Here is a 116,214-nt window from a genome sequence, read left to right on the forward strand (position 1 = left end):
CTTTCCTCGTTTGTTTGCTAGATTGAGAAAAGCCAGGGTGGCATGATAATTATCTGAGAGGAGAGCCAGAGAATTGGACATGAATCAAGATCCAGCTTTTGGAGGTGAAGCAAGAAATTGCTACTGTAACATTTCAGGAGATGTCTTTTTAATGTCAAGACAAAACTACAAAAGCTACATTTTCCACCAAAAATGAGAATGAACCCAATACTATTTGTGGGAAAGGGAGACTTTTGTAACTTAAGAGTGGAACAGGATTTATATAAATAGACACTATCTTTGCTGACAGCAAAATATCTGCCCCCAACTGATTACTGTGTGAAATGCTTCATTTGCTTCTTGTACAATAGATTGAGGGTTAAGATAAAATAGTTTTCAAACAAAAATGGTAACCAAAAATGACATATCCCTTTTCTCAATTTGTAGCTACATTGTGAACTAACTTAAATTATCAGTTATATTTCTACATTATTATTATTTTTGAATATTTCCGTATGTTTTACAATAATTGGATTAATTGAAAGAAGAAAGAAATGGATTAATTTTGATTCTGGCGACAGTCAGAACCATTAACCGTGTATAAATATGGACAATGCATCTCCACTTCCTGCCACAATGCAACAGTGCATAGTAAATACCTCCTTTTTATAGCTGTTCTGAGGACAGTTTGTATCCCATTGATGTTGTGGCTCATTGATTTCCTCCAGTGTTCTGAAGGGATCGATCTTTAGGACTAACCCTTGGACTTTGCACTGTCTGAATAAGACAAAAGAGACTTGTTTCCGTTGCATTCTCAGTCGTGCACTGACTGTATATGTGCTGTGATTCTTAATTAAAATTGTGCCTTTTTTGTTTAATTTATGAATTTATGAATATCTAAATTAAGCCATGTGATTATTCTTATTGTCCAAGTGTTTGACATTTGCAATTTGTTCAATTAAAAAGAAAAAAAATGAAAAAAAATCTTGCATCTTGCTTGTGTGACACCATTTGGAGCCAGAGTCTCACAGTAGAGTCAGGCAGCATCGAGACCATGACTATTGTCAAATAACTACTTAAAAACAAGCTTATCAGAAAAATAATAAGCATGATAAGAATGACCTATTCTGGGAAAAAAAATTATTTGACATGTACTTGACGTATACATTCGGGGTGGATCTAGGAGTTGACAAGATCCAGGGGTAAGCCCAGAGCATCCAGAGCCAGGCCCTATTTTTTTTGGATGGTTCACATGCTCAGAATTTAATCTTACTGCAGTTTATGACTATACTGCAAACAGTAGTCATTTATTTTGGTCCTTATTAACTTTTTTCCAAAATACTGCACATATAAATAAATAAATAACAATAAGGCATTAGCTCATAATGAAAACTAAAAAATATGACATTAATGTTTAAATGCATTTCACTCTGTAACACCGCCTTAACTGAAATTTCTTCTTAAGTTTCACTCTTAATCAGAATTGTTATAAACTCACTCAGATTCAGTCAGCAGCTGGTTGATGTGACTGTTTAGAAAAAGTTACTGCAAAAAGATGTTTTTTAAATAGATTCAGGGCTTTTGAGAAAACACTAGGGACTGCAGCCTCAAAAGCCACCCCTAGCTCCGCCCCTGGTATACAGAACAGTTCAACCAGCTAAAGTATCTATAAACCAAACGCCACTAAAACTCAGAGAAGAAGGAGAAGTAGGATGAACAAACAAACTCTAATAATGAAATTTAGTGATGATATTTGCCAATATGATAAAAGAAAAGAAAAAAAAAACAAGATAGGAGTGAATCTTTTCAAATTGAGTGGAGTGGAAAGGGTTACATTTGTACCAGGAAGTGTAGTAAGGAGGAGCGCTCAACGTCGTCAACAAGCTGAAACGAAACCTAACGAGGAGATTTTTGAGTTTTTTTTAAGCTTAAATGCAGTTTTTGTTTTGCATCTGAACTTTACAGGTAAGAAAGATACTATATTTATCTTGCCACATACTGTATGATGACACGTACGGTTTTAATTGCACAAAGTTGAACTGTGAGTTTGTGTTTAACGTTAGTTGTTGTAATGTTACAGATATGGCCACAGCTAGCTGTCTGCTGTCAGAGGAGAGGTTCCTATGTTCAGTCTGTCTGGATGTGTTCACTCAACCAGTTTCAACGCCATGTGGACACAACTTCTGCAGAGCATGCATCAACACGTATTGGGACAACAGTAACATTTACCAGTGTCCATATTGCAAACAAGAATTTTCACCAAGGCCTGAACTCCAGGTGAACATTACCATGTCTGAGTTAGCTGCTGAGTTTAAGAAGTCAGTTAAAGTGAAAGCCTTCACTCCAGACCCACAGTTTCCAGAAATAGCAGACGTCCCCTGTGACATCTGCTCTGAGATAAAGGAAAAAGCATTTAAATCTTGCCTGATGTGTCTAACTTCTTTTTGTGAAGTGCATCTTGAGCCCCATCTGAGAGTCGCAGGTCTCAAGAGCCACACATTAATAAACCCTGTGAGGAATCTTGATGACAAGATGTGTGAAAAGCATAACAAGATAACAGAACTGTACTGTCGGACTGACCAAGTCTTTGTTTGTGTCTTATGTTTAAAAACTGATCACAAGAGTCACAATATTGTCCCACTCGAGGAAGAATATGAAGCAGTGATGGCAAAAAAAGATGACACAATGGCAGATATTCAAAAGATGATTCAATCACGGTCCGAGAAGATAAGTGAGATTGAAAACTCACTTGATGTTTGCCAGAGAGAAACTGAGAAAGAGAAAGAGGCCAGCGTGCAGGTCTTCACTGACTTGATCTGCCACCTTCAGAAAAGACAGGCCGAGTTTGTTGAGGCAATTGAGGAAAGGCACAAAACAGAAAAGGAAAAGGCTGAAGGGTTTCTCAAAGAAATGAGGATGGAAATCGCTGAGCTTGAAAACAGAAGCAGCCAGCTGGAGCTGTTGTCACAGTCTGAGGATCACCATCATTTTCTGCAGAACTTCGGAACCTTGTGTTCTCCTTTAAAGAAGGATTGGGCCAACATTGTTGTTGGCAGGGATCTGTCTTTTGAGGCAGTAAGAGGAGCTGTGACTCTGCTAAAACAGAGAGTTGATGAAATAATGGAAGAGCTTCCTGAGATCAAAATGAAAAAAATGAGAGAACATGCTGTGGACTTGACTCTTGACCCTGACACTGCATTTTGCACACTTGTCATTAGCGAGGATCGAAAACAAGTTACAAATGTATATGTAGATCAGAAGGTCCCCAACAACCCAAAGAGATTTGACATGTTTGCAGATGTTTTATCAAATGAGGGATTCACAACAGGGCAGTTTTATTATGAGGTGCAGGTGAAAGGAAAGACTTGTTGGACTGTTGGAGTGGTCAGAGAGTCTGTTGAAAGAAAAAAGAACACAGACCTGAAAGTTGGAAATGGTTTTTGGACTTTTAGGTTGGATGAGGGCAAATACAGATGCAATGGAACAATCATACTGAAAGACACGCTTCAAAAAGTGGGCATCTTTGTGGACTATAATAAAGGAGTGGTTTCTTTCTATGATGCGGATTCTAAATGTCATATTAATTCTTACACTGATCAACACTTCACAGAGAAACTTTATCCATACTTCTCCCCTGAAGTGAGTGAAAACGGAACAAACTCTGCCCCTCTCATCATAACCCCAGTACCTCAAACACGCTGAGTTTCGTTCTCATTTTGATTTTCCTCTAGAGATCACAGAGATATTAACAAGTGTTAACAGCAACTTTCAAATGAAACTTGTAATCAGACTACATTTAAAATGTTTTCAATCCATGCATTCATATGTACATAAAAGATAAGACACTGCATCGTCCTGCAAGTAGCATTCTGTTCATTTCTCTGCAGTGAAATTCATATGGATAAATGTAAACTGGGGGATGCTAATGTTGCACAGTAATATTGTCAGATCTTGTTGTTTACAATTACAATAGATAATGGTACCAGTGCCATAATGTATTTAAAAAAATGTAATGCATATTTTGATTGATGATGATATTTGACATTGTTTGCAATAAAGTAATGTTCCTGCAAAATCATGTCAGGTTTGTTTTGCCTTTTCAAACCGGAAATATACAACCCCTGCCTGATGGAGATTTGTACTACAAGGAATACACACATTCATCTACATTTTTCCTCTTGCTTGTTACTTTTAATTCACAGTGTCTTGAAATGAAAATAAATTTCTTATTTGACAAGTAGGGCTGAATAAACTCAAAATCTTGACAGATTTCCCCATGTCTACCTACAAGCCTGGCCACAATATTAAACAATATTTTAACTACCCAAGTGTACAGTGTGGGTGTAAAAATGTAACACAAGTATAATGGCCTCCTAGTAAAGAGGACCCTGACTCACACTCCCCTGATCATACTGCCATAAATACATTACATTACCATTATGTTAATAAGACTTTAGGTATTTACAATCACTGACTTGGTAATTGTTGACTAACATTAGTGCCAGTACACATTTCACTAGAAGGCTTATAGCACAAAAGCAGCCAGGACCATAACTTCAGTAGCAGGTAGGAGATGCAGTGTTTTGCTCAAAGACAGATAGATGTTGAGGGTACTATATTTGTGACATTCAGCTCATCTAAACAGTGTCTAACTACAGGACCACGGCTCAAAATACAGCAAGTCTAAAACAGTTTTAACGAAATACAGAAAAGTTTCTCATGTCTTTGTCATATCAGTTTTGTGAGGTTTTGAAGTCAATCAATAGCCCACTGCTTTCACTCCTGACTCCTGCTTATGTGCTGCTGCCCCCACACTGGTTTGTGTGAATGTGTGTGTGAGAAAGAGTGGATGCACACATTCTCCTCGAGTGTGATGCGTGGGCTGATGTTCTTAAGCACCGCTGATGGAGCTCATCCATAGCTGTGATTAAAACCTAGTGTGTTTCATTGTGTTTTGTCTTTCATTAATATGACATGAGCCCATTTTGTTCTTGTGACAAATAGCTTGTAATATTAATAAGTTACTACTGGATGACACAGTATGAAGTAAGTGAGTGAATATGAGTGAGTATAAATGCACAATATCAACAGCACAGTGTAAAGCATGGAAATCATCATTCTTTGAGTATTTTAATATTCTTCTCTGTCTCTCACTATCTGACAGACCAGGACCAGCTGTTTAAATAAAGTGAAATAGGAAAAAGGAGCATTGTTAGGGTTGATGGAAAATATGAATGAATGTGTACTGCAATGGAACTAAAACAGGAAAATATGTGACCTGAAAGAACACCAGGAGTGACTCCACAAAAAAGAGTGTACAAATGGCCAATCATGTTGCTCTTCATGGATTCAAAGTGTAAGTATAGAGCCATCAACAGTCAGTGATTACACAGTAGGTGTTTTGCCTTAAGCAGGCAAATGAAAAGTACCTGCTGTGACTTTACTGATTAGGATACAGTCAGGGGGCAGCATGCTTAAAAGTTTCAGCCCATAGAGAGGAGAGCAGAGGAAGTTTGAGGTGATACAGTTTCAATAAGTTCTCTATGATTGCAAAGCAAATATTTGTTCTTGAGCTATGACATCATGAATCAATATTTGTGTGTGGTGTGTTTTTTCACCCAAAAAAAAGCTTTTAAAAAAATCTAATCTAAAAAATCTACTCCTTCCTCATTGTATGTGCACTGGAGGCTTCAAGTTTTTACTTTAAGAAAAAATACAAGTATGGGAATCAGCAGCATAATTTACTAAATAAATGACTGATTATGCATTGATTGATTATAATATTATATCATTGGATCATTATAAATGTTGCATTAATATTTACAGCTGTATTCACAAGATCAGGAGATCACGTGAGAATCCATCTGGTGCGTCAGGTTATTAATATAAGAAGTACTTTAATGTTAGTTGGTTGAAGTAGAGCTTATTTCTCAGCTGGGTAGTTTAATGCATAACGAATATAAAATCTTAATATAGAAAATAATAGAAACTTGTTCATTAATAAACAAAATGTAGTGTGTAAAAACTACAACATTTCCATCTCAAATGTAGAGAAAACGTTGCATAAAATAGACATAATCAAATTACAAGTACCTAAACATTTTACAAGACTGTATTGTAGGCTAGATATTTAAATGCACTTAGGTACTGTTCACTACTGGGTAAGTAAGTTACACTGGCTTTATATTTACAGTGCTGTACCTTGTCAGTGGGAGTCAATGGTGACGACTACATAGTACATTTCTTTCTTTGTAATTTGTTATATTGTAATTTACAATTTTACCAAAAATAAAATGGTCACCTGTTATATAAAAAAATCACATATAAGTTATTATGGCCTAACACAAATAGCGTCCTGTAGCAAGGGAATACAAAGACTTGTTAACTGCCCATAGTAACAGTATGTAATGACACTAAAAACAAATACTTCAATCTCATTGGTCCTTTTCGTGCTCTATATAATTCTAGAACACTGGTCCTCAGTGCTGATAGGTTGAATTGCATTCCAAGCAAGCTATATGCTGAAACTGCACACCTGTAACTGCTTTAGCCTACATTTATTATGTTAGTGTATCACCTGAAAAAGGCGTTATAGGCTATAGTTATGGGCTAATACTATATTTAGCAGTGGTTCCAGAAAGTATATTTATTACTAGATGGACAAACTTACACAATATCATAATCATCATCAATCATCATAGCCTATGCTGTATGTCCTTTTTTCAAACACACACCACTTTTGTTATGTAAGAGAACAGCTGAGAAGCTCAGTGATTGCTCGGTTTTCTGCTTTAGTGGTGTGAGGAGGCATCTGTCTTTGTGAAACAGACATGTATTCCTCTCTTTGAGGGTGATTGTTATATTTGAATACGATTCACTTCATGCCAGCCGAGGGACCGGCAGCGCACCAACAGTTTTAACTTTAACCTTTTAACTTTCTCTCCGGGAAACCCACCGAGGTTTACGCAGAGGACTCTTATCTTTAGCGCGTAAGAAGACACGAATTGTGCGACTTTCGGGTTTTGCGAGTCCCAGAGCTGAGAGATGTCACTGTTTCCAAGCGGTAAAGTAACAGAGAAGAAGCCTTTTTCTGATGTGGAGTTGGGTTTTCTAGAGCGCAACTGGGTTCCTTTTTTTCCACAAGGCGCCCGCGGATGCTGATGGATACATTGACTCCTACTGGGATCAAACCTGCAACCTTTCAGCCGCAGCGCAGGCTTTCTAGCCAATAGACCGCTCCTCCACCCTGAGACCTCCCACCCAAAACAACCTGTATCACATTTACAGTATGGATTACTGGACGTTTCACCTCGCGCACATCCATGTCACAACTTTTATGGGAAAATGGATTTAATGAAATTGTGACAGGATATATTTACACGTTTCTTAATATGACTGTTATCCCTCTATATATTCAAGCCATATATTCGGTGGCTTAGTGTGATTTTGGCACGTTTTTCTTTAGAAATTCGGATCCTCCGTACAGTTAAAAGAGTTGTAGCGTAAATCTCGCCGGCTCTCATGGGACTGGGGCATTCGTCGCGGTGTTTGCTGCTACGGCGGAAGATGGCGGAGGCGGACAGCTCGGAGGTAGGGACCTTGTGGTGTCCTGTGCCCGGTAATAGCGGGACCGGGGTACTCTCAATCTGCTTATTTTTATGATGACACATAATTTGACTTGAATTTCATGCATATATCTTTGATTTTTGTTATTTATCATCGCAACCACATTTAAGAATGAATGTTCCACTGAAGGCGTGCAAGCGAGCAAAGTGGATTTCCTTGCGTCCTGCAGATGTTACGGGCGATCGAAGTAAACTGCTGTAATTGCATTAACAGTGATGCGCACAGTGCACTCAGGAGATTTGCATTTAGGTTAAATGTTCAGCATCAGGATGCACAGATGTACTGAAGGTGGCTATGTCCGCTGTCCTTGGTGCTGAAACGGAACCTGCAGCTTTTACCGGCTCTTCTCTTGAGTGTATATTACCACTCTGCGTAAAGACAAAGGCTATTTTAGTGAATTTTGACTGCTCATGAGCCAATAACCCACTCACTCATAATGTGACCTTCCGTTCTGTAATTCACTATCCTCACAAACCCATTGTTGGGTTCATTCTCGTATGTGCTGTATTAATTCTGATATAAGCTCTCCTCGTTTTTTTCTTTTCCCTCCGTAACAGCGGCAACAGCCTGTCACATCCCCCCTTTCTCACTCTGCTCAGCCCTCCCCGCTGCCTAAACCAGTGCCTACTACCCACCATGTGCCCTGTGTCCCCCACACGCCCCATGTAGCCGCCCTGGCCACCTGTCCTGGTCGAGGCAAAATTGCCAAGTTCATCAGCCCAGAGGAAATGACATCACGGGACTACTATTTTGACTCCTATGCCCACTTTGGCATCCATGAGGTAGGCAAGCCAGGCTGACAAATGACAGCTTGGTAAAGTCAGAGTAAAAAAAACAGCACCAGATGCTTCCTATTCCTTCTTACCTGCTGCTTCTTAACTTGGAAAGGGGTTTCAACCCTGTAAGTCTGGCAGTCTGTCAGCAGGATATGTCAAAAAAGCTGATTTATCACTGACAGATTTTCTTGGGCAGTCGGTGTAATAGATTTTGGTGGTGATCCAGATCTTTTTTGCTGGCTTATATACATGCATACATACTGCCACACAGACACTGAATCTTTCATTGTATCTAATAAGCCACTGTAGAGTACAAAAGCTAAGTTTAAGTCAAAATAAGTACTAAAAAGAACAAAACAGCAATGCAGGTAAAGCAAAACTGTAGGCAAATTAGCAGTGGTAAAATCTTCAGTTCCCAAGTGCTTTCGAATCCTCTGTCCAAACATGAGTTTCAGCATGATCATTTTAAATATCCTTCATAAGTATGGTAGGAATTCAAATGCTGATGTACCTGTGCCACAGAAAGGAAGAAGTTGGCAAGAATTTTGTTTTAAATTGTGGGTGGCTAGTGAATTAGGTGCATATCACGTTTTGACCTACAGAGTCTCGGTCTGGGATCTTTGTTGAAAGTCACCTTCACACCACCACCCATCTTTACAAAAATAATGTGTTTTGTTTGAAGAATGTGTCTTGTGGGATAACAGAGTTAATGCATTATCTGCATTGGCTTTTCCATTACCAATTAGCACTAAAGACACTAGATGCATGTTAATAGTCCATATTCAGCACTCCATAAATGAAAATGTGTCTATCTTTTACAATCATCTACAGTAAACCGTTGAATAAAATTGTAGTTAATGACCTTGATGTGTGAAGAACTAGTGGTGGAAAAGTTTGGGGACATATAGACCTTTTTAAATAGTGTCCATATTTAGTATGTGGGTCAGGTTTTTGTCTGCTTGCAGACAAAGAGAGTGTCCTGATTAGAGGAGTGCAAAGCAAGAAAGGAGAGGAAAGTGGGATGTGTGAATGGGCCGAGGGAGATGGATATCAGGCGCTCCCCAAAGGCTTTGTGTTGTACTCCTGTCTATTTCAAGAAGCTCTGTCACTGTCAGTCTGTCATCGAGGCTTTTGGCCTAAATTGTGCCTTTTCTAGCATAAACAAATGATGTATTCACATACTGAGGAAGCAACTATGCAACTGCCCACTTTTAAAATAATTGGATACACGTTTAAGTAATCATGTGTGTTATGTATTCCTTTGAGCATTTTGTATAATTCATGCTATTCTTTGAGTAGTATTAATCAGTTCAGTATAGAATCCATTGTAGTATGCATTAGATTTAAGACTGCAGAGACAGGGATGTATTACAGTTGCGAACTCTCAGTTTAATCTCAAATTTTAACAGGAAATGCTGAAAGACGAGGTGCGGACACTGACCTACCGGAACGCCATGTACCACAACAAGCATGTGTTCAAGGATAAGATTGTCTTGGACGTTGGCAGTGGCACAGGGATCCTCTCAATGTTCGCTGCCAATGCCGGTGCCAAACACGTGTATGGGGTGAGACCGATAGATGCAGCCTTTGACCACAAACAGATGCACCACTGATTTTTATTCTTCCCGTATAAATCTCAGTTTCTTCTTTTTTTATAAGTCTACATGATAAAGAAAAGCTGCACATCCACTCCGTATCCAAAGTAAATATTACATTTGGCTCTGCTGTCAAATTATCTCTCATCCGTGGCCTTTTTTTCTCCATAGTGCACACACACACACATACACGCGCACACATGCACACACGCACACACGCACACACGCACACAGACTTACTCTGTATTTTTTAAATTCTTCTTAAGGGCTACTGTCTAGTGTTCTGTCCAGAAATTGTTAATCTCTCTCATACAATGAGAGAAAATGATACAAGACATCTGGTTCCTCTTAGAGCAGGACTGACCAGCATTACCAGCTCCTGCAGTTATGTATGATTCATATACTGTGTTACACTTATGGATTGGAGGACAAAATTATGTATTAGTTTTCACGCGGCGCAGGGTATGAGAGGAGCAATCATTAGTGTTAAAATGGATTGGCAGGGTTTGATTAAATCTCTTCTTCTAATATTACCCCAAGGTTTAACCTGTAAAATATGTTATTCATGAAAATATAAACCTATAATCAATGTAGGTTTTATAACAGATATTCAACAGTTTTCACATTCAGATAACATTTTAACTAGGTCTGTGGTTTTGTCCTTTTGCCTACAGATTGAATGTTCAAGTATATCAGAATATTCAGAGAAGATTATCAAGTCGAATCACCTACACAATGGTAAGTTGAAGTGGCTTTCCATTTCTTCTTTCTATATGTCTGAATTCAGAGCAGTCGGATGACATTTGGATTTGAAGTAGCGTGAAAAATCGGCATATTTCCATCATTTACCGTCACACCAGACAATATTAGTCACAGTTCTGATGATGTCAAAAAAACCATAATCTCTGCCATCAATCAGAGTTCCCTCAGCAGTGTTGATTACCGTTGTAAAATGCCATCCTGAACTTCACAGATGGAGGACTGGCAACAGATGGTGGTTTTCATAACCTGCACATTTGATGAAAGGCTGGTTTTTATTTAATCTTTTCTATTTTCAATACAGGCATTTAGCTGATGGTTGTTGTAAGGTATACAGGAATTACAACCCAAGTGCCAAAAAATTAATTGTGTTTAAATAAACTGTTAATACAAAAACTTTATGCAATTATTGCATGCTTCTGAAAGCTGAAAGGGTGTTGAGTTAAGCTTCTGCACATCATATGCACTGCTTTTTCTTTTACAGAGGGCTGAAAAGAGACAGTATTGAATGTACAAACACCTCATTTTCTAATTAGGTTTCCACCTGTTTAGTATAATAAAAGTAATTCTGCAGTCGTACTATAATTACTCTTCAGGCGGAAGCAATCACAGATAACAGGACCAACCAGAAACTTTTGTAAAATATTAAATATTTATTTCTGGTTATATAGCAGCTGAAAATTTCCCTTTTAAGCTAATACTTCTACATTTTACTTGCTAGCAAAAATGAAGCAAAATTCTACAATGTTACATCTTATTGACTTTGATAGTACTTAGGATCTACTTTTTAAATATTTCCTTGTATTTCTATATCAAAGATCAAAGAGGCCGGAATAAAACACACAAAAAATAAGACAAACTGAACGCATGCATTCAACACTGAGGCATGAGATGAGCGCAGTTATTAAGATGTACTAATTTACGGCAATCCCAAGTCATTAACACAATGTCATCTGAGAATAGAGACGTTGTCCGATTTGCATTAATGTGATGAAGATGCTGTGAAGTAATTTGCTACCTGCTGTTTTGTGACTCTCCACTTCACAGTTATTACCATCTTCAAGGGCAAGGTGGAGGAGGTGGAGCTGCCTGTGGAGAAGGTGGACATTATCATCTCAGAGTGGATGGGCTACTGCCTTTTCTACGAGTCCATGCTCAACACCGTCATCTTTGCTAGGGACAAGTGGCTGGTATGATGGGGGTGCTGTAGGCTCGGGGAATGTTTGGCTTAGTGTATGTGTGGCCGGCTGGACGAACAAGGCTTTTAACACATAAACACACCAGACAGTGATGAAGTAGAGGATTTACTGTACACTTGCGTGCATGGGTCTGCTGCCCAGATGCTGAGGTCATCTATTTCCTAACCTAAGTAGCTGCCTTCAGGCTTTAAACGTGGCACATGTGATCTTATATTACATGCCAGGTGTGTGTGAAAAGTAAAGATGATGGATGGCCTTTGTGTGTGTGTGTGTGTGTGTGTGTGTGTGTATGCATTGATACTTGAAGCTTTTCTTGTATTCAGAAACCTGGAGGCCTGATGTTCCCTGACAGAGCAGCTCTCTACGTTGTAGCCATTGAGGACAGGCAGTACAAGGACTTCAAGATTCATTGTGAGTAATTACAGCAGATTTGTTGGCCTATGCTGTCACTTTTTTTTTTCAAAGTCATTACTTTCTTCTGTCTCTGTCTCTCTTTTAGGTGTGCTTAATTTATGACCACTGTGTGAAGTTAGACAAAAAAGTCACATTAACTTTACTTCAACCCCACGTATAAGCAGTATTTAAACACATAATAAATTATTTATAAAACACTATGCTATTGCAAGTGGTTGTAACATGGAGGCGGTGTATGGAAGTTAAAGTTTGACAATATAATAAACAATTGTAACAATTGTTTATTTTATTGTCTCTATATCTTTTTAGGAGAAGTTAATATTAATACTCACTTTAAATTACCTTATACCTGCTTACAACTATATTATAGTCTATTATAACAATTTACTAAATGTTTCTACTGTATACCATTTAAAAAAGTTCTAAATAGGGGTTTTAAAGTGCTACCGATATGAAATTCCAAAGTAAGGCTTACTTTATAAACTGTTTATAATCTGTAACTAATAGGCTACATCAAAGGTTAAGATATGTTTTATTAAACCTATAGGCCTATTTAGAGGAAGCACAACAAGATGTAAGCACAAAGTATGTTAGCAAACAGATTCTTATTTTCACATCAAGCAGGCATGGTGGGAGTAACATTAGTATTAATCTGGAGTTGCGTTTCTTGCCAACTATGAATTAAGAACCAATATTCATTTGGTTAAATCTTTACTGTTAGCGACACTAACAGAACTGAGAGAAATATCTGTTTTTTTAACTGCTAAATGCTCCACTATGTTCACCAGCTGGTCGCTAATTTTGTAAATAAATTTAGTTTGGTCTAGCTTGTTGGGCACAGCTTTAGAAACAGTGAAATATGCTTAAGAGCTCTGTAGAGCTGAGGGGAACTGCAGAGTTTGGTTCATCACTGAGTGACCCATTTTACATTACACCAGAGCTGCCAACTCTCACGCATTGACCATAAGACTTGTGAAATTGATACTTTTCGCACACTGTCATGTCACACGTCCATTTTCATATGCAGTGAAAAACAAATTCATAACTGATAACGTTACGGTGTGAAAAGAGGACACTGATGGCACATGGACAGATAAAACAGAGCAGCACAGCACAATAGCAGCAGGGGAAAGCGAGAATATATTATATTGTAATTTATTCCAATGCATGCTGCAACATTTGGTTGACCATGTTGTTAAAAATCAGTTTTGCTGATATACTAGCTACTAGAGCTTGTGAGAAATCATAAAAGGTAATCAATAAAAACACTTTAATTAACCATAAAGTCTGCAGTTAATATTGGTAGTAAGTCATTAATAAAGAGTGATAAAGTCTGTATTTGTATACAGCTGTTCATAAACTGATTTTAGTCCAGCCCTTTTTGCAGAAGTGTTGAGTTGGCTAAATGACAAAGCATTAGGATTAGCACATTTTTAACAGCATGGTAGTTTTTCATGGTTTGGCAGCCTAAATTGCTCTTAAAGTGTTCCAATGCTAATTAAAGGCTTCAATAACTATAGTAAATAGCAAATAGTTCCAGCATGTAAATCCCCTGTAAAGCATGCTTCATTAGAAAGTTGTACCAAAAGTATTTTAAAGGAGTATGACAGTATTTCAAGAGGGTATCTCCCTTCCTACAGTACATACTCCACTCTGAAGTCACTCCATGTGTTCAATTTGCAATCACAGAGGGAGTGCTGAGCTTAACCTTGTGTTCCAGATCAAGGCACCAATATTAAAAGTGTCATTCACAGAATCTGGGTCAGTAACTCCTACTGAATTTCCCTGCACTGCACAGGTGGTCTTCTCTGTTCTAGTACATTGAGACATGCACAGAAAGGCACATTCTTTCACACAAACTCCCAAAGAACTCAGCCTACTCAAACCTTCGCACTTATTTTTAGTTTCCCCCTGCGTCAGAGGCATATTTCACCTTCTCGTCATACAGACTTAGTGTTTGGCCCCTTGACAAAGCAAGGTGGAGATGAGGGACAGAGGGATTGGAGGAGGAAAGGCCGGCTTGGTGTGTTTTCAGCCCAAATTATAGGCTGCCAGACACAGTGGAGGAGGTGGAGTAGGCCGGAGTCTATTTTCAGGAGGGCTTGTCTTTCTCCAGATAGTGACAGGATAGACAGGAAGACTGCATCCTGGCAGGGTTAAATGCTCTATTTTATTTTCTCTGCTACCTTTTTTGTATACTGACAGCTTGGCAGGAACAGAGAGAACAGAGCTTTGCAAGTGTATGAAAATACAGAAAGTAAAAATACAGACATTTGCATGTGTATTGACATGATCACAGTATTTAATGAGTTTTTGTTTGTGTGTGCACAGGGTGGGAAAACGTGTATGGGTTTGACATGAGCTGCATTCGCAACGTGGCCATCAAAGAGCCTCTGGTGGATGTGGTGGATCCCAAGCAGTTGGTGACTAACTCCTGCCTCCTGAAGGTTAGTGTGTACAAATAAAATATGCAAGCACTTTGTTAATTAATGTAGTATCTGCCTGATTGGGCCACATATTCATCACTTGGGTTCTGTCGTCAAGTGCATTTGTTAAATAAGAAAAAAGTAAGGAACAGCAATTACTCCCCGAGCCTCTCAACATTCCCTGTCTGCTGAGACTATTTTCTAGCAGATAATAGAGGTTTCTTAAGAGCTATAACAGTCTGCGGATATGTTCCCATGTTTGAATACAACAGTGGCATGTCTTTCATCTCACAAATGAACAGAGGATAAGAGCATTCAGTGAGGTGATAGCTTTTTTAGTTTGCCCCTCTATTTCATCATTCTTTCTCTCTGCCTTATATTATGTTTCTTTCTATTCTTAGAATCCAATATCTTCATTCCTCTTTCTGAGTCACTCACTTCTTCTGACCCTTTATGTTCTGTCACATTCCCTGATTTAAACAACGTCAGGCCTCACTAGTCGGAGCGAATAGGGTGGTCTTTTCCATCTCTCTCTCCCTGTGAGGTGAGGGTTACACAATAACAGACGCCGATTCTCCAGTGGGAATGAAATGGGCTCTCCATCACGTCGATAAACACTGGCTCTCCTTTTGTGGTCAAGGAGGTGATTTGTGTGAGCATGGTTACTTGTTAGTTAGTAACACACCGGTTGGAAAATTCATTCTCACTGCCTGTATCTCTTTCACATGCATGTATTCAGAGCGTATTCACTCCTTCCCCTACTGCCAGCTACTTCACCCCATCTTAATTCAAACCGCCACTCATACCTCACACACTAAAATTACAAAGTCGCTCCTGTGGACTTTGTTCTCCTCTCCTCCTACATTTGGCTGTATATAATATTGGCCTGGTATCATTGGAAAGGACAGAGGTGTTAAATCACAATCTGTCATGCTGATGCCACATGGGCTGAGTGATTTGTAGCGCAATAGGCTGGGAAAGAAGAACAGGTTGCAGAGTAAAAGCTTCCTTGTCTTCTTAAATATAACATCATCTATATGCAGAGCGATAGAGAGATGCACCTGCTTCACTCCTGTTCTGCACCTATTGCGTTAGCTGACTTGTAACAAAATTTGATACTTCAATTTGTGACCATATTCATAAGGCAGCGCTCAATATAGACACGAGCAAACACGCAGATGCTGTGTTCACTCAGTTACACACACACACATATACAACCTCCCTCCCTGGTAGAGTTGAGGGAGGACACCCACACAGCATGTGTACTGTGAGCAGGCTGCATTAGCCAGCCGTGATTCAACCTGTGGGCTTTCACACACATACACTAATACATGCACAATAATCATGGTGAATAATCATTGGCATACACATGTACTGTATGCGTGTGCAAGATGGCGAGTGGGGTTGATAACTTGTGTGTTTGTGTTCATGTGGTGCTGTAAGTTGTGCTGTTTTACTGCACAGCTATTCCGACATGACAGGGCAAATGAATGAAATCAAAAAACTTGAGATCTTCACATTTTCTTTTTTGTTTTTGTTTTTTTCCCCAGGAAGTTGACATCTACACTGTGAAGCCAGAGGACCTGTCCTTCACCTCAGCTTTCTGTCTGCAGGTTCAGCGCAATGATTACGTCCACGCCCTGGTCACTTACTTCAACATTGAGTTCACCAAGTGTCACAAGAAGACTGGGTTCTCCACCGGTGAGGCTAGACCCGAGTCATACCCTCTGAATATACGTGCATATACTTTGCTGTCCCAACAGTAAACCGTTGATTCAAATTACAAAACAAAACAAACATATTTTCTCACTTACATCTTAAAGTATCTAGCCACTCAGTTTTATATTCCCACATTTTGAAATATCTGTCAGAGATTTTCACCCCTTTACAATGGAAATTAGTTGAAATTTGTATTTACAAAAAACAAAAAAACAGCAACATTTTATTAGAAAATCTTTTTTCAACAACAGAAAAAAAATCCCCCCACTGTTTTGGGCCCTGTGACATCTGTATCACAAATTTAAATTCTGGACAGAACATCTTTATGCAGATCCACATAATTTGCAAATGATTATCTGTGAATTGTAAAGCATTCAACAGAAGGAAAAGCATAACTGAAATTTAAAGACTGTTGACAATGTGTTCATCGAAGGTGTAATCTTGCAGTCTTATATATCTTAAAAACCTGGGAAAATAAAACCAAATATTTTAATGTCTAGATGCCACTGGAGTTAAGTGAGAAAATATTTTCATTATTTGTGTGAACTGGCCCTTTAAGCACTAATGTAAGCAACATATTTCCGAACCTACAAGAACTTACAGAAGGATATATAAAAAATACATAAAGAGGGTAACTGGCCCGCTCTGCAGTCAAATATCCAGCAATATTTTTCAAATTGCCCTTGGAATCATTGAGCAAGCATGTGTGAGTGGTTAATCAGTGTCTACTACTGCACTTCAGCATCATAGCTCTTGGCTACACTCTGCTGGCGTTACATGAGTCAACCCAGTGTTCGCACTGGTGGAATCACCGAACACTTCTGGTTACGTGGCGCTCAGGATGCCTGTTGTAGAAAGCATAGCTGAGCTGTTATGTAAGCTTATTTTAATACATTCATGCAGCCACTGCTTACATAATATTGTGTAGAGGAGGTTCTATGTTTGGCTGAGTCTGCTGGGCCTCAGGCTGAGCATCACTGAAGGAGTTCTCGCCCCTCAGCTTCTGTATTTGTCCCACTGGTTGAGCGAATTTCAGTTGATGTGCTATTAAATTTCTTATTTTGTTAACACGCCCAAGCCAGTTGAGTACCCATCAGAACTGTTAGGAAATGGAATCATTTTTTAACGCTCCCTTCAATTCCTCTTTTTCTGCTTTTCCTCCTCTCTTCTTGAAACTAATTTTATCTACTATATTGTCCCATAAACATATTCTCCCCATTTGCTTCTCTCCTTCACCCTGCCACTCGTCCCGTCCTCTCCCTCAGCTCCAGATTCTCCCAGCACACACTGGAAGCAGACAGTGTTTTACTTAGAGGACTACTTAACTGTCAAGAAGGGAGAGGAGATCTTTGGCAGTATTGCTGTCAGGCCCAATGAGAAGAACGTGGTAAGATACACTTTTTGGGAGCATGATTTACAGTGTGTGAAGGTTTTGTTTGCTTCAGTACTGTCATACAAAGTGAATATTTCTGTCGTATTGGTTTCATCTGTTATAGCGTGATCTGGAGTTCACCCTCGAGCTAGACTATAAGGGACAACTATGTGAGGCCGCCATCTCCCACGACTATAAAATGCGTTAGGAGCATAAAGGCCGTGGTGCGAACCCCTCAGCCCCTCTGGACACACCAGGAGAGGGGGAGGGCACGGGCTCTCCAACCAGCAGTCCAGTTGGCCAGTGAGGACGACCAGATGCATCAGATTGGATGCCATCAAGCCAGCACCTAAGTGATGTCATCAGAATAGGCAAGTATCTATCAGCAATAGTGCCATCACCTGTACCAACTTGATTGACTTGGGCACATCGTTGAATGTAAGATCCTAAATGAACTTGATTTTAGTTTCTTTCTCAGTAGTTTCTGGAAATTAATGATTTTGAGTATAAAATGAAGAACATATGTGAGTATTTATATTGTTAGTGCAGCTAATTGGAAAGCATTGATCTGCGTGATGTTGAGATGGTTACAGCATAGTCATAAGCAGTTTTTCCTTTAGTCATTAAGATTTATTATGCACTGTATGATTGTATAGAGTACAGTAAATAATTGTGTGGTTGTTTTTTAAAATTATTTTTTGCATGCATGTTTTTGCTTCAATGGTTTCAGAAAGGTGTGAAATGTAAATGTTTATTTCTTTGTTTAGTTCAGGATAATTCAGAACAACTGTATGTTGGTGCCACAGTAAAAACAGAATGCCTCAGAACAGGAACAAATACAGATGCAATATGTCATGTACCACTTTGTTTTGGAGATGAAAAAAAAAAAGAAAAGAAAAGAATATGAACAAAAAAAGAAAGAAAGATGAATATCATAATGAATAAATTGACAAAGACTTCAATAACAAAGATTGTAGTCAATTTTCTTTACATAAGTTTCATTGATAACATTTCATTTAATTTATTTCAGCTTCAGCATAATCATGAAATATGACTACATTAGCATACTGTATACTACACCATACAAGGAAATCTATATTCATCATTTTTCTTCTGGGTAAATGTTTTTTATTGATACTAATTATAATATAGAATATGTCTTTAGTTTAAATCATATACACAGTACCACTGTGATTCATCCACACAGCGTTATTTACAGGAAATGGTGGAGGACCGTTTTTGTTCTTAAGACAAGCTCTTCCTTTGAGTCTCATTGTCTAAACTTGACAGTAGTTTTCTTGTTCACTTGGGTGACACAATCCTTCATGTTGATGTGGACATGTTCTGCATTTCTGAGCTAAAATGAAAACTGCCTGTTAAAAGACACAGTTGCAATCTATGACAACATCTCTGTACTGTCACAGGAATAAAAAAAAAAGTCCAAGACAGATTTCACTGTTGTCTTTAAACTCTGCAAAGCCAATGTCCAAAAGTGATCCAGCACTAAACTGAGTATATGAATAGATATCCTAGATTTCCAAAGGTCTACTTTGTTTTGTCCATCAGTGTGTCTTCACTTGCAGCAGGCTTTCTTCTTTATGGGCTGAGCAGTGAGGGTGACTGTTGTGTCTCTCACCGTGTCCTCCTGCTCCATTAACACTCTGAGAAAAGACATACAGAGAAAATTGAGCATAACAGATTCATTTCCCTAAACACATTTTTAATTGGTCATCTACTTTCTGGATCGGTATGGTTTGTTCCTGGCAACTGTTATTTTACTCTTACCTGGCCAGATGTGTCAGAGACTCTGTCACATTCTTGCCTGTGTACGCACTGACCTCAAAGAACATCACTTTGTTTTCCTGTGCAAAATGTAAACAAAATGTCAAGTCAGGCACACTGATGGACAGGAACAGAAATGTCAGCAATTGCATCTATGTGTTGGGATCAAAACAGACTTTGAACATAAATAATTTCAACAGCATTATAGTCATTTTGAGTCCAACTTGCTTTTGAATGAAAGCACAAAGCAAAAAACAACAACATAAAAATCAATGATTCATGAGCTCTGAATTAAACTTACATAAGCCAGTTGCTCAGCCTCTTTGAACGTCACCTGCCTGTCTTCATTCATGTCCATTTTATTGCCCAGCAGGAGGATGGGGATCCCTTCTCCTGCAGCTTCCTTAAAAATATAAAGGACAGATTAATATTATTAAAAAGGTACTTCGCTGATTTAGCTTTGAATTACCATCATGTCTGGAGACGTACGAGACAGATTAAAAATTGTCAAAATTAAAGCAGCAGAGCCATCTTGACTTTTGTCTGTAGTATGGAAATGGAACTAAACAGCATGACTTAAGTTTTGAGTGAGAATTTAAATATATGGTTGATGTATGGATAATTAATGCTCAAAGTGTCAATAACAAATAACTATTTTAAGATTACAAATGAAAGATATACTGCTGAAAATACTGAAGATTATGATATAAAATAAAAACAAGGAGTCATTGATATGTTAATGAACAACTCCTGTATAAACCCCTACTCTACTCCAATAGAGCAATTGAAGAGGACTTTCTTTAGGTCAAAGGTCAAACCTGGACGTTGGTGAGCCAGGGTTGCACAGCCTTGAAGCTCTCCTCCACCGTGACATCATACATCACCACCACACCGTCTGCCTTGCGAAAGAACTGCTTGGTTATGCTGCGGTACCTGTGTCAATAGCAGGACCCGAATGTCAACATGTTGATCTACTATAAATGTATCAAAACAGCATTAAGACACTGCATGAACGCAAATTCAAATTGATACACTCACCTCTCTTGGCCAGCTGTGTCCCAAAGCTGCATGGCTACCTGTATATTTTCCAGTGTTAGTGTCTTGACATTGTAGTCAATTCCTGATGAAGACACAAAAATCAATATAATATACCCGGGATAAATTAGTAATTTCTTATTAGGGAATATTTTTTGTTTGGCTCATTTTTTTGAATGATACTATTTGTGGTTACATTCTCATATTTCATTTAGATTTGATTGCATTCATGAATTTTTAACCAATAACATAAAATGGCCACTAGGGGGTCTAACGATGTGTGATTCTTAATGTGCCTCATTTCAGAAGAAAAGGGGGGAACAAAGTGGAGATAACAAGGAGTAAGGCTTGGGAAAGATGAAAGCGAAGAGAAAGAATTCATCAGAAGTGACATAATCTGCAGTACAATGTGTGCCAGGCTGTGTGACTTCACAAGCTCTTTCATGTGATGCTAAGTCCCCCACCGATCTTCAGTGTTCGCATCCAAAAAACACACATGCACACATGCCATTTAAATTTGTTCAAAACAACTCCTGACACTTTACAGCTCGTACACACAATACAGGTTTATTACAATGTCTTTTTTCTCACCCACAGTAGCAGTGGTTGAAGGGTGGAAACGGCCCTCACAGAAGGAGCGTAGCAGGGATGTCTTCCCTACACTTGAGTTGCCGACAAGAACCACCTTAAACAGGCGGTCTGGAGCAAGCACTGCTCCTTCTTTTGCCTGCTGGTAAAAAAATAAAAGGTAGAGAGATTTTTCAGATCACATTCTTTAAATGAAATAGCACTTAAATTCAAACATATATATGTGACTTTAAAGCACCAAAGCCGTATATGTACATGCTGAGTCTCCTTCCCGACAGGTTGACCTCTCGGAGACAGGGGCGTCTTTTTTGCTTGGGTATAACGTGATTTCCTTGCCAGAGAAGTTTCTGCCAGCACAGGGATTTGACTGGGGGGTGGGGTGGCAGAGAGGTCTATTGCTGTGACAACACTAGATTCAATGTCACTCTGCGCTTCATCTTCCTCCTCCTCGTCTTCCTCCTCACTGAGCTGGTGCAGTAACAGTTGGGGCCCACCGTGGAGAAGGTGGGGCAGGTGGTCTTCTTCGATTGAGATGACTCGACGGAGGGGCCAACCATCTGGAGGGGCATCCAAGACCTCCTCCTCTACCTGAACCTTCCTTTCCATCTCCACTTTCTTTACTTTTTGTCGGTCTTTCCCCGCCACCCTCTTAGCGGTGACCATCTTGCCGGGTACCTTTTTAGACTTTGCCTTCACATCATGAGCTTTAAGTGGAGCAGGGTTGGCATAGCCGTTGGCTAAGCTGGGGTTCTTCTTTGCTGCAGGGGGCTGTTGACACAAAGGTGCACTAGGGGTGGTGGTGAGGGTGGTGGAGGCAGCAGTGGTGGAGTCATCCTCACTGCAGGAGGAGGAAGCAACAAACACGATTTGAAGGTGCTCTATAGGCAAGGCCTCCAGAGACTGGTAGGACCCGTCCACGAGCAGTGGGGCTCTTTGGAAAACAGAGGAGAAGCAGAGGATATAGTGGATCAATTCACTTGACTGCGATGAAAATCTGGAGGCCAAAGTAGTCAAATGTTTTGACACAAAATTGATTGATGGTGTGCCATCTGAATTTGTGTCATATGTAAACTGAAATGTTAATTTTGATTATTGTTAGTGTATTAAATCAAATATCCTCTGTTTCTCCTTGTTTTAACACATGATTTTTCACATTGTATAGAAAAGGAAATTCTTTGTAACAGGAAAGAATCTGAGAGGGTGATAAGTGTTAAAAGGGAATTAGGATGATAAATGAATCACCTTTTCGCCGGCTGGCTAGTGTCATCAAAAATGTTGGCGAGACCGGCTCTCTGCTTCTGCTTCTTTCTGAGTGAGGTTCGAGGCTTTTTTAAACAAAGGGGATGAGTTGAACAACTTTATGAGTTCAGGTAATGCCATGATAGTTGCTGCTGCAATGGAATTAAAATGTATACTCACCACACCACAGCATATGTCTCGCTCATCCTTTAAATGTTTGTTCATCTCTCTGGGAAACATTAAAAAGACAAATAACTGATAAATATGCTGTGGGAAAAATGCATTGAAAAGCAAGAGAAGCACCTGGGCCTTTGCTTATCTTTTTTTACCTATATAAAGGTACCTACGTACTTGAGAAGGTCAAGCTGTTTCATGAGACTTTGCTTTTCTCTCTGCAGTCCTTCAGTTACTCTGTACATTTCCCTGAAATAAGACAGAATGTGTCGATCCAAGTAGAAGTCAGTATGCTTGCTTTTAGTCTTGTAAATCTGACGTAGCGTTAAGGTTAGATTAAGTACGAGTACAGGCTAGGAATACCGAGATGAGGTATGAGGTATACCCACATCTCTTTCTCCTGGTTCAGCCGGGCGGCCTGCTCTTGCAGCATGGCCAGCTGGTCCTGGGCCAGCGACAGCTCCTGGCTGGTGCTCTCCAGAGCTCGGCACAGCTCGTCGTTGGTCATTTTTAGCTTGACGTTCTCCACGTGGCTCTCCTGCCTCTCACTGTTCAGCTCATGGCACTGGAGCTCTAACTGGAGGAGGAAAAAGTTCACAGGAATGAAAATGCATTAATGCTGGGTGAGTGTACTTACGCATAACTAGAGCAGGAAAGGAACCGTATGACTGCTGTTTAAATCCCCTCCCCACAGTACTTGTTAGGGGGAAAGGATTAATACAAGCAAACCACTTTCCTGTGGTAGCACACGTTCTGACTTTATGGACATGGTTTTTAAATTGAGTTCTTACTATTCCTTTTATTGTTTTTATTTATTATTACATTTGTGAATTATTATATTGTATTATAACTGTACAGCACTTTGGTCAAATGAGGTTTTTAATAATGCTTTACAAATAAATCTTGACTTGACATGACGTGGGCTTCTATTTTTTTGGTAATAATAGATCAAACTTTTTTTTAAAGTATTGTAATTTCTTACATGATGAATATGCATGAGCTGCATGAGGCCATTTCCTAATTAAAAGTCGCTGCAACAATTTCAAAGGGATGATTGATATCTAAATGTTATGTGAATGAATGTTGTTGGAATGACTCATGAAACATGTTTTACATATCTACTCACCCTTTTCTGCTTCTGGAAAATATGTTCCAGTTCTTTCTCCTTTGAAATTAACTGGTGCTCCAGGTCATGGCTTCGCACTTGAAGACGCTCAGAGTCCTTAAAGACCAGAAGAAGAAAAGTTTAATGGTCGCATGGTTAACTGAAGAAGAATTCACTGACTACATTCAAAGCCAGAGCTCAGACTTGTACCTTTAGTACCAGCCTGTCCTTTTCATTTTTGATCTGCGCCTCCATTTCTTCATATAGGTGACGGATCTCATTATCATGTGTTGCAGCCTTCCTGCAATCAAAAATACCAGCGATTAGGAATATTAAATATCATGAGGGAGGTGATGGCAAAGTGGTGAAAGACACACACTCTGACATAATATCGTTCTATCTAGGAACAGAAAGGCATTGTTGTCTAGGTTTAGCTTAAGGTTGTATTACTCTCTCTCTCTTTATCTGTAATTACATGTAAATACTCAAACACAAACACTGAGCTTCATTTTCAAAAGAATACTGAGTAGTATTTACATTCCCTCTGACAAGTGTTAAGACCCAAACAGCCAATTAGTGAAGTCTAGAGGAATAACAGGCACAGTACCATGCAGTGCCATATGCATGGTAGTAACACATAGGCACACAATATTCTGTATACATACACACCTGGAATTTGGTTTATGTTGAATGATGTTGCTCTGCCAATCACATGAGTACAGCTATTAAATATATATTGACCAAAATGTATGATCTCTCTGACTGCTTTTCATCTCCCCTCAGGCATAGCACTAATGGATTTACACATCAGCAGAAGGTGGTCAGACTGCAGACTGTGCCTCCAGATTAGTGGTCATTTGACATGGATAAAGTGGTTATTCTATAGAGAATTACAGGTAAATCCATGCAAACACTCACAGGCTGCATGCCCAGCATGAGGCAGTAATATATACACAAACTCACTGTTATGTCACCGATTCTTAAGGTGGTTAATGACAGAGAAGTGCTTTTACATGGTACATAAAGTACAGTATTTAAAGTGTCTAAGTGTGGGAAAAAATTGAGAAATGTAGCCTTTGTAACCCAGGACTGACACTTACTATTTCTGCTCTTAAGTACATTTCTTTAATCCCTGAATGCACTTTCTGCATTTTTTTTTCTATTCCTTCCCTCCTCCTTTATATATGTTAAATTTTCCTTCATTATTCACTCTCCCTTCCTTTTTTCCTCAGTTATTTCTTTTCATAACCTGTCTTTCTTATACAGTGTCAAAAGTGTGTCATTCCACCTTTGTAGGGCGCTCTCCATCTCCGTCTTCTCCCGGTGAGCTTCTTTGATCTGGTGTGTGACCCTGGCCAGGAACTCCTCAAAGTTGGTCAGGAGGTGAGGCTCATCTCGCCTGAGCTGGGCCCACAGAGTGCGCACCTCGCCTGGACTGGAAAAAAGGAAAATGATGAATACACAAAGAGGGAGATGAGTCAAATGAACCCACACCTGAGGCTTTCACTGGTCAAGTATAGATCATACTGGATCAGTCATGCAGCACGTACAGCCTATTTTCGTGCAAGCACGTAATGTTTGCAATTATTCCACTCACTCCTCAAACACATTGCCGGCCCCCAGGCTTTCCAGCAGCATGCAGAAGTGCCTTTCCTCCTCGTCCTCTCCTCCTGACAGCTTGGCTTCCCATTGGCTCTGGTAGAGAGCTTCCTTGGCCCTAAAGCCCGGGCCGGGGGATGGGTATTGGTCGTCAGTCACTGAGATTCTCCGGCCATGAAGGAATTGACCTGAGATACACCCGCATGGGTCAATGTTTCATGATCATTTGGAAATTATTTTAAATTGAATGTAATTTTCCAAAACATATCATGCCATCATATATCAAGCTGATCCAGCTGCTAAAAACAATGCAGGCATGCACACTAAAGATACAAATCTAATTTTAAAGGCTGAACAACATTGTCTTTGTTGTGTCAGCTGACTTCAAGAAACACAGGATTTTAAAGTTGCTATATAACTTTTGGAAGAATTAATAACATATTCTTCTTATCTTCAAATAAAATACTGAATTCAGAAGCAATAAAACACACTGATGCTTTCATTACACTACACTGAGGGGTGTTGCTTTTACAGCCTTTTGTCTGGTATGACCAATAGATTATATTGGCTAATAAGATTTAACGGTTGCCAACATTAGATTATGTGTAACTGACATTTCTGAGTCAGTTCTTTGACTTTGTGACTCTTCTCTATTTGTGTTAATGTTAAACTACATTTCATTATTCGTCATTAGCCCATACTTTTTAACTTGTGCCCATAGTGGCCTCTGTTCAGCCAAAGTTAGTGTTTAGAAAACAAATAAAATGGCATAACATTCATACTATTTTGCATGAGAAGGACTATCATAATTAAAGTGCACCCTTACTTTGTGTTAAAGATCTTCTTACAATCAACTATATAATTTATTTCAGGTTTGATAGACAGACTGCTGGTTAAACTTTTGAGGCGTGTGACAGCAGGGAACCTACTGAATCCAGAGGAGAATGCCTCCAGTGTTAGGTAACCAGTGTGTTGTGTATCCAGAGAGTCAAACACATCCTCCAGCTCCTCTGCAGACAGAGGCAGCTCTCTGTGAAGCCTCTGCCAGGAACAAAACATAAACAGAGACAACTTTTAACTCTGCTGTACAGAGATGAACAGCACAGGACCAAACAGTCACAATCTGGTTAGCAATTTCTTTTACAACACTCTAACTTGTTTCTAAAAAAAAATTAATGTCATAAAAAATGCTGAGCTCAAGCATACTTTGCAAACACAAAGGGATTGTTATTTTTGTCAGTTTCTTGGAAACAGCACAAACAACAGCAGCAAAAGGAATGATGCTCAAAAGAGTCTCCTCCTAATTAACTAACAACAAAACTGGGACTTTGTTAACGCTTTGAAGAGGGCTGTGTGTATTGTTCCTGTCTGGTTTCCTTCATTTCAGCCAGTGAAATGATGTGTGCACATGAGCCAGCTGAACCTATATTCATAAACATTTCCATCAATGGTGCTACTTCAACGGAGTGTTGAGTGGGAGAAGTGCTTCTTTCACAAAGGTGATATAACACTAGGAGAAAAAAAAGAACAAAAACCCGTCAACCATGACACTAAGTGTTCCCCTCTTGTCGTTCACTGTCATTACAGCACCGCAGGACACTAAATTATGCATTATTATTATTATGCAAATGATGTAAAAGCCTGTCATCTTGACCCTTTATTCTTCTTGGTGGAGGCTTAATGCATTTGCAGAATATCCATGTATTTTAAGATAGAAAGAGACATTTAGGTATGAGTGCATCTAAGGAAAACAAAGCTCACTGAATGGTTTTCATGCTTTAAATGATGTGGAGCTGAAACAAGTAGCCAACATTAGATTAGAATATAAATATATATAAATATATATTAACTGATTAGTCAATATGACAGAAAATTCAACAGCTGTAAAATTTCAATTATCAAAACAATTATTTTTTTTAACAAAACGTGCCAAAAATTGCTGGTTCCAGCCCCTCAAATGTGAAGAATTTCTACTTTCTTGGTCTTATAAGATAGTAACAAAAAAGAAAAACTAGGACAGCACTCCAAATTGACTAATTAAAAAGTCAATTTGGAGTGCTGTCCTAGTTTTTCTTTTTCATTATTAACTACTTTAAAGATCCAGCACCCAACTTCTCATGGCATTATTGTGAGTTGAGAGTGTTGTTTAGTATTTTGGGCATTTTTCACAATTTTCTGACATTTTACAGACCAAACTGTGAATTGATTAACTGGCAAACTATTCAGCAGTCAATTTATCACTATATTACTCCTGATAAAACAGTGCAGCTTTGAGCTCCAATAGTGTGCAGACTTGCCACTCCATTCCCTCTCACACTAAAACACACTTAAACCCCCCACCCCATCCCACCCCACCCCACCCCTCCCACACACACACACACAGTGCATCCTTCTCTAACCCTCATGTCGGTACGGGTGATGAAGCCTTTTCCCTCCACATCACATGTCTGGAAGAACTCTCTCGTCTTGTCCAGCAGGGCAATGTGACCCCAGTCTGAGCTCCTCTGTCCTGGGTTCAGTCCAAAGCCATTCACCTTGCCCGCCTCCTCCATGTCTGGAACTCTTTCAAAGGTACTTCAGCAGCGTAGTGTGCCAGTATCATGTACTTCAATGGCAGTGTGGAGCAGAATCAGACATGAGGCCTCCTCACTGGCCCTGTATCAATTGCTCTGGGGCCCTCATAGTCACCATGACGACAGAGACAGGAAGTAGCATCAGACGATGAGATCACTGATCAATTAGTGGCTTATAAGCATTCTCAAAACTGGCTGCAGGCTCCTATGAGACAGAGAGAAATAGCACAAATACAATGATCAACCTTAATACTCTTTACAAAGGCTTTGGGGAGGTGATGTTTTTGAGAGAGCTAAAGGAAAATTCCTGGTTACACAACTGATCAGAACATTAATGCAACAGTGTTGCAGCTATACAGTACTTCCCTTTCAGCCAGGAACAAGCAATTCACAAAGGTATGTAAACACAGTGTAAAGGATTATCTTAATACCCAGCCATACAGAACACATGACAGCGTAATTCCTGCAAGATTGTAGGAGCCATTACCAAAAAACAGAGTCACAGATGAATTCAAGATTGTAATGTATCATTCTGCACTCTCACAGCGCAAAGGCTTTTCTGTTTGCATTATGGCTTAAACAAGATTTTGAAGTGCAGTTTTGTTTGCTCTGTTAAGAGCTGGAGTGCAGTTTGTCTTGTCAGAGATTCTAAATATGCAGCAAATGTCAAGTACAATATGAGAGGCAGATTTCGAAGCCAACTAACCTCTTAATTGTTTGTTTCAGTGGTTAGTAAGACATTTGGTAGCAGCTTTGTAGCAAACCAAACTCAATGTTTAAACACTGAAAATTCGACATTAAATATATTAAACTTCTCTGTCTTTAAATAAAAAAACCCCCATTATTTTACCCTCTGCAGTTTAGATTAGATATTAAGTATAACAGATAAGAAACGTTTTGAGCCTCTCTTTACAACAAACATAAAGTTTCTGCTCCCAACCAAAACACTCACCATCACCAGATACACATCTTTTACATTCTTTGCAGTGAACAACTTGGTCCCTTAAATAAACAGGAAACAGAGGAAAGCTCTTACCTTTTTTTATAAATTGTACCGACAAGAAACTGACGCCTTTTTTCACTCTTAGTATCAACAGAGCAGTGACCGTGCGCTGTGTTTAGGAAGTCTTGCCTCACAGATGAACGTTAGAAAAGTCATTCTGAAACCATGTGATGTCATGAGGAAGCGGCCTGAGGCTTTTCAGGCTGCGTCCACACGCTGCTCCCACAGTGAGAGAGAGGACTGCTGCAGTGAACTCTCTATGTGTGAGCTACACGTATGCAACATGTTTACATCGTCAGTAACTATGACGACATCAGATTCGTGACCACTAGTGTGTTGAATATTAATGGTGCGATTAACTGATTGAGTTTTATCAGGAATTTAAAAAAGGCATAAAAAGTGGCTGCGTGCATCTGAGCATGATCAAAGTTATCAGAAAATTACAGATTTTTGGAATTTTAAGTTGTTAATAAAAAACAAAAATAACTGATTTACTGATCACTGAATATTATTCCCTGTTGGACAAATAGGATTTGTTGCCCATTTTAACACAACACTCACTTGTTCACATAATACATTTATTAGTTTACAAAAAATGACTCATTGTATTACATGTTTCTCCATCTCTTCATATCTTACAATGCCATCTTGTGGTCTGACATTAAAATTGGCCGTAGCATTAAATTTGCTGGAACATATACTGCAAAATCACATTATGAAAGTAAAATCAGTGAACAAATGTAACGACCACAAGCTTGTTAAGCCCAGAGGCAAACTGGTCAATGATTGCCATTCAGTTATTGATAGCAAAGTAAAATATATACAAGTTCCACTCTACTTATTCCCCAGTATCAGCTCTGATTTAAAAGACCAGTGTGTAAAATTTAGGGGGATCTGTTAGCAGAAATGGAATATAATATTCAGAAGTATGTTTTCATTAGTCTATAAACACCTGAAAATAAGAATTACTGTGTTTTCATTACCTTAGAACGAGCCCTTTATATCTAAATGGAGAACGTGTCATCTTCCACAGAGCCCACCATGTTGCACCACCATGTTTCTACAGTAGCCCAGAACAGACAAACCAATACTGGCTCTAGAGAGGGCCATACAGTAGGTTCTCGTCCACACTTGAAGGGCAAGGGGTTATCAGTTGGTTTCAATCTGCAACCTCGTTGCTAGATGCCACTAAATCCTACACACTGTTCCTTAAAGAGTCATTTATCAGTTCTCTGGATCTTCTGAAGCAAATACTCCATCTGAAGGTTCAGATTTGGCTGTCCTTTTTTGGTCTTTTTGCTCAGCATCTGAAAAGTGTCCATCTTTTTCTGTTTGTACTTTTCAATAGCTTCATCTCTCTGCTGCTTGTTCTTCAGGAAGTCCTGGAATTTAAAAAAAAAGAAAACAAGAAGAAAAACCACTTGTCAGCAGGAGGTAGGACTGGAATTTGACTTCAAATAACATGAAATAGAATTTCTGATAAAAGCAAATAAGTTCTTGTTCTTCCCCAAGTGTAATAATTAATAATAAATGATAGAGAGAACATGTCACCTCCTTCTTCTGTTTTCGCTTTTCTTGTGTGTTCTCAAATTCCTCTTTTGTCTTCTGGTAGGACGTCTTCTTCAGCATTTTTTTCTTCATGCGGTTGCTCATCGGAAGACTGGAAGGAAACATTATAGAGGCAGAATTATTATGCATTTCCCAACCTGTAATAATAAGACGATCTTCAGATTTCTACTTAAACTGAAGAATTTCTGAGGTTGTCTGTAGCTTGAAAACCTCTTTAGGGTTTTTGAGACCTTAGGACTCAGAGAATTACAGAAATACATTGTCATTAAGCTAAAATAAAGGAAAATAAAGATGATTTGTGAAAGAGTTTACTATTCAAACTTTGAAGGTTTTCTTACCCACAAAACCAATGATGAGCATCTATCTAACCCATGATAAGTAACAATGAAATAAATATGATTTTTGTCAATAGAAATGAGTAAGCTTGAACAATTCTGAAATCTGTCAGCAATATTCATTTGACAAATGGAAACTCTGTATTAATAATGTATTAGTTTTAGGCTGTAATTTGCACTTACAATTTCATGAATAACCGGTCATACCAGGTGAGAGAAATGTACTGGAAAATAAGGTTTTTTTTTTAATGCTTTTGATCTTCATGTCCAAAAATATTTCCTACCTTTCTTTGTCTCCTGCTCTTGTTGGCTCAAGGTTTCCAGAAACAGAATCCGTCTGCTCAGATCCACTGTTAACGTTTGACTCTGGATCAGCAGCTTCAGTCCGTTGTGTGGGTGCATCACTTTCAGGTGTTTCTTCTTCCTTCTCCTGCTTTTTCATTCTCAGTTTACTTCTGTTCACTCTGTTTGTCCAGGCCTCGTTCTTCAGTTTCTCTGCCTCGGCCATGTACAGATGTTTGAGGTGTTCAGGGTACTCCTCCTTGTACAGCGACGTGGACTCAGGGTTCTTCTTTCTCTCTTTCCGCAGCAGCTTGTTGTACTCATGTCTGACTCTCTCTTTCCTCTTAATAGCAAACCCTTGACCTGGAAAGTGGAGAGAAAAAGATCAAATATTAAGTTTATTCTTCATTCAAATACAGTTTGTTGTATGCCGAATTTACAAGTAGACTTAGATATCACTTTTAATGAACTTAAAAATGTTTATTCATTTGTCATGTGTTAAGTTACAAGGCTACTGGACTGATATTGTAAAATAATTGTTGGTTATATTTGGCGTCCCAATACAGTTTAATCCGATGTGCCTCCTGCTTGGTTTCCCGGATGTTAACATTATAAATGCAAAACACAAAAAGATACTATTTAACTTGTTGACTTTTGCTGCCAGGAAGCACATTTTGCTCTTTTGGACTAAGGATGCTGCTCCAACAAAAAAGTCATGGCACAATATTATCATGGAGTATATTCCCAGTGAATACATCTCCTGCTTTCTGCACTCCACAGTGGACTCTTTTTATAAAGTCTGGGACCCTTACTTAAAATATATTGGATCTACACTGTCATCTTCCTTGCTACAAGGATTTCCAAAATTGTCTTAAACTGAACTTGCGCCTTCTTTGTTGAACTTTGGCCCCTGGAAAGCTTTGTAACTTTGTTTTATATGTGTGTCTAAATGTGTTGATGGAGCTGGATTTGATACTACTGTCATTTATTGTAGGTATCTATTTCCATATTTATTTTCTCTGTCATTACCATCTAGTCTTTGTATCTGCCATGTGATGTCTGAGCTGTTTTTGTTCCCTGTTATATAAAGGGGGGGGGGGGGGGGAAAGATATTTAAACTAAATAAATAAATAAATGAATGAATGTTTAAGCTTGTTTTAACGTTTGACACATAGAAACTCCAGATGAAATGATGAGATTTCTTAATTGAGTTTGGCATCAAGTTTAACTGGAAAGAATAAACTATAAATGTGTAAATACTGGCTCTCTTTCTATGTAAATGCAGCAAACCTCCCATCAAGTATCATATTACTCTAACTGTACTTTAACATGATAGCTGTTAGCTGTCATACCTTCTTTAACACTGCCCTCAAATACTTTGTTGTCCGGAGTCCATTTCCTTTTCTTATTCACACCAGCAGCGATATTTTTTGATTTCTTCCAGTTTCCGTCTTTGCGTGCAAACTTATTATTCTTCGTTTTCTGGTCTGTCGGAGCCATTTCACTGAGTTATACGCTAGGAAAGTGAAATGTTTACAACTCTAACGTGGGTTCAGGCTGCGTGCCTTTTCAGTGCAGTCGCGGACAAGATGACGCACGTGCGTATCAGGCAGACGGGATTAATCGAGCGCAGAGTGTCCGATATATAAACGTGATATTTCATCACTCACAGCTCTTTTGACACAGTCTATGTTTTCACACAAGGGCATTTTTACGAACATTTTACCAGAGTGTGCAAGAAAAAAAAAGTGCAGCACTTGGGTACAACCTAAATGCCTCCCCTTGGATTTTCACTGGCACCCCTTCATTAATAACATTTTTCTTAAAAACCTTTTATTTATGTTACACTTTACAAAAACAAGTTTACAACGTGCTTCACAGGCATAAAACAGAAAATACACAGTGCCATTAGAAATTAAAATAAGTTCAATGCAATCAAGAAATGTAAAGACATTTAATAAATATCTTAATACTAAATAAATTAACAAAACATAACAAACAAAAGGAAAAAACATTATTATAAGCCATATATAAAAGAGTCTTTAAAAAACATCTTGGATGTTTATTTTTATGTAACTATCAAAATCTTGCAATTATACATAACACAATGAAAATGTATTGCAATCCAATCAAAGACATTTGAATATAATTTTCTCCACCTTTGCAAATTTAAACACCCAATAAAAATGTGAAATGTATATGAACTAATTCATACTATAATAATAAAAGTCCTTTATTCATATACAAGAAAACATTTTAATAGTCCTTACATCACATAACAAACAAATAAATAGACCAATATATAAAAATCCATCGATGAGTTTTTTTTCCGTTGCTTAAGCCTGGGTGTATAGCAGTGTTGGACTTCTTACATGCTGCCCTCACTCAGGTCCGCTTCAGATAAGCTATTTAAACATGACATCCTCCTCCTGCAGCCTCGAAGAAATTCAGCGACGAATAGATGAAGTCATGCGGTTTCTGTCAGCAACACTGAGCATCGCAAACGCTCACACTGTGGAGTTTTACACTCACGACGTGTGGAAACGCTTCATGGCTGTGCCACCAGAGGAGGTCCTGTCAGCCTTCAGCTCATGTAGTGACCACCAGAGGGAGCCAGAGGTCAGAGGAAAAGGTTATCACGGTTAGTCTGTAGGAGCTGGCATGAAAGTACCTAATAGAGCATCCTTTATAAAGGTTGTTGTAACTAATGGCTCTTATAATGTTTAATAAGTCATTTGTCATTGCTTTACAAATAAGTTTTGGGTTGTCAGGTTGTTGACAAAGCCCCCTGATGGACAGTTTGACCACTTATTTTTATCGTCAAATATTTTTAATACGTTGCTTGAAAAGTTTAAAGGTCACCAAAATCTCTCTAGGGTATCCAGCCACATGGATAGTTTTTTTTGGCTTTGTTCGCTTTGGTTTTTGAGATTTATATCTTTTCTTGATTTGATCTTATTTGTGGAGAACTCAAAGCCAACAGTTCTCATCAGCACTATTTTTGGTAGAAAGTAGTTCCAAAGAAAGCACATTCACAGCGAGGTCTCTGGATTATCCAAAAGTAACTGGAGCATTGTTTCTGGGAAGAGATGTTACTGTTGAGTTGTAAAATGTAATGTTTCAACACTGAAAGCACCACAAATGAAACTGCACCCACCCCCTACGCCGGAATAAAACCAAAACTATCTGCATGGCTGGATACAACACCAAGTATGCAATAACACATGTTTTTGTTTTGTTTTGTTTTTATGGGATTTCTTTTGTAATGGAGGTGAACGGACCCTTTTAAATTGTTTAATTTCAGGCAATAAAATCAGCAAAAAGCAAAAAGCAAAAAAAAACTTCAGTGTGTAAAAAGCATTACACAGTTTAATATGTCTGTGCCTATCTCCCCAAACAGAGCAATCCAGCACCACATTTGGGTTTTGCAATGATTCAAATCGGCTGGTCGATACCCATGCACTGTTGCAGGCAGCCAAGGCCCACTCTCTCCCTGGCCTGGGAGTCTGTATGAGCAGGGATGAACTACTGCAGGCCCTCAGACATAGCAGGTTTGAGTCTGGCAATCCACCAGCAGAGTTAGGTAAGGGAAAGATGAACAAGTTGTTTGCAAATCAAGGATTGTCCAGATCAAATCATGACCATAACTCAGATGTTGTCATAATACTGATTTGGGGTATTTGTAAAGGTACATTGTGTGCAAATATATAGTAATAAAAAATAAAAAAAAAGTGGACACATTTGTTTTGTCTAATACAGGTGCTGAGTTGGAGCCAGAGGAGTTTATGAACTCCAAGAAATCCCATGAGGTCCAGTCCATGTCTGTGGTGGTTGCTTGTCTGGCCAAGCGCTGTGGAGTCAAACAGGCAAGAAGCTGGAAGTTTAATGACCTGATGTTGGATTAGATTTTTCTTTTAAAAGGTTGTTATCACTTCTGCAACAAAAACTTTGAACAAGTCTCATCTTTCCTCTTTTATCCAGGTGATAGATATTGGTTCAGGGAAGGGCTACCTGAGTTCCTTCCTGTCCCTGCAGCACGGCCTTCAGGTCTATGGCATCGACTCCTCCAGCACCAACACCCATGGAGCCCAAGAGAGGAACAGGAAGCTCAAGAAGTTCTCCAGGGTGTACCAGAAACATAAGAAGACCATGAGGGCACAGGGAGAGACCACACAATCACTTCAGGAAGAGTTAACAGAAATAAAATCTGATGATGTTTTATATGGTGCTGGAGCAAAAAGTGTGTCACAAGAAGAGGAGGAGAGGGGGCGACCACCAGCATTAATCAACTCATCTGATGTTGACCCTGCTGTGGAAAGGCATTCAGAGCCAAACCCAGAAGCGGAGGAGCTCTTTCTTAGCGCCTTATCAGTGGATGTAATACAGCCTACATCTCCCAGAGTTTCCCCCAGCCATCTGAGTACTGAGGAGAGGGAAAGGAGGAAGAGGGAAAACCTGGAGAGGAAGGCTAAGAACAGAAGCAACAGCGCCAGCATTGAGTTTTCACCCCTCACATCTTACGTTACTGCGGAAACTGAGCTCCGAGAACTCATCAATGAGCTGGAGGTGAGAAAATGCAAAGTAGAAAAAAAAACAGTGAATGTTGAAAATAGATTAAATGTGTGTCAGGGTGGCGGTTCGGATAGGAGGCCAGCCGTATAGTAGCGAAGTAAGATTCCCATAGCAGCTTCTGAAATTACAAGCGAGTCACGGCGGCTGGAGTTTGCATTACTGGAGCGAGTGTGGGATGTTTTTTTGCGATGCCAAATCTGCAGCACGTCATCATCAATCAATTTTACCATCGATCTCCACCCCTCCTCTCCCCTCCCCGCACTGTTCTCTGGTTTCTCTGCATGCTCTCTCCCAAATTCCAGGATGCGGTCATGGTCGGACTGCACACATGTGGCGACTTGGCTCCCAGCACCCTGAGGATGTTTGTGGCAAAACCAGAGCTGGCTGCAGTCTGCAGCGTGGGCTGCTGCTATCACCTGCTGACTGAAGAGTTTGACCCAGCCGGACAGGGTAACCACACACACTAACACACACATACATCTGCTCACGGTCACTTTTGGGGACATTAAATTCATTTCCTGGTGACTTGCCCTAACCGTAACCACTGACCCAAACATCAGCTTTTCCCCAATTGAGGGCATGGCTTTTGTCCCCAGTTGGACAAGCCATCCTAAATTTACTTTTCCCGAGTCTGGAATTTGTCCCCGAAAGTAGCCTCTGACAGACCACACACACACACACGCACTATGACTGTGACACAGTCCAAGATACAGATCACACAGATTAGTGTGTTTGTGTCTGTTTTTCAGCATGGTGCGGCTGTATATTGTAATGTCATGACACTACAGTCCAACTTTTTTTTTTTTTTTTTGAACATATGGTTTCTGTTGTACACGGAGCTGGCAGTCTTTCACTCCGTTTCTATTTGTGTCCTTGATCCTACCTCAAACACCTGCAGCGTCCACTTCATCACTCTAATCCTATCCGAAATGAAATATTATCTTCCAGCATAAAGCCACATAAACACTCATATTCAGATTTTATAGTAAACAAGTCAAATGTTCCGCTGAAAGATTCAGCCAAGCTAACCTTCTGGAGATCGAGTTGAGCTCAGAATCCCCGCTGCTAGAGCCATTAAAGTGGATTTATGGATTTAGGATGACTGTTTAAGGCCGCTAAAAATGAGATTTTTTTTTACCTTTTCATTTAGAATGGAATCAATTGGAAATGATTGATTTTGCAACTTGTGTGTAGTATTTCATCCTGGTACAGGACTTCCCCATCATTTAGTCAGCCTGGACTGCTGCACTGAGGGGGTTGTACTCTACTGCCGCCTCACCTTGACGGTTAATTTAGGTGCCAAAATGTAGGATTTGAGTGATGTCATCCTTGTTTGATACGTCTGTGATTTCAATCCCTCACTCCTCAGTTCATGAGCTATGAAATCCTCTACGTGTGTCCTCATGCTCATGCTCTGACTGTAGCCTCTGCGTATCTATAAGAAAGATCGCTCGCTGCAGTCAATATGCGCTCGATATCGCCTCATTAATCGTTAACAGCGTGACCTGCGACCCTCGCGTCATCGGGGCCTTGTCGTAGCTGCAGCCAAGAGTGGAAAATGATATCATGACAGCTGATTGAAAACACGCCGGTCGTACCAGCAGTCATTTCCGTGCTCTTCTATCCAACTCTGGCTCGATCTTTTTAAAGAAACGAACAAAGACTTTCACTCACACGCGCGCGCACACACACACACACACTCTGCCCTCTTGGCCTTACAGTGTAGTCTGGGATGAAGGCCAGCTCCTGTGGTGGCCCACCTCAACCTAAAAGGGAGCTAAAGCACTGAAAGCTGAAAAGCTTAATTCTAAAAGGCAGTTATACATTAATGTGATCTGCTCACTTAGGAATTAGGCAATGCCATTAATGTGTCACTCATTTCTTGCACCTTTTGTGGGATGAGGAAGGCCATGCAGTTTCATACTATTTACTCATAAAAGCAACAACTGCTCAGAGATGAGTACATAAACGCGTCTAAAGGTCTGGAGCCAGCGTGTCTCTTCACAAAAACATTTGCAAGTGTACGTGGGTAGTCAGAAATATTTGTCTTTCTGAGTGGCAGTGCATGTTCATGGGGCACTTCAGATGTGGAGTCAGTGGCCCGCATGAGGCTAGCTACTATAAACAGCTCTCTGTGCTTACTGTAATCCACCCATCAGACGATGGAAAGGCTTGTCCATTTCAATTGCCTGCGAGAGCCAGTGTCAGCAAGCCGTGCTCCGAGCAGAAGGGAAGCTAACCCGTTTGCTAACGTGTTTTAGCATGTCCAGAACAGTTAGCGAGAGCCCGACCAGCCCCAGCTGCACGTTATTAGTGCTTCCTTTGACTGCGTCCCTCTGGATTCACTGGGCCTTGGCCTCAGTCACTGACCCTTTGTAGAAATGACATGAAAAGGATGGCATGCTGTCAAGTAGTCACACTTTGCACCTCCCATTGGGAATTTGTGCGTGTGTGCATGTGTGTGTGCGCGTGCTAAAGCCTGCTATGGCTTCATATGTTTGGTAGCTGTTTTCCTCACAACAACAATCAGATTTCACAAAATGTACAATTCTGGATTTTAAAGAGTGAATGAAAGCCAAATAACTTTGGTTTTTTAATCACAGGGTTGCATTAAGTGAATTTATAATGCACAAACAGCAAGTAAAGTACTTCAGTAATCATTCAGGTCCAGTTTAGATAGTCTAATTGGATTTCCACTGAAAAAAAACATTGAGGGACAAAGATCCTTTTGAGAAACTCAGGAACTTTACCTGCATACTTTACTGGAGAATCTAGAGACTACATTTTGGTTTCTGTATGAAAAGTTCTAGATGCCAAAAAAGTCTCTGCTCCAGGGCCAGAAAAAGGGCTAAAACCATGTTTGTGTGTAACAAAGTACTTGGCACTGCTAGTATTGAAATTAAGATGGAGATTATGTTAATTAACATTATAAACAAAGTATTTTTTTTAAAAGGGAAAGACAAATGGCGAGAAAGTGTAAATAAGCTAGAGAGAGGGAGATGTAGAGCGTAAAACGAGTTAACGAGAAATATATACATTTCCAAAGCCTGCAAATGTTTAAATTGTGAGCTAAAGCAGAAACAAATAACCAACACTTGCCAGATCTTCTGTTTTGGAAAGAGGCTTTTGGGGTTTCCAGTCTGCTTTTCATTCATTCATTCATTGATTACTATCGCTACTAAAACTCTGGAGTCACGCTACAGTAGAAACATAAAACAACAGAATGACTGTTTGGTTTCCTGGTGTGTGAAAATGAAGTTTCAATCCCTGCCACCATTTTTCAATCTGTTATTGGACCAATCTGGATCATTTTTATGGGTCAGATGCAAGAAGAAATGCAAACAACAAGAAGAAGAAAAGGGCACTTTTAGTTCATAGTTTAGTGTCTAAGTGGATTTCCTTTTTTTTCCCTTTTTCCTGGAACTGTTTGGTCAATAAATAAGATAGTCACAAAGAAAATGAGAGGGTTGAATTGTCTGTCTTCGTAAATTGTTTCCTACTAACTGAAGGTTTTCTTGTAATCTAAATTCATATCCACTGATTGTAATTGTTTGAAAAAGCATTCATTAATCAACCAAAGCGATCAGTTTTCACCTCTATTATCTTTGTGTTCCTCCCGCAGAGTGTTTGCATGGTGTGTGTGGTTTCCCTCTGAGTCAGTACCTCCGCAACCTCTCCTGCTTCTGCGGCAGAAACGCCAGAATGTCTGCGTGTTTGGTGAGTTTGAACAACAATTTTTTTTTTAAAGGGTAAAGCAACATCTCTTCTACATAAACATGAACTCTTTACTGACAGTGATAGCGCTGTAACAGAAGCACCTGAAATGAATTCATAGGAAGCTGTCCTTTTATTTCCTGTTCTGTAGGTTACAATCAAGACATCTGGATAAAATAGAGTTAATGAGTTGTTTAATCAAGTTGTCAGGAGTAGTTATGACTTTCTGTCCCGACACCTACAGTTCATACACTTTTTCTGCACTTAACGCTTTGCTGTCTTTCTAAAAAAAAAAAAAAAAAACAGGCATTGGAGAGAGTTTCACTTGGCCAAGGGGTAAGTAAAGCATGCATAGTAATTGTTAATTAATAGTCATCTTTGTCCCAGAAGTTAAATGTCTGTCTGTTAACTAGAACTACTTCACACCCATCAAAACAACTAAAATATGGATGTTAATAATCACACAAGGCTCTATTATCTTCACTGCAGATCTCCTTCATGCTTTCAAACAATCAGCCTTTTAATTCTGCTATTGTTTTAAGTCTGTGATCAGCTACAGTGTATTTATTTGAAATGTGGAGCTTGGAGCTCCAGGCCAAAAGCTGACACACGATACCACCAGCCATTAATATGGAATGTTTATAAATATTAATGCAATCACGGCAAGATTGATGACTTGTTGGAAACTGGGGCCTGAATCCAAAAGCAGGCTTGATTGCCTGCTGGTCTTGCATCAGGCTTGGAAAGTGTCAAATATTCATCACCCGTTTGTACACACGCTGCATGAATCACAGAGTTTCTTTTAAAAAGTGAAACTGCATTATGTTGAATCTACTTACCTCTGGTGTTTTTTTCACAGATTCAGATGGAGTCTTTGTTCTACCGAGCAGTCCTTCATGTTATTCTGAGGGATCACTACAGCTGCTTTAAGAGGTAAATCATGTCAACATGTGAAATTACACCAAGTGCACAGCACCTGGAATATTTAAGCCATGTTTTCTATTGAAGTGCATTAAATAAAAGGTTACTTCACAGTGTCCACATACAGTTATAAGTGTTTTCTATTCTCAGCTTGAGAAACGTTTTTGTTTCTGGTTTATTTTGCCTACAAATGAACCAAGACTTGGACCCAAAAGTCACACTTAGTCAGCAGGAGACAAGGTTTTGGTAGCTTGTCTAGTCGAAGTTAATGCATGATAGATTTTACTGCTGCAGTGAGAGGCTGATTAAGAAAAGACTATTTTAATCAAGGGCAATTTTGATAATCAATTTTGGCTAAATATATATATATGAGCTACTTTTCTCTTTTTAAAAAAAATGATTTCTAAATGGGATATCTTCAGGGGTCAGACTTTGGGTTGGACAAAACAGGATATTTGCAGACATCACATTGGGTTTAATGAGCTGATAGGATGCATTTTTCACTGTTTTCAGATATTTCACACAAAATTAAAGGGAGGGAGAGCTGTTGCATGCAGAAAAGTGAAAACATTTAATATGCTAAATATGTGCACAAATACAAATGCACTCTTCCTCAAGTAGCCTTCTGTATTTGTGCATACACTTACTGTTAAATTTCGTGCTTTTCTGCAGATTACAGCTCCTTGTGTTATCACTGACCTGTTTGGGAAACTTTGTCCTCCTGTTTTTTTTCTTAATATTTTATAAACCAAACAGATTAATTAGTAATGAAAATAATAGTTGGCTTCAGCCCTGGTGCACCTGTTTTTGCTCTATGCATGACCAGTTAAGAACATGAAGATGGAAAAGACAGAATATGTGAGCGTCAGTACGACTGTTTGTTTGGCCTTGGTTCACTTTGCTTTCCAAACATGAGTAACTACTGCTTCTCAAAAGTTGAAACCTGCTGGTATACACACCCATAAAACTTTTACGTTCTGCTGAAGTCATTTGCTGTTGTTGTTCTGCTCAGATGACTAAGAACTGAAATTTTAGGCGTGATTTGAAAATGGAGACTAAATGTGTGACTGTTGTTACTTCATCGGCTAGAAATGAGACGTTCAGGGTGTCACGTATGCCTGTGTGTTTGTTCCACAGTGAGAAGCGAGTGGGGAACGTCTACTCCAAGAGTAAATCATTCGTGGACTATGTCCGTCGGGCTCTGCGCAGACTGGATCTGGATGAATCTAAGGTCGGGACCAGAATATTACAGTCATCTGAAAACAACTTCCAGAAACAAAGTGTGGAAAATTAGAGTGAAAAAAAAGGCAGCACCATCTGAGAAATGCTCTTTGTTTTGGCAGAGCGAGAGGGGAAATTGTGTTTGTTTAGGAAATATTTAAATTTATGTCGGGTCAGCAAACTACACAGGTGCTTGTGAAATGCTCGCCCTGTTGCTTCAGGACGTTGCCAGGCACCGTCACATACAGTACCTGATGTTGAGGAGTTGAGTTTGGTTGTCCGTGGGAATAAGGATGACGTATTTCTGTCTGTTTTATGTTGCTCACAGCTCAAAAAAGCCATAAACCTCTTTTTTCTTTTCCCACCTCAGTTCTTCTACCTTCATGTCTCACTTTTCTCTGGTATTCATATCCAATGTCCTCCTTCTCTCTCTTTCTCTCTTTTTCTTTAGCTTTCTGACTGTGATATCCAGGATTACCATGACACACACAGGCCACGAATGACCGAGATGCACGCCTTTAATCTGGTGAGTCTTTGCTGTTTTCTCTCAAGACTGGAAAATGCTAAAAACGAGCAACGCCCACACTTTAAGGCATCATCACATTTGAGCTTTATCCCATGCTTTACACAACAGCCACAATGACCTGTTAAAACTCGACTTTGTGTAAAACATTATCATTCCTGTAAAATGAGATCCATAATGCCAATAAATTGCAGCCCATTACGTGAGCTCACTGCAGTCTGCAGGGAAGTAATACAGATGTGATTATATAGAATGGGGAGGAAACCAGCATTCGGTTTCACCACTAATTGTAGCATCAACCAACGTGACCAATTTTCCAACTTGACATAAAACAGTAAAATGTTTTTTAAGGATTGCCCACCAGCTACTGGGAAGACGCTAGTCATGGTGGGTTTTTAATATGTCGTAAAAGGGCCGACTCATAAGGAAAGTGCACTATATACTTCGAAAGGTCAAATAAATCTTTCTTCTTCCATTTGTGTAGTTGAAGGTGACTTTGGCTCCCTGCATTGAAGGTCTGATTCTTCTAGATCGTCTATGCTACCTGAAAGAACAGGTGAGATACTTCAGCTAGGACATGCATCAAGGCATCTTCATCATTTTTTTGCAAATAGTATGTGTTTCAGTTTGCCGGTGCACCTCTGCTCAGTGCTCACACACCAGTAATATAAAATTATTAAAGGGATATAAGGTCTAAATGCAAACCACAGTTACCATCATGAACAACAAAAAAAGGAGAAAAGAAGAATTATGAGAAAAAACAAAATCACAGGATGAAATTTAAGAGAAAATATCTAATGAAATAAAATGAATACTGACAAATACTGAGTATAGTCTGACACACAGGGTCTCCTTGTTCTCCTTTTTACAATTAGACTCAACTTGATGATTTGATTGTACAGCTTGTTGATTGGGATTTGAAATGTGTTTCCCAGATGACTAAAGTGACTGCAGGAATCTAATCTGAAACATTCAAACCTTCTTTTTGTGATTCAGATCCTATTGACAATAATGTAGGTGTCGGCTAAATTAAAGCCGGCCTGTAATTTGACGTCCTGTGCTCCTGCAGCCAAACACAACAAGCTAATCTTTGGTCTGAGTCATTGTGATGAGAAATGCACGAGCTGAAAGCTTTGAAGTGCTGATTACGCGTGTGATTGTATGTCAGATGGATTTCCTTAATAGGGTCGGGTAATCAAACTCTATAATGTCAAGAGCGCTGGTCAGCTTTGAGAGTTCTCCCTGGAGGAGGAGCAATGGAAGGGGAAAAAAAGAGAAGGTGATGGATGGATGTGAATATGATCCATGTGATGATAAGTGTGCCGAAGCATGTTCAGCATTAAAGGGAATCTTTTATGCTTTTCCTGATTTTCAGTCATGTATATAATGTTCCAATGTTGAATGTTCACATTAACCATAGTCAAAGTGTCAAATAATGAGGTAATCAATGTTGAAGTACTCCCTGTAAGCTAAAAGTACCAGTTTAAGACCGCTCTGAACACTTTATATGTTCATCTGTTACATACTGTGTTTTGAAAATATGCTGTTAAACATATGGGAATTTTATTATCACCCAAATTAAAGTGAGATCCATTAATATTCAAGCAAATACAAATGCACAAAACTAAGATTATTGGTATAAAACCCTGTTTTCAAGCACACCTTTCGTGAATAATATAATATTCCATATCAACATTGTTAAATCCCTGTAAGTCTCTTCCACCCTTAAACATGTGGAGCACAACTCGCATGTAAAGTGATGGTATTCCTGAGTAGCCTATCCTATTCTTAAAATCACAATTTATGACAAGGTTGGCTAAGACATTTAATTACTCAGTGAAAAGCCAGTTAAAAAAGGAATGAAAATGGATTTAAAAAGCCTAGATTGAAGGGCTTAATAACACAATGACTTGTAACCAAACATCAAGGAAGACGAACATGTCCTACACATGAACAGGAGTCCACCTGACACAATATTTGTACAGATGTTCCATCTCAGGGGATTCAATTGAGACATTTTTAATAGTGAGAACATCATACATCAGAGGATGCCTGGGGTCACAAAGCCAAACTGGGAGGAGAAGCAAGATTTTCTTATCCATGTGTTTTTTATTCAGTTCTGTTGTGTCTCACTGTTTTATGGATGTGTTTCTTGGTGTTGTGCAGGAGGACCAATCATTCTCTGCACTGGTGCAGCTCTTTGATCCGCTGCTGTCACCGAGATGCTACGCTGTCCTTGGACTGAAGAGTTGTGGAGATAGAACTACAAGCTGATGAATGTATAAAAATGTAGATGATTACAATGCTCTGACTGAGTGGACATGATTATCAATGATCATATCAGCTATTATACATCAGGAGTGATTACATTATGTATTTTCTCCAGCTAATTTTAATCTGGTCTATGCTTTAATCTTGATGTTGTTATTTATTTATGCAGTCCCAGTATCATTTGGGTTTTTTTATATCCTTGATGAAAAATAAATGTTACATTTCCAGTCCTTTACAGTGTGCTACTCTCAGGGGAAATCTCATGAAAACACATGCTCAGAACAGCTGGAAAAACTGTCAGCCTTGTTTGATTGAATTATATCCATCTTAGCCTTTTGTCTTCATGTCTGAGGGACTCTGGAGAAAACTCTTGTTTTTAAAAGGAGCGTTCAGAGAGCTACGGGCCATTGTGGGATTTTGGGAGAATTAGATCCCTCTGTAGAGCTGTGCAGATCTGGAAACCCCATTTCTAGGCTCCCAAACCAGAGGAAGTAAACGGGGCAAGAGGCGCCCTTGACCCCTTTTTAATCTTTACTTCCGCTTTGCTCTGTCCCTGGTCATTTAATAAATCACCCTCTTCTTACATGTTTGACAACAAACGTTACAGACTTAAGTACACACGAGTTATGATAGTCGGATGTGACAGTAAAAAAGACAAAAGAAAACATGGGGTAAATGGGGAATGGAACATTTAGGGGAGCAAAAGCATTACATTATGTAACAGTGGGATTTTTGGTCATTCACACTTTTGTTCTTCAAATCTTCATTTATTATTCTGTACGATTTTCAATTGCTTATTACTTCTACATACTTTCAGTGACAGAAACCATTCACAACTTGTATGCCATTACTTTTCTTCTTTTTTAGAATATTGAAGTGATTTTATACATTTTATTTAAGTATTAGCATAATGTAGTATAGTATAATGGAAATAAAGCTGATATCTCAGTACTGAAAGTCCTGAAAGTATTCATACTTTATGGACAGGTGTCAAATGTCCTATGGTGGACCATGTGGTCAGTTATGCATTTGACATTTTATTCAATAACTCATAAACCATGAGGCCTATCAAGACAATACAGTGTGTTCCACAGTGTGTTCCTTGGATGAAGCTGGTTTGACTGTTTTAAGCCGCCCACACCCATTTGTGCCGCCATTCTGGACTTTTTGGTTAACACATTTTTTGCTTCATCAGTATTTATAATGGCAAATCATGGGAGAAACTATCCAAATGAGTTGGACCTTTTGTCCCTTTAAAACTCAACAGCTCAGACATCCCTTATCCCACAGACCTCATTCAAACTTTAAAAAGTTCACGAAACTGTACATTTTTAAAGTGCTTTTGGAACAAAAAGTCCAACAAAAAAATGCAAAGCATATTTGTTCCGTGATGCGTGCCAGTGATGGAAAATGCTTCTTAAATACTTGCTATGTGGATTGGCCGTTAGAAGCAGTGTTCTGCCCATATCGTGACCACAGCATATGTGCCTCGCCTCACAGACACACCCTGCTCGCTCCTCTCATGGAGACATCTTTATCACTCCCACGCACAAGCACACACATAAACAGTGTTATTGATTACAGTTGTGGAAACAAGCAACAGTCCTCACTGTGGATCTAATAATCTTCAGATATTCACTCCATCTCCTCTGTCTGTTTCCAAAAACCTTTACACGAAGCCCAAAGGAACCACAGGTGTGTCCACTTTACTGATTACACCGCTCCTCTTATAATGAGTGCAGACATGCAAACATGAGCTTTACTCAAACACGAGCTGTTTCATAAAGTCTGAATGACTCTTCTATGCATGCTATTAATACTCAGCTTATCACTGGGGTTGACATTTTGAACATTTTCAAATGATAGTGTGTAAAAGTATTGTGGATCACTTGACTGTTTTCACAAACTGTATTTTCTTCCAAACTATTGTGACTGAGAGGACATAAGATTGCTAAACTTTGAAAATGAGAGTCCCAATGAAGCAAGAGGGGCAAACCTAAATAACACACACTGACAGACACGTATCCAAACACTCAACCACTAACATACACATACTCATACACTAACAAACAATACCATTTTTCCCCCCAAGTATAATTCCCACACACAGTAACAGGAATAGGGGCTATTTTTTAGTGAATTTTTAAAGTGAAAGTCCTAAAAGGATCACAACAGAAACTAAGGCCATCCTGTGTAGTGATGAGGACTTAAAATAAAAATGTCAGTCTCCTCTCCTTCCTTTTTTTTTTTTTTTTTTTTTACTTGACTATGAATTAGATTAACTGTATTTAAACAGATTGTCTGTGCACTCACAGGAAAAAAAAGGCAAAAAAAAAAAGATTTTGTTCAATATAAAAGACATATTCATCCAAAGCTTTATTTACTCTCTTCCTCTTCCCAAGGCTCTCTCTATGTACACTTGAAAGGTGTTTTTTTAAAAAGCGTGAGGTTCCTCATTGAGCTTGAATTCAGTCAGTTATCATTTTAATTTTCACTCCAGAGTAAAAAAACACAGCTGAAAACCTTTTGGTGAAATTTGTTGTTTTGAGATCCGAGGAGAACGAGTCAATTTAGACCTCAGTAATGCAAACCATTGATTTGGAGCGCAGAATTCCAATTATGTGGTTTGGAGCTTTCAAGTAAACCCCAACGACCTTTAATGCACATCTTGATGGACATTTCATGCGTGACCATGACAACAGCAAAAAAAAAAAAACAACAGCAAGATTACAAATAGTTGGATTTCTACAAGTTTACCTCAAGCCTCACACCAGGATATGGGTCAGTCTTTTCTGTGGCAATAATGGACACCTTAGTTTATTTGATACATATTTTATTACCATGATACTCTGTTTCCTTATTGTAGTAAAGACAAATATTTGAATTCACATTTGCATTTATGTTGTGTGGCAGGTTTTTTCTATTCACACAATGTTCTCACTTTTTTTTAATGCCTGTTTGCATCCCTAGAAAAAAGGCTTATGTGAACAACTGTCCTCTAACTGGATCATTTTTGCAGCATACAGTACATGTACATGTACATGTTTGCCATATCAGACTACACAGTGCTTATTTTCTATTCTTAATTAGTGTGAGAGCTGGCAACAGAATCCGTTGCTTGGAGCAAAGAAAACAATACTTTACAGTGTTGCATTACATTTGGGAACACAAACCACACAGAGAGTTGGCACATGTCTACCTGGACAGTAGAGTGTTCTATGATTTTTCACACATCTTCAACCAGCAAATCAATAGCTGAATTCCTTTTTACTTTGCTTGGTAGCATGGGCAAAACACATTACATTTCCAATAAGTTTGAATTGTTATATGCCCTTATTTCTGTCATGATCACAACATCAGACAAAATAAGCTACTTTACCATTTTTGCTTTTGTTTTTTGATAAGCCTGAGATCTATTATTTGAGATTGCTTCTAACTTATTAACTCATCTTGATTTTTTGGAGTTTAATCCAATTAAATGCTAAAAGCATTGCACTCGAATTAATAGGGGTCTTGCTAACTAGTTACATCTGTACTATTACTAAAATAATCTCTGGTTTCAGTGGCAAGTCAACATTTGTTAGAGCTGGCTTCTTGTGATTCTGGTGCCCCAAATTACACGGTGAGTTTCATGTTACTTTGTTTTAAATACCAACGTCTCCAAACGACTTAATTCTATTTAAATGTTCTTTCATGCCTAAGTACGAGTGGATGGTACTATAGTGGCCTATATGAAACACATCAGTAGTGTGCAGCAATATCAAAACTCAGTCCTTCAGTGTTGCATCCCTGGATAGATGCAACACCGAAGAGTAGATGTGCTATAAATCAAGTCTTATTATCTTAATATAAAAAACATTTTTCACACCCATTGTGAACACACTTTCATTTTTCAGATTGGTTTATAGGGAGGAGAGAGAAGAGAAAGGCAGGATGGCATAGTCACCCAGAAAAAGATGACATCAGTCATCGGTCTAGGAGAAAGATCAACTTTTTGATTAAAAAAAGGAAAGTGCAACGTGATTAAATAATGTCAAATAAACAAAAGAACATTAATTTGGTTATATTTTGCTCTGTGTGTCTCACAGGACACACCACTGAGTCAGTAATTGTAATAGCAGTATTGATAAAAGCTCTGTAGGAACATCCATTTCACACAATTGTAGAGACTATCTTGAATAAATTTAAACTAAAACAAAGGAAATATGATACGCTTTCACACTGTGCAGTGTTGGTACATAGCAAATCCCCCCATCACATCTAACACTGCCTCTATTATTTGTCACTGTAGCTGCAGCAGCTCGCACATCTGTAGGCCATCCATAGGTCTGTCAACGTTGCTGTGGTGTAACTGTGTCCCAGGGCTTTATTTTTGTCTTGGTAAAGACAGATGGTGAGACTCTCTGCTGTGCCTGGACCATGTTTGGATCCAGTGCCGTGTTTCACACTGACAGCTTGCTGTAGTGGCCAAACCGGACTGACACGAACGCAAGCAATTCAAGATGTGAACGAGACTTGTTTTGTGATAGATGTTGCTGGGCTTTGTTGTGGCAGAGTGAGTCACGTCCTGTCGACCTGTCCTGTCCTTGGTACTTGCACGCATGTTTGTGCACATCTATCTATATCAACACACACACTGGCACAGTACCTTTCATGTACCCACACGGAAGATGACAAAAATGACATGTTGCCAACACACACAAACAAACATGGAAATGTGTTGGAAAGAAATCATCAAAACCTGCACCACTGAAGCAATTGGTGAATTACAATTTCCTGACTTTGCACTTACTGTACCAGAATAGAGGAAAAAGAGGTTACAGGATATGATGAAGGCCGGGAGACAGAAATAGTGTGCATTAGGAGTCATGCAAGGCAACCCGACCTCTGCTGACTTTCATTGCAAAGTGGGAAAGATGGGAGGAAATGATGGGTGAATGTGTCACACTTTGGCCCTTAGCTGTGATCATTGTTTCTCACGATGAAGTTTGGGCATGATACAAGTTCCTGCTACCCTCCTTGATTTGAAAAAGTGTTAACCTAGCTCAAATTATCAGGAAATGAGCTACATTTGCAATTTGTAGGCTGAAACTTCATCCAATAATGCCGATTGAATGTTGTGTTTTGAACTAAAGGGCCGTTCTTTCTTGTGAATGGGGAGAGCACAAATAATTGACTTTTAATTGAGGAACCTTCACTCATCAAAGGCAAAAATTGGAGAGGAAGTGGATTATCAAGCATCAGCACAGTTTAAAAATTAGGAAAAGGAGTGGGGGAAAGAAGGGGGTGACTATAAGTGATCACTTGTTAAATGCCAAGAAGCACTGCTGTTACACCATCACATTCACTCACACACACTCATCACACCTTTACTTCTATCTCCACTATCGTACGCACCGTTGTAATGTCTGGGGATGTCTTCCATCTGAACACAATCATGTTGTCCTGTTTTAACCGCCTTTTTTTTTCTTTTTTTTGAGGGGGTCTGGGCAAACAGCCATCAGAAAGGAGGGTTGTAGTCTTGCCTGCCATCATCATGTCCCTCCAGTCACAAACAGACTACAGTGCTCTGCCAGATGCCCTGCTGTGAGAAGGAAAAAAATGGGATTTGGCTGGACGTTGCGCTGGGCACACACTGCTAGTTTGAGATTAAAATCTGTTATTGCCTCAAATCACTGCAGATGTATTCTCTGGAGAGCCGCATGGACACAAAAAATAATACATTTTACACCTGTCAGAGATCTGTGGAAGTGTGAAAAGGCGCGTTACACCTTGTAAATGTTAGAGCATCAAACAATGTCACGAAGAAACACTTAACTGAGAATGGACAATGGCTGTTTTCAGTGCGAAACAGTCATCACACATTTCCAGTAAAAATAACTTGCCCCTTTTGTTCATATTTTCCATGAATCTTGCCCATTTTTTTAGAAATGTTATCCAGATTAATATCAAATTAGATCAATCAAGAACATCTGCCGTGTCATAGAAAACAGTCATTGAAAACCAGGAACATTGATTTGTGCCGCTTCAACTCTACAGCTTTAACCTTTAATGTAATTGGAAAACAAATGTAATGCTTTATATCTCTGTCTTACTATGATGCTACAATATTATAGCACCAAACTGCTTTATTTGGATGTTACCTAAATTTGATAACCCCTTTCTGTAAATACCTTCAGTGAACCTTATGGAGTCTTTTACAATCCTGGCAAACTGTGAAATACATTTAGTTTCACAGTGTGTGCACTATGTCAACACAAACTGCAGTGTAACTGATGAGGAAAAGTGAAGTGGAACACCACTCAGATTAAGAATTTACATAAATTTGGTCTGTGTTGTTGGATAATCCACTCTATTGGATTACTATTTGTACTGTCATTTACTATCAAGGCTTTCCTGAGGTCAGCATATGCTTTGGATTTTAGAAACTGGATATATTTTATAGTTGTGCTGTTGGTTCGAATGCAGGGGGCAAATAGTGTCTTCAGAAAAAGTAATTTACCCAGTCAGTTTGAGTATCTCTGTGTATTTTCCTTCTACAGATAAACTCTAAAATGCATCAAATGTCTTATACACAGTAATGATAAGAGTGTTGGGTATCATGAGACACTGCTTTTTATGGTCAAAGCATCCAAGCATTATAATTTGGATCTGATTTGCTCTTTCCTTTTATTTAATTTCCACAAGCACTGTTTTGTATTTTTCTAAACAGCACAATCTACTGACCTTTTCAGCCACTATTCAAAAACCATTTTACGTGACATCATTTGTGTGGTTTAGCAGTAAACACATAATAAAAAAAACACTCATTATTCAGTTTAATTCAGCGCCAAACCCAAACAATCATCAAGCCTGTCTTTTTCCAGACAAAGTTAAATATGTCTTATCCTCCTGAACAGCATGAGGAGATAACACCCTCACGGATGTTCCACAAACCAGGGTGGATTTGATTTGGACACAGATTCTAGCTTGTTGAGCTTCAATGTTGATATTAATACCAAGAGTGTGCTATTTTTGTGAAGGCAGGGCCCAAGCTCAGTCATTCCAGCTGTGATTATCTGTTTCCTGTGCGATTTTTATCTGCAGGGGTGAAGAACCAGTTGTTCCGGAGTAAATAGCACGGGGGGAAATTACTCACTTTATATGGCTTAAATGGGAGAGGAAATCTCTTGATAACAATGGAAACAGTGTAAAAGTTTACCCTGATGATCAGTTCTACCCATTGTACGTGTGAATTCGCATGAGCAATCGCAATTACTTTAATCAATGCTGTAGGCCTCAACTAAGATGAAGGACACATCTCCAGTGAAATATGCAAGTATTTGCCTTGTCGATGAGCAAAACAAAATGTGTTTTAAATAAGAAAACATGTGCTTTTAATTATAAGCTCTAAATAATGGTCACATCTTAAAACCGAGAAAACCAACTAGCACACGGAGGGTGAAAAATGTATCAAATAAGATAAATATTTAGATTTTAATTTAAAGAAAGGAGGAAACACTGCACGCACCCTAATGGTTTTCTTTTAAGTGTCCTGTCCTATTTAACAGAGCCCTCAACTGCTGCTGTACACTTGCACCTAAAGCCAAAAAAGGATGTTTGAATGCATGACTACTGCTTGTTTACTTCTAAAGAGCAAGTAATGTATTTATTGCACTCTGTGACGATGAGGCCAGTCAGGGCGCAGCAAGTAATCAGTCAGCAGGAGTAAACACTTCTTCTCCTGTAATGTGTTTGTTTTGCCCTGGGCCTGTTTATACTCTCCAAAGGGATATTTTTTCCGTCTTTACCTAATCCTGTAATCACTTGTGCCGCCTGTAAGACAGAGCACCCCTTGTCCCCATGGGATAGAGCGAAGGTGCAGTGTTTAGATGTAGGATTTGTGTGTCTGTGTGTGTTTGTGTGTGTGTGTGTGTGTGTGTGTGTGTGTGTGTGTGTGTGCTGTACATGTAAATGCATGTGAGTATGGGTTTATTTTTGGATGTATGTTGCAGCCATTGTGATGTAAAAGCGCCATCATTTGATTTAGAGCGGGCCATATTTTAAGGTTGACATGCAAATGAGTTTATTCTTATGACCAAAACACAGACTCCCATTTGTTAACTCTTGACAGTGATGAATGGTATAGACAAGGAAGTACCTCAACACACCCTTCCTAAATGTTCCAACAGGTTCCATGAGGTCAAGGTCAAGTCTCAGAATCAGGGCCACTGCATGCCAGTGATACAAATGGCTCTCTAACCTCAGCCCATGATGCTTCGTCACTGTCTCACCCGTTGTCAGCCCATGCCCCTTACTCTCTATACATCCCTCTCCAACCATCTGTTTTTCTTTCTCCGCATGCTCTTCGCTGGATTTATCCTCACGGAGCCCCGACTGTGGGACAGGCTTCGGTCCAGCTGGTAGTCAGCGGGATCAGGCTGCACATTTCCAAACTGACGTCGATGTGCGTCCTCAGTGTAGGGTGAGGTAAGGAAGTTCATCAATCACAACTACCTCACCTGCCGCCCCCCCTCCTTGAGATGGAGATGGAGAGGGTTGGTCTGTAAAAAAAATGAATCAATATTTTAAATCTGGGGCTATCTTGGGATATGGTGATGCCTTCAACAGCACCTTTGCATATAAAGTGCCTCATGCATTCACCAGTTGTCTGCCTTTCTCATGTTATGTGTGTTAATATTTGGGTGAAAAATCTAACATGGAGGCCTCATTTATAGCCCAGTTTATGTATACTTTTAAGTGATTGTTGTATGTAATGCTCCTCTATTTGTAAGTAGTTATGAACAATATTATTATTACTATTATTATTATTATTATTGTTATTATCATTATAATTGCTATTGTATTGTATACACAAGTGGTCCCTGTTGGTATATAATAGGAATAATTGTAATAAAACAGATATCATATGAAGACTGACACACCATAAAGTTTTGCTAAATATATATGTTTTGTTACAGTTGGCTACTTTTTCAAATAGGTACCTTACAAGATGCAATCAAGAAATCTTTCTGAAATTGAGTCCTACAGATCAAATGTTAAAAAGACCTTAACCTTTTTTTTTTCTTTAAAAAAAAAAGTATTTATTATGAGATTGAAAATATATCTTATTTATTAGATAATGAATCAGCTTTTTAATATTTGTAGCTACCTCTTCCATAGTATGACTTGATATTTGTTTGATGACTGACAACAAATAAACAAAACTCAGAAGTTAATATAAAATCAGTTATTTAATGTTGCTGCATTATAAAGCCTACCACAAAAAATAAGATATAAAGGTCAGTAAAAAATATTTATAAAGCTTGTTAGTGTTTTACTCCTGTTGCAATCAAATTAAAATAAAATGTTAGTAGGTAAATGGTGGACTTGAGTATATATTTTCGTGCCTGACGTCTTGTACATGATTTTTTATCATCAGTAGTACATTACAACACTGTTACTTATTTCCAACCTTTTTTTCTCCAGTGCAGAGCCTAGTGCGCATGCTCGGCCTCCCTGAAAACCACATGCGTCTCCCAGCTCTGCTCTCTCCAGTGCCAAGGCAGAGAGATGCGCACACAGAGGACACCGCATCACAGAAATGCGCACTGCTCCGAGCCGGACCCGGCGATAGCTTCACCTCCCGGCATCCCTGACCTGTCTGTGAACACAATGGGTTAGAGGGAATATGACAAACTTTGACACACTTTGCATGTCATGGGAAATGCCCTGCGTCGTCTGGAGAGCTGTGCTTCCGAGCGGCTGAATTACGAGCACAATAACACAGAGACTTGAGAGAGAGCGGGACCTGATTTCAGTTATTTCTATCCCAGTTCCTTCTCCCACTCGGGTTTTTGAGAGATGATCACGGAGCTGGTGTGCACCGCCGTGGCTGTGGGTCTATATCTGAACACGCTGGACGCAGATTTCTGCTACGATGACAGGTAGGTTTCGCCCACTGAGCGCAGTAGCGCTGCTGCCAACATCACCCCCCCTCTCCAACACTTGTCATCTCCTCTTGTTACCTCCGCACGGAAGTGGAGGGGGGACGGGTCGTTGCGCCTGCCCGCCTGTTTGTTTGCATGTGCTTTTGTCCGTAGCCTGTAATAAATCACTGCTCATTTGCCGGCTGTGGTGAAAGGCACAGACAGTGATAGTGGGAGTGTACTTAAACCTGAACGCTAAAATCGGAGAAACATCACCAACATATGGTGTATTGCTGTAACTTGTACAGCGCTCTGCTGCTCATTGAATTTATTGATTCATTTCATTTAATTGCATGGCTTGCCCCAGATATTGTGCACATAACCATATGCCACAATGACCAAGATATTGCTAAGATTACAAAGAAACCTTATTTTTAAAATGATGAAATAGTTGTTGGCCACATGGTTCATCTCTACAGTAAGTAAGAGTTACAGAGGAGTTCAACATGTTGTGTGAGCAGCTCTGGTCCAGTCGCCTGCTGCGCACATGAAGTGGCTCAGATGTTCTTTGTGTTGATGAAGCCACTCATGCCTGTTATAACAATGCCCTGCACCCGGGGGAATAAAGCTCATTTAAACCGGGAGAGTTTAATTTTGCAAACAGCTGAATAAACATGTCAACACTGTCATGCTGTGGAGGGTCATTCAGAGAAACCCTTTCCTGCCCTGATGGGCAGAGTTGGGAGAAAGTGGGCAAAACATGAGTTTTAGTATGATGATCATCATGTGGAGAGAACAACACATTTTTACTAACAAAAGTCTGTTCATATCTCTTAAACATATGGTTTAGTTAGTAATATTTACTACTGTGAATGTACATATGTAAAATTAATGTATACCGATTACTGCAGGCGTCAAGTCAAATCTGAGGAGGTCACAATAACATTTCTAAGGGATAAAAGAGGAAAAACATTCTAGACTGACTAATAACTGGAGTTATTACTAATAATCCATATCAGTCATTTTCTCCATTAATCAATTCATAAGTTTGTCTTTAAAAATGTCAGAAAGCAGTGTCCTGAATATAACCATCAGTCCCAAAAACTAAAAATATTTAGTTTCATAATATAAAACAGCATAAAGCAGCAAATCTTCACATTGGAGAGACTCCAGTCAGGGAATATTTGGCTTCAGCTATCACAATAGTTGCCAATTGTTTTTCTGTTTGATAGGTTAATTGTTTCAGTCCTAAAACATCTCCCTCTCTCACACACAAAATTGTTTATTTATTCAACCCTCCCCCCCCATTTTTTTCATTTTCTGGTGAAATAATCCACACATTCATTTCTCTGATGCCCCTGGACATCCTTAAAATGAATGAAGAGGAAAGTCAACACTCAGACCAGACCGTATAACCCCTGTGTTGAGGGGTCACAAGCCAAAAAAGTTGGTATCACTGTTTTTGAATTTGTTGATTATGGAAGAAAAACATATTACACCCATGAATAAGATAAGATTAGATGCTGCTTCAATGTCAGATTCAACTGATATTGTGTTTCAAGCCTGCTCGGTTATATATGGCTTTTTTTTAAGTAAATGTGTCTGCCATACATCTGTGCTCATGAGAAGAATTTCCCTTCATGTAAATGTTCAGTAGCTGGTTGCACCACAGCTGGGATCCTTTTAAAAACAAGAACTAGACAGGTAGTTCTTCACTGTTTCTGAAATACTAGGGGGGACATAGGGGTTTTTGGCTCCAGCAACAGTCCTGTCGAAACTAATATTAATTAGACTTCACATTATCAAGTATTAAATCACAGGGTGAAAACTACTGATATGCAAGGTATGTGGTAGATTTCTCTGTGGATTAAAAGAATGAGCAGACAGTTAACAGGTCACCTCCCTTTCACCCAGTCTGCTCAGTCAGTGGATTCTGTCTGGCGAGCATCTCCAGACACCCTTTAAAGGTCAAAGATCCCCCCCGCTTTACTTTTCAGCACCGTCAGTGACGCCTGTGTGTGTGTGTGTGACAAAGACAAAGTGTGTGGAGATGAATAAGGTGGAGCCATAACAGTGAAACAGCTCTGTAGAAATGAGCCGTATATACTGTCTTCAGTTACATCACACCTTGCCAAATATCCCTGTAAAGCGCTCAGTGGTTGTTCATCCATCAGCCTTGTTTGTATGTGTGACCGTGACACTGCGAGGTTGTCAAAAAGCCCTTCGGTGACAGATTATCTGCGGCGCTGCCCTGTCCGCTTCAGCCTACGCTCGCACTCCATCCCCTCAGTGAAAGTTCAGTATCCGCCTACGCTGTGTATCTATCAAAGTCACAATGGTAACTTACACTCTGGAGGACAGACCACTGGTGTTTTGGTTCAGCGGTCTCAGATGGAGGAGGTCGAATACCAATCAGAGGTCTGACCTTCCTTGGTCATTCATCAAACAGTGTCCTCTATTGGGGTCAAGAGTCGTGTGCTCTATGTCTTTTCCCTCAGGGATTAGAAGAGAGTTATGAGCAGAAGGTTAAGGCAGGAGGGAGATGGAAGTGGAGGAGATTTAGACTAATCATTCTGGTCTGGTGTTGTCTGAAAAGACTAGGGTTGTCGATGAATTTGTTTTTCTGCTTTTTCATCAGAATTTGTCTTTCTCAGCTTTCTTCTTGTGAGCTTAGACGATCTTATCTGACCTTCTCCCCCTATAATTGAATTCTTGTTGCTTGTCACATGCAGTTCTTAATATCCTAGACGAGATGGCGAAGCAGATAATTCTTCTGTATCCAGGCAATCCAACTTGTGGGGATGTTCTGGCTGACTCTGCTTTTTCAATCATGTCAAGTGTTTTTCCTGGGCACTGCTCAGGGGCTGGCCAAGCGCTCTCTTGGCCAATGCTAATCCCAATGAAAAGCCTCTGCGTGTGAAATGAGTACGTTTTACGGGAGCTGGGAGAGGACTTGAGCCAGGCCATTTTTCTTTCGGGGAAAAATATCAAGACGTGATCTGCTGGTTTATAGTCATGCTTTTCTTGGGTTTAGCCAAATCTAATGGCAACTGTGATTGGAGACCTTTTATTGTATTTTAAACAAGCTATTCATAGTGCTGATATGTCCATGTTTGTAACAGCTTTTAGATTGATTGCTTGAGGTTTGTGGGCTTAGATTAGAAAATGTGCTCATCATAACCTCTCAACTCTCCTTTGAATACTCATCATCGAGGCTCTTGACAGGTTAATAAATGAGGCTCTGCATGATGCAGACATTTCAATGATATTGGTTTTTAACAACACCTTCTGATAAATGGCCCAAATAAGGAACGTCTTAACCAGGAAGACTAGAACATTCAGTAGACACCTAAAGCAAGGACAAGAAATAAAGGTGGCGGCAATGTGAAACGCAGCACATCCTAAATGGCTTTCAGTATTCAGAGTCATGTAGCCTAAAACATCTGTGACTCCAAAGACGTCACAGTCCCTGTCCGCAACTCAGAAATGCATTATGGTCCCTCGGGGGATTGCAGTTAAAAACATCTTCCCTCCTTGTTTGAGAGGAGAAAAACAATTCCATCTCTTGGTGAAGGGCTTTGGAGGAGTAGGTTTGGATTTCACTGACTGGCACATTCCCTCTACAGTATAAGCACTGTGAAATTCTGTTTCTCTCTATCTGGAGTATACTCACTGTTAAAAGGCTGAAAATGTTTATCCCAACACACAAATAAAATACCACACAAATAACACGGAGGTGACACTGAGCACTGTCTCCAGAGAAGCACCACAATGAAGACAGAAAATCACAATGTCTGTCGGTTGCAACATCTGTTACTTCTCTAGCTTGGTTTCTGAGGTTGACCGATAACTGCATCAATATGGGATCGTCTTTAAGGAGGTGCCCTTTGATCATAGTTCAAACCATAGTGCTTTGAGTTGAAGTGCTAATTAATTGCTTTTATGTATGGTAATGGTCCACAGATTGGTTCACCCAACACCTATAAATATGAAAATTGCTCTTATAACAATATGAAATGAAACAAAGTGTAAGAAAAACCTGGTTTGCTTCCTTCTTTTTGCTGTGTATGTCAACTCCCAGTTTTCCACATATATGGATCTAAACTGTAAGTAGCATGTGTGTGGAAGTATACTTAGTTAATAAGGAGCATTATTGTTTCAGAAATGTACATATCCTTCTATCAACAGCCGCCAACATTAGAGAAGCATTAAATTCAATCAGTTTACTGGAGGAGGTCAGTTACCATGACAGTGTATCCAAAATTATGATTTCGATACAGATACTGAAACGATTCCACGACTAAAACCTAAAATGTCAGGAAACGTAATGGAATAGTAGATGGCAGAACATGGGACTTTAAATTCCTAGATTTTTTTGGTATTAAATCCTGTGATTGAGCTTCACCATGTTTGAGCCATCACCATCATACCATACTTATGAATGCATGATTTTTAGGTTATGTTGCATATAGAGATGTTTGCCACATTGCGAAAGTAAACAGATATCATAGCCCCTACTTGCCTTGCCAAACTCTGTTGGTGAAAAAAGTTTTGCTTGTCACAAAATAAATCATACTTGTTTGACTTATATTTGAGAGCATGTAATTCTGTTATCTATCACTTTCACTAGCTCGTCACTCTTTGAATTCCTTGAAAAGGTCGACATGTCTGACAGTGACACGCTTTGCCAATTTGGACATGTTGGCTCTTTTGGTCTGCATTGGTTTAAAACATCTTTTACAGATGGGCTTTGTGGTGTCTGTGGACTTGTCCTGACTGTCATCTATGTAACCGAAATAATGCCATATTTTGCTTTGTGCGTCTGCTTTGTCAACAAGCTGCGGACGGTCAGCAAGAGTATTTGTGCTTGCAGCCATGTCTCTTTACTCTGTCACCATGAAAGCTGCAGTGTGAGTAAAAAAAACAAAAACAATTGGCATGCCCACTATGCCTGCAGGGAGTGGAGCAGCAGAGCGCTGCACGCACACATTCACTTCCCCACTGTTGTACTGGCTCTTATTAAAACAATGTCATTCTTAAAGGAGTGGTGCTAATAAATTGTGATATAATATTGTTTTTAACAGCATGGGTATTGCTACTTTTCTAGTATTGGTATACCATGCAACACTACTTTGCTACTGGCTCTACTTACCATGACCAGCGTTGGGCAAGTTTGAGAAGCTAGAGTTGAGAAATGTAACTGTTCTGTGTGTTCTGATAGTGAAGCTGGAACTCTGAACAGTAAGCTACCAGCTTACCAGCTGTTATCCAGCCTACTTACAAGACTAAGTAGACGAAGAAGAATCTAGCATGCAAAGACTATTTTGGAGTTATCAGAAGGTGTACTTTTTATCTTAGACACCTTTACCCACCGCAACACCAAGCTAACACATCCCAGACCAGTCAATTAACATTCAGTGATAAAGCCTCTATCCAACTCCTAGTAAGACAAGAAACAAGTCAGTCCCCCAAAATGTAATTAACAGAGTGCTACAGCAATTAGTAAATGTAATGTAATTACTGAATAACCCTTGAAAATGTTACTGATAAAAGCAGGCTAATCTGATTACTGTAACATGTTACTAAATAAGGAGATACACGATCATGTTCCCCTATTATGGTATCATTACCTGACAGAATGGCAACAAAAGGGTTGTAGTATTACTTTTGTTGGCTGAATGTCCAGGTAGTACATTTGATGCATGCATTTGATAGTGTTCAAACAAAACAACACAGATCATCTCTGAATCCTCTCTGTTTTTCCATAACTGCTCATAATTGTTATCTCTTATGGGTTGGCACTCTGAGGCCCACTGTTAATGTTGCCAAGAATCCCTGTGCCTCTAGTGGAATAATTATCTAAAACATGTGCCCCAGTTGTGTTGAGGCTGTTTAAGTTACAGTGTGTGCTTGGAGCAGATAAATATTGAGCGAAGATGTAGGCTAATGAAATGAGTGAGCAAAATGTCTTTGACTGAGTTGTGCGTGTGCAGTAAGTAATACATTTGAGGTGAAGAAGCTAGTGTCTGTCAGGAGGAATTTTCACTGTAAGTGATTTAGAAATGAGTAACAATGCCTAAAGACAAGTGGAGAATTAAAGTGTACCATGTGGTGAGGAGAACTAATGAAAAAGTGTTTATGAATAGTAATTCGAGATGGTTTTGAGGCAGGAGGCTTTTAACTAGATTTGCGTACATAAAGGATTATGTGTTTTCAAGGAGAAACAGGCGAATCTCATGAAAAATGTGGTTTGGTGGTGAAAAAAAAAGCTTTTGGTCATATGTCGCCATCTTACGCAGTATCCCAGTGTATTTAAGCATTAACATGTGTTTTTATTCATTGTCCATAAAATGGGTTTTGCTATTGATGTCTTGTTTTTGCTGTCCATAGTCTCTTCAGATTTGGGGGTAGAGGGCTTGGACTGTCAGTCAAACAAGAGGAGAAGCAAATAGTCTCATCTTGATTACTAACAGATTTAATTCACATTAACTTGTGGTCAGCTGCAGATATTGTGGCTTTGAAAGTTCTTTAAAGCCACAAATAAGGGCTTGAGGAACCCAGTACTGTACGTTGAATGGCGTGAATTAGAATTATGTCTGATTCAATGTTCAAGGAATGAGATGGCAGTAGTTGTTTTGAAGACAGACGATGAAATGTTAAAGCCCATCTTCTTGTTCTGGGATGTGCTCCAGCTTTTAGAATCATTAAAGGGGCAGGAAAAACAGTCTTCTGGCAAACAGAACCGCAAAAATGGCTTGTTCTTCATAATGAAAGTGTAGTGAGCCATGCACAAAGCAGGCTTTGTTTTATCAGAAACATTTTATGAAAGTTCTGGTTCAGCACAGTTCTGCCAACTTGAACTTCTGAATCTTCGTGAACTCACTGAAGACTTGAGGTTTCCTCCCAGTCAGTATCCCAGCTGCTAGTCATCATTAGTGACACAGAAGGTGGAGTGAGGAGCTATAATTTGATTAGAGGCATCTTCTTTCATAACACTGATCATTTTGAAATTGTCAGATTATCAGAAAACATGCCAGCCAAAAGGAGCTGTTTCCCAAGGTGACTTCACATAAAAAAGCAAATATAACCCCCTGATTTTGTGTGTTCTTGATTGCTCTTAACATTAGATTAATTTGTTTGTCTAGTTATAGATTAACTCTGGCTGTACCATTGTGTGCCAGTCATCCAGAGATGTAAGCCCTCTTTTAGTAAAGCTAAAGTCTTCTAGGTATGGGCAAAAAAAAATGTCCAGAAAGCAGCATAAGTTTAATTTAGACATGTTTTAATTTTTATTAAGTGTAATATTTCATACCACCATTGTCTCTCGACCCACCACACATACATAGAGAAAAGATGCCCTTGTTTATTTTTAGGTTGTCTCCTTGTCCCATTTAATCCAAGCGATTCATGAGGCTGGTTTAGGCCACTGCTAAACTTTGGCTGGCCCTTTTGCTTTGCAAGGCCACAGCCGACCCGCCCGTCTGCCAAGACATGAACGCCAAACCTCAGTCTCACGATCCTCCCTGTACACGTATCATATGTGGATCCCAAAACACTGGTATCCACGGAAAACCAGGCTTACAAGTTTGCCAGCGCCCTTTTAAGATTCTCACTGCAAAGCTGGACATTTGTCATGTAACACCCATACTAGATTTGGGAGGATGAAATCTTCAGAACCGCGGATAAAATTATCTGGCCAACCGCATACATGTTCATAATGGTGTTCACCAACTGAGATCCTTCATTACTATACTCAGCAGCATAGGGTTGAATTTCTACCACATAGCACTAAACCAACTTTGTAAGCCATACTCTTTTTTGTGGCATTAGATTACACTTAGAAGCAAGCATCCATTTTCCCTCTTTAAACTACAAGGTGGACTTCTAAAACAACTTAACAGCAGTTGGGATGTAATACAAAACCAAGCCCAATATGGGGATCACACGAATCCCAAGCAGTTACCCCCTCTACCTTTTGTAATCAATAGGCATTGAGTCTCAACTTTCAGTGACTGTGGAGTTTTGTAGCCCAGAACAGCTGTCAGAACAGAAAATCAAACGTGTTTTTTGCAACCCATGACAAAGCGCTCATATTTCACTATGGCCTGCATCAATTCTGACTGTGAAAGCACTCTAAAGTGATTTCTGACTTTCATCATCCAGCTCCTCAGAATCTAAAGGAGTCTGTTTGTGCATTTTTTGTATGCACTGACAGTCTTTCCTGGGAGAAGGTGAAGCTGTCAGTAGTTAATGGTGTAAATGATCTGGTTGATGGAGCAGGCTCGGCACTCATGCCTTTGGTTGATATGATCTGTGAGCTGTGAATGCACTTTTTTGAGTTGGTGGAAGGCTGTGCTACAGTAGGTGGTAGCTGAAAAGGCTTGGCGGTAGTTAAGGCAACGTCTGATGAGAGAAGGAATCTCTGCAAATCACTCAACTTTATTGAACGACATTGCGTTGGGTCTGAACACGATCAAACTGGTGCCTCAACAGATTTGTGACACTGCTGTTTTTGTCTAGGCTGAATGTAAATTAATGGTTTGATATTTTGAATAAACATGTTTTGTTGCTTTTTTCCCTACACTTTGATGAGAAGATTGATACTACTGTCATTTGTAGTACTAACAATGTAAGAGCCAGGTTGTGGTTATCTTAGCTTAGTCTAAAGACTGGAAGCAGGAACAAACTCTGGCAACAAGAGAAAATTGCAAGTCATTGTACCTAACTGCTGGTTGCCAAGAAATAGTTCCAGGATGTAAGTCCCTATAAACCTGTGTGCATACAGATTGAACAGACAAGATACAGCCTGTTAATTAGTTAGCTTCAGAGGTTCTGGAAATAGTATTTTTTAGTATTTGACAGGACCAGGCAAGCTCTCTCCTGCCTGCAGTCTTTATGCTAAGCTAAGCTAATTGACTCCTAGCTTTAGCTCCAGTTTATACACAAACATAAAAGTTAAATTGATTTTCTCATCTAACTTTCAGCATTAAATAAATAGTGAGCAGTTCCTTTAACCTTGCTACTGCTTTGCAAATCCAAGCTACAGCCTTTCAGAGTTGTCGAACTTAGTTGGTATACACATAAAGTATACACATAATGGCTGTTAAGAGATGTGCTGCACTAACATTTTTGAGCTGCCTGCTGTTATCATCACCTGAAGCAATAACTTTTCCTCCTGAGGATGAAGCATGAAATAAATGTTTATGTACTGCAAAACTGTTTTTTTGTTTGACAAATAGCCTATAATATGAGGTTAAAAAAAATTGTTGTGCCATGCAAGCTGTGATGAAACTCCCATTCATCTCAGCATGGGATACTGAGACTGTGCTGTGCCTTAATTATAATTCTAAGTGCCAGGCGCTTCACAAAACCAATAGAGATTCATTAGCTTGGCAACCTTGGCATTGAACCCTAGCTGAGCGTTGCACACACTCTTTCCATCTTCATGCATGGCTGCTTCAGCTAACTCTTGTAAAATAAACTAATATGCACAAGGCTGTGTGGGTCAGAACAGGGCCAACTGTAGAGTACCCAGTGTATGCATGTGTGTGTGGGGTGGTGGTTTGTGCTTCTCACCTCATAAAAACCTGAGGGGTAGATTGAGAACTTGAGGGATTTAAGGTTCAAGGGAGATCACATGACAACCCTGCTACATTTACTCAAGGGTGCAGTTATAGTGTTTAGTATTGAGATGTGGGAGGAGTGATGTGATTGTGGTTGAAGCTTTGTCGCTGAAGTGTGATACAGTTGATATTTGTTTGCCTTTAATGCTTTTATTGCTTGATATCAGACACTTTCTAAAAATAATATGCTAAAAGAGAGTCTGAAGGAGGTCATCATCAAAGTATAGTCAGGGATTTTAGATTTGTATGCAGTCATTTATCCCTGAATGTCTCCGATATCTGTGTTCATCTGTCAAAATGCTGTTAACACCCACTTGATTAATGAATATTTAGAGGACATGTTCATATTTCATTCGCATCCTGATGATTTACTCAGTGGAAGGAGATAGCCATTCTCCTTTTCCTGTTTCCTCCTTAGTGTCTAAAAGGGGAGACTACACTAGATAAGCGTAGTCAGAGGAAGTGTGGAGGTCTCATTGTGGCACTATAGGAGGATATTCGGCGGGTGATGACACATGTTATAAAGAGAGCGGATAGTGATTCAGCCAGATGTTTCAAAACAGAAGGAATTTGCAGTTGTGGTTGAAGAAAGTGCTGCTCTGTCAAAAAAAGAGCACTCTGGTTTTGTTAGCTGTTTTGAATTGGAATGCCGATTGTAATTTCCTGTTTCACCATATAGCCATAGTTTGGGGTTTGTGGTACATCATTCCCTGCCCAATTGAAAAACCGATTCACTCAGGTCTAGCTCCATTGGAAGGTCGTTATTTTGTGTTTGGAACCATAAAGCACATCATCCTTCAAACTAACTATCCTCCTTAATTATATAAGCAGGGTTGGGAAACAATTAAGCCAATTTTCCCATTTTGATTACTCATCAATCCTCAATTCAGCATCGTTCAATAGGCTGCTCGCCTGTCTCACGGAAAGGAACTGGCTCATTTTTGCACAGCGAGTCTCACGATGGGATCAGCTGCCGGTTTCACAGGTACCCGGAGCCTGCTGGAGATAAGGTGAATCACTGTGTAAGTAAACATGGCAGTTCTGACTGCAAGCAAACCATAGTGGAAAGCAACCTTGATAAATGGGAGAAATCTGCATTTGATAATAGCTGTTTTCCTGCCTCCGTCAGCCTGAGATCAACCAGCCACTGTATTTATCTTTCTGCAGAATGTAATTTGTCTCAGACCATCATCTTGATATTCATGGATCAATGGCTAGGGAAAAAGCTGTATGCATGGTTTTGGGTGCTTTCATGATGGGCTATGACAACAGTGTAATTTATTTTTGATGTATTTTTGGAGCATTTACCACACCATAGTTATATCTCTTTCACAGTTTACCCTTTCATTTATTTTTTCATCTTTTAATATGGTGTACTGTGCTGAAGGTCACTGAATTATGCATGTTTTGCTTTTAAAAAGAACACGGCCAGTTTGTATGAGCTCTGTGGTTTGCTTTCATTTTGGCAAGAAACAGCAGGGTGATAGGACTATGTCAATACCTTATTTAGTTGCACCCCTGCCTAACAGAGACTGAGTATCAAAGGCAATTATTTTTCATATGAATGTGAGGTAAGGAAACCTCCAAAAGCACTGCCCAATAATAGATATGTATCTTTGCTCTGTAGACACTGTCGGATTCGAGGTCTCCACAGAATGAGACAGTGCCAGCTCATCCACCTTACTGTGTGCAGTTCATCAAAATCTCTACAGACATTTCCCCCCAAGGTTCACTCATTACCCTGATACCACATCCAGTCAATCCATTACTGAGTCGACTGACAGTGACAATTTAATCTACACTAAGTGGCACTGCTGTAATTTTCTTGCAATGACCAGCACTGATATCGTTATCAGCAGGAGAACTATACCATGTGACATCCCTGTTGGAAACAGAAAAAGATGTTTGTGCGGGAAGTGAGATGTTACTCTTTAACGTCACACACAGACATAGAGACGCATGCTATCTGTCTGTTTTGTTTTGCAGCTGCAGAAACCTGAAGCTAAGCATCATGTCGGTCCTTTTTATGTGTTGAAACAGGAGGGAAGTGTTGAGTTTCTTCCCTTCAGTGCTCTCTATAGTTGTGATTTATACGTATATATTGAATGACAAAAAGAACAACTTGGCTACAATCCCTTGCAGTCTTTCATACAAATGTCATGACGTTGTAGTATGACATCATGTCTGCTTGTCCCGCTAGTCCATCTCAGAAAGGGATATTGTTCTTTTATGATGTTATACGATGCATTTTATGGTTTTATTATGTAGTTTCCTGCAGAATTTTAAACAAGACCATATATTATAGAAGCCTGTTGATAGTTTGACAAACTTGGATTATACTAAACATCCTAAGGGAAGTGCATCTGACATATTTTATTATTGCCCTGGATTCTGTTGCTCTCATAATTTATTGGCTATAATTATGTATGCATGCCTTTGGCCCATTGATAGGATTTGTATTGCGCAGGTGTTTCAGAGTTGAATGAAAATGTGGCTGGTATTTAAGTACCTTTGAACTACTTTAGCCAACTTATGCTTTGTCACACGTTAAGGGTCAAATGGATGGGGTTTGTACTTTTTGGGATGACTTCATTGGTTCCAATGTGAGAGTCGAGTTCAGGCAAATGGCTTCCTTGTACCAGCCGTGTTCAACAGATCACAGATCAGAATTTGAAAAGATCTTAGATAATTAGCACAGTCCCTTGAAAAGAAGACAGATTTGGTTTGGGTTGGCCCCTGTGGTACCCCTCTATAGCTGCTGTTTCTCTCCCGCTAATGCTGGAATGTGACAACTGGTCACGGCAGAAGAAAGGAGGGCCTATTCTGGATTGGATGCAGTGCTGTACGGTCTGTTAGTGCGGCATACTTGGACATTACAAATGCCGCATGTGAAGCTGACCACTGAAAGCTGTCAAAGCAGAAAAAAACCTCAGTCCTGCAGAATGTAACATTGCAGGATGTTTTTTTGTACAACTTCCAGCTATTCTTTACACACAATATACAGGCACAAATCCTCTACATTCTCAAAATAGATGCATTTTTTAATTTGTGATGGGATTACAAACCAATTCTGGTGGAGCATTAGTGATTTTTTTTTTCTTATCAGAGACAGAAGGCTTTTGAGCAGAAACAGAATGCTGCTTTGTTCCTCCAGCTGCTCCCTTGGCAGAGCTGTAACGCTCAGATCCTCCACTGGCTCTGTGATTTGTCATCAGCAATTAAAGTTGTCCTCATCAGTTGTCCACAGCAGATCTGGTTTCTCAAAGGGACACCAAAGTTTCAACTGATGTTCTGTCTCCACGGAACACACCTGTACCCCAAAGGGAGTCCTCATATCCACGTTTGATTAATTCCTTCATTCCTGGATGCTACTTTACAGCATAGTTGGTTTCAGAGGAGTACCACAGTTCAGTACCTCAAGTTCCAACTCTGCAGACTGGAGAAAGGGAACTTTTTATCTTGGCAATGGACGGTAGACCCAGCTAGACGTTGTGAAGATATGGTAGTGATCCTGCACTACCGCAGGGTTTATAGGGTATTGGATGGTATTGTTGTGACCTGAGCGTGTCCACACCTGGGATATAGAGTGTGTGTGTGTGTGTGTGTGTGTGTGTGTGTGTGTGTGTGTGTGTGTGTGTGTGTGTGTGTGTGTGTGTGTGTGTAAATTTGAGCATGTGTGTGTAAAAATTATACAGGTGGACTGAGGTGAAAAGTGAACAGAGAACATTGGCAGTCCTATTTAAACTGTAACTCTTAACGACCCATCAATGTACATGTAACCCAGTGTACAGAGTGAGGCTTCCACAATGATGAGTCTAGGTGACTGGAGGTGCACGTTTTGTATAGGTCACTGTGCCAACACGTGCTGCTCTTTGGAAGTAGGCAGAAGGTAAAGTGAATTAACGTGGTATGGGAAAAGGGATTGCACCTGCTGCTAAAAAAAGACATGACCACATGCTGGTGATTGTAATAGTAACCTTGGCAGAAAATTTGGACAGGAAAATGATTGCTCATTAGGCCTTTTTCCAAAAATCACGTGTAAACAAATGAGAACTAACACAGACTTAGTTTGAATTGATTCGAAGGCAACCTATGAAGCCTAATTCAATGGCTGTGTCCGTAATCACACCCTATTTACTATATAATGCAATGTAATTTATTTTCAACCATTTTATTTGACTGTCTGATAGTGTGGAATATACAATGTACTATTGTTCACATCAAAATGTTCAATTCCAAGAGTTCTGACATGTACTCTACTTCATGCTAACAATCATATAACATGTTAATAATGTGAAAATCTCACTGAATGTATGTAAATTCCACAAAACTCAATTTACCGTCACTAGAGTATAAACTAATGTCCATCATATGGGCAAGAATTAGGTGTACGATTTTCGACACAATATTCCATACAATTAAGTTTTCATTTGTGGTGCCTCCGCTACCTAACTGTGAAGCTAATGTTTCTGTAAGGCAGTTACAATTTTTTTTTTACAAAAAGTCAACAAACCTTTATCCACATATTATTTCTCTGGCGGTTTGGTATCTGATGTTCAGCACCACCCACTGTTTTTCTCCATGTAGCATTGCAAAGAAAAGAACATTTGCTTAGTTAACTGGCAGGGCAACATAACCAAACAAACGCTTTAGGAACATTCCTTGCTGGATTACAAACCATTTCAAATGAAGTATTTGTTTTTTTCCCTAAACAGTAGCTGGAACTTTGAATGAAAGGTGATAGGTCTTTTGCATAGTGTAAGTACATGGTAAAATTGGAGCAAAGCAAGTTAAGATCCCTGTAAAGTAGCATAACACTGTTTAAATTCCTGTTGAAGCAACAATGTTGTATCTGCAGCAGCTAGCTAAGATACAGCAACATCTGTCTGGCATTTTAATTCATATCCCCAGCCTGTACACAGCCGTGATTTATGTATTGTTTGGCTAAGTCAGAGAACAGCACTCAGTCCGTTTTTAATCAAGCATCACATTTATCACTGTGGATGCAGGCGACTTGGGGAGACCACCCTAATTACCCGTCCATAGTCAGAGGCTGTAATTAACTGCTGGGACCATACTAGATGCAAAATTTGGAAAGAGTGATTGGCTGATCATTTGTTTTCTTGTAACATGCTGGAGGTGGTATTCTGGCTGGATCCCACCGGTGGAATAGATGGATGGCTGGTGTTAAAGTTGGCCACTGTTTCACTGATAAGCGCTGGAGGTGTCCAAAAGCCAAGGATTTTAAAAACCCTATAAAACTCTCAGCATCCAGTGCTCCTGGACATTGGCTCATTTAAATGTGTTTCTCACTATGAATGCTGTTGGGCAAAGGACCATACTGAAGGCATATGGCAGATTTATTGGGTGAGACATTCTCAGATACCTATAAATTTTACATTAAGGACTCTTATCTCAATGTATGTGGGAGAAACAAAACTGTATGAAATAGCCTTTTTCCATAGGAGTTCCTGGTGGTCTTTAGGGTGTTCAGGGAGGTGTGAAATTGTAATTTGCTGTTGAACTGAACTGTTACCTTCCCCAACCCTCAGTCCCTGTATTTTTTCAATTTGACTGCATTCATGCATTTTGATTTTTTTATAGTATACTTTACCTGGAAGCTTGCTTCAGTAAATTGCTGTTCTCCGAGGACCAACACAGGCTTACTGTATGTCTGCAGTTGTACTGTAATTTGTCATGTTCATCATATAAAAAACTCAATTAATCCCACAGTTTCTTTTGAGAAGTTGTGAAGTTTGGCCTCCCTAAATCCTAACCTAGTCCGTTCCTTCATTACAGCTGCTGTATTTTTGCCCTTGGGAAGAGCAGAGCATTAGTTTTATTAGCCATTGATTTCCCATAGCCATCTCCTGGTGAGACTGAAGATTCATCACAGCCTTTTATTGACATCATCACTCAGGGGATGCTGCGGTGGACTCGCTCTTCTTTTTAGCTGAGGTAGCAGTGGTGGCACTGTTTTCAGAGCACCTCTATTATTTTGTGTGACCAACTAATGGGAAGTGATCAATCAATCACTTAGATAGAGATAAAGACTTGACAATCAATCTGCTGAAAAATAGCTGAGGGAGTCGCACTCTGAATGATTGAGTTCATAATATTTTAACCACAATAATTGTAATGGATATTGATATGGCTCATCATTAAAGGAACAATTAGATTTTTTTTTTTGGGGGGGGGGGCGCCCTTTTCGCTTTCTTGCTGAAATTAGATAAGATGATTGATACCACTCTCATGTCTGTCTGTTAGATTGGACTGGCAGCAGTAGAGAACAGCAACTATTGTGAAAGGCTAATTCTCTGCACCTCAGCCACCATGTATATTTGTTAAAATGTCAAACTATTACTTTAAGTGCTTGATATATCCTTACACAATAAAGTGTAAAAATGCTGTTTTGCATATTGAGATTTGGTATTATTTGGGATCAGAAGATGAATGTGCTATTAGCCATGCGGTCTTTGGGTTTTCTGGGTTGCCAAATTTTTAGATCGACAGTGTCTAATTGAAGCAGTCATGAGATTTGGAAATGGGAGTCAAACAATATTACAAATTCAAAATACAGTACTGCATTCATTTTAAACCACTCTCCCCCCCTCACTGATTAGTCTAGCCTCCAGCTGCCAAACTTAACTGGCTCAAGCCAATGCTTTTTAGAAAACACAACTTGCAAGATTGAGGTTGGCTTGGTTAGTCAATGTTTTATGTTGACTCAGGGAACATAAAAATAGGCATAAATGTCATTCTTTTCCCAGTCAGTATATATTTCAAGTCATGGTCAAAGTCATGGTCTGTTTAAGCACACACCACACATCAACGTTAGGTACAATGAGTCGACCCTGGCCTATTTGGAGTTAGTTGTTCTGCTAATCAGGAAACCAGCTTCACAGGCAACATGAAAGCAAGTCTGTGGCCTGACAAAAGAAAGAGAGCCAACTTCCTGACGCTTAGCTGAGACCGTTTCACCCTCTTTGAAGCAGAGAGCCCCGGAAGCAATCTGTTTCTCCTGATTGGCTGCTTGGACAGACTGAAGATGTAGAAGAGACTTTATCTTAATCAGGTATGAGTAGACTGTTGGGCCTTCTTGGTGATGAAGGTAAAACAGCTGGATTTCACTAAACTACAGCCATTAAATTCATGAATTTATATTTATTATTGAGTTGAGGCCAAATATTGATGTGAGTGGAACTTAACAATGTTTGATTACAAATCCTCAGTCTTTCATCAAGTTAAAAAATGCAACTTTTCCTTTTTAGTAGGACTATCCAAACAGTAATTTATTTCTGTCTACACGCCACTCTTCCCAAACTTACATAGGATGTAAATTTGTGTTACAGCTGCAACAATCAGTCGATTAATCGATTGACAGAAAACTAATCAACAACTATTTTCATAATAGATTCAAGCTATTATGAAAAAGCTAAAAGTCTTATGCTCTAGCTTCTAAAATGTAAATATATTCTTGTTTCTTTTTTCCTTTATGATAGTAAACTGTATATTTTTGGGTTGTGGACTGGTGGTCGTGACAAAACAAGACATTCTTGGTTGCATCTTGTGCTTTGGGAAATTGTGATTGACATTATTCCCAATTTTAGATTAAACAACTAATTGATTATTCAAGAAAATAATCCACAGATTAATTGATAATGAAAATATTTTGGTGTATTCTGGTGTGTTTATGCTAGCCTAGTTTCTGACCACTCTATTGCTGCCCACATCAGCCAGTAGGAGAAACAGTTCAATCAGTTTTTTGTAGACAGGATTAAGATGTCATCCTAGCTAGCTAGCTACATTGATAAAAAAATCAAACAAACAATTCAACAAAAATGCATACAAGCGTTGATCAGATACGCGCATTAAATAAAAAACATTAAATAGTTTCTAGCAACCTCTGCCTCAACATCCCTATTAACTAAAAATGAGATGGATACATCACTTACTTCTGATTTGAACAAAATAAGCACTGTTTCCAACAAAGCATTGGCTAAAATTAACATAATTTCACACAATGAATGATGTTATATGGGATGGCATTTCCATGGGTGTTTAAACACCCACAGAAGTTACCTTACTTAACACTTCCTTCGTAAGCTCAACAAGGATTACTCATAGTAAACATATGGTGATTGTGTTGGTCCATGAGCAACAAATAAAATGCATGTAAAAAGTGGCTTTGTGCTATATTAGCTGCAGCTATGTCGAAAAATATACAGAATGTCTAGAATAAACTGCTTTGTGTATTTTGCTGTGTTTTCACCTAATCTCTGCATGAAGACTTAAAATAAGTCATTAAACTGGCCTATTAATTCCTCCAAACTTCTTGCTGGTTATTCTGCACCCCTGGGAAAATGCTGGGAGCTGCAGGATGGGCTATTTTTAATCAATGAAAAGATAGATTCACTGAACAGAGCAGCAGAGGAAAAAAATGTAGGTTAGTGCCTTGAATACAAAGCGAGCTTCATCTTCTGTGTCTCAGGTTTATTCGCAGTAATATATATATATATATATATAAAAAAGATGAAAATCTTGCCAGGTTTTTCCTTCTCTTACTCATGTCACCAGTTCCCAGCTTTGTTGAATCCCATCCAACAGCAGTTTATCACTGTTCACACTGACATTTCAAATGATGGAGAGAAACAAATAATTGCATCTGAGCTGGGCATAAAACCTGACAAATTAATGTCCTTTTTTTTCCCTGACACGCCAGGAAAGGGACGAGCCTCTGCAAAGCTAAGCATAAATCTTTCACAACTAGGCCACTGGCACTATGACAGAGTTTTATGAATGCTATCTGGACATTTATGCATTTTTCCTCTCCTCCCATATTCGTGCCAGTTTGCCGTGGGACGGAGTGTGGGAAAGTAGTGGTGCCACTTGTGCTCGGGGTATTGTTCTGCCAGTGGTGTCGTTGACGTATGATGTCTGAATACACCCTTAACGCTCACTTCCTGACCTCACAGCCCACAGATATACAAACTAAACAGATACAAAGTGTTGATAAAAGCATTTTATCAGTGTCTTTATGCATTGTTGGCGTGTGCAAGTAGTCTATAACATAACCATTTCGTGAGGAGGAGAATCTCATTTTAAACAGGAGAATGTGTCTTTATTAAGGGTTGTGTTTGTTGGAAGAATAGAAATCAGCACATGAAGGTCTCTTACTCCCCCTCCACATCTTACTCTTTCATCATCATCATTATCATCTCCCACCTGCCATCCTGCAGTGGCCACACACTGGCAGGATTATAGCAGATGATTATCAGCCAATAAATGAATCACTCAGGCCCAGCCAGCTAGCGTAAAAGCTTCATGCATGATTGTTCAACCTTGCAAAGTGATGGATGGGCAGTAGGATGAAAAAAAAAGAAAACAGATCACCATCTCCACGTGTTCAGTCACCTCATGTGGTGCAGTACAATACACTCCCTACTGGAATGACCATTGAGGTGAAATTCATGGGATTTTATCCCTAACCAGCTGTGGTGTTCAATGGGAATAAATTCATGAATAGTGTTTTCTTGCCAACTGCAACACCTCATGGAACTAGAACATCATATTGTATAGATTACAGATTGTGCCACGCTACACACACACACACACACACACACACACACACACACACACACACACAACCTTTAATCAGATTACTCGCTGACCCCTGACCTCTGTGCATGTCTCAGAAACTCTATGCACTCTATGATCACTTTCTAATCCCTTTAGCATTGGATTAACATGGAGGTTATCCGGACCCTGACACCCACCCACTCATACACACCACCTCTCTTATAATACACTGCTGCTTCTCCCACCACCACTGCTTGTGAGACTGAATCTAAATGAAGAAGAAATCAATAATTGGTTGCAGATGAGATGTGAGCCTCCGCCCCCTCCAATATTAATTGTTTTGAGAAGTCAGAAAAACTGAGGAAAATCAATCCTTTATATTTATTGTCAGTGAATCAAGTGTCAAGCATTTGTTCTTGACTTTTGCAAGTCAAGTCCTAATTAATGCTTGCAGATCAGAGATAAACTATGAAGTAAGAGAGAATATACTGATGGATGGCTTTAGATAACTTCACAATTCTTCATGGTGTCACTGTATTTGTCTGGATAATTCCTTTGTATATTATCTGCAGATAATATTTCCGATGGTTTGGTCTGGAAAAATGTTCATCACAATTTCTTATAAAACCCAAAGTGATGTCTTAAAATGTCTAACGTCTGACTAAAAGCTTAAAAACTGAATATATCCAGTTTGCAATTATATAAAACAGAGAAAATCCTTAAATCTTCTCATTTGAGAGGCTGGATCCTGGTGTTTTTTTCCTGAAAAAAAAAGACTTGAGTTTAAATGATTGATTGATTATCAAAATGGTTGCTAATCAAAATCAAAATGACCAATTATTAGAGGTATTTGTTGAAATCTGTGGCTGTCAGTCGATTAAGAGCTTTTGAATCCACTTGTTTCAATGAAAGCCTATCACAAATTCACACAAAAGACCCAAATTGAGACCAAAATTCTCATGACAGTAAGATAGAAATTAAGGTTTGACATTGTGTGCCACTTTTGGGTGAAAAAAAAAAACAATTTGTGTTAGCACTGTAGCCTAAGCTATCTTTTTATGTCACTGAATGTTTACGTCATAGTGCCATGATTCTCCAGGCATTTATCATGAAATCTGACATCTATAGGGACCTTAACTCTGTTTTGACAGTCTTCCGTAACTCTTCCGAATCACTAGAACGGGTTTGCAAATAAACAATGATTCAATCAGACTTTACCTGCCAATGGTGGCTGCTTTGTAATCATATTGCACCTCAGTGGCTCCACTTTAACGCGTTTGCTGCTGTGCTGCTGTGATATGGATTTGTTTTTCCTGTCAGTGTGGAGGATTTTTCTTCTCATAGAGTCTTAATCATCTGCGTTCCTGTTACTCCTGCACAAAGCCAGCAGCATCAGTGGCATGTTTACTTCAGCGGTGCGCCAGCCCTAGATTAGCATTGTGTGAATAGGCCTGTCTGCCGCAGCTCTCAGTCTGTGTGCTTAATTAGCACTCAGATTGCACAGTAAGAGGAGGATGGAAATTTAATAGATCTTGGCAAGACAAGGGGAACTGAAAAGCGCTCGGTAGCAAAGGAGAGCAGATGCAGTAAAGGGAGATAGTAAAGATTAAAAGAGAGAGATGAGCAGAGAAGAAGAAAGTAAAGTTGAGGGAAGAAGATGCATGGATTACATGAGAAGATAAAATGATAACTTCATAAATGCTAGAAATGGAGATAAAAGAATGACTGCTGGGAGTGGGTTGCTGCTATAAAAACATAATGGATTCAAACAGATGAAAAAACAAAAAGGAAAGTGAACAAAGGGGTAATGATATGTATGAAATAATGTCCAGGCCAGTATCCATTAACAATGCTGTTTTTACAGTGATTTGCTTATCCATCTCATTACTGCTATCAGGGAGCAGTAGGATGCACTCTGGAACAAAAGGTTGTAATTCAGGCAGTCCTGATTACGTTAAGTGATGGCAGTTTATATTGCAGATGTTTATTAGAGTAGAGTGGGCTGGCCAGTGTACGTGCTGCAGACGTCCTGGCTGGCTGACAGCCCAAATATTTAAAACAGACTCAAGTGCTGTGTTTTGCAATGCCGTTAATATTGCTGCTCTCGTAATAAAGCACACAAAAAGTGAACATTTAAACTAAAAGGTTGGTTTATTCAATGAGGAAGACTGTAATGTACTGTGGTGTGGTGCAGTGTGTGTGTGTGCGTGTCTGAGCACAAACATGTCATCGTGAATCTGTAAACTGAACTTTACGAGGATGCAGTTGAGGAAACGAGTCGTTTTATAGAATGGCATTTCTGGCAATTCAAGTTTGTAGCTGAGAGAGAGTTAAGATCTCCCCATGGCCCCTCTGCCTCATGAGAGTTGATTAGGGGAGTAATCACTGGGGCAGTAATGACTGAAACTGAAGCTGAAGTATCGGGTAAATAACTGAATGTATTTGGTTAAGAGGCCAGAGAAATGTTATTAAAAGAATGCAGTGATGTTCTGCACTAACGTCTACAGAGAAACATGCACATCCAGTATGCAAACACACACTTGAGTATACTGTTGAAGCCTCTGGAAATTTGGCTTGAAATAAATACAATGCAAACAGCTGCAAAATCTTGTTGAATCCATTCCCCACTTGCTGTATTTTTGGATGACAGTGTTTCAATATCTAGTTTAGTCGAGTACTTCTGATGGGTTTTACTTAGATTCATCTCACCTGTCTATAGATAATAGTAAAAATGATATTGAAAAAGGTGGAATTCATTAAAAGCAAGCTGTTTCTTAAAACTATCAACAGAGTTTGTTGTTTGTTCCAAACCTTTGGTGAATAATAACAGAAATATACTTCTTGTAATTCATTTTCAGTGCATTGTTCAAACCAGCACTAATCGACCTAAGGGAACGGTTTGGAACATACTCAGATAAATAATCAGGAAGGTATGAAGGTGCAAAACCATTTAGAGCCTTAAACAAATAAAATAGTTTTAAAAATGAATCCTAATCTGGTGAAATATGTTGTATTTTCCTGTTTTTTGTTAAAATTCTGGCTGCTCTGAATGCCACTTTATCTCTTTCATATTTTTACATATTTAATGTGTATTGGCTTACTGTCACTAAAAGAGGCCTAGCTACAGCACGGCAGCTACAGCACGGCAGCTACAGCACGGCAGCTACATCACAGCAGCTACAGCACATGAAAAAGAAAATCACTGGTGGTGAGATCACTGTTTGGGAGGCGGTGGAGAGCTCCATTTGCATATTGAAAAGACACATACCCAAACACTGAAAGAAGGCCAATTTTCTCTACACTAAAAGCAGTGGACAGGTGAAAGAAGAACTCACCCCCTCCACAAATGGACCCCACTGCCTCCCATCCCCCGAAAAAAATCCTACCCACTAATGTCTCTTTTCAGCCCGTGATGGAAAGCCCCCCAATTTTACCAACCCCCCCCCCAACAAAAAAAAAAAAGAAAATTGAAAAGACCAAACCCGTCCTGTACTTTGAGGATTGTGAATAGAGTGCCCCGCCGCCTGCCTGCCTGCCTGCCCCACATACGGTGGCTGAATACAAAAGACCCCCTCTGTAAGAGCAATCACTACGGGAGACCACTCTATCTGCACCCGCTGCAGCGACAGGCCTCAATGAAGCCATCACACACTCTCGCACATGTGCACATACTCGCATATACAAGAACACAGACCCCGTAACCCTGTTTATTTCTCGAACCCTTAAAGAGGCACACACACACACACACACACACACACACACACACACACACACACACACACACACACACACACGCACACACGCAAACACTGGTCCCAGCCCATTCCCAAACCCTCATGGCTAATGCATTCCTTTCATCCTGCAGCGCCAGGCAGGAACAGGAGGGAGATGAGTGGTTGGCACTGATTTGAATATTTAAATTATTTATCACCGAAGTGTATTGAGACCCAAGACATGGCGAGGGACACGAGGGAGCTGGGTGAGCGTGAATCTAGCCATGTTTGGATTTGATAGTGTGCTGTTGCATGAGGTGACTGAAAAACAAGAAGCCAAAAAAAAAAAAAAAAAAGGGGGGGGCCACAGTTGTTTTGATGGGCACATTGATGGACACATTATGTATTCTGTTTCAGTAATGAATCAAAACTTCTCATATGAATTTCACAGTCTTTGTAGTAATGTGAGATAGCTATATTGTATATACACTCAGGACATCAGCATAAACATAGCATCAATAAAACTTTCAGTGTTGATAATCATTACATTTCAATATGTTTATAGCTTTTGTAACCTGAGTCCTTCCAACATCATATCATACTTGGCACTGTACTGCGACTGTAAAACATTGTATAAATAATAGCCCACTGAGGAACTACAGTACAGTGAAAGAGGAAAAGGTTTGTAAACTGAATGATGTAATTCCACTTTGACTTGCGTCTTGTTGTAACTCAGAGCCTGAGAAACACGCGCTCGCCTTTCTCCGACAGAACAATGCTGGGAAACATAGGAATTCATGGTAGCTCACGCGATGACAGAGTTGTAGGCTCAAAGGAAGAAACAATCAAATTAAGAATAATGCAATTAGCAGTTATCGCTTTGACACCACTTCTATATGCTTGGGTGCCCTTTTTTTTATTTTTCTCTTTTTTGTCTCATTGTCATTCTTTTTTTCTTTTACCTTGCTTGCTCTCATGGTGTGTACAGGCTCGCAGTGCAGTTTCCCTCCCTCCCTTTTCTTTATGCTCTCCGCACTAAGTAACAATCTCTAGACAAAGGAAGTCCTTGGCTGGCCCCCTGTCGCTGTCCTCTTTCCTCTCTGGTGCACCAACACAGAAATAGTGCTAATGACAATCAACAGCTCTGAAAATAGACTCGCGCCATTGATCCAGTGTGATCAAACTCAAGGAACAAAGTTGATGACATTCATTCTCACATCACCCAAGTTTGCAAGTTGCAACATGTGCTAGCAGCAGACTTGAATGTCGTAGTTTTTGATGTTTCGAGGCCATAATTTCCTCCTGTGGTGTCTTCCTGCATACTGTATGGGTTTTTTCTTGTCATGACACAGTTTATTTTATAATGATCATTTTTTGGATTAACTGTCAGTTGATTAAAATAATGTTCTTCGTTTATTCCAGCACATGAATCAGCTGGTAGCTCGTTAGGTGGAATTGCCTGCAGCTGAGTGTAGTTTTTAATAAAGCTCTTTTTCAAGAGTCACCAGTGTTTTAAATAGCTGGCCCAGTGTGACATGACAATGCAAAATCAACTGTAATACTATTGTACTTTATGAATCTATGTTTGTTCAAATAAGTTAAAACATAAAACCAAAAAGACTTTCCCTGACCTTCAGTTTTTCCTTTGTTTTGTCAGCGTGTGTTAGATTTGTAACTGATATGAAAAACTGGTGAGGTCATGTCTCTGAATCAGTCAACACCCTGATAAAACATGGAAAAAGAGTCAAATCTTAATACAATTAAATATAATTATAGGAAAATGAATCAGTGTTCATGTGTTGTTTTTCTTTTCCTCTTTCCTCTCTATATGTTTTGTCTGTGCACTAAAAATGCATGATTAAAAAAAATGTAAATACAATTAATTGATGAGAGTGACATGGATCTTAAAGGTGATTTAAAACCTCGGAAATTTGAGCTTGAAATAGTGAAAATGTAATGACGACAAAAATAAATGTTCATAACTAGAAAACCTAGTTACTTTCTTTTTCAGGTTCGTCTGCAAGTCAACAAGCAATCAACTTTTAAAATGCTTGTTTTCTGTATGGAGTTCGTATTAATAAGGGCTATGCTAACATTGTATCAGCTCCATCCACACTTAAAATAATGTCATCTAGATTAGGCAAAAATACAGCAGTGATGATATTGTTTATACACACAGATATCTTTATACTTTGTAACTTTAAAATGATATAAACTCAGTGGCATTTAAGATGTTTATTATTGATGGCGGCAGCGGATGGGTGTGTGACTCTAGTGTTGGGAGGTGAGAGTCTGAATAAATAATAAATCCACTTTTTAATTCTAAAAGTTTAGAAAATAAACTCTGAACTTGGCTCTGGATCAGAGTAGGATCCAATGTGCCTCTGAGTGTTTATTCCTCAAGAAGATGAGACAGCAGCAACACAGGACTCTACTCCAGCTCTGTTCCCAGCTCTTTCCTCCAGAGCCCACTCATCAGCAGCTGCCTGTCAGCAAGCAGTAGCTCCATCCCCCAGTCCAGCCCTGTGATCTATGCACATTTTTTCTTTATAACAACTGACGTGGATTTTTATATGATTGGTTCGTGGGAATAGTTGTGTAATAAATGTTTGAGCATAACCATGCCCAATTCAAACCCAATATCAGAAAAGTTTACAAAGACTTAAATGACAACATTTCAAATTTGGATTGAAACTAATTTCTAAAACTTTAAGATGCTTACTAATATGTACATAATACCCAAAATGACATAATTAGAGGGCTGTTTTGGATTTTGGCTTGCAGTGCCTGTAAAATAATTTCAATTTAATGCCGTACTGGAGTCTGCTGCCTGCTCGTTAGGTGACATTGCCTACAGCTGAGTATAGTTTCTATCAAGCCGTAAAGCCACAGTTTGTTCCACTCGGCAGGCTAATGACAATACAACACTGAGTGTCTTTTATCTTACAGTTGAGACAATGATTCAAACAGTGTCCTTTTTAAAGTACAGTAGTTTGCAAATGTTAAGTGAAAACACAGGCTTCATTATTATACTATAAGTGTAACCTTACATATTAACTTTGCATGGGAAACATTACTTTCAAATCAAGCCATTTTCTCCTTGTGACCTGTTCCTTTTTATTCTGTTTCATCTGTGTGTGCGTTCGTTTTCTCCATGACTGCTGTTTAGCTTCAGGAAAATCCAATTTACAATAATAATATATTTTTTGATTGACAGCATGTTGTTTGTATGCGAGCTACATCTCTGATTGAACACAATATTTTTGTAATAGTACACTTGTGTTTGATCCTCCCAGTGGGCTCTGAGTTGTTCTAGCTGCCATCCCATTCATCATTCTTAATCCCTGCGGCGGATCTCATTTGTTGCAGTATGTGAGTGTACACGAATTCAGCTCGTGTCCCCAGTAATGATCCGCTAATTATGAGAATCCGCAGCAGCCTCGGGGGGTGGGCAACCACCTGTCCTTGAGCAGGTACCAGTGACATATGTACATGCTGCGTGTGTGTGTGTGAAACTAACAATGCCACACATGTCTATTTAATCACACACTCTGTGGCCTGTTTATTACATTTGGAGTCCTTGTTAAGTTTGTTCATTAAATTTCACTTATGAGTGGATCATCAGCGAAATGGAAAAGCTATTATCCTACATACATAAGATGATGCTGTGCATGCAGCATGTGCCACACGATGGAGAACTTTCAATTCACTTGAATTTTTTCTTTTCTTCGTAAAAAGTGTTGCTAGCGATTGGGAAAAACAGACACTAAAATATCAGTATATTTAAAAAAAAATAGTTTAGTTTATAATGTTTTAATCAGATGTGGCACTATTGTTACAAGACTGCAGACACAGAGCATCAGACAAGTGACAAATGTTGGATTCATATATGATGCTAGCACAGTTAGGTCCCAGTTCGTCATCGTCCGTAGCGATAAAAGCAACAGCATTTGGTTGCAGTGTTTCACTCCTGTGTCCACGATTGTCTCTCAAATAAAGCTGAAATGGAGACTGCAGACTCAGAGGTTTTTTGACTGTCCACCGGCAATAATGTGCTCTGGCAGCCTGGCTGTGCAGCTCTCGGTAGGTTTGCAATGATCCACATAACGGACTCGAGTGTGCCGTTTGTTTTATGATCAGGAACAACGGTATGATATAACCAGATTCGATGAGGAAAAACGTTTTGTAAATGAAAATAAGAATCAGTAAAGAGATAATGCAGAACACTCCTAACTTTGTCTCTTCTAACTGGCCACTCCACTGGGAAATGTATTGGCCACCTGCGTTCCAAATAAAAATCCAAATTGCCCTCCTTTTGAATTTGAATGATTTCATAAGAATTGTGCTTGAGAGTAATTTATTTCCTCTCCTTCCACAGCCGAGCCATCAAGACCAACCAGGACCTTCTTCCTGAGACTCCCTGGACCAATATCCTGTATGATGACTTCTGGGGCACCCTGCTCACTCACAGCGGCAGCCACAAGTCATTCCGACCACTCTGCACCCTCTCCTTCCGCCTCAATTACACCCTACATGGCCTGCTTCCCTGGGGCTTCCACCTGGTGAACGTGGTGCTGCATGGGCTCGTCACAGCTGTCTTCACGGCCCTCAGTCGCCCGCTCCTGGGTGGAGGACTGTGGAGCCTGCTGGCGGGTCTACTTTTTGCTTCACACCCGGTGCACACTGAAGCAGTTGCCGGCGTGGTGGGGAGGGCAGACGTTGGCGCTGCATTGTTTTTCTTGCTGTCTCTTCTCTGCTATGCGAGACACTGCACACTTCGAGCAGACCCCTACGGGACCTTTCAGGCCCAGGGCTGTGGCGGCAGCTCTGTCACCTGCTGCTGGGGCTGGATGCTGGGCAGCCTGTGGTGTGCAGCAGCCAGTATGCTGTGGAAGGAGCAGGGGGTGACTGTGCTGGCCGTGTCGGCTGTGTACGACCTCTTCATCTTCCAGAGGCTCAGATTTCGCCAGGCACTTCTCCTCCTGCTAGGAAAGGTAAATGAATGCACACTGCTGGGGCCTGTATGTGTGTGTGTGTGTGTGTGTGTGTGTGTGTGTGTGTGTGTGTGTGTGTGTGTGTGTGTGTGTGTGTGTGTGTGTGTGTGTGTGTGTGTGTGTGTGTGTGTGCACTGGCTTTCGTTTTGGTGTCTGTGTGTATCCCGCTTCCTCTTCCTTCCCTCAGAGGCAAACCTCTGCCAGGCAGCCAGCTGCTAATGGTTCCTGTACGTTGGAATAAGGTTTGTGTGTGTGACATGGTTTTGCTTATCTGGAGATTGTGTGTTTGCTTTTCATTAGGAGTGTAATTAGGAAAGCTGTTTGCCTGTGCATAGAAAGAAAGAAAGAAAACTATTCCTATTTGTCATCCAAACAGGAAGAAACGATATGCAGAGGGGAAGTCTTCAGTTCCTGGCAACATTGCCACTAATGTTAACTTGCTGCAGTAAATAGACATACATGAATGAAAGCAAATCTAGATTAGGATCGTGTGTGTGTGTGTGTGGGTGGGTGTGTGTGCGTGTGTGTGTGAACAGGAAAAACTATTTTCAGGGTTAGTTTAGTTTAGTTTAGTTTTTTCATTTCAAGGTGACAAAAGGTATGTGGAGAAAAAACAATAACAAATTCTAATCTGGTAAATGATTTGTTCTTTTTGTTGCATAAGCTGTCTAAATATACCCCTGCCTGTAAACACATACACACATTCACACAGTCACACACACGCAGTGCTTCCTCTGCAGGACTCCATTTTCCCCATCCGAACTCAAGTTATTTGAGGAGGACAACCTTGACGCAGTGACTCATCGGATTTGGGGAATCAGTGTTTGAGTGGAAAGCCTCTTCACACAGGCACTCTACACTTAATTAGAGAAACTGCTCCTTAGCCAACATGATGGCCATCGTAAAAAACCTAACTAGCGTAATAAAAAGTCCCCTTGGGTTTACAGAGCAAGGAGAGTCTGGCTCTGAATGTGTGTGTGTGTGTGTGGAAATGTTTTTAGTAGTTTCTTCTTGTGGAAACATCTATAAATACCTCTGTTTACTGCATGGTTTGTGATGTAACCTTGCATAGTACATCACAAACTTCCTATAGGACTTCCTATTCTATACAAACTTGTGGGCTTGCACTTCTGAACCACAGTATGCATGACAGTCTTATTTACCCTGCCAGCATCCAAATGAAAATGCGTGCGACCTACGAGTGTGCAAGGCTTAACCGTACCTGTGGGGCAGCCTCTCCAGAAGTCTTTTCTGGCAGAATGATAACCCACAACTGTTATTGGAGGGCTTACAGTGAACGGCCCGCAGAGATCAGTGAGGGGGGAGAGTGAGCAGTTGTGATGTTTTCTTTCTCCTCAGCACTTGGCAGGAATGACTCGCGCATGTGTGCTGCTCTGACCGCAAGACCTGAGCAGATGCAGAACAACACCTGTCTTTCAAATTGTATCCAGTCATCTCTTAAACTTTGTTAGATTATCTACACAAAGTGGATGCAACTCATATGTTGATGGAAATAAACAAATATATAGTCATGAATGCAAAACAGAGACAGGAAAGAAAGATAACTCAACACATCACAAAATGACATCACCTCTTGAAATCCGATTTTGCCGTAATTTTCCTTGGAAAAAGTTTGGAAAAATATTTTTATTCCACACTGTCTACCAACTCTTCTTTGAATGATATTTACATTGTGTGACATTGAAACCTTAGACCTGTTTTTTTATGGTTGCACCATTCAACCCAATGGAAATACTCTGCATGTCTTGTGCCTCATTTCATACACATTATACAACAAAATCCAGCCAACTCAAACAGCTGTCACAATCACAAACCCTCGCTTTCTAAATCTGTATATTCCATCCATCCATTTTCACTTATCCCCTAGAGGATCGCAGGGGAGCTGGAGCCAATCTCAGCTGGACATAGGGCGAAAAGCGGGCCAGTCAATCACAGGCCTAACAGATAGTATAGAGACAGACAACCATTCACACTCACATTCACACATAAGGGCAATTTAGAGTCACCAATTAACCCAACCTTCATGCTTTTGGTCTATGGGAGGAAGCCAGAGTACCTAGAGAGAACATGCATACTCCACACGGAAGGGCCCCAGCCAGCTGGTGGGTACAAACCCAGAACCGTCTCGCTGTGAGGGTGATAGTACCAACCACTGCGCCATAGTGCCTTCCACTAATGGAAATTAGAGTAACTACTAAATGGCCCATTCTAAAATAAAAAATGTAAACAATATTCTAAATCTCTGCCTTCAGTATCAGAATATTTCAGAGCTCTGTTGAGTTATAGCATGACAATTTAAAATCCTAAAATGATTGTAGCATGCACAATACAAAAAGTAAAGGAGACTTGATTTTCACACAATCTGTTTTGCTCCTCGATATTTTTCAAATTGTCAACCTCAAAGCCAGAGGAAGAATACCAATTTCCAGCTGTACAACTAAAGATCTTGGGCTTCTAGGTAAGCGGACTGTAAAATATATGAATCAGGGCCAAATGCATACATAATATGCTAGGCATCTTTAGGACCTTGAATAGAATAGGAGGGGGAAAAAACCACATCTGTGGGTTTTAACTAAAGCTTGGCTGCACAGCATGGCCTTGTACTGACTGATCTGACTGGTGAGTGGGGTTGAAGAGGTTATGTGTGTTGAATTCTGCCACTATTTTAACAAAAATTGAAGGCAAAAAAAAAAAAAAGATTCCTTCTTAAAGTATTTGTATAATCAGGCATTTTTCTCCAGCCCCTGTATGAACAAAGAAAGTAGAGACATTGTCTTGAAAATGAAACCACAACCTGAAAAACATCTAGCACTACTTGTTCCCGTGTTTCAGTCTGTTGCATTACAATCTGAAAGATTTCATCACCTTCAGTGGTTGTCAGAAACCATAATGAAAAATCACATTTCCCTCTATATTTATCACACGGTGGAGCAGGGATGTCATTGGCAGCCTCCACCTCTTTGCCCAAACACAATAGCCCTGGCCAGCGTCCCTGTGCCAGCTCAGGTCCTGGTACCAATCCCCCCAGTGCCTCCCGCCACCGCCAACACATCTGGCTCATTTATCACTCTGGCAAATGCCCTCCTCTATTGCCCCAGTCACGGTTATCTTGGCAGGGAGCTCGTTATGTGCCGAGGCCAGCCACAGGGGCAATCACTTGCTCGATTATGAGCCAGACGTCTCGGCATTGACGCATGGGAACACAAAAGGCAGGAGGATATCGAGAGAGAATAAGCAAGGGAGAGGGAAACTATGCTCTCACTTCCTTTCCTTTATCTGTTCTTGATTTTTCTCACCTTCTGTGCCCTGAAAGCACTTTGGGAAGGAACGACTTGGCCTCTCCTGTATGATATTCTGCAACAGATGCATAGTCAGCCGACTTGGTGTTAAAAATAAATGGTAGAAAAGCAGTAGAAAACATTTGTGGTGGAAAACAAAGCAGCGTTTTCTATTTAATCAAAGTTTTTTTAAAATATTATTATTATTTCTGCCACAATGAATCAGAAGAATGAAAAGTCTCCGACATTGCATTACCTGACCGCTGCCTCACAGTGGCTGCAAACAATAAGGAAATGCAAATCAGCTGTTGTGTAGCGGAGGGGACAGCTGCGCTTCGACCAGCACTCCATTTCTTATCCTATTAAATCCCTAATCAGACCGAGATGAGATTTCAAATGAGACAAGGTAGGACAGAGGGAGAGTTAGAAAGTGACAGATGGAGACAAAGGAAGGTGTGCTGCTAGCACTGCAGTCTATTGAGAAGGAAAATTTAAAAGGCAAAATGAATCTTTTGCGCCAGGATCATGAGAACATAATGTCTTTGTTCTTTTTCAATGGGGAAAACATGCAGGTTGATGAATGAGGCGCAAGGACAGGGTGCAGGGAAATAGTTAGCTTTTGTTGGTATTAGAAAAAGTAAAAATCTCTCTGCTAAGCCTGAAGTAAACTGTTAAACCTTGGCAGGCAAGATTGGATTTAATTAAAAGGTGTTTGTTTAAATAATGAACTGAGATTTTAATCGTTTACTTGATTGAATAACAAAGACATCGGTGATCATCTCCTAACCCTTGCTTAAAAAGCTCTAAATGAAAAGCTGGATTCGATGGAAGGATGTTTTCTCACTCTTAATCTTCCAACATCCATATCTTTGCATTTTCTAACGGTCACTTCAGTGCTTTGCATCTGGAACCAAATGAAAGACGACAAATAGCATTTAACTTAGAGGCACATGGACAATGGAGGGATTTGATAGTATCCTTATCTGTGCGCAATTAAAGGTGTTACAGCCTCCTCATCTGTCTCAATGAGTGGAGGAGCCAGGCAGATTAAGTTCACTGCAATCAGCTGACACCTTGATAGATATTGTGCCAATTATCGTGTAGTAGAAGCATTGGGCTGTGAAATGATGCACTCTGTTGCACGTTCTGCTATATATTCATTAGATAGCTTGTATGCATGTTCTTCATTGTTTCTTGCACATCTAGACATTTTCATATTCTCATCTTTTCCAAATATGATTCAGTAGGTCGTCTTAATTACACAAACATGTCATAAATTGCTTGTTTGAACCTGATCAATACTACCTGTTCATGATGAGCTACCCATAAATAAATCCAAGAAGCATTTGAGACATACTGAAATCAAAGTGATTGCATTCTGGTCAGATGTTGAAAAGGTGTAAAAGCATTAGTCTCTCCGAGATTCAAATGCAATCTTTACTCCTCCCATGTTCAACTACAGTATGTCAGTAAGCACTCTGTGGGCACAGCCTCTACAGGGCCTGTCACCTGTTACAAGCAGAATGACATTGAAGGTAACATTTATCTGATCGCCAATCAGCTTGATTACTGACAATATGTGGGCGAGGGAGAGTCATGAAAGTATTGAAAGTTCACTCACTTACAGTCTAGAAATGTGATTCATACATATGAATTCATCCATCTAAATATTAACTGTTATTAAAATATTTAGCACAAGAAAACCAAGTTGGATCACAAATCTGATTCCTATCATCCATACATAGACTCATATTTGGAGTGAACAAAAGTGTATTAAATTGCAGCTTGATTGAATCTGGACACAAGACATTTTAAGTGACAAGTGTAAATGGGGCCTTAAATCACTTGCATGTGCCAATTAAGAACTAATCTGTTCTTACAAGTGGTTCTTGCATGACGCCCATTGTATTTTTTTACTTGGAACGTGTGTTTAAGCTGTTTCTAATGAGCCTCAATAGAACAAGTGAATTGATGAAAGTCTTTCAATTAACTTTGTAAGAAATTGGGTCAGCTAAGCTAAATCAGATGACATAAAGCGCATTTAGGGCTTATGTTGTAAACGCCCTCTGACACTGATGTCCACACATTATTCAGACATAAAGCTTTTTAAATGTCAAGTTAACACTGCTGACACCCTTCTTTTCATCAGCTGTCCATATGGACAGTGTGCAAAGCTTCAACCCTTTGACCCATCTCACTATAGGTCTCTGTGCCAGTAGCAGGGCTTCCATTTAGAGAACTACGGGGTAATTAGGTTACTTTATCAAAGTCAGCCCTCTCAATGCCAGCCATGTTGCTGTCTGATGACTTGGGTGAAATGTGCCAAGTCAGCAGAATCCAGAACACATTAGAGAGCTGGAAAAAGAACTGGATATATGCCTCATTGTACCTTTCATCTCAAGTTAGCAATGCTACTAGTAATGCATCAGATATCAGCACTGCTGGATATGCATTGCACAAATATACTGTGTCCAAAACTCAGTAGGCCTTTCCATGCACATGTTGGTGAGAAAGAACTGTTCCACAGTAGTGTGATGTACTTCCCACTTCAACTTGAACTAAAGTTTAAGACTTTTCACCAAACCAAATTTATTTGAAAAATGTAATTATGGTCTTTTACAGTATTATAGTCATAGTTTAATTAACTTAAACTATATTTAGGAGATACATATGAAATTGATTTTTTAGGGTGAACAAGAAAAGGTCTTAATTGAACATCTCAAACAGAAGTAAAAAATACTACAATATGTTGGATCAGCCCTGTATGCTGGGTTATAAATTATGAGCAGTTTAAATCGGACATGACTTTAACAAGAAAAGTCCGGAAGATTTTTCCCCTGCTGTCTTGCGTCAGTCCACAGCAGCTTTAAACAGTGCGCATATGAAGTCAGCTGTATCCTGCTGTTTCATCAGGCATGTTTTAAACACTCTGCACGCCACAGTGTCAACAGGCAGACCACACAGCTCTGGGATTAATAATATGAGAGCTAATAACAAATGGCACTGTTAAAAGATGAAGGCTCGGGAGCTGGAGATTGAGAGAATGAGAGAAGGGTTAATTCAGGAAAAAATGGGCTGCAAGACTAAACTGAGAGAGTAAAAGTAGTAGTAGTAGTAGTAGTGAGAAATCCACAGAAATTGACACTGAATTTCTAAATGAGGATCCAAAGTGGAGGAGATGTGTGGAAGAAAGTTTCAAAGGTTCAAAGGCTTGAAGTGAGTGGGATGTTAAGTTTGACAGTTGGCTGGGGATAATGCCAGCCGCCCTCCATGGATACAAACATATCTCATGAAGTCCAATCAATCATAGCTAGAGGCAGTTTCCAGGACTTTCAGTCAGGCAGCAGAAACTAAAAAACAGTAAAACTTCAACAAAACCTTTGAAGACGAACTCTCGAGACTAAACATATATTTGTGAAACATCTAGTATTTGTGGGCTCATTTTGTTGTTTGCGTTAGGTTGAAAATAAGGAATAACCCTAACATGATGTCACATCAGTATATTTCCAGCATGTTTTACAGTTGATTGCAGACAATGTTTTCATGTGTAAACCAACCCCATCCAAGACTGCAGATTTAAGTGGGTCATGCTAACGTTGCATATGCTCTCGAGATTTGTTCAACTCGAATCTGCCAAAATGTCTATCAAGGACAGCAGCAAAACCCTCTTAAAGCTTTCTAAATAAAGTTGAATTTTACATAAATAAGTTTAATTGCTTGTCTCTGAGTTGAACTGAACATAAACAGAAAGTACCCTTTAGATTAGCTGTTGTTGCTAACTGCATAGGGATTTATGTCTGGGGCAACTTGCTAGCTGACCATATGTTCAAAAGTGTGAAGTTAGCATGACCCGTTGGCAGAATAACCATAAATATGAGAAATAGACTTTTTGATTAATGAGGACATGCATATAGAAGCAAAACAGGCCTTTCCCATGACAGTTTGACTTGTCAAACACAGGTGTAGCTAATGCCATTAATTGGAGCGGCTCTGGTGTTGTGCATGTCAGCTCATTGGCACAACAATAAAGAGCTGAGCCATCATTAATGTGATGACTTACACCTGTGTTTTTCCTGCTAGCAGTCAAAATAGGCCCAATGAGAAAGGTCCATGAAAAGTGTAGTTTGTTCTCTAAGATGAGATAGATTTCAAGCCTAATTCTCAGAGCATACATGTACATACTTTACACTTTGAAGTCATAATTGGTTGTACTCATTATTTTACTCGTATGCATGTAATCTTAGATTCCCAAGTCACCAAGAAAGTAAAAAGCAGCCTCTAGTAAGGGTTGTGAAATTCACGATAGTACCAGGCCATCTGCCAATATCCCTCTAACTATAGATTTAAAATGTAAGCAAGAACTGTTAGGGAAATCAATAAATCAACAACTAAGTAGAGAGGTTAAAAGACTTTTTAAAGCAATTAGAGGGTGCAGTTGAGAAGGGAATGATTCAGATGTTAGAGGGTAATATGGGGTTATTGAAGAGCATTGTTCAACTGACTGAGTAAAAAGTATTGGTTACCACTCCAACAGGAGATAAATCCCCAGCAACTCTTCCAATACCAACATGCTTAAATAACCAAACTGCTACTGGTTGCACCTAAAAACAGTCAAATTCAAAAACTGAAGGTATATGTTGCTCTGTTTGTGGATTCATGGTCATACATAACTGAAAACAGCTGTTCACTCTGCTGTTTGAGTTGTGTGTGATTGATTGGGAAGTCAATTAAGGAACAATTTAGAGAAAAGACAAGGCAGCGAGGGGTAAAATGAAGTTCATTCACCTAACTACCACAAATGATTCTCTTCATTGGCTTATCTTCTGATCCCAGACAGAATTGGATTTCTCAGACAGTTACCTCCCTTGGCAGCCAATATGGGCTGATACATCAATAAGCACCCCCCCCCCCCCCCCCCCCCCCCCCGTTTTGTGCAAAAGACACTCTCTCTTATCTGTTATGTACCACCATTCAGTGTCCAAATCAATATCCAATTTTTTTTCCACTCTCATTTCCTTAAAAGGCTTTCATAGTGCTCGAAAATGTTGAACTGGCCCATCTTACTATTGACAGGTGACTTTCTGTAACTAGCTATGCCTACAATTCCTGAGGGGTTCCTACCTACCTCAGGGAACATGCCCTTCCACTCCTCATCTGGAGAAATCAACAACCAAGCAGGGGCCAATAGGTCTGGCGAGTCAAGGCTAAACCTCTTATTCTAATCCTAACATGGGTTCTTTATGGAGAACTTTGTTTTCCATCATGGTACCTGAGAGTGCACACATGAGCTTACTCATTGTAGGAGAGGAAATGTATGTCTCAAAATGTTATTAATGACAATTTAAAGCTTGTTTTTTTTGTGCACTCTGTGGCTTAAAAAATATATTTTATCTTTTTTATTGTGCAATATATTTAAGGTGGATTATGCTGAGTCTAAATTATTGCAGTAGTTGCATAAACTCATAAAGGAACATAAAAGCAAAACCGGATCCATCTCTTTGATTTATGGAGGGGGCGATGGTGGTTATTATCAGTCATATTAAAGCCAGTACTGATAACACAGCTACTATACCACCAATATGTAAACTTCTCTTTTCCTGGACAGAATAAAGAGCACTTACAGTTTGTGAGCATGCACTCGTGTGCACACGCAAGGCTGTAATTCCCCCTGGACAGGTTCAAATAGAGTTCATACTACACTGGTGTTTGGAAAGAATAAATGGCCTCAGAAAATAGGAAATCAGCAGCATCTCTGTGATCATCCCTCATGATGTTATGTCGTACTTAATCCACTCAGTAAACTCTGGGAGGACCATGAATAACAATAACCGTTTTGTTCAGTACTGCAACAGTCTTTTTCAATAACTTATATGACATTACATTTTAATCAGTGTTTAATGACAGCAATGAAATCAGACTCACTTAATCTTAGCGTAAACACAACACTAAATCAGATTTAAGGAGTAATTGAATTTCAGACAGCATCATCCCAAAATATGCTCATGAAGAAATCAGAAAAGCAAACAAAAAATGTCACACTGTCATCATTCTTATGGCCACACCTTCGAATGGGCAAGTGTAATTTCACAAGCTGCCGATCAAAAGGGATGTGATCATATGACCTTGTCACGTCTTAGCAACTGTGACTTAAATTGCAGACTTGCAGAGATCTATAAAAGCCCATTGTGAAGAAACTGAAATGAAGTTTTGGCCCTGGTGAGAGTCACATAGTTCCTGTCTCTGGTTTAGAATGTAATTTATGCATCAAAGATATTTTCCTCAAATTTTAAAGAGCCTCCCACCAAATGTTCTATATATCCTTCCAAATAAGTAATGTTCATCTCCTTGACGAAAACTATGACTAAATGTGTTCAAAAACCTCTTTTTCCATTACAAAGAAACATTAACTGTGACTATATCAATATGCAATATTGTTGATGAAAACAGATGAGACTAAAATGCAATTTAAAAATAAAATCTTTTCCAAAATCTCTCTTTATTTTCACTGAAAAGAAAAAAAGAGACAAAATAGTACAGTAGCGAGTGTTCCGTCTGTGTGTCTAAACTGAGATGTTCAGGTGCAGTGTTGAGTGTAGCTGTAGTGTCAACCATGTCTGGAAGTGCTTAGACCCCAATATGCAATGTTACACGCGTAAAATAGAGGAAAATAGAGTCTAGGTCATGTTTACGTATGTAAAATGCGTTCCACTACACGGCAAATGAAAACAGCGGTATTGATTAAAATAGCAGTGTATAATGTTACTTTTCCTTATGATGGTTGTTGTTATTCTAGTAATCTTGGGGGAACTGAGAAGTTGTTGTCTGTATATCTAGTTTTAAAGAGAGTATTAGGCCCAAATGTTTGAAGGTTCAAAACAAATATGCAAATCAGAACATGTTCCATGTCTGGATGTAGTCCATCAGACCAGACATTGTCTGAAAAGCTGCATTCTTAATCATGTGGCCTGTGTTTTTCATCAGATAATGATAAAATCAAATTTTAAGTTTGACCAAAATGACTCAACTACATTGGCTGAAATATACAATATAATCTCATGGATGAAAAAGACTAAAATGTCAACAGTTTTTATTGGCCAATACTATACTATGATAGTTACATTTTTTGACTAAGATAAGACTAAAACAACCAAACTTTTATCCAACTAAAACAAACAACAACAATAAAAAAAACAGAATGAGGTTAACTAAATATGATATAAACTAACAAGGACATTTGACTGAGGACAAAAAAATGAGATTACCTTTTTTTTTTTAAATAGACTAAATTTAAAATAAACCCTTTAGACGTTTAACGTGATTTTGAGCTAATGCCGTTTTAAACTTAGAGGTTTATAAAGGGATCTTTCAGCTGAGGTTGCAGTCGTAAATATCAGGCTGGGTGTTGTTTGACAGTTAGGTTAAAGGTGTTGCGTGACAGAGGACCTAATGGTGATCATGCTACAGAATTAATGCTCTTATGAGATGTAAACAGCATCTGCATACCAACACAATGAGTCCTAAGCTGATTACAAGTCACACTCCCTGCAACCCTGACAACAACAAGGAAAGACTTAGGGGGAAAAGCTTCTCATGCTTCAAATTTACTTCAAAGTTGACCTGAACAAGGTCAGAACTGAAGGGAATGTGGATTATAGGGGAAATGGTAGAAGTATCCTTTATAAGCAACCATTTTAAAGTAAGGGAATGTTGCTCAATTCTTTGATGTTGGTTTTTGAGTTTATTTATTGTCATTCTTAATAAAAGTTATTACGGGAAATTACTGGCAAACCATATCTCACAGGCTAAATCAGTGAGATATGGGTTAAAAAGAAGTTAAGACAATTATTTGAGTAGGTAGTATCCCTTGAGTTAATTTTGCAGTTTAGGGGCCCCTCAACATACAAAATGAAATGTGTCACAGTACAAATGTGAACATGTACTCAGGCTTTAAAAAATCATCAAATGTTCACTCTCTCTTTTATCTCAGTAGATCTCCCTTAGTCATATGTTTAACATGAGCACAGGGGAACAATTCAATTTTGTTTTCTCTGTCTCAGACTCCTGAAATTCTTCTGTCGCCTGTGGTTCACCTGACCAGATACATCATCAAATAATCCACATAATCATTAAGGTCCTACAGTAGGTGTGGCATTAAAAAAACAAAAAACATTTCAATCCATGTTGGACATCAGAGGTACTATTGTATTTCAAACAGGTTTCCCTGAAACAGCCCTGCTCTATTTTGTGAAATTTCTTTCAGTAACATCCACAATAGCGTTATGAAGTCTCCTGCCAGTTGCTGCTGCCTCCTGGCCTTTCATCCTGAACCAGCTCTTTGCCCAGTCCAGTACACATATGCCGTATCATCCATATCATCCTAGCTTATGAAAGAATGAGCTCTACCGTATGACATGCATGAGAAATGAGCAATATTTACATCTAATATAACAACGGAATTCATACTTTCTTTCATGTCTCTATGGCGACAACCCACATTCAGGAAGTTGCTCCTTTTTGGTCCTTTGGGAATTAACTATACACTGTAACCAATATTGCCTTCACGACAATCTCAAAGCTCTCTATTCCAATTTCTCTCCCTAAAGATGTCCTCCATATTTTCCCTGTAAAAAAGTTTTTTTAAGGAGTTTTCCCTTATTCGAATCGAGGCTCTAAGGATAGAGGATCTTGTATTGCTGTACAGATTGTAAAATCCACCGTGGCAATTCTCTGGTTTGTGATACAAATAACAATTGAGTTGATTTGTGCACTGAGAAACAACACCCTCTAGTTGTTTTGTGTGAGACAGACTTTCTTAATTACATTTTCTAACACAATGTGACACGTTTCTCTATAAAATGCTCATGTCTAATTAATCTCTTTTTGTAAATATGTAAATACCACTTGATAACATGATTGATCTGTAGTGATTTGTCAGAGCAGTGTTATGGTGAAGTTGGCACAGGAGAGCTGTAATCTGTTATTCTAAAGATAGCTAAAATGATTTTTTATAATTTTATTCCTGGTTACTCTGAGCTAGAAACACAGGCTACATTATAACTCAAAGCTGAGTCACATAACTAATTATTAATCAAAGTTGAGCCTGCATGTGATGCCATTGGTGATATCTTACTTCAAACTCTCGCCAGTTTTGAAAGAACATGAAAGTGCGCGTACAGTATGAAGAGTTCTGCTGCTTAATTCGACAAAAACCAAACCTTCCTTATGCCTATTCATCTCATGTGTTGTAAGGCTTTGGGGCTTGGTACCCAATCTTGAAATCTTTAGTTCTTTCTTTGTTAGTTTAGATGGTGGGTTTCGATGGTGGGTTTCGAAGCTTCCATATATCCCACAAGCTCTGCATGTTACCCCTCTCACTGGGGTTACTTGTTGTAGCATTGTTTCCATTTCCTCTGCACTCGTTCCAGTAGCTCATTTCTCATCCGGTTGCCCTGGTTCCTCGACACCTCACAGGTTATGTCATAGTTTTTTCAGACAATACGTTTAAAGGATTTTTTCTGGAAAAAGGCAAATATCTCTCCCCATGGTTTGTAATAAAAGGATTAAAATGCTCATGAAAAGGGTGTCAGCACCCTGTGACATCACTGTTGGGTGTGGTTACTGGTGCAAATGAGCACAGCCATCCACACCTAACAGCAGGGTTGTGAGGGGTAACCCTTTGAAAATGTAATACGTTACAGATTATTAGTTACCCTATTTAAAATGTAATAAGTAGGGCTGTCAAAGTTAACACGGTAATAACGCGTTAACACAAATTCATTTTAATGCGCACGTTATGTTTGACCCTTGTCCTGGCCCATAGTTTGGGAGATAAGGAAGCGATGCAGCAGTAACGTTTTGGATAACAAGCAGATATGGATCCTAACGAAAAGGGTCTTATGAACGGGACATTCAGCTCCAAAGCCCTGCCAGTTGGTTTGGTCAACATGACCAAAGTTATTTACATTTATTGTCGATGTGAACTGAGTTACCACAGAAGTACGTCGAGTCTCAACTACAACCTGCTGGCCAAGCATACAGCTGATACAGAGAGCCCTCCTCCTGCTACAAACTTGAAAAATATCCCTTTAAAATACATTTAGAACAAATGACCAAAAAAATGACTCGATTAATCACGATTAAATATTTTGATCGATTGACAGCCCTTGTCTTCATGTAAATAAAGTGGTGTTGTTTCTGGATGTGAGGCATTTTGAATTTCAAGAACCAAGTCAGTGTCACAGAGAATTGTGTAATTGTACATGAGAGCGGTTTGTGCCCCCAGGCAGCCATTGAAAACATTCCAGACATTTCTTTGGACAGTTTCTGTTTCTATACGGCGGTCGAATGATAAATCTGGGATTTCTTTGAAGTGTTTTTCCTTTTTTCCAAAGGTTGGTTTATAAATCAGACCCTAACAGCTCATGCAGAAAGATTGAACATCCTTTTTAATAACTTGTTGTTGTCACAGACAATAAATGTATAGGTCCATTTTTGGCTCTGTGGCTTAGCTCTGAAAAACTTGACAAGTATTAAAATATCCTTCTAAAATGAAAACAAATTCAGGTGCTCTGGATCACACACACAATGTTGTGGCTTTGAATAAGCTCTTCTAGACTGAAATGTTTATTTAGGTGTTTTTTCTCTCTCTCCACTTTCAGAAAAAGAACATCAGTGTTTTACTGAGCCTCGGTGTGCTGGCTACCTGGGGAGTGATCCTGCTTTCAGCTCGCCTTTACTGGATGGGCAATAAGCCTCCGAACTTCTCCAACTCTGACAACCCTGCAGCTGACTCACCACATTTTCTCACTCGAACACTTACATTCCTCCACCTGCCCGCCGCCAACGCCTGGCTGCTGCTCTGCCCCGACAAGCTCAGTTTTGACTGGTCCATGGACGCCTTGCCCTTGGTCAGGTCCTTGGCTGACTGGAGGAACTTTCACACTGTTGCCTTTTATGGTGGATTTATCCTCCTGGTTATGTTTGACTTCCGTTGCCCCATCTCTAAAGCTAAGGAAACCAATGGGAAAGCCCAGGTCACTAATGGAAAATCAATCACTAATGGGAATGGTTACCATGCCGTTGACACAAACCATAACACAGACCAGGGGCTGCCAAAGACCACCCTGAATGGGTCAGCTGGACTTCACCACTGCCCTCCACGGACGTCTCTGCCCCCTACAGAAAACCTAGTGCTATTTTCATTGGGCATACTATCGTTGCCTTTTATCCCAGCCTCCAACTTATTCTTTTATGTAGGGTTTGTAATTGCAGAGAGGGTACTGTACATCCCCAGTATAGGCTTCTGTTTACTGGTTGCTACTGGTGCAAGAACCTTGTATGTCAGACTGAGGACTAGAGGCTGCAAAGCCTTGCTGTTATGTTTCTGTGTGGGGCTAGTGCTGCTGAATGGGCTAAGAACTATTCAAAGAAACAGGGACTGGAGCAATGAGGAGAATCTCTACAAGTCTGGGATAAGTGTGAACCCTGCAAAAGGTAAGAAGGGCACTGGTTATCATCGGGGATGGGTATCAAACCACAGTAATTTTGAGTTGACTGAAATCTATCAAAAACTGTCATCAATATCAATATGATGTTATATAATTATCTCAACTTTGTTTTTGATCTAAAATTCCCAGATTTAAAACCAGACTTTATACATTTTCAAGAAGAACTAACACTTTTTCTTCTTACAGAAAAATTAAATGTATTAGCAATAAAATGCACCATTGCTCAATTCAATAGACCGAGGCTTAACTGGTCTGGTATAACCAATTGCTCAGGTGGCTAATGTTAGCTAATGTCAGTTAGCTTTAGATATCGCTATCTAACTGATATTACCAAGGCATTTTCTGACTGTACTTTACTTGTGCTGCTGTTAACTTATGTTTTAGCATTCACCATTAGTTCCTACTTGCTACCCGTGGCCACAGTGGCTGCAAGGCCGACAAACTGACAACAAAATTAACACACTGATACATTTGAGAAGATCGGCTTCCATTATTAAACAGGAAAAAAAGAAACAATTTCAAATGATATCCAGCTCTACTGTACCACATCCTTAAGTTAAGGCACGTCTCCTGAAACTCACATTGTTTATAGCCATGCTTAGGTTTTTTATATGATCTGGAAAGATGTGGAAAAAGTGGGAAAGTATGTTAGGATGTAACACAATGCTGCTTGGGGAGCTACAACACAGTTAAGACCACAGAGAAAACCACAATATCCCATCCTGCTCCTACATACAAGACTGGCTTTGAAATAGTTGAATTTACATACAGGAGTAATGGTATTTGCCAAATATACTGCAAGTGGTATAACTTTGTTCACAACCAAACAAAAGATGCAGTGATTATCTGTTGTTTATTCTGGCAAGTAATGGCCATTACTGTGATAATACTGCAATCATGCTGACCACTTTTTAAATAAATGAAATGAAGTTTTCCACTCTGAAAGTGCTTCTTTTGTCTGACATGTGTCTCCTGTAGCCTGGGGCAATTTGGGGAACGTACTGAAGAACCAAGGCAAGATGGCGGAGGCGGAGAGGGCATACAGAAATGCCCTGCACTACCGAGGGAATATGGCTGACATGCTGTATAACCTGTAAGTGTTAAAGATGCCTGTTCCCCCCTCCTTCCGTTTGCAGCTTTTTGACATGAACAGGTTCTGATTCATGCCACCCATCACTTGAAATCACAGTGGCAGAACAGGAAAGGTAGAAAGGGACGTGGGATACGAGAGAGAGAGAGAGAGGAGAGAGAGAGAGAGAGAGAGAGAGAGAGAGAGAGAGAGAGAGAGAGAGAGAGAGAGAGAGAGAGAGAGAGAGAGAGAGAGAGAGAGAGAGAGAGAGAGAGAGAGAGAGAGAGAGAGAGAGAGAGAGAGAGAGAGAGAGAGAGAGAGAGAGAGAGAGAGAGAGAGAGAGAGAGAGAAGGGAGGCAGGATGAAGACGGAGAGTGACAGACAGGAAGAGCTTAAAAAAGGCTGAATAAAAATAGATGTGGTACAGAAGTAAAGACACAAGTGAGACACCGAGCAAGGTGTGATGATGCAAGAGTTGGCAAAGGGAAAACTTTGTGTCCCTGATGGCTCTTTGTACCTTCTGCTACTGATTTGATTAGTCGTGGCTTTGCAGTGCCTGTGGGAGAACACAAAGCCACTTCCAATCCTGCAACGCAAAGTGTCAAAGGTGCCAAAACCTCATAGTTGAACCATGTCTCTGGTGGCACCGTTTTTCTCCCCCGCTTCTCTGTTCCCTCTCAAGTTACGGGCGTCAGGAAGCTGCAAGGCAACATAGAGAGAGTTGCAGCCTCTAAAACAGAGGTGCTATTTGAACATGATGGATGGTTATTGGGGTTGTGCATTGGTATCCTGGGTAAGGGGATACTGAAGCTACTGCAGTTTTTGTGTTTTCCTTTCTTAGCTTTCACTCAGAGTCCCCTCATCACTTTGACATGTTGTAATTTTGGTCAAAGCCCTACTCAACTGTCACAGATTTTTTTTTTTTAATTAAAATAAAAAAAAGATAAGTCTTGTGTTATGTCTCACTTTATTACATTTTTTTTGTCTCAGGGGTTTGCTGCTCCAGGAGAACGAGAGGTTTTCTGAGGCACTTCATTATTACCAATTGGCCATTGGGAGTCGGCCAACACTGGCATGTAAGTACACCTTACAAAGAAATGATGATTGGAGTGATCAGTGGATAAATTGTCCGGGATTAGATGTTCTAACATTTTACTCGATTTGACTGACTCTTTGTTTGGACCGTTATTGGATCACCATCTTGCTGCAGTTTTAACACTGAATTAGATGTGGTCATCTTGGGAAGGCTGTATCAGGCTGTTTTAGTTTGACAGCGAGATGATGAGATCCAATCTCACACTTGAGTGCTCCTGTGTGAGATGAGGGGTCCGTCTTTTACAGTATCAGACTCTGGCCAAGGACAGTTTTTACGAGAAAGGACAAAAGATAGAATCATTTCCAAATCCCTTTTTTCTTTGATAAGGTATCTTCAGGTCTTCTTTCTCGCCTTAATCCCATTTTAGCCTAATTTATGCCTACTTTTCTTATGGCAGTTTTATCTGCCTTTGGCTTTTTGTCCTGTCTCCTTTTGGTTGCATTATTGTATGTTCATCTTCCCCAACTATATCTGTGCATATCCTACTCATTCTGTCTACTCTAACATTAGTCTGTGGACGATTAAAAGACAGCAGGTTGTAATTCTGTGTTTTGAATGTTGTTTACACTTAGATTGCAGATTGTATCCTTTTAATATAATTATATCTATAATGCTTTAAAATCTCTGTCTTTCTCTCCCGTCCTCCTCACAGCGGCCTACTTGAACACAGGAATCGTCCTTATGAACCAGGGCAGCCTGGAAGAGGCCAAACGCACCTTCCTGACTTGTGCTGACATTCCCGATGAGAACTTGAAGGACCCCCACGCCCACAAGAGCTCAGTCACCAGCTGCCTGTATAACCTGGGAAAACTGCTTCATGAACAGGGCCAGCAGGAGGTTCGTGTGTCTAGTTTGTGCTGAAAGAACCAAATGGAAATTAAGGAGTTGAATGCATGAAGTTGAATGCTGTACATACTTTGTACAGCTTCATTTTTCCTTAATGTTCGACTAACAGCTCAACCATGTAGAATTGGCCAAGCGATTGTGTTGAGAGTTGTGTCCAGCCAGTTTTGCAAAGAGCAAGAGTCCCTCATCAATTACACGGCCTGTTTTATGCTGATGCAGAACAAGAACTGGACTTGCTAAGCTCATGTTTTTTCCTCCACTACAGGAGGCCTTGTCTGTTTATAAGGAAGCGGTGCAGAAAATGCCCAGACAGTTTGCACCGCACAGCCTTTTCAACATGATGGGTAAGTTACTGTTGGAGCCTGTTTCACCATGATTCTTTGTTTGTGATACATCAACTGCAATTGCAGGGTTAAAAGTTCACTACTTAGGTGATACCTGCTTTATGAAGTAACATAATCATTCAATGAACAGAAATGCTAGAACAACCTCATGATTGTTTTATGACGCGAGTGAAAACAATGTAGACCAGCGCTGACTTTGGCTTGAGCTTCGGTGATGAAACGTAATGTTTGTTTCCACTGTAGATGTTGGTCTTCCATTTTATCTGAGCTTTCAAATGAATTCAGCAAATTGACATGAACTCACTGCCAAACAAAACTTTCAGAAGACTCGAACCACCTGTTTAATTTCAACATTGTAGCTCTCGAATGCGTGCACAGACTTTGTGTCCTCTTGAAGAGGATTGAAGCTAATCCGTGTAATAAATCACATCCCTTTCTTTGTTATTGTAAACCTAATTACATTATTGAAAGCTCATCCCGATGTCATGTTTTGGAGTGCGGGGAGGTGTCCACATGAATTCCTTGGACAGTCTGAATGAAAATGGGAAGTGTGTTTAATCAGGTGGAGGGAGGGACTGAAGGAGGTCAGTGTTTGCATTAGTAGGATGTCCAGGGGATAGTTTGTTCATACTGATGTCATCAGCTTGTCATTTTACCCCGGGAGCCAACAGCATGTCCTCAGATCAAACAAATCTCACAGAGTTTTCTAACAAAAGTATTGTTTTTTCAGAGGATGATGTGTTATAGATTGCACTGCAATGAGGGGAAATAAGTTTTTATTCAGCGTGTGAGGAATGCTAACCCTATGGATAAGGGGCAGCAGAGTTCAGATCAGTTTATCTATCCTGCACCTGTTTGGAAAAAGTAACCAAAGCTACCAAACTCCAAAGATATGAAAAAAGGGGAAAATATTCTCTAAAAGAGAATTGCTGCTTTTTCTACTGTACTCTTACTTTTAAAAGAAATTAATCCAAAAACAAAAATGCTAGTCTAATTGAACTCTGACATTTCCACTATTCCAGGAGAGGCCTTCATGCGGCTGAATCGCCTCGAGGAAGCAGGTCACTGGTACAGAGAGTCCCTCAGGGCCAAACCCGACCATATACCCGCGCATCTCACATATGGAAAACTCCTGTCTATCATCGTAAGTCACATTACATACACTATGAGACAAGACGAAACGTTACATTAGTGGGTTAGGGTTAGGGTTAGGGTTGGTTAACTACCAAGCAAAGTGTAATTAAATGGGATCTGAAGTGGCAGAATGGAGTGACGAATAATGCATATTGAGTGACTTTATGGAAGATAGAGCAACCAATCCTATCGATTCCTCTGCAGAGTCTGATGAGGTGTGATAATTGTTACGAGGTACGAGTCTCAAAGGCGAACGCTCAACAAACTCTTCTCCCCGATCACAAGTCATTTAGAGGAATAGTTGTGCATTTAGATAGATAAAATGAATGAAATAGATGAAATAGAAAGAGGATCACGTTGTAAAAAACAGCAATGTTGTGATACCCATTTAGAATTTTGGATTAACCTTCATTCCGGACTAATGCCCAATAGCTTTGAAAACTAGCTAAATAATAGCTGCATAAATTTGTGTGCGATGTTTGAAGGTTATAGATTTTGGGAGTTCTGGTGTGGATGAAAGCTACCCCTCTGTGATTGGATGGGTTCCAGATTATGTTTGTGTTTTTCTGCCCCTTGCTGTGTGAGACTGTGTGCATATATTTGTATATATGTGTGTGTGTGTGTGTGTGTGTGTGTGTGTGTGTGTGTGTGTGTGTGTGTGTGTGTGTGTGTGTGTGTGTGTGTGTGTGTGTGTGTGTGTTAGAGGACAGCAAGGGTACACAACTTTGCCCAACTGCCTCCAAATGTTGCCTTGCCCTTCTAAAGTTTTTTTTTTTTTTTTTTCCTGCTGAATAAAAATCATGCTTCCTGTCCTCTCACCACCTTTCCTGTTCCATAAAAATAAAAAAACACTCTTATGTGATAACAGATGTGTTCACAGCTGAGACAAGTTTGGATGTGGGAGTTGAACTTTCTGCCCTCTATAACCCCTCTAGAGATGTTTGACCTCTCTCCTTCCACAGCCGCGAGTACTGAGTAAAGTAACTAACCGCACAGCCTGACACACTCACACACAGTTGAAGCAGCAGTTCTCAGGGGCTTTAAACTTCAGTTTTGATCATTTCCCCTCTTCGATGAAAGATTTGAAGATATACATAGCACACTCTAACACACACACACACACCTACAGTAAAGAGCAGGTTTAGATTAGAGTCGCCCAGTGTGGCTGGACATCTGCTGTGCTCCCTCAGGCTCAGGGCTACAGATCCATGTAGGGCCCTGACTCACAGAGAGGCCCCCTCCTCTTACTGGGCTTAAGGAACAGGAGATTGGATGGACCCTGGACAATGGGCCAGTGGACAGGCTTATATTGTAATTACTGTGCTTCCTTATTGAATCACTCCATCAGCTACAGTTTTTGCCGTCCTGCCGAAGTCGATTGACATAGAGACACGGGGAGGAAAGGTCAAACTGGAGTCTCATTCCGTGGTTCACCCCAACATGTGCCGTATCACTGTCTTCCACTGAAACTGAAGAGTGCGACACAAAGTTCTCATCATCTTTCAAAGTGACCCTATCCACCTTCTCTCAAAAGGGAATCCATACTATAATAATACAACTGAAACTTGGTCGTTTTGTGTCCATCCACAGATGCTCATAGTTGAAAGAAAACACATTTTCCCTCCCTCAGCAAATAACGTGTGCAACTTCTAAAGCTAGTAATTAGCTTTATCCTTACCAAGGTCACAGAGATGTCTAGTGTAACATTAGAGCACCGCTGTCAGTCAGAGATCTCTTTTCTGGAGTCAGAAGGGTGCGGTGTGCATTAGGGAAAGATGTGGTCAGTCAACGCTCATCTGATTTATGAGTTTAAATTCAGCTGTGCATCTAGACACATTCATTCCTTATGTTAGCCACCGCCTCTCACTGTGGAAGACCTCTCTCTAATGCAAAAACAAAAGACTACATATAGTATAAGGGTACAAGATATGGCTGCTGAACTGCAGTGTGTGTGTGTTTTTATGGGAAATGATATACACTTACGTTTAACCACTGAATAAATCTGCCTAAAAAGAACATTTCACATAATTGTCTCATGATAGTTGTTTTTTTGTCCAACTGAAACCTTTCATAAATCCAATAAATGATTACTTGCTCAAACCGAACTGGACTGAACCACTCGACTTTAAGTGCTGATAGATGGGCTGGGGAGAAGGTTTAATTGAATGTAAAGAGAAAGAGCCAAAGAAAATGTGAAATAAGCCATCTAGGCCCGATATTTGCTCTTTCATTTTGAGCAATTGCGGGCATGTGAAAAAGCCAATGAAGCAAACCTAATATGCCCAGTCCTCTCATTTCATATTGCATGGCAAGTCCATGGGTAATGTGGAAGCAATCAGCGCTGATGCATGAAACACAAGAGGTGGAGAAATTGAGCCTCATGTGCACAAAAGCAATATCGTTCTCAGTTTTGTTGCACGCACTCACACACACACACACATACATACACAACTCTGAGATTTTTCTTTAAAGGTTAGGCATGAGAGGTGGCATATTGTGTTTTTTATGAGCATCAGTTTCCTGCAGGAGCCTTTACAGCAGGCTTACTATGCTTTTACTGATGTATGATGATGCACTAAAATAACTCAGGGCAGACACTGTAAAATACAAGTGGTGTGAGCATTTCTGACACAAAAAAAACTTTGATTTTATGATATGGTTAGTGCTGATACTCAGCTACTACTTCATTCAATAATACCTTCATGTCCCATTTCATTTCCTTGATTTTATTCAAGACATTACACTTGGGACAATTCCTGGTCATATTATTTTATCATGAAATAATTTTATTCTGTACATAATATCATGTAATTCTAGTTTGTAGACAGTAAATATACTCATAAATCATGCCGTGGTTAGTTTAGTTTCTTTATAAACTATAAAATGAATCAGTCAGTGTTAAACATTGTTCCTGTGGGATTTTATGTTTTAAGTGTGTTGTCAAGAATAGTACCAAAACTAAGAGACACTTGAGCACTCCAGGGACAAAATAAAATGAGTCCAAGGCTGGAGTGGATTTTGTAGGAGGGCGTCTCAGCCTCTCTGAGCATATAAACAAATACTTTAAACGTTCATTTAAGCCCCATTCAGTGTTGGCCTCGTTCTTCTGGTTGCATCAAGTGCTTGGACCCCGGTATACCTGCCTGCAGGTTTAGTATATTCATAGTGGGGGGTCAACAAAAGCTTTTAGCATGTGACAACTCAAAAAAACCCAAAAAACTCAAACTTTTACAGAAACACAATCTTCCCACAAAACCAAAATTAAATGTCATTAATTAATATCTATATATATATTTTCTCCCTTTTCCTTCAGGGGCAGAAGACAGAAGCAGAGAAGTACTACCTGAGAGCTATTCGACTGGACCCGACAAAAGGAAACTGCTACATGCACTACGGTAAGAAGAATTATTATAGAAATAACATAGCAAAACCTATTTGAAAATTAAACATGTAAATAATAAACATGTCGATGCCTCTATTCTCCAAAAACTTGCTTTATGGTTTACAGAGGTATAAAAATATCATTTAAAGAACCTTTTCTTCCAACTCAAACATTCAGGGGCTGCTCATAATCCAGTCCTCTGCTGCGCTGTGCTTGTAGGCTTTGCTGTAATGATCGGGCTTTGCTGCAGTAAGCTGCACTGAGGATAATAATTACACAGAGGTCTTTACTCTTTTATCCAAGACTCAAACTTTGTAGTGTCACCCTCAGAACCAGAATTATTAAATATACCAGGTCCTCTTACAACTCAACTCAACTCAAAGAAGAATAAAAAATCTGTGGATGTGTTTAAGCAATCCCTGCACAGTAGTAACTTATTTGTGGAAATATACTGTTATTTTATTGACTCTTGGTATCAGAGCTAGGAGTGTTGGAGCTGCATGTTTGAGGGCTTGCAGATGGTACAAGCACACATACAGACAGGCATGTGTGATACATTTATCTGAGTGAGGAGACAGGATCAGAGTACACTGTTTACTATTCGTAACAGAGAGAAACACATGATACCATGCTCTGTATGTGCTGCTGTTAATACAGTATTTCATATCAGTTTGCAGGAGGGGGTTCCTCGCTATCTCCAGGATATTCATAGGAAATGAAATCTGTACCGTCTCACTGAAAGCGCCATTGTCCCTTTCTACCTTATCTCTCTTTATTCCTCCTGGTGCTTTCTCTGCACTGCATATCTTATGAGTTTGAGTTTGGTTTGGTCCCCGGCGAGGGGTGCGTTGCTGTCTTTGGACCGGGCCGTTTCCCCTTCTGAGGTTCTTATACTTGTTTCTCCCTCTCTGCCTATCTAGCTGTTTTCTTTCTTTCAGTGTTATCTTGTAGGATTTCGCTATAGGTGATGTTTGTTTGGGCTCTCATTTCCTTTCCTTTATCACAAATCTGGCTGCTTTAGCTATCCAGGGTTCACTGGATGAGCTCCAGGTGTGTGTGATGGATATCTGTCCACATTATAACACAACGGATGCACACACAAAGACAAATGTGAGAGAGTGCAAGGAAGTAAGGACACAGAGGGTGAAAGCTCAGAGGAGAAGTCAGATAGGGAAGACAAGGCCCCCTTTCCTGCCATTGTTCACAGTAGCATATTTTAATGCCAACTGTCCTTCCTATGACCCAGTTCTAACTAGTCTTCGTGGGTGTATTAACAGCTTGTTTTGGGATGCCTAACAGTTTGGAAATTGCATAAAAAATTTCAAGAGACACACACCTCAACAGAGCCTCGTCACATCATCCTCTTTCTAACATCTGTGGTCGGGCTGGGCTGTTAATTCATAGCCACTGAGGCAGGCACGTGTGGGTGCTGCACCAGGTGGCCAGACTCCCGCAGGAAAACGCATAAAAAATGTCCGACTCGTCTGTGTTCTCAGACGTCACCGAACAAAACAACAATCTCCCCCCTCTCTCTCACTGTCCCTCTTTTCTCTTGCTGCATTTCCTGTGGCACTGATCTCTTTCACCACCTCCATTCATCTTCATTTGTTTCTGCAACAATCTCCATCTTGGCTTCTCTACCAGCTTTCTGTCTTTTTCCCCCTACGCAATCCCACTTCTGTCGGTTTGCCACAACATGATACTAAAGTCTAAACTTGTGAATTATTGTCTCAGCAAAAAAAACAAACCTTCTTATATGCAGGGAAAAGTACTTAATAGAACGTTTACCATCCTCTGTCCTCATCTCTTTCCAGGTCAGTTTCTGCTGGAGCAATCTCGTCTTGGCGAGGCAGCGGAGATGGCGGAGAGGGCCGCAGAGTTGGACAACTCAGAGTTTGATGTGGTCTTCAGTGCTGCTCACATGCTCAGGTTGGCTAAACCTTTGACACTAACAATCACTCTGGAACAGCAGAAAGCAGAGTTTCCCTACTTAGGACGAGTATGCAGTACAGAAAAAGGAATGCATATTTCAAGAAACGTTTTCGAAATCTTGTATTTACACAGTTTAATGTGTGCCACTACTGTTTAATATCCATCTTTTTGAAATACAAATTATACAGCTGTTATAAGAATAGTAAATGTCCTGTCTACAGAAATAGTTGCCATAAAAGCTATTATGAATTACATATATAAATACTGATATAGCTTCAGTCTATCATAGTGATGTTTCAGTCCAGGTCTTGTAAAGAAGCCATTGGAGAATTTTCCTCCAAAGTTTGGCAGGCACGTGCGCAGACAGCTTATAAGTCTTAAAACGTGTCAAAAGGGACTGCAAATGTCTTCTACTCCCAGCAACTGAAGGAAATATTGGAGCAATGTGCCTTAATTCCTTTTTGCTCTACATAAGTGGAAAAACCATTACTGCTCTCTAGCATTCGTCTAAAGGCAACACCACAGAGGATTTGTAAAAAGTTGAAAGTCTAAGGGTTTGGCGGAGGTTTGCATTTGGAAATGTAAGAGTAAATCTAAATGACAGCTGCTGTATTCTCATCTGACTGCTTATTTTCAGATGGGACTCACTGTGACATAAATCCAAAGCGATTAGCGTAGGACCTGTTTGAATGAATGTGGCATACACCTGTCATTAGCTGGATTTAAAGTCAAAGTTGCTCCACTGATAATAAAGATAAGCTAGAAACTTTGGCCTCCCTTCCCTACAACGGCCATAATCAGGATTATAATAATGACCTGACAAACCAGTTTTATGGAAGGTTTTCCCTTTTAAACGCTCTGCTCTGCCCTCATTTCATTTCAGTCATGCAAATAAAGCGTTGGGTGATTACCAACAGAGCAGTTCATTTTTACATGTTTTGGATTAAGTTGTTTTTCTTCTAGGAAAGAGAAATAATGACTTGCACCTTCCCCCTACCCAATTTTACTTCCTTTAAAATGTCATTCCCTCAATCTTTATCAGCCCTTTTTACAGACTCACTAGCACCTGACCAAACAAAACAAAGACCACGGAAGGACACTATAAGATGATGGATTTGATAGTCAGTTATGAGCTTCATTGAGCCCTGATAAAATGTTGCATTCCTTTTTACTTGAGTAAGTCTTATAAATATTAATTACCATGTCAGGAATGAATGGTTTCCTTGACTTTATTAACTTTGGCACAACAAAAGTCTTTGGATAAAAATGTACGTACAGTATGGAGCAGATTAACTGACATTTTATGGAGCCAGCTGTAGCATGTAAGAAGTGACTGGTGCTGAAATGCTTCTGGATTTAACACCACCCTGAAAACAGTTGCATCTCTTCATTTGTGCCTCATTGTGAGGTAATCATACGTCTCAACAGGACAAATCAATGTCCCAATACAAACTGTAATGCTGTATTATCCCAGTTATTATTCCAGTTATCCCAGTATGACATGGCTAGTCAAGAAAGGAAGTTATGTTAACACAAAACATTGTGTATTTGTCAAGTATTTTACAAGCTTTGAATTTTAAAAACCCCAACACTGCTGCAGCTGATGATCTGTACTGTACATTGGCTACTATTACAAATCTGTTATATGCAAACACTATAAATTATTAAGCTAAGACTTCTTTTCAGCTTTTAACCAGCAAAAGAGTCTGACATTTTTGAATAATTTAATACCATAAGTCCACATTTCTAGCTTGGCAAGAAAAGTCTTTGTCTGCAACAACTAGAGTAACATCATTTTTGCACAAACTAATGATATTTCATTAGAAATTAATTACAAAATTTCCCCAAAAGATATGATATTTCAAAGCAGAGTAAAAAAGGTTACATAAATAAAAGTGTGATATCAAAAAAACATGCATAGAACCTGACAAATCAAGTTAACAATTTTTCAACAAGCATTTTTCTTGCATTGAAAAATAGAGTTAATGAATGCAGCACAATAATTACAGTAATTTATATGGTTAGCAGTACAGTTATGAATGCAGTAATGATCAGTAATTTGTATTACTATAAATTGTGTTACTCTGCATATGTTTTACTCTCCATCCTTTCTCTTTGTTGTTCATCCTCTACAGACAGGCCAGTCTAAATGAGGCAGCTGAGAGGCAGTATGCACGTGCAGCCAGCCTCAGACCAGATGTAAGTACCTGGATCAGTGTTTTTTGTTCTTTTTACAACATGGATTACCCATCAATCTGACATTATGTTAAAGCACTATTGCGAATAGCAACAAGTGATACATCTGAACAAAACTGGAAACTGTCCTGTTAATGGATAGAGATGGTGCCTTGATATGCTTATACAAATCTCCAAAGAGAAACAAGTCCAGTGGTTGCTGTTGTGAACACACGTTCAGCCTTTAGGGTAAATACTTTATCATCACAGTAAAGTTGGTCTCTCAATATCAGCACATGCGGTTGAGGAAGTTGGGGGCTATTATATCCTGTTTCTGCGGTGTATGAATCAGTCACTTCAAAAGAAAGGGGTGTGTGGACCAGTCTGGGAGAGGCAGTTTATTCATAGGAACCCGTGTGTTTTTTTAGACGAGACCTAGCAGGAGCTTACTGCAGTCATTTGTCTTGCTAGTCTGTTCGCTGAGGGCCTGCTCTGTGACTTATGTTGCAGGTTCAGTCAGTAGAGGGGGTTTGACTTTCATCTTCATGGCTAACACTAGAGTAACATGTGCTGTACTGCCACACCCACAGGTTCCTGTATAGCATCTTGCCCTTTTTAGATCAGATCTGCCTGTCAGTTTATATCCTGTTTAAATCCTAAAAGCCGAGTAAGACTGCTGGTTGTCCATGTTAATTTGGAGAGCTGTGCTTTATATTTTGTAAGAAATATTCTACCTCAGTCATAAAATGAAAAACTTGATGTGGACATTCAGACACACTGAGGGCTTCTCTTGTCATTTGTCACCAGTAAAGCACCTCTTGTCTTTGACATTTGTTCCTGCACACATCTGTGTAGTGAATGACAGCCTCTCAAATATCAACTTAATCCAGTAAGCTTTCAGGTCATGAAAGATTCAGCACCGGTGCTACATGCTATGAAAGGCAATGATCATGTGCCTTCAGAGAAAGAGAGATCTGTTTTACACACCGACTGAAATGCTTTATTTACACTGCTCGGTTCATCTTAAAATATAATGCTGAAATCTGAACAGGAGACTAACTGTGGAAACTGTCAAACCATGAGTAATGAGGCTATAGCGTGAAGCTCTTTGGTCCCTGAAAATAAAATCTGATGATATGATGAGCTCACATTGAGATAATTAAATTATTCCAGTCTAAGCCTGCATAATAATAGCTGATTTTATTGTAGTTCATAATATCTTAAAAATACTGTATATCCAACTGACTGAAGGTTAAGTGCTTCCGTTTCATAACTGTATTACAGCGAAACGGACCCAAGAGAGGCATAAAAAAAGGGCTTTACTTCAAAACATACAGAACACATGTAAACAAAGCTCCGTTACTAATCTTACCTGATTCTTTTGGTGTGATTTAGCCCAGACTGTATATTGCATATCATCTAGTTGTCTACAATAACACAGGACTCCCACTTGTCTAGCTTAGTGTGTCTTTGTGTCTGTTTACATGGTACTGTACAAAAAGGAGAACAAGTTTGGAGCATTGTGAAATGCAATTTAACTGCTTGAAACTATAAGTTGTTACACCAGGTGAGAAAAACAAACACCCACTGGAAAAAGAGATGTCAGTGCTGCACTGCAGCTACTCCTGCTGTAAAATAGCATTGATTCATTAATTTTCCAGCTCCTTCAAGGCCACAGCTTGAAATATGTCAGTGCTGTTCATTTGTTACATTAGGTGAGGAAAAACAAGCAAAAAACAAGCTCCCACTCCAGAGGCTTGTTTTCCGACACTTCCTGAGAAATGGAATGTAAACGAGTGAAATAACAGCGTTAAAAAAGAGACAAACAGTTGTGTTTGGGGAGAGAGAGGCTGTGAACAACTTGCCAAGTTGCTAACCATATGTCATGCAGTGAGGACGCGGGCCTGGGAACGAGGCCAGGTCTGAGGGATGAGGTGCAGACGACTTTTAGGATGAGATTTGGGTGTGTTTGTTAGTTACGGCTTTCTGCAAGACCTGGATTTTGTGGATTTCCATGACTGGTACGCTATTCAGGGCCAGATGGTTCCACTTTGCTGCATCAAAGGAGGCATTTAATTAAATAGAACTCCTGAAAGACCCCCCCCCCCCCCCCCTAACTGTGTTTGGTCATACATATTGAAAAAAAAACTTAACACCCGTCCACACACAGTCTGTAGCGACCTGTTTGTTCACTTTTGTCCTTGACCTTTCTGGCTACTGTAAGATTGCATTAGTGCTAATCTAATGCATATTTGATTTTCTCAGCCTTAAATACGTTTCATCAGAGCCGTAATCCACTTGGGAAGCTTCCTAAAATACATGTATGTCTCACATAACGGTCTGTGCCAAATGTGGAGCTGAGAAGGGAAAGTTTTAAATAGTTTGTCCAAACAGATAAATTCAATGTTGGCACAGTTGCCAAGAGTGCCATAATCCTATAACTCAACACCCCGAACACCTCTCCTCTCTTTATTATTACAGCAGTATGCACCACTCTGTCTCATTTTCTACTGTTCTGATCCAGTATCTCTTCTTTTTCACAGTACCCAGCTGCTCTGATGAATCTTGGCGCCATTCTTCACCTGAATGGGAAACTTCCCGACGCAGAGGCCAACTACCTGCGTGCACTGCAGCTCAAACCTGATGATGTCATTACTCAGTCCAACCTGCGCAAGCTGTGGAACATCATGGAGAGGCAGGGACTCAGGACTAAGCCTGGGCTTGGGATGCAGAGGAGCGACCTTTGAACTGAGAGAGCTGCTGCACTGCTCCCTCAAGGAAGACATAATGTCCTCCAGAGAATGAAGCAGGACAGGATATGAAAGAGCTGGAGGCTCCGAGCTCTCTGTACGAAGGCATGAAAGACTAATTCTTATGAACCATGGCCTGTGAGGCTTGTGGAATACAGTTTGAAGTCGCTGCCAGTGTGGTGTGGTGGGTCAAACAGCTACAACTATGTCACCTTTGTTATGATGTTTTATAATGTGATGCCCTTTGGTTTAAATGATACACTGACATCAAAAGTAAATAATAGCAAAGTCCAAAAAAAAAAGAAGAATGAAAATCTGGAAATCAGATTATTGTTATTATTATTTCACTGACATTAAACAATTGAGTTTTTTTAGAGTGCTTAATTGGAATGAAGGTGTAGCAAAAGTAGTGAAATAACGGGTTTTGAAGTTGTCTTCTTTTATGCCAGCTGGTTTGTCTTAAAAAATCAAATCCCTGATGAATTTCCCTCAGGGTGATTTAGCCTTCAACTCTTACTCCTAACACAGTAAATCCATAGTATCAACAGCATGCCAGTGTTAAGACATCTTCAGGTACCACCCTTCAATACAGTGCTGTACAATACATTGCTCCAACTGATATGTTGTCTGAGTCACTGAAGATTGTTTGCATTTGAAATGCTTGTGACTGTAAAAAAAAAAAAAAAAAAAAAAAAAAAAAAGACAGATTATGAGAAATAGCGGTGCCAAAGCTTGTACTGAGTCTTATCGCCTCTCGTGCCAAGCAAGAACTGTCCTCACTTCTGTGTCGTGTCCCTCGTGTCCAATGAAGATGTTTCATTTCATGTGATCAAAATGATCAAACTTAATTTATTAATATGTGTTATTTTGTGAAAATGACAACACTGTGCTGCATTAGCCCACCCCCTCTCTCTCATTTCTCCATATAGATACATAGTATCATTAGACAACTACATTAAAATGTGTTTTTTATACAGTGTATGTTTTTTTTCCCTCTCTGCTCAGTGACATCAGGTTGTGATTCCTGTCACAGAGTGGGGTTTGTGACACAGAGAGAGCTTCTTAAAAATGATGTTATATGTTTTTGATGATTGTGTCGTTTGGTTAAATTATAGAAAACGTGTAGCTGGAAATATGTTGTGTTTTGTAAAGAAAAATGATCCTTTTTCCATAATAAAAACATGATTTTTGCTCTCAGTTAAGTGATGTCATGAGTGAAAACTTATTAACTTACGTGAATAGTGATTAGAGTGAATAGAGTATTACAGAGTTGATATGAGGCTCCGATCAGGCTCACTCAGTGTAATTAAGAATACCAAAATATATTTTTTTCAAAATATTGAAATGTTAAATAATTTAGACATTTAAACATTGTAGGCCAATTTTATCAAGTCAGAGCAGTCCCTAACTCCGTTCCTTCCTCTCTCTTTCTGTGTCTCTCTCAATAAAACACACACACATACACAGCATTCTGGGAAGGAACCACTAATTAGACTTTTCAAAAAACTCAACATGTTGATATCATCTGATCACGCAGACATCAAAGAGGTTCCAATCACACGGCAAGCTCTGAGCACACCAAGCTGTAAATATTTAAGTAGATATCAAACTCGACTCACTTACTGACTTGTGAGAACTCACAGTCCCAGTTTCAAACGCAAAGTTTCGCAGTGGAACTCGTACATCTGTGAAGACATAGTTTGTTATGTAGCCATGATAACTCTGAATCAATAAAGTGTTTGTTCTGCATGAAAAGAAACTTATTTTAAAAGTTCCACCTGCTATACTCATCACTTAGAAATGATGGCCTGGAATCCTAGCAATACTATACCAATAAGGGCTGTACAATATTGAATATGCATACATGTGAGTGAGTGTGTTTGTGTGTGTGTGTGTGTGTGTGTGTGTGTGTGTGTGTGTGTGTGTGTGTGTGTGTGTGTGTGTGTGTGTGTGTGTGTGTGTGTGTGTGTGTGTGTGTGTGTGTTTGTGTGTGTGTGTACGTCATTGATAAAGTCAAATATTCTGTATGAAGTACACTACGTTCTCTTATGAAATGGAAATTTCACTGGACAGTTAATATGATAATACTAGAGTATATTGCAAAAATGCTGAGCAAAATAATAAATCACAAATGCATTTCATGATTAGACATAAAGTTCTTAGTTGATGAAATGATAATATATCAAATACATTCAGGGCATGACAGCTTTCATTAAAACCCTGAAGTATAACATTTTTGGAAATTAATTCTACAGCTACAGTTTTTTGGCAAAACAAGTGAACTTATCCTTCTCATAGTGATAAAACTCATTATGAAAGTACATGAAAGTAATGTCATATGACCCCTAGGGAGAGAAAAAAGGGGGGGGGAGCAAATATCCCTCAGGATCCTTTATCCCAGCGTTCAATGCAAATCAGACACCTTCAGCACAGGGGAAACAGGAAATATATATATAGCCTTTACACACCCCTCCACACTCAGTATGTGCTTGTTACTGTACTTTATACCTAACTGCCAGTGAACTTTAATAAGGTGCTTTTGTGTTTCAAAAAAGTTTAGTTTTTTCACACAAGGGCTACATCTTTGCTCAGCTGTTCCATATCCAGCAGGCTTCACTTTTGATGGCTAAAGCAATACCTAGGCCTACTGTACATGCATAAGTAAACATCTAAAACTACACAACAGGAAAGGAACTGAAGCAGATGAAAGATTTCCTCCCAACCCCTCTCTACCACGCCTGCTAGGTAAGCATGTGGGCGTAGGGGGAACATATGGCCACTACCTTATGTCTTGGTGTTTCAGCAAACTGAAGTTCAAGGACATTAGATGTGGTTTTACTACACTGTAGATACAGGCTTTGTAGATCTATGCAAAAACAGTCAGGCACACATACAAATATTCACTGACTAAAGGTCACTGACTTGCAAAGCGTGCAGTATACTTCATTGTTTCACATTAGGAACTGATAGTATCCCAGATGTAACACATTGTCATGTGAATTCAGCAAATCATTCTCCCTGTGAGACAAACTGTTGGATATGACAGGAGAAAACAAGCAAAAAAAGGCTATTAGTATACATGGTGGCCAACATGCTCTTAAAGTGCATGGTGAAAATGAGAATTCATCAATTTGACCGATGAAAACCTTTATTTCTGTTCAGTGAAATATCAATGTTAGTAGTTATATGGTCTAAAACTGGCATTTAGCCTTAGTGCTGCCTCTATTATTCAAAAATTGACTAAATATGATGCAAGCTTTCTTGTACTGTTTTAATGTAAGTGAGAGTGAGTTATGATTAACATCACTTCAACCATTGTTGATCTAATTCCATCCTTCATTTTATACAGCTATTCCAAATTGTGTTTTTCTTGTGCTTGATTAAAAAAATAAATACATTTTTTTTTTTTTTAAATTTGGGAGACGATGGACATGGAAGACAGTGGATGTCCAATTTAATGAGCAAAAATAGTTTCTATATGAGGACCACCAGCTTTCACCCCTGGGAAACTAATGATGATGCTAAGAGGTGGCTTTTTGAAAAGGCCCAAGCTTCATACAGAAATATCCCACATCTAGTATGGGTAGTAGTGGCTCAGGTGGTATAGCAGGTCATCCACAAATCAGGAGATCAGTGGTTCGATCACCAGCTCCTCCAGTCCACATGTAAAAGTGTCCTTGGGCAAGATATTGAACCCCAAATTGCTCCTGAATGCTGTGCCATTGTTGTGTGTGAGTGTGTGAATGAGCTACTGATGAGCCAGTTGGCACCTTGTTATCAGTGAATAAATGTGTGAAAATGTTGGCATGTAGTGTAAACCACTTTAATTGGTCAGGACAAAAAAAAAAAAAAAAAAAATCGCTATATAAATGCAGTCCATTTACCAATTAATGTGGACCTGCCAGAGCTGACCTGTGTGAAGAGTTCAAACTCCATTGCTCAAATGTTCACTGTGGCAATAGCGACCTCTGCTGACAGTTTTTTTTAGTACACTTACATTACACTCCATGTATTAGAACACGAACTAGGACCAAAACAATTATATTAAAAAATGTACTTTAAAAAAAGAAGTAATGAATTGAACTCCACTGAATGAAACAACAATGCTAACACTGACTGTATCACTGATGTTGCCAGGTAACAGGTATCAAAAATCCAACATTTGCATACCATGAATGACACACCACAGCCACATTCAGTGCAAGTTGTTGTGCAGGTTATTAGTAATGGAATGGAAGTTATTATTAGTTGTGAAAAGAACAAACCGTGTGTACACGTCAGTAGTTTGGCTGTAGTGAAAGTTTTCTGACTTGTGTGAGCTAAGTTTCGATTTCCTCAACAGTTCTTAAGGGGAAAAGACGAGAGGCTTGTTTCCTCATTGTTAATGCATCTTTCAATGGGCATGCTTTGAAAGATATAATTGGTTGTTGATCTGTCCTCTTTATGTGTTGACTGTGGCTTGGCAGAGCGAGCAAACAGGAATATGTCAACA

At 39.6% G+C, this 116,214-nt stretch overlaps 6 protein-coding genes across 7 annotated transcripts; 4 read left to right on the plus strand and 2 right to left on the minus strand.

Annotated features, from left to right (window-relative positions):
* The first annotated feature begins 1,838 nt into the window (after positions 1 to 1,838).
* On the plus strand, positions 1,839 to 4,248 carry LOC134004630 (E3 ubiquitin-protein ligase TRIM39-like). Its single transcript, XM_062443969.1, has 2 exons — positions 1,839 to 1,944; positions 2,060 to 4,248. The coding sequence occupies exon 2, from the start codon at positions 2,062 to 2,064 to the stop codon at positions 3,679 to 3,681; it is 1,620 nt and encodes a 539-aa protein (XP_062299953.1). The 5' UTR covers positions 1,839 to 1,944; positions 2,060 to 2,061; the 3' UTR covers positions 3,682 to 4,248.
* A 3,243-nt stretch (positions 4,249 to 7,491) lies between these two features.
* Positions 7,492 to 18,073, plus strand: LOC134004313 (protein arginine N-methyltransferase 8-B-like). 2 transcript variants are annotated; one of them, XM_062443542.1, is made up of 10 exons: positions 7,492 to 7,569; positions 8,163 to 8,387; positions 9,791 to 9,946; positions 10,651 to 10,714; positions 11,783 to 11,925; positions 12,258 to 12,345; positions 14,680 to 14,795; positions 16,325 to 16,475; positions 17,759 to 17,880; positions 17,990 to 18,073. In XM_062443542.1, exons 1-10 carry the CDS (start codon positions 7,501 to 7,503, stop codon positions 18,071 to 18,073), a joined length of 1,218 nt encoding a protein of 405 aa, XP_062299526.1. In that variant the 5' UTR covers positions 7,492 to 7,500. The 2 variants fall into 2 exon arrangements, with proteins under 2 accessions (XP_062299526.1, XP_062299525.1); XM_062443541.1 differs by having other exon boundaries at positions 7,501 to 7,590; positions 8,205 to 8,387.
* A 957-nt stretch (positions 18,074 to 19,030) lies between these two features.
* cracr2ab (calcium release activated channel regulator 2Ab) lies at positions 19,031 to 28,101 on the minus strand. The gene is made up of 17 exons (XM_062443923.1): positions 27,787 to 28,101; positions 26,317 to 26,428; positions 25,386 to 25,575; positions 25,077 to 25,223; positions 23,999 to 24,089; positions 23,810 to 23,905; positions 23,073 to 23,260; positions 22,861 to 22,932; positions 22,690 to 22,738; positions 22,513 to 22,595; positions 21,526 to 22,201; positions 21,274 to 21,412; positions 20,686 to 20,767; positions 20,466 to 20,580; positions 19,949 to 20,050; positions 19,651 to 19,727; positions 19,031 to 19,526 (listed from the first exon to the last, which is right to left on the minus strand). Exons 1-17 carry the CDS (start codon positions 27,937 to 27,939, stop codon positions 19,439 to 19,441), a joined length of 2,460 nt encoding a protein of 819 aa, XP_062299907.1. The 5' UTR covers positions 27,940 to 28,101; the 3' UTR covers positions 19,031 to 19,438.
* Positions 28,102 to 29,580: 1,479 nt separating this feature from the next.
* ccdc59 (coiled-coil domain containing 59) lies at positions 29,581 to 32,707 on the minus strand. Its single transcript, XM_062443897.1, has 4 exons — positions 32,502 to 32,707; positions 31,152 to 31,512; positions 30,515 to 30,623; positions 29,581 to 30,345 (listed from the first exon to the last, which is right to left on the minus strand). The coding sequence occupies exons 1-4, from the start codon at positions 32,647 to 32,649 to the stop codon at positions 30,181 to 30,183; spliced, it is 783 nt and encodes a 260-aa protein (XP_062299881.1). The 5' UTR covers positions 32,650 to 32,707; the 3' UTR covers positions 29,581 to 30,180.
* Positions 32,708 to 33,515: 808 nt separating this feature from the next.
* mettl25 (methyltransferase like 25) lies at positions 33,516 to 44,601 on the plus strand. The gene is made up of 12 exons (XM_062443764.1): positions 33,516 to 33,790; positions 34,550 to 34,732; positions 34,909 to 35,015; positions 35,131 to 35,715; positions 36,024 to 36,171; positions 39,344 to 39,438; positions 39,742 to 39,771; positions 40,295 to 40,368; positions 41,494 to 41,587; positions 42,029 to 42,103; positions 42,585 to 42,656; positions 44,267 to 44,601. The coding sequence occupies exons 1-12, from the start codon at positions 33,565 to 33,567 to the stop codon at positions 44,372 to 44,374; spliced, it is 1,797 nt and encodes a 598-aa protein (XP_062299748.1). The 5' UTR covers positions 33,516 to 33,564; the 3' UTR covers positions 44,375 to 44,601.
* A 9,578-nt stretch (positions 44,602 to 54,179) lies between these two features.
* Positions 54,180 to 111,904, plus strand: tmtc2a (transmembrane O-mannosyltransferase targeting cadherins 2a). The gene is made up of 12 exons (XM_062443883.1): positions 54,180 to 54,297; positions 81,573 to 82,188; positions 96,146 to 96,980; positions 97,973 to 98,087; positions 99,054 to 99,139; positions 99,812 to 99,996; positions 100,271 to 100,349; positions 101,372 to 101,493; positions 104,797 to 104,878; positions 106,680 to 106,794; positions 108,933 to 108,996; positions 111,516 to 111,904. Exons 1-12 carry the CDS (start codon positions 54,215 to 54,217, stop codon positions 111,717 to 111,719), a joined length of 2,586 nt encoding a protein of 861 aa, XP_062299867.1. The 5' UTR covers positions 54,180 to 54,214; the 3' UTR covers positions 111,720 to 111,904.
* The last annotated feature ends 4,310 nt before the right edge of the window (positions 111,905 to 116,214 follow it).

Source organism: Scomber scombrus, chromosome 22 (assembly GCF_963691925.1).
Source record: "Scomber scombrus chromosome 22, fScoSco1.1, whole genome shotgun sequence".
NCBI lineage: Eukaryota > Metazoa > Chordata > Actinopteri > Scombriformes > Scombridae > Scomber > Scomber scombrus.

What these genes read in the sequence shown, in the direction of transcription:
- LOC134004630 (XM_062443969.1), top strand. Translation starts at nt 2,062, where the DNA reads ATGGCCACAGCTAGCTGTCTGCTGTCAGAGGAGAGGTTCCTATGTTCA.
- LOC134004313 (XM_062443542.1), top strand. Translation starts at nt 7,501, where the DNA reads ATGGGACTGGGGCATTCGTCGCGGTGTTTGCTGCTACGGCGGAAGATG. An exon ending in TTGCTAGGGACAAGTGGCTG is followed by an intron (nt 11,926 to 12,257) that starts GTATGATGGGGG and finishes TCTTGTATTCAG; the next exon opens with AAACCTGGAGGCCTGATGTT. An exon ending in GAAGACTGGGTTCTCCACCG is followed by an intron (nt 16,476 to 17,758) that starts GTGAGGCTAGAC and finishes CCTCTCCCTCAG; the next exon opens with CTCCAGATTCTCCCAGCACA.
- cracr2ab (XM_062443923.1), bottom strand. Translation starts at nt 27,939, where the DNA reads ATGGAGGAGGCGGGCAAGGTGAATGGCTTTGGACTGAACCCAGGACAG. An exon ending in GGCATTCTCCTCTGGATTCA is followed by an intron (nt 25,576 to 26,316) that starts GTAGGTTCCCTG and finishes GGTGTATCTCAG; the next exon opens with GTCAATTCCTTCATGGCCGG. An exon ending in ATGGAGAGCGCCCTACAAAG is followed by an intron (nt 24,090 to 25,076) that starts GTGGAATGACAC and finishes TTTTGATTGCAG; the next exon opens with GAAGGCTGCAACACATGATA.
- ccdc59 (XM_062443897.1), bottom strand. Translation starts at nt 32,649, where the DNA reads ATGGCTCCGACAGACCAGAAAACGAAGAATAATAAGTTTGCACGCAAA. An exon ending in TGAGGGCAGTGTTAAAGAAG is followed by an intron (nt 31,513 to 32,501) that starts GTATGACAGCTA and finishes TCCACTTTCCAG; the next exon opens with GTCAAGGGTTTGCTATTAAG. An exon ending in AGAGCAGGAGACAAAGAAAG is followed by an intron (nt 30,624 to 31,151) that starts GTAGGAAATATT and finishes GTTTCCTTCCAG; the next exon opens with TCTTCCGATGAGCAACCGCA.
- mettl25 (XM_062443764.1), top strand. Translation starts at nt 33,565, where the DNA reads ATGACATCCTCCTCCTGCAGCCTCGAAGAAATTCAGCGACGAATAGAT. An exon ending in CACTACAGCTGCTTTAAGAG is followed by an intron (nt 40,369 to 41,493) that starts GTAAATCATGTC and finishes TTTGTTCCACAG; the next exon opens with TGAGAAGCGAGTGGGGAACG. An exon ending in AGATGCACGCCTTTAATCTG is followed by an intron (nt 42,104 to 42,584) that starts GTGAGTCTTTGC and finishes CCATTTGTGTAG; the next exon opens with TTGAAGGTGACTTTGGCTCC.
- tmtc2a (XM_062443883.1), top strand. Translation starts at nt 54,215, where the DNA reads ATGATCACGGAGCTGGTGTGCACCGCCGTGGCTGTGGGTCTATATCTG. An exon ending in GAGTCGGCCAACACTGGCAT is followed by an intron (nt 99,140 to 99,811) that starts GTAAGTACACCT and finishes TCCTCCTCACAG; the next exon opens with CGGCCTACTTGAACACAGGA. An exon ending in GAAAACTCCTGTCTATCATC is followed by an intron (nt 101,494 to 104,796) that starts GTAAGTCACATT and finishes CTTTTCCTTCAG; the next exon opens with GGGCAGAAGACAGAAGCAGA.